The sequence below is a fragment of the Arachis hypogaea genome, chromosome 11 (genome assembly GCF_003086295.3).
Source record: "Arachis hypogaea cultivar Tifrunner chromosome 11, arahy.Tifrunner.gnm2.J5K5, whole genome shotgun sequence".
Taxonomy (NCBI): Eukaryota; Viridiplantae; Streptophyta; class Magnoliopsida; order Fabales; family Fabaceae; genus Arachis; species Arachis hypogaea.
The window spans coordinates 93,692,521-93,836,699 of NC_092046.1; the positions used below are offsets into that span (position 1 = coordinate 93,692,521).

At 38.6% G+C, this 144,179-nt stretch overlaps 3 long non-coding RNA genes and 3 other non-coding genes across 6 annotated transcripts; 3 read left to right on the top strand and 3 right to left on the bottom strand.

Annotated features, from left to right (window-relative positions):
• The first annotated feature begins 18,163 nt into the window (after positions 1–18,163).
• LOC112725298 (small nucleolar RNA R71) lies at positions 18,164–18,271 on the top strand. The gene has a single exon (XR_003164415.1). It is a non-coding gene; the product is annotated as a small nucleolar RNA R71 (small nucleolar RNA).
• Positions 18,272–27,179: 8,908 nt separating this feature from the next.
• Positions 27,180–27,287, top strand: LOC112724183 (small nucleolar RNA R71). The gene has a single exon (XR_003163359.1). It is a non-coding gene; the product is annotated as a small nucleolar RNA R71 (small nucleolar RNA).
• A 3,227-nt stretch (positions 27,288–30,514) lies between these two features.
• Positions 30,515–37,405, bottom strand: LOC112723972 (uncharacterized). Its single transcript, XR_003812142.2, has 3 exons — positions 36,653–37,405; positions 36,356–36,547; positions 30,515–31,161 (listed from the first exon to the last, which is right to left on the bottom strand). It is a non-coding gene; the product is annotated as an uncharacterized lncRNA (long non-coding RNA).
• A 29,878-nt stretch (positions 37,406–67,283) lies between these two features.
• Positions 67,284–67,387, top strand: LOC112725528 (small nucleolar RNA R71). The gene has a single exon (XR_003164631.1). It is a non-coding gene; the product is annotated as a small nucleolar RNA R71 (small nucleolar RNA).
• Positions 67,388–77,013: 9,626 nt separating this feature from the next.
• On the bottom strand, positions 77,014–81,370 carry LOC112722302 (uncharacterized). Its single transcript, XR_003162593.3, has 3 exons — positions 80,583–81,370; positions 80,330–80,446; positions 77,014–77,928 (listed from the first exon to the last, which is right to left on the bottom strand). It is a non-coding gene; the product is annotated as an uncharacterized lncRNA (long non-coding RNA).
• Positions 81,371–82,821: 1,451 nt separating this feature from the next.
• On the bottom strand, positions 82,822–87,202 carry LOC140176373 (uncharacterized). The gene is made up of 3 exons (XR_011867639.1): positions 86,415–87,202; positions 86,161–86,278; positions 82,822–83,020 (listed from the first exon to the last, which is right to left on the bottom strand). It is a non-coding gene; the product is annotated as an uncharacterized lncRNA (long non-coding RNA).
• Between the last annotated feature and the right edge of the window lie 56,977 nt (positions 87,203–144,179).

The window sequence follows — 144,179 nt, forward strand, 5'->3', positions numbered from 1 at the left end:
TTCTGCAGTTTACATTTCTTGCATTCTAAGTTTCTGCCATTTAATTTCTTGTTCTTTAAGATTCAGCACTCTAATTCCTGTTCTCTTTAATTTCATGCAAATTTCCCATTCCCTTTACTTTCTGTGCAATTTAAATTTTGTTAATCACAAATCTCTCAACCAAATCATGATTCGCTTGACTAAATCAACCACTAAGCTAAAATTGCTCAATCCTTCAATCCCTGTGGGATCGACCTCACTCCCGTGAGTTATTATTACTTGATGCGACCCGGTGCACTTGCCGGTTAGTTTTGGGTGTTTTGGAGAAATTCGTTTTTCCACAAAAATATCCATCAGCGTGTGACAGGCGTTTGAGTTGCGTGCCATGCCCAGCCTCCAATTTGGCTTGGTGCGCCACGCCAAGCTCTTCAAGTGGCACGCCCCATGTGCTGATATCGCTGGCGTGCCACGCCTTCGAGCCTAGGTGGCATGCCTAGGGTCATCTTAAGTGTTGGTGTTGACTTGGCGTGCCACACCTTCGAACCCAAGTGGCACGCCCAGCCCTTTTTCTTCTTCTTGTATTCTCTGAAAAGTTGAACTATCGTGGCACGCCCAGGGTCTGGCGTGCCATGCCCACTATGCATGCTTGATGCTCTTCTCTGGTCCATTGAACTAGCGTGGCACGCCCAGGTTTTGGCGTGCCACGCCCACTATGTGTGCTTGATTCTTCTTCTCTGGATAATTGAACTGGCGTGTGATGCACGGAAACTTGTCTCTCGACAATTTCCCTCGGCAAGTATACCGAATTGTCGTCAAGTAAAAACTCACAATATAGTGAGGTCGAATCCCACAGGGATTGATTGGTCAATCAACTTTAATTATAGGAATATTCTAGTTGAGCTAAGCAGAATTTGATGTGAGAGTTGTAGGAAATTAAATGGCGGAAAGTAAATAGCAGAAAATGTAAATGCTGGAAAGAAAGAGCTGAATATAAATGACGGAAAGTAAAGTACAGAATCTTAGATGGGGAATGGGGAATTTAGCATGAAAGTAAATTGCATAAATTAAAGAGAATGGGTAAGATCAGAAATGGGGGATTCATTGGGCTTAGGAGATGTTGCATTCTCCGGATCAAGTTCATTTTCATCTCTTCCTCAATCAACGCATTCATTGATCTCCTTGGCAATCTTAAGTGATTGAATTCCAATTCCTTGGTAATTCAATCTCTCAAATCTTGATTAATAGCCAATTCCTTGGTCTAATTGCTCATGAGAAGAGATGAAGTATGGTCACTGATTGTACCACATGTATTTCCAAATCAAAGTATTGGGAGAATTATATGTCACCATATCCGCCCAACCCCCAATTTGGTCCAACAAGAGAAAGCATTTCTAGCATGATCCCTTCATTCCTCTTCCAAGGTTCCGAAGAGATCCAAGTATGAATAGCTTCTTTTCCAAGACAAATACCCAATTGGATGAAGATGGAAAGCTTTCTAATAAAATCAAGAGAAAAGAAAGAAGAAGAATAATGAAAACTATTATTGATCCATCAAATTACAACAGAGCTCCCTAACCCAATGAAAGGGGTTTAGTTGTTCATGGCTCTGGGAATGGAAAACAAAGATGGAGAATGCATTCTGAAAGTAAAACTAGAAGTTGCAGAGAAAGTAAAATTATACAGAGAATAGTCCCCTCAATCCAAAAGCTCTTCTCTAGTTCAAAACTACTCCTATATATACTATTCTTCTGATCTTCCAGTTTGCTCTTCAAGTCTTGGATATGGGCCTTTGGATCTTGAGTTGAAGTAGTTTGGAATCTTTAGTGGGCTCAGCTTTACTTGCAGAGAAAGTGTGAAGTAGGCATGGACTTTGGCTAGGACGTTAGTGGCGTTAACGTTAAGTAAAAATGTGGGTTCGAGAACGTTAGTGATGATCACCTTTTGCACTAACGTTCCTAGCCCAAGATGAGTTACGTTAACTTCAACGTTAGTGGCACTAACGTGAACACTAACGTTGCCTCTTGGTCCATCGCGAGCGTTATTGGCGTTTACCTTTGCCAATAACGTTGCCCTTAGCCCCTTTTTCTCACGTTAGAGTCCACGTTAGTATAACTAGCGTGGCTCTTAACGTGGGCATGCCTTAGCCTCGAGAGTGTTAGTAACACTTATCTTTGTCACTAACGCTCCAAACGCCCCTTCTCACGTTAGTGCCCCACGTTAATTGTCTTAACGTGGCCACTAACGTGGTGGTGATTGCCATCTCCAACGTTAGTGAGAAAGGTGAGTGTCACTAACGTTGGCTCATCAATTCTTTCCTCCACGTTAATGCACTTAACGTGGTAACTAACGTGGCTCATTGATGAGCGGATAATTTATACACTTTTTGGCATTGTTTTTAGTATGTTTTTAGTATGTTTTAGTTAGTTTTTATTATATTTTTATAAGTTTTTAATTAAAATTCACTTTTCTGGACTTTACTATGATTTTGTGTGTTTTTCTGTGATTTCAGGTACTTTCTGGCTGAAATTGAGGGACCTGAGCAAAAATCTGATTCAGAGGCTGAAAAGGACTGCAGATGCTGTTAGATTCTGACCTCCCTGCACTCAAAGTGGATTTTCTGGAGCTACAGAAGCCCAATTGGCGCGATCTCAAGTGCGTTAGAAAGTAGACATCCGGGGTTCAAAGTCAGCATCAGAATTCCCAGCGTTAAACGCCGGAACTGGCACCAAAGTGGGAGTTAAACGCCCAAACTGGCACAAAAGCTGGCGTTTAACTCCAAGAGAAGTCTCTACACGAAAATGCTTCAATGCTCAGCCCAAGCACACACCAAGTGGGCCCGGAAGTGGATATTTACGTCATTTACTCATTTCTGTAAACCCTAAGCTACTAGTTCTCTATAAATAGGACCTTTTGCTATTGTATTTTCGTCTTGGTTCTTCTGGTTCCCTCTCTGGGGCCGAAGCCAATGAACACCATTATCACTTACGTATTTTCAATGGTGGAGTTTCTACACACCATAGATTAAGGTGTGGAGCTCTGCTGTACCTCGAGTATCAATGCAATTACTATTGTTCTTCTATTCAATTCAGCTTGTTCTTGTTCTAAGATATCACTTGTTCCTCAACTTGATGAATGTGATGATCCGTGACACTCATCATCATTCTCACCTATGAACGTGTGCCTGACAACCACCTCTGTTCTACCTTCGATTGAGTGTTTATCTCTTGGATTCCTTAATCAGAATCTTCGTGGTATAAGCTAGAATTGATGGCGGCATTCTTGAGAATCCGGAAGGTCTAAACCTTGTCTGTGGTATTCTGAGTAGGATTCAAGGATTGAATGACTGTGACGAGCTTCAAACTCGTGATTGTGGGGCGTTAGTGACAGACGTAAAAGAATCACTAGATTCTATTCCGACATGATCGAGAACCGACAGATGATTAGCCGTGCTGTGACAGAGTACGTTGAACATTTTCACTGAGAGGACGGGACTGTAGCCATTGACAACGGTGATGCCCAACATACAGCTTGCCATGTAAAGGAGTAAGAAGGATTGGATGAAGACAGTAGGAAAGCAGAGAGACGAAAGGGACAAAGCATCTCCATACGCTTATCTAAAATTCTCACCAATGAATTACATAAGTATCTCTATCTTTATTTTATGTTTTATTTATCTTTTAATTATCAATCCTCCATAACCATTTGAATTCGCCTGACTGAGATTTACAAGATGACCATAGCTTGCTTCATACCAACAATCTCCGTGGGATCGACCCTTACTCGCGTAAGGTTTATTACTTGGACGACCCAGTGTACTTGCTGGTTAGTTGTGCGGAGTTGTGATAAAGAGTTAAGATTACAATTGAGCGTACCATGTTGATGGCGCCATTGATGATCACAACTTCGCCCACCACTCATAGTGGCTTAGTCCAACGTTAGTGACAAAAGTGAGTGTCACTAACGTTGGCAATTCCTTGCTCCTTCCACGGTAGAGTTCACATTAACCAAGTTAACGTGGCTCTTAACGTAGCCAATATGGGCTTAGTCCAACGTTAGTGACAAAGGTGAGTGTCACTAACGTTGGCATTATCTTTCCCTTCCACGTTAGAGTTCATGTTAACTGAGTTAACGTGACTCTTAACGTGGCCAATTGCCCTTTTGGAGCGTTAGTGGCACTTACTTTTACCACTAACGCTTGGAGCTTCCTTTTCTTCCACATTAACTACCACATTAATGTAGTTAACGTGGTATATAACATGGGCTATGATGGCTTCAAAGACGTTATTTTTGATCACTTTGTCCTGAAATCAAGCAAATAAAGTGCATCAAAGCTCTAATCCAAGTTATGAGTCATGCATCATCCAATTTGTCATTAAATTCAAGCATAATTCTCATGAAATCATATAAAATTCACAATGTTTGCTTGAATCAAGATGTAACTATAATTCTACCCAAAACTTGCTTATTTCCTAAGAAAATGCATGAAACTACCCTAAAACAGTAAAGAAAAGGTCAGTGAAACTAGCGAAAATGCCCTGGCATCACAACACCAAACTTAAAGCTTGCTTGTCCATAAGCAAGTACTAGAACAAGAGAATGATGAATGAAATGACAAGAGAAATGAATCATTATTGTGGAAGTCATGTCCTTGGTTATGGGGTTTCATGCATAGCAACTTAGGTTCATTCCTTTACTGGCTTTCAGACCTTTATCATGCCTTGGAGTACTCACTTGATTGCACCCTTTTAGACTTTTATTTGTTGACCCCTTTGTCTTTTCAAGGTTTATTGCATCCTTAGGCTAAGTGCTCTGTGAGGGGGCGACTCTTTAAAATAAGCTTTCAGCCAACACTCCCGAACCGGTTGGTTCAAGGTGCTAGGTGTTGATTCACCCCTAAGGACTTACTCCCTCAAGTCTCTCTCCCCCATACATGCACATCACAGGCATATGGTTTGTTATTTTCTTTCCTTGAGGCCTTGGTGTCCAGCACCTCTTTGGGTTACTAAATGTTCTGTAGCAAGGTTGCTCTTAATAGTGGATTTTTAGTTGATAATCCCGGGTTAGTTAACCCAAGTTACCAAGTGATGAAGCACTCCTAAGAACTTATTCATCCAAGCAAATCCTTGGTACAAGAGCACCACAGACACATCCCTCAAGATTCAAGCCCTTGGTGCCTAGCCTTATTCTTTATTACTTTTCTTTCTTTTTCAACTCTTATTGTTCTTTTCCTTTTTCTTATTAGGATCTTGTTATTTAGCTAGTCTCATGGGGTGTATTTCAAGCATATAACTTCAGGACAGATAGTTGCCTTCCTACCTTGTTGTGAACCAACTTAGCTAAGTGATTACTACACCACAAATTTAAGGACCTACTCCACAACTTGAACATCACTCTGGTCTTTTCATAACATCTCTTTTTATTTGGCTTAAAAGGACAGGCATACAAGTAAGCAAGGTGAAAATGAAGACAAGTAACTTGAACCAGCACACATATGACAAAGGCAATGAAAGCAAATATTAAATTCTAGTGATTTAAGCTATAGAGTAACTATTAATCAAGGGCACATTCAGACTTCCAATTTTTTTTTTACATCTCCAAGCATATGGGATCAAGTAGCAATACAACCTTTTTGTGGTGCCTTCTGGTTATCTCTTTGTTGTCATCATCCATAGCTTCTGCGTCCTTCTTCGCCTCCTTGGATGGTGGTGCACTGTTTTTCTAGAAGGTTGATTGAATTCCTGCAAAGTTATTAGAAGTTGCTTATTCCCCAAGCACTTGAGGAATAGTTAGCTTGCATGTATGCTTGTAAATTTTTGGACTTAATTTGGTGTGTGAACACCAAACATAGTTCATTGCCTAATGCAGAACCTCATGTGCTTTTATTGATAAAACAACTATGAAATAGAAACTAAACTATTGTTAAGTGGTTTTCCTGATTGGTTGGGGCTAGCAACTTGCCATTGAGGAGGTGTAATGTGATTCTAACTGAAATCTTTGGTGGAACACCAAACTTAGAATTACACATTCACTCTTGGATTGGTTTGGTGTGCAACACCAAACTTGGCTCCTCACAATACGAGGGAAACTGCTTATATCCTTTATTGAGATGATCATGGAAAGGAAACTACCTTACGTTGGGTTGCCTCCCAACAAAGCGCTCTTTTAGCGTCGCTAGCTCGACGATTTCTCCATCAGTTGAGATGATATTTCATTTTGGGGCTTTCCCCCATGTTGCCCATGTAGTGCTTGAGCCTTTGTCCGTTCACAGTGAACGTCCTCTTTGAACTTTCTTCCATGATTTCTATGTGTCCATACGACAAGACCTTTGTTACAAGAAAGGGTCCTGACCACCTTGATTTGAGTTTTCCAGGGAAAAGTCTTAATTTGGAATTGTAGAGGAGCACTTGCTGTCCTTTTTCGAAGTTCCTGGGTGCCAGATAGAGGTCGTGCCTTCTCTTTGCCTTTTCTTTATAAATCTTGGCATTTTCATAGGCTTGAGATCTGAACTCCTCCATTTCCTGCAGCTGCAAGACCCTGTTTTCACCAGCAGCAATGCTATCAAAATTTAGTAGCTTGAGAGCCCAGAGGGCTTTGTGTTCCAGCTCCAATGGTAAATGACAAGCTTTTCCATACACCAGTTGATATGGGGACATCCCGATTGGTGTTTTGAATGCCGTTCTGTATGCCCAAAGAGCATCATCCAGCTTCTTCGACCAATCCTTTCTTGATGCTCCTACAGTCTTTTCCAGAATCTTTTTTAGCTCTCTGTTAGATATCTCAGTTTACCCACTTGTTTGGGGGTGGTAAGGTGTGGCAATCTTGTGTTTCACCCCGTGTCATAGGAGGAGTGTTTCTAGTGGTCTGTTACAAAAATGGCTCCCTCCATCACTGATGAGTGCTCGGGGGACTCTGAACCGGCTAAAGATGTTCTTTCTGAGGAAGTTCATGACTACCTTGTTGTCATTCGTTGGGGTTGCAATAGCCTCTACCCACTTGAAAACGTAATCCACTGCTACCAAGATGTACTTGTTTGCATATGAGGTTGAGAATGGTCCCATGAAATCGATTCCCCACACATCAAACAGTTCCAGTTCTAAGATGAAATTCTGTGGCATCTCATTTTTTTTGGGTAAGTTTCCAGCACTTTGACATTCATTGCAGTTCTTTACTAGTTCTTTGTTATCCTTGAAAAGGGTGGGCCAAAATAATCCGCTTTGTAACACCTTGGCAACAGTTCTATTGTAACGACCCAACTTCCAGAACGTCATGATCGTACAAAAAATAAGGCGTTACTAACCTGTTTTCCTTTATTAACTATTTACTATTGAGCCTTTAGTTCGATATCGCGATTCAGTTTTGTAGAAAATTCTAGAAAAATTTTGTTTTTGTTTATTAAAATCATGTCAAAGAATCAACAAGCAATGGTAATCACATAATTATTAATATTAATATCTGTCATACAAAAGATTTTAAATAAAACTCAGATACAAATTCTATCCCTCTGTATAAAATAAAAATCTTAAGCAATAAGGGCGAGGGAACTCTATAAAAGCAAATTAACTCATACACTTAACTCATGAATAAATTCTATAATCGCCTGTAGCTTCAAACTGTGTCTTCGAACCTGGGTTACTGAAATGGTGGAAGATTTTGGGGTGAGAACAAACCACACGTTCTCAGTAGGGAATGGGAATGCCGTAAAAGTAATGATTAACATGCAAATAATTAACTTTGCTTAATAAACATTCTTTGTCAACCCTTTGAAATACTTTTTAATCTTACTTTAGATAAATAGTTACTTTCTTTAGATTCCTAAACCCAAAACAGATCTCAATCACAAAATTTGACATACTAAATATCTTTCAGCCACATAATTGATTCTCAGTCACAACAAACAGTTATCAATCATCTCTATACATTCACAAATTACTAGCACAAGTAAGAAACTCAATTAAACACACAAACAAATCACAATAAAACAAACAACACAATCACAGAGAAGTAATATAAGCAAACACAACCAAATGCAAATGCAGAACCAATATGATCCATGTCTGTCATAAGCAGGCCATGAGCTCACGTGTCGGTTTACACCCTGTAGCCCGACACTACCTAGGAACAAGTCCCAGATATGGCTTCCCTTTGTGTCCTTAGTGCATATGTGTCGGTGGTAAGAATACCGCTCCTTCGTGACTACCGGCAGTCGGCGCAAAGCCCGACCCCATAATATACGCCCAAGGGGAAACAGTGATTCTCAGTTCGTGGGCGTCCCCGAGATCAATTCACAAACAAACAGAGATGTTCAGTTCGTGAGTTATACCCGAGATCAATACACAATAATTCATGGGTTATTCCCGTAATCAATGATTATCAGTCCGTGGGTTTTTCTCGCATATAAATCAAATAACAATCTATAGGTTTCCCCAAGATCAATGATCATTCAGTTCGTGGGTACTTCCCAAATTGTACCAATTATCAATTCATGGGTTTTCCCCGTAGTTAAACAACTAACAGTTCGTGGGGTTTTCTCGTATTTTATCACTTTTCATTTTCCGTTCTAAATCACAACAATCCACATATCAATTCTTCATTCTCTCTTTCCCTTTTAGTTCTTAACATTTTTCTTTAAACCTTTCTTAACTTTCTCAGGCATTTATCCATAAAAATCTTAACCATCAAGCCAGTCATAATCTCTACTTTAGCAATCTTGACTCAAGCCAACTTTTAAACTATCTTTCAGCTTAGTTCTCTATCAAAGACTCAGGAAAATCATTTATTTTAAATTCATTAAACACTTTTCAAAACATAACCTTTTATTAGAAGTAATCAAATAAAACTCTTTCTCAAATTTACTAATTTTCCAAAGATTCAAAATCATCTCTCTTTGCTATTCAAATTCAAATATTATAAATTCATCAAACTTCTAAAAAGTAACCCTTTATTTCAAGCCCAAAACATAATTCTTTTCATATTGAATCAATCTCAAAACATAGTTTCTTTCTTAAATAATTTAATTTTGAAACATAAACCTTTCTTTGGTAAGTCGAAATTAAAATAGAATAATTCTTTTCTTTACTAAATAAAGCTCAAGTAATATAATTTTCCAAATTCAAAGCTTCTAAAATAACTTTTCAAATGAAACCTCAGATTTTTATAAAATTTCGGCAGCACCTCCCCTAAAACTCGGACTTAACCACCCTTACGGGTTCCCTCTTCCTTCACATCTCATCAAACCTTTCTCAACAATTCATCAGTCCTTTTCTCAATAACTATCATACAGAATATTCTCAATCAAACAGAAATTCACAACTCACAATAAATAGTAATTCGATTATACTCTGTGATTCCCACATAATCCATTAATTCAATTCATTTCTTATCAATTCATAACTAATTTCCACATAATCCGTTAATAACTTCCATTGTATCAATTCATCAATTATTTTAACCAAAGGACTAACAGTTTTTCACTTTCCGAATTCCCAAAACATATTATCACCTAACTTAACCAAAATCCTAGCAATATTGATACCAAAACACAGAGTATGTATTATTTACATAATTCCAGTTCTCTTATAATATGTTCACCCAAAAATTCTGCTCCATATAATTCCCAATTATTAAAAGTTATCCTTATACTTTTAGAGTTACTGTTCTTATATTTAAATTCAGATTTCATAAGATAAATTTAATAATCAAGCTTCAATTTGTTAACAGTTCTCAAACTTAATTCTAATTAATCATGAACCAACATTAACAACTACCAAAACCAGTTCCAACCAGTCACAAGTCAATTTCACAGCCATTCTGATACATCAAATAACTAAAAACAACAACAAACACTTACTCTCCATAACCAGAATACAGCCACACAACTCAACTAATTCAGTATATTCACATGGAATCAAAACTTTTTAATAATCCCATCAAAATCAGAAAACACCAATATCAATTACAGCTTCAAACTAAAGCAAATCTCATCAATTAATTACTCACGACAACGAAACCAGTCAATATCACAGCCATAACCCAAACTCAATTCACATTCGCATCCAACTCCAATCACAACTCAGAATAATCACCACAACTAACTCTTCTCAAATACATTTCACTTAATGATTAACTCTTCATATCTCAATTAATAAGTAAACTTAAATAAACCACTAATCGCAGCCACAGTTCAACCAATTCCAACCTGTCACAAATCCATTTTACAGCCATCCCAATATATTAAATTTCTAATTCAATATCAAACAATTCAAAGTAATTCATTCAAGATCAAAATCTCAGCCAACTCATCACAAGAAAATCAGTAATCCAAAATACAATTCACAACCAGATTTCAACCAATTCAGCAATATCACATAAGATCAGAATTTCCAACAAATCCACGACCGTTACACTATATCAAATAACCAGCACATCAGTCAATTCAATATAAATCCGTCAAAGATCAGAATTCCAGTCCGTTTGCAACCATCAAGTAAAACAGCATATGGCAACCAGCTCAACATAATCAAATAACAGGATTCTCAATAATTCCAAACAATTAGAAAATCGGTAATAATTACAGCCTCAAATCAAAATCAATATTACCAGTTTAATCACCATTCACAACCACATTTAATTTGAATCATAACTCAGAAAAATCACAATAGCTAACCATTCTCAAGCACATTTCAAGTCATTATTGTCAATTAAGAAATTCTTAACTATTATTAACTATTTTCACTTATCCAATAACTTTGTAGGCATTCTAAATTAAAAACGTTAAATCTCCTACCTCAATGTCGCATTAACAACGCAATTAAACCAAGCAGCAGCCTCGGTGACATTTTTCCTATGAGTTCCCTTCCTCTGGCAACAACACAGCAGCTCGGGACCTACGTAGCAGCATCAGAATCATCAAGAGCGGCTCCAACATTGGTTCCTAAGGACCCCAACAGCAATATCCACGGCGGCAGAGGTTTTGGTACTGCAAAAATCAAAAGCAGAGGCAGAACAAAGGACAACGGTGAGCAGGAACTAGCACCAATTGCATCTGAATCAAAACAGCAACTTCGGCAGTCTCAACTAATACCAGCAGCAGACTTTACTCATGGTGATGGCGACCACCAAGACAACAGGGACGGCTCACGGCGGTGGCGACGGATCCTGGCCGTGGTGATGGTACGACAGTGCGAACAACATCCACCCTTCTCTCTCGGACGCACAGGTTCGGCCCTGTCTCTCTCTCCTAACGGTCTTGACAACGACGGACCCCAAGTTGGTGGCAGAAAGTTCGATGGCGTTTGGCCTCTGCAGCGACGGCAGCGAAACGCCGGTGATGGCGGGTCGGACAGTGGCTAGACGACGATGTGGCGCAGGTCCTTCTCTTCCTCTCGGCGCTGCTCCTTGCCTCGGCTCTGGTCTTCCCCCGCAACAGCGTTGGCGACTAGACGGATCGGCAGTGATGCGAGCTTGTGGCTCCATGAACAGGACGGCGCCGTGATGCAGCTCGACGGCGAGGCGTGGCGGCAGCAGCTCTTCCCTCCAGTTCGACAATGACGCGACGGCGGCACTGGGACGTTGGCGCGGCGGCGAGGCATGGGTCGATCTCTCTCCTCGCTCAGATCTCCCCTCCCCTCTGCTAGCAACGGTGGCAACGGTGGCAGTGGCACTGGTGCACGAAATTGTGATCTCCAGGCTCGAACAAATCCTGGTAATGGCTCCAAAGCTTGGTGCTCTGATCTTAATTCATAATTGTCACAACTTCGATACAACTAACCAGCAAGTGCACTGGGTCGTCCAAGTAATACCTTACGTGAGTAAGGGTCGAATCCCACGGAGATTGTTGGTATGAAGCAAGCTATGGTCACCTTGTAAATCTCAGTCAGGCAGATATAAAACAGTGATATGGTTTTCGAATAATGAATAATAAAATAGGGATAGAGACACTTATGTAATTCATTGATAGGAATTTCAGATAAGCGAATGGAGATGCTTTCGTTCCTCTGAACCTCTGCTTTCCTGCTATCTTCATCCAATCAGTCTTACTCCTTTCCATGGCTGGCTTTATGCAAGGGCATCACCGTTGTCAGTGGCTACATCCCCTCCTCTCAGTGAATAATATGCTCACGCACCCTGTCACGGCACGGCTATTCATCTGTCGGTTCTCGATCATGCTGGAATAGGATTCACCCTCCTTTTGCGTCTGTCACTAACGCCCAACAATCGCGAGTTTGAAGCTCGTCACAGTCATTCAATCATTGAATCCTACTCGGAATACCACAGACAAGGTTTAGACTTTCCGGATTCTCTTGAATGCCGCCATCATTCTAGCTTACGCCACGAAGATTCTGGTTAGGAGATCTAAGAGATATTCATTCTAGCTTATTTCATGTAGAACGGAAGTGTTTGTCAGGCACGTGTTCATAGGGGAGATGGTGATGAGCGTCACACATAATCATCACCTTCATCACGTTCTTGGGTGCGAATGGATATCTTAGAAGCGAAATAAGAAGAATTGAATAGAAAACAGTAGTACTTTGCATTAATCTTTGAGGAACAGCAGAGCTCCACACATTAATCTATGGAGTGTAGAAACTCTACCGTTGAAAATACATAAGTGATAGGTCCAGGCATGGCCGTGTGGCCAGCCCCCATGGTCTAAGAACAATGCGTTCCAAGATCCTCAAAAAGACTAGTAAAAGGTCCTATTTATAATAAACTAGCTACTAGGGTTTACATGAGTAAGTAATTGATGCATAAATCCACTTCCTGGGCCCACTTGGTGTGTGTTTGGGCTGAGCCTAAGTGTTGCACGTGCAGAGGCCATTTGTGGAGTTGAACGCCAGTTTCTGTGCCAGTTTGGGCGTTCAACTCTGGTTTTGGATCCTTTTCTGGCGCTGGACGCCAGATTTGGGCAGAAGGCTGGCGTTGAACGCCAGTTTACGTCGTCAATTCTTGGCCAAAGTATGGACTATTATACATTGCTGGAAAGCCCTAGATGTCTACTTTCCAACGCAATTGGAAGCGCGCCATTTCGAGTTCTGTAGCTCCAGAAAATCCACTTTGAGTGCAGGGAGGTCAGAATCCAACAGCATCAGCAGTCCTTTTTCAACCTCTGAATCTGATTTCTGCTCAAGTCCCTCAATTTCAGCCAGAAAATACCTGAAATCATAGAAAAACACACAAACTCATAGTAAAGTCCAGAAATGTGAATTTAACATAAAAACTAATGAAAACATCCCTAAAAGTAACTAGATCCTACTAAAAACATACTAAAAACAATGCCAAAAAGCGTATAAATTATCCGCTCATCACAACACCAAACTTAAATTGTTGCTTGTCCCCAAGCAACTGAAAATCAAATAGGATAAAAAGAAGAGAATATACTATAAATTCCAAACTATCAATGAAACATAGCTCCAATCATATAAGCGGGACTTATAGCTTTTTGCCTCTTAAATAGTTTTGGCATCTCACTTTATCCGTTGAGGTTCAGAATGATTGGCATCTATAGGAACTCAGAGTTCAGATAGTGTTATTGATTCTCCTAGTTCAGTATGATGATTCTTGAACACAGCTTCCTTATGAGTCTTGGCCGTGGCCCTTAGCACTTTGTTTTCCAGTATTACCACCGGATACATAAATGCCACAGACACATAATTGGGTGAACCTTTTCAGATTGTGACTCAGCTTTGCTAAAGTCCCTAATTAGAGGTGTCCAGGGTTCTTAAGCACACTCTTCTTTTGCTTTGGACCTTGACTTTAACCGCTCAGTCTCAAGTTTTCACTTGACACCTACACGCCACAAGCACATGGATAGGGACAGCTTGGTTTAGCCGCTTAGACCAGGATTTTATTCCTTTAGGCCCTCCTATCCACTGATGCTCAAAGCCTTGGGATCCTTTTTATTTGCCCTTGCCTTTTGGTTTTAAGGGTTATTGGCTTTTTCTGCTTGCTTTTTCTTTTTCTTTCTATTTTTTTTTTCGCCTATTTTTTTTTTTTTCTGCAAGCTTTGTTCTTTGCTGCTTTTTCTTGCTTCAAGAATCATTTTTATGATTTTTCAGATTATCAAATAACATGTCTCCTAGTCATCATTCTTTCAAGAGCCAACATATTTAACATTCTTAAACAACAACTTCAAAAGACATATGCACTGTTCAAGCATACATTCAGAAAACAAGAAGCATTGTCACCACATCAATATTATTAAACTAAGTTCAAGGATAAATTCGAAACTCATGTACTTCTTGTTCTTTTGAATTAAAACATTTTTCATTTAAGAGAGGTGATGGATTCATAGGACATTTATAACTTTAAGACATAGTTACTAACTACTAATGATCATGTAATGAAGACACAAACACAGATAAGCACATAACATAGAAAACGAAAAATAGAGAAAGCAAGAACAAGGAATGAATCCACCTTAGTGATGGTGGCGTTTCCTTCTTGAGGAACCAATGATGTCCTTGAGCTCTTCTATGTCTCTTCCTTGTCTTTGTTGCTCCTCCCTCATTGCTTTTTGATCTTCTCTTATTTCATGAAGCATGATGGAGTGCTCTTGATGTTCCACCCTTAGTTGTCCCATATTGGAACTCAATTCTCCTAGGGAGGTGTTGATTTGCTCCCAATAGTTTTGTGGAGAAAAGTGCATTTGAGGCATTTCCAGAATCTCATGGTGATGAGCTTCATACGCCTCTTGAGCTCCATGAGCGGGCTCTCTTGCTTGCTCCATCTTTTTCTTAGTGATGGGCTTTTCCTCTTTAATGAGGATATCTCCCTCTATGTCAATCCCAGCCGAATTGCATAGGTGGCAAATGAGGTGAGGAAAGGCTAACCTTGCCATGGTGGAGGACTTGTCAGCCACCTTGTAGAGTTCTTGAGGTATAATCTCATGAACTTCCACCTCTTCTCCAATCATGATGCTATGGATCATGATGGCCCGGTCTATAGTAACTTCAGACCGGTTGCTAGTGGGAATGATTGAGCATTGAATGAACTCCAACCATCCTCTAGCTACAGGCTTGAGGTCCAATCTTCTTAGTTGAACCGGCTTGCCTTTGGAGTCAATCTTCCATTGAGCTCCTTCTACACATATTTCCATAAGGACTTGGTCCAACCTTTGATCAAAGTTGACTCTCCTTGTGTAGGGGCGTGCGTTCTCTTCCATGTATGGCAAGTTGAACGCCAACCTCACATTTTCCGGACTAAAATCTAAGTATTTCCCCCGAACCATTGTAACATAGTTCTTTGGATCCGGGTTCTTACTTTGATCATGGTTCTTGCTGATCCATGCATTGGCATAGAACTCTTGAACCATTAGGATGCCGACTTGTTGGATGGGGTTTGTTAGAACTTCCCAACCTCTTCTTTGAATTTCATGTCGGATCTCCAGATACTCATTTCTTTTGAGTTTAAAAGGGACCTCAGGGATCACCTTCTTCTTGGCCACAACATCATAGAAGTGGTCTTGATGGGCTTTGGAGATGAACCTTTCCATCTCCCATGACTCGGATGTGGAAGCTTTTGCCTTCCCTTTCCCTCTTCTAGAGGATTCTCCGGTCTTGGGTGCCATCAATGGTAATGGAAAAACAAAAAAAGCTATGCTTTTACCACACCAAACTTAGAATATTGCTCGCCCTCGAGCAATAAACAAAAGAATAGAAGAAGAAAAAGAAGAAATATGGAGAGGGAGAGGGAGATGTGGTTTCGGCTAAGGAGAGTGTAGAGTGGTGTGTTTTGTGAATTTGGTGAAGAATGGAGGTCTTTATATAGGGAATGGAGGGGGGTTAAGGTTCGGCCATATGGGAGGGTTTGGGTGGGAAATTGGTTTTGAATTTTGAAGGTAGGTGGAGTTTATGAGGCAGGTTTATTGGGAAGAGTGGGTGGATGTGAGTGGTGAAGGTTTAGTGGGGAAGAGAGCTTGAGGTGATTGGTGAGGGGTTTCTAGGGAAGAGTGTTTATGGGGTTGTGTGAAAGAGAGTGGTGAGAAGAAGTGAGTGGAGGTAGGTAGGGATCCTGTGGGGTCCACAGATCCTGAGTGGATCCTGTGGGGTCCACAGATCCTGAGGTGTTCAAGGCATTTACATTCCTGCACCATTAAGCATGTAAAAATGCCTTTGTACCCAACTCTGGGCGTTCAGCGCCAGGTTGGTGGCCATTTTGGGCGTTCAACGCCCATTTGTGTGCCATTTCTGGCGTTGAACGCCAGAACCATGCCTGTTCTGGCGTTCAGCGCCCAGAAGCTGCCTATTTTGGGCGTTCAGCGCCAGAACCATGCTCTGTTCTGGCGCTGAACGCCAGACAGATGCTCCTCCAGGGTGTGATTTTTCTTCTGCTGTTTTTGATTCCGTTTTCAATTTTTCTATTTATTTTGTGACTCCACATGATCATGAACCTATAAAGACACATAACTAAGAAAAATATAGTTAGATAAATAAACATTGGGTTGCCTCCCAACAAGCACTTCTTTAATGTCAATAGCTTGACAGTGGGCTCTCATGGAGCCTCACAGATGGGCAGAGCTTTGTTGAGACTCTCCAACACCAAACTTAGAGTTTGGATATGGGAGTTCAACACCAAACTTAGAGTTTGGTTGTGGCCCCCCAACACCAAACTTAGAGTTTGACTGTGGGGGCTCTGGTTGACTCTGCTTTGAGAGAAGCTTTTCAAGCTTCCTCTCCATGGTTGCAGAGGGAGATCCTTGAGTTTTGAATACAAGGGAGTTCTCATTCCATTGAAGGACTATTTCACCTCTGTCAACATCAATCACAGCTCTTGCTGTGGTTAGGAAAGGTCTTCCTAGGATGATGGATTCATCCTCTTCCTTTCCAGTATCCAGGACTATGAAATCAGTAGGTATGTAAAGGCCCTCAACCTTTACTAATACATCTTCTACTTGTCCATAAGCCTGTCTTCTTGAGCTGTCTACCATCTCTAGTGAGATTTTAGCAGCTTGCACCCCATAGATTCCCAGTTTCTCTATTACAGAGAGGGGCATGAGGTTTATTCCTGAACCAAGGTCACACAGAGCCTTAAAGATCATGGTGCCTATGGTACAGGGTATTATGAACTTTCCAGGATCCTGTCTCTTCAGAGGCAATGTCAGTTGATCCAGATCACTTAGTTCATTGATGAACAAGGGAGGTTCAACTTCCCAAGCATCAATGCCAAATAATTTGGCATTCAGCTTCATGATTACACCAAGAAACTTGGCAGTTTGCTCTTCAGTAACATCCTCATTCTCTTCAGAAGAGGAATACTCATCAGAGCTCATGAAGGGCATAAGGAGGTTCAATGGGATCTCTATGGTCTCTAGATGGGCCTCAGAGTCCTTTGGTTCCTCAGAGGGAAGCTCCTTATCGATCACTGGACGTCCCAGGAGGTCTTCCTCCTTGGGATTCACGTCCTCCACTCCACTTGTAGGTTCGGCCATGGTGCTGATGTCAATGGCCTTGCACTCTCCTTTTGGGTTCTCTTCTGTATTGCTTGGGAGAGTACTGGGAGGGATTTCAGTGATCCTTTTACTCAGCTGGCCCACTTGTGCTTCCAGATTTCTAATGGAAGATCTTGTTTCATTCATGAAACTTACAGTGGCCTTAGACAGATCAGAGACTAGATTTGCTAAATTAGAAGCATTTTGTTCAGAGTTCTCTGTCTGTTGTTGAGTTGATGATGGAAAAGGCTTGCTGTTGCTAAACCTGTTTCTTCCACCATTGTTAAAGCCTTGTTGAGGCTTTTGATCCTTCCATGAGAAATTTGGATGATTTCTCCATGATGAGTTATAGGTGTTTCCATAAGGTTCACCTAAGTAGTTCACCTCTGCTATTGCAGGGTTCTCAGGATCATAAGCTTCTTCTTCAGGAGAAGCCTCTTGAGTACTGTTGGATGCAGCTTGCATTCCATTCAAACTCTAAGAAATTATATTGACTTGCTGAGTCAATATTTTGTTCTGAGCCAATATGGCATTCAGAGTATCAACTTCAAGAACTCCCTTCTTCACAGGCGTCCCATTACTCACAGGATTCCTTTCAGAAGTGTACATGAATTGGTTATTAGCAACCATGTCAATGAGTTCTTGAGCTTCTGCAGGCGTTTTCTTTAGGTGAATGGATCCACCTGCAGAAGTGTCCAGTGACATCTTCGATAGCTCAGATAAACCATCATAGAATATATCCAGGATGGTCCATTCTGAAAGCATGTCAGAAGAACACTTTTTGGTCAACTGTTTGTATCTTTCCCAAGCTTCATAGAAGGATTCACCTTCTTTCTGTCTGAAGGTTTGAACATCAGCTCTAAGCTTGCTCAGCTTTTGAGGAGGAAAGTACTTGGCTAAGAAAGCCGTGACCAGCTTATCCCAAGAGTTCAGGCTGTCTTTGGGTTGAGAATCCAACCATAATCTAGCTTTGTCTCTTACAGCAGAAGGGAAAAGCATGAGCCTGTAGACTTCAGGATCTACTCCATTAGTCTTAACAGTATCACATATCTGCAAGAATTCAGTTAAGAATTGAAAAGGATCTTCAGATGGAAGTCCATGAAACTTGCAGTTCTGCTGCATCAGAGAAACTAATTGAGGTTTCAGCTCAAATTTGTTTGCTCCAATGGCAGGAATGGAGATGCTTCTTCCATGTAATTTGGAATTAGGTGCAGTAAAGTCACCAAGCATTCTCCTTGCATTATTATTATTTTCGGCTGCCATCTCCTCTTCTTGTTTGAAAATTCCTAACAGGTGCTTACTGGTTAGTTGTAATTCAGAGTCCTTTCAGGTTCTGGATCTGCTTCAACAAGAATATTCTTGTCCTTGCTCCTGCTTATATGACAAAGAAAAAGGCACAGAAAAATAATAATAATAGAGATCCCTTTTTTTTTTTTTGAATGAGGGAGAGATGTTAGTAGATGAATAAAAAAAATAGAAGGAGATGAGAGAGAAGAGAATTTTCGAAAATAATTTTTGAAAAAGAGTTAGTGATTTTTGAAAATAGTTTTTGAAAAATGTTAGTAATTTTCGAAAATTAAGATTTAAAAATTAAAATAATTAATAAATTAAAAAGAAATTTTGAAAAAGGGGGAAGATATTTTCGAAAATGAGAGAGAGAGAGTTAGTTAGGTAGTTTTGAAAAAGTTAAGAAACAAACAAAAAGTTAGTTAGTTAGTTGAAACAACTTTTGAAAAGATAGGAAGTTAGGAAGTTAGAGAAGATATTTTGAAATCAAATATTTTTTTTTTAAAAAGATAAGATAGAAAGATATTTTTGAAAAGATATGATAGGAATTAGTTTTGAAAAAGATTTGATTTTTAAAATCACAATTAATGACTTGATTCATAAGAAATCACAAGATATGATTCTAGAACTTAAAGTTTGAATCTTTCTTAACAAGCAAGTAACAAACTTCAAATTTTTGAATCAAAACATTAATTGATTATGTTATTTTCGAAAATTTGGTATAAAAATAAAAAAAAAAGATTTTTTCTTTTTTTTGAAAAATATTTTTGGAATTTTCGAAAATAACTAAGAATTTTGAAAAAGATTTGATTTTTGAAAAAGATTTTGAAAAAGATAAGATTTTCAAATTGAAAATTTGATTTGACTCATAAGAAACAACTAGATTTTAAAAATTTTTGAAAAAGTCAAATCTAATTTTCGAATTTATGAGAGAGAAAAAGGGAAAGATATTTTTTTTTATTTTTGAATTTTTATGATGAGAGGGGAAAACACTAAAAAGATGCAATGCATGAAATTTTTAGATCAAAACATGTGATGCATGCAAGAATGCTATGAATGTCAAGATGAACACCAAGAACACTTTGAATGTCAAGATGAACATCATAGACACAATTTTGAAAAAATTTTTAATGCAAAGAAAACATGCAAGACACCAAACTTAGAATTCTTTAACACTTACGCACTAAGAATTCAAGAATGCATATGATAAACATGAAAAGACACAAATCAAAAAATCTTCAAGATCAAACAAGAAGACTTACCAAGAACAACTTGAAGATCATGAAGAACACTATGAATGCATGATATTTTCGAAAAAATGCAAGATGCATATGCAATTGACACCAAACTTATAACATGACTCAAGACTCAAACAAGAAACACAAAAATATTTTTGATTTTTATGATTTTCTAATTTTTTTGTATTTTTATTTATTATTTTTTTTTCGAAAATTATTGTGAAAAATAAAAATAAGGATTTCAAAATTTTTAATATGAATTCCAGGAATCTTGCCATGTTAGTCTTAAAGCTCCAATCAAAGGGTCAGACATGGCTCAATAGCCAGCCAAGCTTTAGTATGTAACTCAGACATGACACGCCTGACATTCCTTACATTCAACAGCCAATTGGCTAAGAAAGATAAAGAAGCTCTTCTCTTGGGTATAAGGATTGAGACATGGCTTTACAGCCAGCCAGGCTTCAACATGCTTCATGAAACGCTAGAATTCATTCTTAAAAATTCTGAAACCATAGAATAATTTATTTTTGAAAACATATTATTTTTTTTTTTGAAAATATTGTTATTATTTTTTTTTTCGAAAACAGATGAGAAAATTTTAGAAATATTTTTGAAAAATTTTTGAAAACAAAATAAAAAGAAAATTACCTAATCTGAGCAACAAGATGAACCGTCAGTTGTCCATACTCGAACAATCCCCGGCAACGGCGCCAAAAACTTGGTGCACGAAATTGTGATCTCCAGGCTCGAACAAATCCTGGTAATGGCTCCAAAGCTTGGTGCTCTGATCTTAATTCATAATTGTCACAACTTCGATACAACTAACCAGCAAGTGCACTGGGTCGTCCAAGTAATACCTTACGTGAGTAAGGGTCGAATCCCACGGAGATTGTTGGTATGAAGCAAGCTATGGTCACCTTGTAAATCTCAGTCAGGCAGATATAAAACAGTGATATGGTTTTCGAATAATGAATAATAAAATAGGGATAGAGACACTTATGTAATTCATTGATAGGAATTTCAGATAAGCGAATGGAGATGCTTTCGTTCCTCTGAACCTCTGCTTTCCTGCTATCTTCATCCAATCAGTCTTACTCCTTTCCATGGCTGGCTTTATGCAAGGGCATCACCGTTGTCAGTGGCTACATCCCCTCCTCTCAGTGAATAATATGCTAACGCACCCTGTCACGGCACGGCTATTCATCTGTCGGTTCTCCATCATGCTGGAATAGGATTCACCCTCCTTTTGCGTCTGTCACTAACGCCCAACAATCGCGAGTTTGAAGCTCGTCACAGTCATTCAATCATTGAATCCTACTCGGAATACCACAGACAAGGTTTAGACTTTCCGGATTCTCTTGAATGCCGCCATCATTCTAGCTTACGCCACGAAGATTCTGGTTAGGAGATCTAAGAGATATTCATTCTAGCTTATTTCATGTAGAACGGAAGTGTTTGTCAGGCACGTGTTCATAGGGGAGATGGTGATGAGCGTCACACATAATCATCACCTTCATCATGTTCTTGGGTGCGAATAGATATCTTAGAAGCGAAATAAGAAGAATTGAATAGAAAACAGTAGTACTTTGCATTAATCTTTGAGGAACAGCAGAGCTCCACACCTTAATCTATGGAGTGTAGAAATTCTACCGTTGAAAATACATAAGTGATAGGTCCAGGCATGGCCGTGTGGCCAGCCCCCATGGTCTAAGAACAATGCGTTCCAAGATCCTCAAAAAGACTAGTAAAAGGTCCTATTTATAATAAACTAGCTACTAGGGTTTACATGAGTAAGTAATTGATGCATAAATCCACTTCCTGGGCCCACTTGGTGTGTGTTTGGGCTGAGCCTAAGTGTTGTACGTGCAGAGGCCATTTGTGGAGTTGAACGCCAGTTTCTGTGCCAGTTTGGGCGTTCAACTCTGGTTTTGGATCCTTTTCTGGCGCTGGACGCCAGATTTGGGCAGAATGCTGGCGTTGAACGCCAGTTTACGTCGTCAATTCTTGGCCAAAGTATGGACTATTATACATTGCTGGAAAGCCCTGGATGTCTAATTTCTAACGCAATTGGAAGCGCGCCATTTCGAGTTCTGTAGCTCCAGAAAATCCACTTTGAGTGCAGGGAGGTCAGAATCCAACAGCATCAGCAGTCCTTTTTCAACCTCTGAATCTGATTTCTGCTCAAGTCCCTCAATTTCAGCCAGAAAATACCTGAAATCATAGAAAAACACACAAACTCATAGTAAAGTCCAGAAATGTGAATTTAACATAAAAACTAATGAAAACATCCCTAAAAGTAACTAGATCCTACTAAAAACATACTAAAAACAATGCCAAAAAGCGTATAAATTATCCGCTCATCACAACACCAAACTTAAATTGTTGCTTGTCCCCAAGCAACTGAAAATCAAATAGGATAAAAAGAAGAGAATATACTATAAATTCCAAACTATCAATGAAACATAGCTCCAATCATATGAGCGGGACTTATAGCTTTTTGCCTCTTAAATAGTTTTGGCATCTCACTTTATCCATTGAGGTTCAGAATGATTGGCATCTATAGGAACTCAGAGTTCAGATAGTGTTATTGATTCTCCTAGTTCAGTATGATGATTCTTGAACACAGCTTCCTTATGAGTCTTGGCCGTGGCCCTTAGCACTTTGTTTTCCAGTATTACCACCGGATACATAAATGCCACAGACACATAATTGGGTGAACCTTTTCAGATTGTGACTCAGCTTTGCTAAAGTCCCCAATTAGAGGTGTCCAGGGTTCTTAAGCACACTCTTCTTTTGCTTTGGACCTTGACTTTAACCGCTCAGTCTCAAGTTTTCACTTGACACCTACACGCCACAAGCACATGGATAGGGACAGCTTGGTTTAGCCGCTTAGACCAGGATTTTATTCCTTTAGGCCCTCCTATCCACTGATGCTCAAAGCCTTGGGATCCTTTTTATTTGCCCTTGCCTTTTGGTTTTAAGGGTTATTGGCTTTTTCTGCTTGCTTTTACTTTTTCTTTCTATTTTTTTTTCGCCTATATTTTTTTTTTTTTCTGCAAGCTTTGTTCTTTGCTGCTTTTTCTTGCTTCAAGAATCATTTTTATGATTTTTCAGATTATCAAATAACATGTCTCCTAGTCATCATTCTTTCAAGAGCCAACATATTTAACATTCTTAAACAACAACTTCAAAAGACATATGCACTGTTCAAGCATACATTCAGAAAACAAGAAGCATTGTCACCACATCAATATTATTAAACTAAGTTCAAGGATAAATTCGAAACTCATGTACTTCTTGTTCTTTTGAATTAAAACATTTTTCATTTAAGAGAGGTGATGGATTCATAGGACATTTATAACTTTAAGACATAGTTACTAACTACTAATGATCATGTAATGAAGACACAAACACAGATAAGCACATAACATAGAAAACGAAAAACAGAGAAAGCAAGAACAAGGAATGAATCCACCTTAGTGATGGTGGCGTTTCCTTCTTGAGGAACCAATGATGTCCTTGAGCTCTTCTATGTCTCTTCCTTGTCTTTGTTGCTCCTCCCTCATTGCTTTTTGATCTTCTCTTATTTCATGAAGCATGATGGAGTGCTCTTGATGTTCCACCCTTAGTTGTCCCATATTGGAACTCAATTCTCCTAGGGAGGTGTTGATTTGCTCCCAATAGTTTTGTGGAGGAAAGTGCATTTGAGGCATTTCCGGAATCTCATGGTGATGAGCTTCATACGCCTCTTGAGCTCCATGAGCGGGCTCTCTTGCTTGCTCTATCTTTTTCTTAGTGATGGACTTTTCCTCTTTAATGAGGATATCTCCCTCTATGTCAATCCCAGCCGAATTGCATAGGTGGCAAATGAGGTGAGGAAAGGCTAACCTTGCCATGGTGGAGGACTTGTCAGCCACCTTGTAGAGTTCTTGAGGTATAATCTCATGAACTTCCACCTCTTCTCCAATCATGATGCTATGGATCATGATGGCCCGGTCTATAGTAACTTCAGACCGGTTGCTAGTGGGAATGATTGAGCATTGAATGAACTCCAACCATCCTCTAGCTACAGGCTTGAGGTCCAATCTTCTTAGTTGAACCGGCTTGCCTTTGGAGTCAATCTTCCATTGAGCTCCTTCTACACATATGTCCATAAGGACTTGGTCCAACCTTTGATCAAAGTTGACTCTCCTTGTGTAGGGGCGTGCGTTCTCTTCCATGTATGGCAAGTTGAACGCCAACCTCACATTTTCCGGACTAAAATCTAAGTATTTCCCCCGAACCATTGTAACATAGTTCTTTGGATCCGGGTTCTTACTTTGATCATGGTTCTTGGTGATCCATGCATTGGCATAGAACTCTTGAACCATTAGGATGCCGACTTGTTGGATGGGGTTTGTTAGAACTTCCCAACCTCTTCTTTGAATTTTATGTCGGATCTCCGGATACTCATTTCTTTTGAGTTTAAAAGGGACCTCAGGGATCACCTTCTTCTTGGCCACAACATCATAGAAGTGGTCTTGATGGGCTTTGGAGATGAACCTTTCCATCTCCCATGACTCGGATGTGGAAGCTTTTGCCTTCCCTTTCCCTCTTCTAGAGGATTCTCCGGTCTTGGGTGCCATCAATGGTAATGGAAAAACAAAAAAAGCTATGCTTTTACCACACCAAACTTAGAATATTGCTCGCCCTCAAGCAATAAACAAAAGAATAGAAGAAGAAGAAGAAGAAGAAGAAATATGGAGAGGGAGAGGGAGATGTGGTTTCGGCTAAGGAGAGTGTAGAGTGGTGTGTTTTGTGAATTTGGTGAAGAATGGAGGTCTTTATATAGGGAATAGAGGGGGGTTAAGGTTCGGCCATATGGGAGGGTTTGGGTGGGAAATTGGTTTTGAATTTTGAAGGTAGGTGGAGTTTATGAGGCAGGTTTATTGGGAAGAGTGGGTGGATGTGAGTGGTGAAGGTTTAGTGGGGAAGAGAGCTTGAGGTGATTGGTGAGGGGTTTCTAGGAAAGAGTGTTTATGGGGTTGTGTGAAAGAGAGTGGTGAGAAGAAGTGAGTGGAGGTAGGTGGGGATCCTGTGGGGTCCACAGATCCTGAGTGGATCCTGTGGGGTCCACAGATCCTGAGGTGTTCAAGGCATTTACATTCCTGCACCATTAGGCATGTAAAAATGCCTTTGTACCCAACTCTGGGCGTTCAGCGCCAGGTTGGTGGCCATTTTGGGCGTTCAACGCCCATTTGTGTGCCATTTCTGGCGTTGAACGCCAGAACCATGCCTGTTCTGGCGTTCAGCGCCCAGAAGCTGCCTATTTTGGGCGTTCAGCGCCAGAACCATGCTCTGTTCTGGCGCTGAACGCCAGACAGATGCTCCTCCAGGGTGTGATTTTTCTTCTGCTGTTTTTGATTCCGTTTTCAATTTTTCTATTTATTTTGTGACTCCACATGATCATGAACCTATAAAGACACATAACTAAGAAAAATATAGTTAGATAAATAAACATTGGGTTGCCTCCCAACAAGCGCTTCTTTAATGTCAATAGCTTGACAGTGGACTCTCATGGAGCCTCACAGATGTGCAGAGCTTTGTTGAGACTCTCCAACACCAAACTTAGAGTTTGGATATGGGAGTTAAACACCAAACTTAGAGTTTGGTTGTGGCCTCCCAACACCAAACTTAGAGTTTGACTGTGGGGGCTCTGGTTGACTCTGCTTTGAGAGAAGCTTTTCAAGCTTCCTCTCCATGGTTGCAGAGGGAGATCCTTGAGTTTTGAATACAAGGGAGTTCTCATTCCATTGAAGGACTATTTCACCTCTGTCAACATCAATCACAGCTCTTGCTGTGGTTAGGAAAGGTCTTCCTAGGATGATGGATTCATCCTCTTCCTTTCCAGTATCCAGGACTATGAAATCAGTAGGTATGTAAAGGCCCTCAACCTTTACTAATACATCTTCTACTTGTCCATAAGCCTGTCTTCTTGAGCTGTCTGCCATCTCTAGTGAGATTTTAGCAGCTTGCACTCCATAGATTCCCAGTTTCTCTATTACAGAGAGGGGCATGAGGTTTATTCCTGAACCAAGGTCACACAGAGCCTTAAAGATCATGGTGCCTATGGTACAGGGTATTATGAACTTTCCAGGATCCTGTCTCTTCTGAGGCAATGTCAGTTGATCCAGATCACTTAGTTCATTGATGAACAAGGGAGGTTCAACTTCCCAAGCATCAATGCCAAATAATTTGGCATTCAGCTTCATGATTACACCAAGAAACTTGGCAGTTTGCTCTTCAGTAACATCCTCATTCTCTTCAGAAGAGGAATACTCATCAGAGCTCATGAAGGGCATAAGGAGGTTCAATGGGATCTCTATGCTCTCTAGATGGGCCTCAGAGTCCTTTGGTTCCTCAGAGGGAAGCTCCTTATCGATCACTGGACGTCCCAGGAGGTCTTCCTCCTTGGGAGTCACGTCCTCCACTCCACTTGTAGGTTCGGCCATGGTGCTGATGTCAATGGCCTTGCACTCTCCTTTTGGGTTCTCTTCTGTATTGCTTGGGAGAGTACTGGGAGGGATTTCAGTGATCCTTTTACTCAGCTGGCCCACTTGTGCTTCCAGATTTCTAATGGAAGATCTTGTTTCATTCATGAAACTTACAGTGGCCTTAGACAGATCAGAGACTAGATTTGCTAAATTAGAAGCATTTTGTTCAGAGTTCTCTGTCTGTTGCTGAGTTGATGATGGAAAAGGCTTGCTGTTGCTAAACCTGTTTCTTCCACCATTGTTAAAGCCTTGTTGAGGCTTTTGATCCTTCCATGAGAAATTTGGATGATTTCTCCATGATGAGTTATAGGTGTTTCCATAAGGTTTACCTATGTAGTTCACCTCTACTATTGCAGGGTTCTCAGGATCATAAGCTTCTTCTTCAGGAGAAGCCTCTTGAGTACTGTTGGATGCAGCTTGCATTCCATTCAGACTCTAAGAAATTATATTGACTTGCTGAGTCAATATTTTGTTCTGAGCCAATATGGCATTCAGAGTATCAACTTCAAGAACTCCCTTCTTCATAGGCGTCCCATTACTCACAGGATTCCTTTCAGAAGTGTACATGAACTGGTTATTAGCAACCATGTCAATGAGTTCTTGAGCTTCTGCAGGCGTTTTCTTTAGGTGAATGGATCCACCTGTAGAAGTGTCCAGTGACATCTTTGATAGCTCAGATAAACCATCATAGAATATATCCAGGATGGTCCATTCTGAAAGCATGTCAGAAGGACACTTTTTGGTCAACTGTTTGTATCTTTCCCAAGCTTCATAGAAGGATTCACCTTCTTTCTGTCTGAAGGTTTGAACATCAGCTCTAAGCTTGCTCAGCTTTTAAGGAGGAAAGTACTTGGCTAAGAAAGCCGTGACCAGCTTATCCCAAGAGTTCAGGCTGTCTTTGGGTTGAGAATCCAACCATAATCTAGCTTTGTCTCTTACAGCAGAAGGGAAAAGCATGAGCCTGTAGACTTCAGGATCTACTCCATTAGTCTTAACAGTATCACATATCTGCAAGAATTCGGTTAAGAACTGAAAAGGATCTTCAGATGAAAGTCCATGAAACTTGCAGTTCTGCTGCATCAGAGAAACTAATTGAGGTTTCAGCTCAAATTTGTTTGCTCCAATGGCAGGAATGGAGATGCTTCTTCCATGTAAATTGGAATTAGGTGCAGTAAAGTCACCAAGCATCCTCCTTGCATTATTATTATTTTCGACTGCCATCTCCTCTTCTTGTTTGAAAATTCCTAACAGGTGCTTACTGGTTAGTTGTAATTCAGAGTCCTTTCAGGTTCTGGATCTGCTTCAACAAGAATATTCTTGTCCTTGCTCCTGCTTATATGACAAAGAAGAAGGCACAGAAAAATAATAATAATAGAGATCCCTTTTTTTTTTTTTTGAATGAGGGAGAGATGTTAGTAGATGAATAAAAAAAATAGAAGGAGATGAGAGAGAAGAGAATTTTCGAAAATAATTTTTGAAAAAGAGTTAGTAATTTTTGAAAATAGTTTTTGAAAAATGTTAGTAATTTTCGAAAATTAAGATTTAAAAATTAAAATAATTAATAAATTAAAAAGAAATTTTGAAAAAGGGGGAAGATATTTTTGAAAATGAGAGAGAGAGAGTTAGTTAGGTAGTTTTGAAAAAGTTAAGAAACAAACAAAAAGTTAGTTAGTTAGTTGAAACAACTTTTGAAAAGATAGGAAGTTAGGAAGTTAGAGAAGATATTTTGAAATCAAATATTTTTTTTTTTTAAAAAGATAAGATAGAAAGATATTTTTGAAAAGATATGATAGGAATTAGTTTTGAAAAAGATTTGATTTTTAAAATCACAATTAATGACTTGATTCATAAGAAATCACAAGATATGATTCTAGAACTTAAAGTTTGAATCTTTCTTAACAAGCAAGTAACAAACTTCAAATTTTTGAATCAAAACATTAATTGATTATGTTATTTTCGAAAATTTGGTATAAAAATAAAAAAAAAAAGATTTTTTCTTTTTTTTGAAAAATATTTTTGGAATTTTCGAAAATAACTAAGAATTTTGAAAAAGATTTGATTTTTGAAAAAGATTTTGAAAAAGATAAGATTTTCAAATTGAAAATTTGATTTGACTCATAAGAAACAACTAGATTTTAAAAATTTTTGAAAAAGTCAAATCTAATTTTCGAATTTATGAGAGAGAAAAAGGGAAAGATATTTTTTTTTATTTTTGAATTTTTATGATGAGAGGGGAAAACACTAAAAAGATGCAATGCATGAAATTTTTAGATCAAAACATGTGATGCATGCAAGAATGCTATGAATGTCAAGATGAACACCAAGAACACTTTGAATGTCAAGATGAACATCATAGACACAATTTTGAAAAAATTTTTAATGCAAAGAAAACATGCAAGACACCAAACTTAGAATTCTTTAACACTTACGCACTAAGAAGTCAAGAATGCATATGATAAACATGAAAAGACACAAATCAAAAAATCTTCAAGATCAAACAAGAAGACTTACCAAGAACAACTTGAAGATCATGAAGAACACTATGAATGCATGATATTTTCGAAAAAATGCAAGATGCATATGCAATTGACACCAAACTTATAACATGACTCAAGACTCAAACAAGAAACACAAAAATATTTTTGATTTTTATGATTTTCTAATTTTTTTGTATTTTTATTTATTATTTTTTTTTTCGAAAATTATTGTGAAAAATAAAAATAAGGATTTCAAAATTTTTAATATGAATTCGAGGAATCTTGCCATGTTAGTCTTAAAGCTCCAATCAAAGGGTCAAGCATGGCTCAATAGCCAGCCAAGCTTTAGTATGTAACTCAGACATGACACGCCTGACATTCCTTACATTCAACAGCCAATTGGCTAAGAAAGATAAAGAAGCTCTTCTCTTGGGTATAAGGATTGAGACATGGCTTTACAGCCAGCCAGGCTTCAACATGCTTCATGAAACGCTAGAATTCATTCTTAAAAATTCTGAAACCATAGAATAATTTATTTTTGAAAACATATTATTTTTTTTTTTGAAAATATTGTTATTATTTTTTTTTTCGAAAACAGATGAGAAAATTTTAGAAATATTTTTGAAAAATTTTTGAAAACAAAATAAAAAGAAAATTACCTAATCTGAGCAACAAGATGAACCGTCAGTTGTCCATACTCGAACAATCCCCGGCAACGGCGCCAAAAACTTGGTGCACGAAATTGTGATCTCCAGGCTCGAACAAATCCTGGTAATGGCTCCAAAGCTTGGTGCTCTGATCTTAATTCATAATTGTCACAACTTCGATACAACTAACCAGCAAGTGCACTGGGTCGTCCAAGTAATACCTTACGTGAGTAAGGGTCGAATCCCACGGAGATTGTTGGTATGAAGCAAGCTATGGTCACCTTGTAAATCTCAGTCAGGCAGATATAAAACAGTGATATGGTTTTCGAATAATGAATAATAAAATAGGGATAGAGACACTTATGTAATTCATTGATAGGAATTTCAGATAAGCGAATGGAGATGCTTTCGTTCCTCTGAACCTCTGCTTTCCTGCTATCTTCATCCAATCAGTCTTACTCCTTTCCATGGATGGCTTTATGCAAGGGCATCACCGTTGTCAGTGGCTACATCCCCTCCTCTCAGTGAATAATATGCTCACGCACCCTGTCACGGCACGGCTATTCATCTGTCGGTTCTCGATCATGCTGGAATAGGATTCACCCTCCTTTTGCGTCTGTCCCTAACGCCCAACAATCGCGAGTTTGAAGCTCGTCACAGTCATTCAATCATTGAATCTTACTCGGAATACCACAGACAAGGTTTAGACTTTCCGGATTCTCTTGAATGCCGCCATCATTCTAGCTTACGCCACGAAGATTCTGGTTAGGAGATCTAAGAGATATTCATTCTAGCTTATTTCATGTAGAACGGAAGTGTTTGTCAGGCACGTGTTCATAGGGGAGATGGTGATGAGCGTCACACATAATCATCACCTTCATCACGTTCTTGGGTGCGAATGGATATCTTAGAAGCGAAATAAGAAGAATTGAATAGAAAACAGTAGTACTTTGCATTAATCTTTGAGGAACAGTAGAGCTCCACACATTAATCTATGGAGTGTAGAAACTCTACCGTTGAAAATACATAAGTGATAGGTCCAGGCATGGCCGTGTGGCCAGCCCCCATGGTCTAAGAACAATGCGTTCCAAGATCCTCAAAAAGACTAGTAAAAGGTCCTATTTATAATAAACTAGCTACTAGGGTTTACATGAGTAAGTAATTGATGCATAAATCCACTTCCTGGTCCCACTTGGTGTGTGTTTAGGCTGAGCCTAAGTGTTGCACGTGCAGAGGCCATTTGTGGAGTTGAACGCCAGTTTCTGTGCCAGTTTGGGCGTTCAACTCTGGTTTTGGATCCTTTTCTGGCGCTGGACGCCAGATTTGGGCAGAAGGCTGGCGTTGAACGCCAGTTTACGTCATCAATTCTTGGCCAAAGTATGGACTATTATATATTGCTGGAAAGCCCTGGATGTCTACTTTCCAACGCAACTGGAAACGCGCCATTTCGAGTTCTGTAGCTCCAGAAAATCTACTTTGAGTGCAGGGAGGTCAGAATCTAACAGCATCAGCAGTCCTTTTTCAACCTCTGAATCTGATTTCTGCTCAAGTCCCTCAATTTCAGCCAGAAAATACCTGAAATCATAGAAAAACACACAAACTCATAGTAAAGTCCAGAAATGTGAATTTAACATAAAAACTAATGAAAACATCCCTAAAAGTAACTAGATCCTACTAAAAACATACTAAAAACAATGCCAAAAAGCGTATAAATTATCCGCTCATCAGGCACCCACCGCACTGCCTCTCTCTTCTCCCCCCCTCTCCTTCCTTCCTCGGTCCCCCTTTCCTTTCTATTCCCGTTCTTCTTTTTTTTTTTTTTTACTTACTGAGGTTCCTGTCTGTGAGGGGTGGGGTGACAGCACTGGAATTAGGAAACTAGGGTTTGAGGGTGGCAGCTGTAGAGGGTAAGGGTATTAACGTTAGGGTATTTGAAATCAGGATTTCTAATTTGGAAAATTAGGGTTAGAAATTAGGATTTTATAAAGTAATATGGATAGATATGAATAGATATTTTGATAAAATAGAATAGTAGAGTAATTTTAAAATCAAATATACTTTATCAAAAATATTTAGGAATATTATTTATCAACATATGGCTAAGTGCAATCAATTATTTCTAATTTACATTATAAAATGAACAAGTTAATTATATTTTGTAAAGTATATTTTAAATTCAAATATCAATTTTCTAGATTAAATCATACAAATCTCTATTATTTTTCTATCTCTGAAACTTTAATTTCAATTTATAAAATATGTAATTATAATAAAGTTGTACATAAATATTAATTGACTTAAACTTAAAGTATTTATAAATATCAATCTAATCATTTCTAATAAAATAATTTCTAAGAGTTCAAGTTAATAATATAATTCATTCAAAATAGAATTTATTTAAATTAAATTATACAATTATTCTAATTTTTCAATTATCAAACTTATAATTTCAATTATACCAAATATCCAATAAAGATTATATAAAAATTCTAATTAATTTAAACTTCAATTATCATGAAACTCCATTTAATTACCTTTAGCAAAATAATTTTCTTAAAATAAATCACAAATAACTAATTATTTGATTCTCAAAAACTAGGGTTGTTACATTCTACCTACCTTAGAAAAATTTTCGCCCTCGAACATTGTTAGAATAAAATAAGTTCAAAGTGAAATCAAAGAAAACAGAATATATGGACAAAAGTATAGGCAATGTCAAGGATGAATATTCAAAGAGTTAAGTAAGCAATCAGATTCATAGACGAGCAAAGGTATACAAGAATGACAAGGTATGGTTGGGAAACAATCATATCACTTTCTAAGGAGAAATTCAAACCAGAGAATTCCAATAAAAGCAATGAAGAAGAAGACGGCACGAGTTCATGTGGCACGAATAAAGATTATACGTCGAATCGAAGCTAACTTCATAACCTCTAACGCTCCCAAACCCCATAAATCGCATTACCTATTCTTCTATTTCGTCTATGATAACCCATTAGTGTTGCCATGTACATAGATCATTAGTATTAAGTTGGCCAGACCTAATACCATGAGGAATGCAATGGTAAACTAACAGCGTTAATCATCAGACAGTCATGCATATAAAACTCAAACTCTTGTTATCAGAACAAGTAACAAAGCATGACAGACACTCAGAGTATGCAATGAAGCATAGTCAGTCCATTCCCAAGGCTCTAACAGGAACAAACTGCTCTGATACCATATTGTAACGACCCAACTTCCAGAACGTCATGATCGTACCAAAAGTAAAGCGTTACTAACATGTTTTCCTTTATTAACTATTTACTATTGAGCCTTTAGTTCGATATCGCGATTCAGTTTTGTAGAAAATTCTAGAAAAATTTTGTTTTTGTTTATTAAAATCATGTCAAAGAATCAATAAGCAATAGTAATCACATAATTATTAATATTAATATCTATCATACAAAAGATTTTAAATAAAACTCAGATACAAATCCTATCCCTCTGTATAAAATAAAAATCTTAAGCAATAAGGGCGAGGGAACTCTATAAAAGCAAATTAACTCATACACTTAACTCATGAATAAATTCTATAATCGCCCGCAGCTTCAAACTGTGTCTTCAAACTTGGGTCACTGAAATGGTGGAAGATTTTGGGGTGAGAACAAACCACACGTTCTCAGTAGGGAATGGGAATGCCGTAAAAGTAATGATTAACATGCAAATAATTAACTTTGCTTAATAAACATTCTTTGTCAACCCTTTGAAATACTTTTTAATCTTACTTTAGATAAATAGTTACTTTCTTTAGATTCCTAAACCCAAAACAGATCTCAATCACAAAATTTGACATATTAAATATCTTTCAGCCACATAATTGATTCTCAGTCACAACAAACAGTTATCAATCATCTCTATACATTCACAAATTACTAGCACAAGTAAGAAACTTAATTAAACACACAAACAAATCACAATAAAACAAACAACACAATCACAGAGAAGTAATATAAGCAAACACAACCAAATGCAAATGCACAACCAATATGATGCATGTCTGTCCTAAGCAGGCCATGAGCTCACGTGTCGGTTTACACCCTGTAGCCCGACACTACCTAGGAAGAAGTTCCAGATATGGCTTCCCTTTGTGTCCTTAGTGCATATGTGTCGGTGGTAAGAATACCGCTCCTTCGTGACTACCGGCAGTCGGCGCAAAGCCCGACCCCATAATATACGCACAAGGGGAAACAGTGATTCTCAGTTCGTGGGCGTCCCCGAGATCAATTCACAAACCAACAGAGATCTTCAGTTCGTGGGTTATACCCGAGATCAATACACAATAATTCATGGGTTATTCCCGTAATCAATGATTATCAGTCCGTGGGTTTTTCCCGCATATAAATCAAATAACAATCTATAGGTTTCCCCGAGATCAATGATCATTCAGTTCGTGGGTACTTCCCAAATTGTACCAATTATCAATTCATGGGTTTTCCTCGTAGTTAAACAACTAACAGTTCGTGGGGTTTTCCCGTATTTTATCACTTTTCATTTTCCTTTCTAAATCACAACAATCCACATATCAATTCTTCATTCTCTCTTTCCCTTTTAGTTCTTAACATTTTTCTTTAAACCTTTCTTAACTTTCTCAAGCATTTATCCATAAAAATCTTAACCATCAAGCCAGTCATAATCTCTACTTTAGCAATCTTGACTCAAGCTAACTTTTAAACTATCTTTCAGCTTAGTTCTCTATCAAAGACTCAAGAAAATCATTTATTTTAAATTCATTAAACACTTTTCAAAACATAACCTTTTATTAGAAGTAATCAAATAAAACTCTTTTTCAAGTTTACTAATTTTCCAAAGATTCAAAATCATCTCTCTTTACTATTCAAATTCAAATATTATAAATTCATCAAACTTCTAAAAAGTAACCCTTTATTTCAAGCCCAAAACATAATTCTTTTCATATTGAATCAATCTCAAAACATAGTTTCTTTCTTAAATAATTTAATTTTGAAACATAAACCTTTCTTTGGTAAGTCAAAATTAAAATAGAATAATTCTTTTCTTTACTAAATAAAGCTCAAGTAATATAATTTTCCAAATTCAAAGCTTCTAAAATAACTTTTCAAATGAAACCTCAGATTTTTATAAAATTTCGGCAGCACCTCCCCTAAAACTCGGACTTAACCACCCTTACGGGTTCCCTCTTCCTTCACATCTCATCAAACCTTTCTCAACAATTCATCAGTCCTTTTCTCAATAACTATCATACAGAATATTCTCAATCAAACAGAAATTCACATCTCATAATAAATAGTAGTTCGATTATACTCTGTGATTTCCACATAATCCATTAATTCAATTCATTTCTTATCAATTCATAACTAATTTCCACATAATCCGTTAATAACTTCCATTGTATCAATTCATCAATTATTTTAACCAAAGGACTAACAGTTTTTCACTTTCCGAATTCCCAAAATATATTATCACCTAACTTGACCAAAATCTTAGCAATATTGATACCAAAACACAGAGTATGTATTATTTACATAATTCCAGTTCTCTTATAATATGTTCACCCGAAAATTCTGCTCCATATAATTCCCAATTATTACAAGTTATCCGTATACTTTTAGAGTTACTGTTCTTATCTTTAAATTCAGATTTCATAAGATAAATTTAATAATCAAGCTTCAATCTGTTAACAGTTCTCAAACTTAATTCTAATTAATCATGAACCAACATTAACAACTACCAAAACCAGTTCCAACCAGTCACAAGTCATTTTCACAGCCATTCCGAAACATCAAATAACTAAAAACAACAACAAACACTTACTCTCCATAATAAGAATACAGCCACGCAACTCAACTAATTAAGTATATTCACATGGAATCAGAACTTTTCAATAATCCCATCAAAATCAGAAAACACCAATATCAATTACAGCTTCAAACTAAAGCAAATCTCATCAATTAATTACTCACGACAACGAAACCAGTTAATATCACAGCCATAACCCAAACTCAATTCACATTCGCATCCAACTCCAATCATAACTCAGAATAATCACCACAACTAACTCTTCTCAAATACATTTCACTTAATGATTAACTCTTCAAATCTCAATTTAATAAGTAAACTTAAATAAACCACTAATCGCAGCCACAGTTCAACCAATTCCAACCTGTCATAAATCCATTTTACAGCCATCCCAATATATTAAATTTCTAATTCAATATCAAACAATTCAAAGTAATTCATTCAAGATCAAAATCTCAGCCAACTCATCACAAGAAAATCAGTAATCCAAAATACAATTCACAACCAGATTTCAACCAATTCAGCAATATCACATAAGATCAGAATTTCCAACAAATCCACGACTGTTACACTATATCAAATAACCAGCACATCATTCAATTCAATATAAATCCGTCAAAGATCAGAATTTCAGTCCGTTTGCAACCATCAAGCAAAACAGCTTATGGCAACCAGCTCAACATAATAAAATAACAGGATTCTCAATAATTCCAAACAATTAGAAAATCGGTAATAATTACAGCCTCAAATCAAAATCAATATTACCAGTTTAATCACCATTCACAACCACATTTAATTCGAATCATAACTCAGAAAAATCACAATAGCTAACCATTCTCAAGCACATTTCAAGTCATTCTTGTCAATTAAGAAATTATTAACTATTATTAACCATTTGCACTTATTCGATAACTTTGTAGGCATTCTAAATTAAAAATGTTAAATCCCCTACCTCAATGTCACATTAACAACGCAATTAAACCAAGCAGCAGCCTCGGTGACGTTTTTCCTATGAGTTCCCTTCCTCTGGCAACAACACAGCAGCTCGGGACCTACGTAGCAGCATCAGAATCATCAAGAGCGGCTCCAACATTGGTTCCCAATGACCACAACAGCAATATCCACGGCGGCAGAAGTTCTGGTACTGCAAAAATCAAAAGCAGAGGCAGAACAAAGGACAACGGTGAGCAGGAACTAGCACCAATTGCATCTGAATCAAAGCAGCAACTTCGGCAGTCTCAACTAATACCAGCAGCAGACTTTACTCATGGTGATGGCGACCACCAAGACAACAGGGACGGCTCACGGCGGTAGCGACGGATCCTGGCCGTGGTGATGGTACGACAGTGCGAACAGCATCCACCCTTCTCTCTCGGACGCACAGGTTCGGCCCTATCTCTCTCTCCTAACGGTCTTGACAACGACGGACCCCAAGTTGGTGGCAGAAAGTTCGATGGCCTTTGGCCTCTGCAGCGACGGCAGCGAAACGCCGGTGATGGCGGGTCGGACAGTGGCTGGACGACGATGTGGCGCAGCTCCTTCTCTTCCTCTCGGTGCTGCTCCTTGCCTCTCTCTGGTCTTCCCCCGCAACGGCGTTGGCGACTAGACGGATCAGCAGTGATGCGAGCTTGTGGCTCCATGAACAGGACGGCGCCGTGATGCAGCTCGACGGCGAGGCGTGGCGGCAGCAGCTCTTCCCTCCAGTTCGACGATGACGCGACGGCGGCACTGGGACGTTAGCGCGGCGGCGAGGCGTGGGTCGATCTCTCTCCTTGCTCAGATCTCCCCTCCCCTCTGCTAGCAACGGCGGCGACGGTGGCAGTGGCACCCACCGCGCCGCCTCTATCTTCTCCCTCCTCTCCTTCCTTCCTCGGTCCCCCTTTCCTTTCTATTCCCGTTCTTCTTTTTTTTTTACTTACTGAGGTTCCTGTCTGTGAGGGGTGGGGTGACAGCGCTGGAATTAGGAAACTAGGGTTTGAGGGTGGCGGCTGTAGAGGGTAAGGGGATTAGTGTTAGGGTATTTGAAATCAGGATTTCTAATTTGGGAAATTAGGGTTAGAAATTAGGATTTTAGAAAGTAATATGGATAGATATGAATAGATATTTTGATAAAATAGAATAGTAGAGTATTTTTAAAATCAAATATACTTTATCAAAAATATTTAGGAATATTATTTATCAACATATGGCTAAGTGCAATCAATTATTTCTAATTTACATTATAAAATGAACAAGTTAATTATATTTTGTAAAGTATATTTTAAATTCAAATATCAATTTTCGAGATTAAATCATACAAATCTCTATTATTTTTCTATCTTTGAAACTTTAATTTCAATTTATAAAATAATTAATTATAATAAAGTTGTACATAAATATTAATTGACTTAAACTTAAAGTATTTATAAATATCAATCTAATCATTTCTAATAAAATAATTTCTAAGAGTTCAAGTTAATAATATAATTCATTCAAAATAGAATTTATTTAAATTAAATTATACAATTATTCTAATTTTTCAATTATCAAACTTATAACTTCAATTATACCAAATATCCAATAAAGATTATATAAAAATTCTAATTAATTTAAACTTCAATTATCAAGAAACTCCATTAAATTACCTTTAGCAAAATAATTTTCTTAAAATAAATCACAAATAACTAATTATTTGATTTTCAAAAACTAGGGTTGTTACATTCTACCTACCTTAGAAAAATTTTTGCTCTCGAAAATTGTTAGAATAAAATAAGTTCAAAGTGAAATCAAAGAAAGCAGAATATATGGACAAAAGTATAGGCAATGTCAAGGATGAATATTCAAAGAGTTAAGTAAGCAATCAGATTCATAGACAAGCAAAGGTATACAAGAATGACAAGGTATGGTTGGGAAACAATCATATCACTTTCTAGGGAGAAATTCAAACCAGAGAATTCCAATAAAAGTAATGAAGAAGAAGATGGCACGAGTTCATGTGGCAAGAATAAAGATTATACGTCGAATCGAAGCTAACTTCATAACCTCTAACGCTCCCACACCCCATAAATCGCATTACCTATTCTTCTATTTCGTCTATGATAACCCATTAGTGTTGCCATGTACATAGATCATTAGTATTAAGTTGGCCAGACCTAATACCATGAGGAGTGCAATGGTAAACTAACAGCGTTAATCATCAAACAGTCATGCATATAAAACTCAAACTCTTGTTATCAGAACAAGTAACAAAGCATGACAGACACTCAGAGTGTGCAATGAAGCATAGTCAGTCCATTCCCAAGGCTCTAACAGGAACAAACTGCTATGATACCATATTGTAACGACCCAACTTCCAGAACGTCATGATCGTACCGAAAGTAAGGCGTTACTAACCTGTTTTCCTTTATTAACTATTTACTATTGAGCCTTTAGTTCGATATCGCGATTCAGTTTTGTAGAAAATTCTAGAAAAATTTTGTTTTTGTTTATTAAAATCATGTCAAAGAATCAACAAGCAATAGTAATCACATAATTATTAATATTAATATCTGTCATACAAAATATTTTAAATAAAACTCAGATACAAATCCTATCCCTCTGTATAAAATAAAAATCTTAAGCAATAAGGGCGAGGGAACTCTATAAAAGCAAATTAACTCATACACTTAACTCATGAATAAATTCTATAATCGCCCGCAGCTTCAAACTGTATCTTCGAACCTGGGTCACTGAAATGGTGGAAGATTTTGGGGTGAGAACAAACCACACGTTCTCAGTAGGAAATGGGAATGCCGTAAAAGTAATGATTAACATGCAAATAATTAACTTTGCTTAATAAACATTCTTTGTCAACCCTTTGAAATACTTTTTAATCTTACTTTAGATAAATAGTTACTTTCTTTAGATTCCTAAACCCAAAACAGATCTCAATCACAAAATTTGACATATTAAATATCTTTCAGCCACATAATTGATTCTCAGTCACAACAAACAGTTATTAATCATCTCTATACATTCACAAATTACTAGCACAAGTAAAAAACTCAATTAAACACACAAACAAATCACAATAAAATAAACAACACAATCACAGAGAAGTAATATAAGCAAACACAACCAAATGCAAATGCACAACCAATATGATGCATGTCTGTCCTAAGCAGGCCATGAGCTCATGTGTCGGTTTACACCCTGTAGCCCGACACTACCTAGGAAGAAGTCCTAGATATGGCTTCCCTTTGTGTCCTTAGTGCATATGTGTCGGTGGTAAGAATACCGCTCCTTCGTGACTACCGGCAGTCGGCGCAAAGCCCGACCCCATAATATACGCACAAGGGGAAACAGTGATTCTCAGTTCGTGGGCGTCCCCGAGATCAACTCACAAACAAACAGAGATCTTCAGTTCGTGGGTTATACCCGAGATCAATACACAATAATTCATGGGTTATTCCCGTAATCAATGATTATCAGTCCGTGGGTTTTTCCCGCATATAAATCAAATAATAATCTATAGTTTTCCCCGAGATCAATGATCATTCAGTTCGTGGGTACTTCCCAAATTGTACCAATTATCAATTCATGGGTTTTCCTCGTAGTTAAACAACTAACAGTTCGTGGGGTTTTCCCGTATTTTATCACTTTTCATTTTCCTTTCTAAATCACAACAATCCACATATCAATTCTTCATTCTCTCTTTCCCTTTTAGTTCTTAACATTTTTCTTTAAACCTTTCTTAACTTTCTCAGGCATTTATCCATAAAAATCTTAACCATCAAGCCAGTCATAATCTCTACTTTAGCAATCTTGACTCAAGCCAACTTTTAAACTATCTTTCAGCTTAGTTCTCTATCAAAGACTCAAGAAAATCATTTATTTTAAATTCATTAAACACTTTTCAAAACACAACCTTTTATTAGAAGTAATCAAATAAAACTCTTTCTCAAGTTTACTAATTTTCCAAAGATTCAAAATCATCTCTCTTTACTATTCAAATTCAAATATTATAAATTCATCAAACTTCTAAAAAGTAACCCTTTATTTCAAGCCCAAAACATAATTCTTTTCATATTGAATCAATCTCAAAACATAGTTTCTTTCTTAAATAATTTAATTTTGAAACATAAACCTTTCTTTGGTAAGTCAAAATTAAAATAGAATAATTCTTTTCTTTACTAAATAAAGCTCAAGTAATATAATTTTCCAAATTCAAAGCTTCTAAAATAACTTTTCAAATGAAACCTCAGATTTTTATAAAATTTTGGCAGCACCTCCCCTAAAACTCGGACTTAACCACCCTTACGGGTTCCCTCTTCCTTCACATCTCATCAAACCTTTCTCAACAATTCATCAGTCCTTTTCTCAATAACTATCATACAGAATATTCTCAATCAAACAGAAATTACACAGAGTATGTATTATTTACATAATTCCAGTTCTCTTATAATATGTTCACCCAAAAATTCTGCTCCATATAATTCCCAATTATTACAAGTTATCCTTATACTTTTAGAGTTACTGTTCTTATCTTTAAATTCAGATTTCATAAGATAAATTTAATAATCAAGCTTCAATCTGTTAACAGTTCTCAAACTTAATTCTAATTAATCATGAACCAACATTAACAACTACCAAAACCAGTTCCAACCAGTCACAAGTCATTTTCACAGCCATTCCGAAACATCAAATAACTAAAAACAACAACAAACACTTACTCTCCATAACCAGAATACAGCCACACAACTCAACTAATTAAGTATATTCACATGGAATCAGAACTTTTCAATAATCCCATCAAAATCAGAAAACACCAATATCAATTACAGCTTCAAACTAAAGCAAATCTCATCAATTAATTACTCACGACAACGAAACCAGTTAATATCACAGCCATAACCCAAACTCAATTCACATTCGCATCCAACTCCAATCATAACTCAGAATAATCACCACAACTAACTCTTCTCAAATACATTTCACTTAATGATTAACTCTTCAAATCTTAATTTAATAAGTAAACTTAAATAAACCACTAATCGCAGCCACAGTTCAACCAATTCCAACCTGTCACAAATCCATTTTACAGCCATCCCAATATATTAAATTTCTAATTCAATATCAAACAATTCAAAGTAATTCATTCAAGATCAAAATCTCAGTCAACTCATCACAAGAAAATCAGTAATCCAAAATACAATTCACAACCAGATTTCAACCAATTCAGCAATATCACATAAGATCAGAATTTCCAACAAATCCACGACCGTTACACTATATCAAATAATCAGCACATCATTCAATTCAATATAAATCCGTCAAAGATAAGAATTTCAGTCCGTTTACAACCATCAAGCAAAACAGCTTATGGCAACCAGCTCAACATAATCAAATAACAGGATTCTCAATAATTCCAAACAATTAGAAAATCGGTAATAATTACAGCCTCAAATCAAAATCAATATTACCAGTTTAATCACCATTCACAACCACATTTAATTCGAATCATAACTCAGAAAAATCACAATAGCTAACCATTCTCAAGCACATTTTAAGTCATTCTTGTCAATTAAGAAATTCTTAACTATTATTAACCATTTGCACTTATCCAATATCTTTGTAGGCATTCTAAATTAAAAACGTTAAATCCCCTACCTCAATGTCGCATTAACAACGCAATTAAACCAAGCAGCAGCCTCGGTGACGTTTTTCCTATGAGTTCCCTTCCTCTGGCAACAACACAGCAGCTCGGGACCTACGTAGCAGCATCAGAATCATCAAGAGCGGCTCCAACATTGGTTCCCAATGACCCCAACAGCAATATCCACGGCGGCAGAGGTTCTGGTACTGCAAAAATCAAAAGCAGAGGCAGAACAAAGGACAACGGTGAGCAGGAACTGGCACCAATTGCATCTGAATCAAAGCAGCAACTTCGGCAGTCTCAACTAATACCAGTAGCAGAATTTACTCATGGTGATGGCGACCACCAAGACAACAGGGACGGCTCACGGCGGTGGCGATGGATCCTGGCCGTGGTGATGGTACGACAGTGCGAACAGCATCCACCCTTTTCTCTCGGACGCATAGGATCGGCCCTGTCTCTCTCTCCTAAAGGTATTGACAACGACGGACCCCAAGTTGGTGGCAGAAAGTTCGATGGCGTTTGGCCTCTGCAGTGACGGCAGCGAAACGCCGGTGATGGCGGGTCTGACAGTGGCTGGACGACGATGTGGCGCAGCTCCTTCTCTTCCTCTCGGCGCTGCTCCTTGCCTCGGCTATGGTCTTCCCCCGCAACGGCGTTGGCAACTAGACGGATCGGCAGTGATGCAAGCTTGTGGCTCCATGAACAGGACGGCGCCATGATGCAGCTCGACGGCGAGGCGTGGCGGCAGCAGCTCTTCCCTCCAGTTCGACAATGACGCGATGGCGGCACTGGGACGTTGGCGCGGCGGCGAGGCGTGGGTCGATCTCTCTCCTCGCTCAGATCTCCCCTCCCCTCTGCTAGCAACGGCGGCGACGGTGGCAGTGGCACCCACCGCGCCGCCTCTCTCTTCTCCCCCCTTCTCCTTCCTTCCTCGGTCCCCCTTTCCTTTCTATTCCCGTTCTTCTTTTTTTTTTTACTTACTGAGGTTCCTGTCTGTGAGGGGTGGGGTGACAGCACTGGAATTAGGAAACTAGGGTTTGAGGGTGGCGGCTGTAGAGGGTAAAGGGATTAGGGTTAGGGTATTTGAAATAAGGATTTCTAATTTGGGAAATTAGGGTTAGAAATTAGGATTTTATAAAGTAATATGGATAGATATGAATAGATATTTTGATAAAATAGAATAGTAAAGTAATTTTAAAATCAAATATACTTTATCAAAAATATTTAGGAATATTATTTATCAACATATGGCTAAGTGCAATCAATTATTTCTAATTTACATTATAAAATGAATATGTTAATTATATTTTGTAAAGTATATTTTAAATTCAAATATCAATTTTCTAGATTAAATCATACAAATCTCTATTATTTTTCTATCTCTGAAACTTTAATTTCAATTTATAAAATAATTAATTATAATAAATTTGTACATAAATATTAATTGACTTAAACATAAAGTATTTATAAATATCAATCTAATCATTTCTAATAAAATAATTTCTAAGGGTTCAAGTTAATAATATAATTCATTCAAAATAGAATTTATTTAAATTAAATTATACAATTATTCTAATTTTTCAATTATCAAACTTATAATTTCAATTATACCAAATATCCAATAAAGATTATATAAAAATTCTAATTAATTTAAACTTCAATTTTCATGAAACTCCATTTAATTACCTTTAGCAAAATAATTTTCTTAAAAAAAATCACAAATAACTAATTATTTGATTTTCAAAAACTAGGGTTGTTACATCTATCCCCTCCAAAATGGCCTCCATAACACGAGCCGTGGCAGTTCCACAAGACTTCTCGTCCCTCTTCTTCCGAAACACATCTTCTCAGGATTCCATCTGAACACTTCTTGAAGAGATATGGTTCATCCCAACAAAATACTTTGTGTCATTGATGAGCTTTCCCTTTTGATGTTTGTTGATCTCTGGAGGTAAAGCCCCAGTTGCCTTGAAATTAGCAATGTTTGCAAACCAGGGTGCTTTGTGAACCGTCATTAGCTGCTCATCTGGGAAACATTCATTTACACTTGTATCATGTGTTCTACCTTTTTCATGAGGGATCCTGGATAGGTGATCGGCTACCTTGTTCTCCACTCCTTTCTTGTCTATAATCTCAATATTGAATTCCTGCAACAATAAGATCCACCTTATCAGTCTTGGTTTTGACTCTTGCTTGGCAAACAAGTATTTAAGTACTATGTGGTCTGTGAAAACAATCACTTTGGCACCAATGAGGTATGATCTAAACTTGTCAAATGCAAAAATTATTGCCAGCAACTTCTTTTCAGTGGTGGTGTCATTTCTTTGAGTGTCATTGAGGACTTTGCTGGCATAGTATATCGCATGGACTAAGTTATCTTTCCTCTGCCCTAACACTGCCCCTACTGCAAAATCAGATGCATCACACATCAGTTCAAATGGTAAGTTCCAATCAGGTGGGGAAATGATAGGGGCAGAGGACAGCCTCTTTTTCAAGTTTTCGAATGCTAGCATGTATTTTTCATCAAAGACAAATGGTGCATCAGATACAAGGGGATTGCTAAAGGGCTTGGTTATCTTTGAAAAATCTTTAATAAACCTTCTGTAAAAGCCGGCATGCCCTAAAAAGCTCCTAATTGCCTTGACATCACTTGGTGGGGGTAATTTTTCAATGAGTTCCACCTTAGCTCTATATACCTCAATGCCTTGGTTAGAAACCTTATGGCCAAGAACTATTCCCCCTGTCACTATAAAGTGACATTTCTCCCAGTTCAAGACCAAGTTAGTCTCTTGACATCTTTTTAATACCAGGGCCAAGTGATTTAGGCAATTAGTGAAGGAATCTCCGAATACCGAAAAGTCATCCATAAAGACTTCAATGAATTTTTCTATCATATCTGAGAAAATGGAGAGCATGCAGCGTTGGAAAGTTGCAGGTGCATTACATAGCCCAAATGGCATGCGCCTGTAGGCAAACACTCCATATGGGCAAGTGAATGAGGTTTTCTCTTGGTCTATCGGATCAACCACTATTTGTTTATATCCTGAATAACCATCAAGAAAACAGTAATATGCGTGTCTTGCAAGTCTTTGCAGCATCTGATCCATGAAAGGAAGGGGGAAATGATCTTTTCTTGTAGCTTCATTGAGTTTTCTGTAGTCTATGCACATCCGCCATCCTGTGACGGTCCTTGCAGGGATTAGTTCGTTCTTCTCATTGGGGACTACAGTGATTCCTCCCTTTTTTGGGACAACTTGCACGGGGCTGACCCATGGGCTGTTGGAGATCGGGTAGATTACCCCTCCCTGCCATAACTTCATAACTTCTTTCTGTACCACTTCCTTCATGACTAGATTTAGCCTCCTTTGGGGTTGAATGGATGGTTTGGCATCATCTTCCAACAGTATCTTATGCATGCATATGGCCGAACTGATTCCTTTCAGGTCAGCGAGGGTCCATCCAATGGCATCCTTATGCTTTCGCAATACTTAGAGTAATTCATCCTCTTGATCTCGGCTGAGGGATGAGTTTATGATCACTGGGTAACTTTCACTCTTTCCTAAGTATGTGATGCCAAGGCATCTTAGGCTAGTTTCACTAGCATTTTTCTGTTAGTTTTAGTTGTTTTATGCATTTTCTTGAGCTTAAAGTAACCAAGAATGGTTAAATGAATAACAAAGCAATGAACCATCCAAACAGTATGATTTTGATGCAAATTCCATGAGTTTTTAGTTATATTACTTGAATGCTATGAATGGAAGATTTCTCATGAAATTTTGCAAGACTTTGATGCAATTGTTTGGATGATTTCAGGGAAGAAGAGGCTAGGCAAGGAAGAAACAAAATCAATAAAGGAAGCTTGAATATCACATGTGGAGTTTAAGTTCCAGTTTAAGCTTAAACTGGAACTTAAACTACCAAACCATATAATGCTGGAAATGGCGTTTAACTTCCAGTTTAAGCCTAAACTGGAGCTTAAACGCCAGAATCATGAAGGCTAAGAAATGCTGGAACTGGCGTTTAACCTCCAGTTTAACCTTAAACTGGAAGTTAAACGCCAGAATGAGAATTTCACCAAGGGAGCATTTCCACGTTTAAGCACCAGTTTAACCTTAAACTGGAGCTTAAATGTGTTCGACACATTTCTCACCAGGAAGCATTTCCACGTTTAACCTCCAGTTTAACCTTAAACTGGAGGTTAAACGCCAGAAGTAAGAAAGGCACCAATAGCATTTCCACGTTTAAGCTCCAGTTTAAGCTTAAACTGGAGCTTAAACGTGTTCGACTATTTCTCTCCTCCAGGGTTGCTTTCTTCATTTCCACGTTTAAGCTTCAGTTTAACCTTAAACTGAAGCTTAAACGTGTTCGACCCAATTGCTCCTCCAGGGTTGCTTTCTTCATTTCCACGTTTAAGCTTCAGTTTAACCTTAAACTGAAGCTTAAACGTGTTCGACATTTCACACTCCTGGGTTGCTTTCTTCCATTTCCACGTTTAAGTTTCAGTTTAACCTTAAACTGAAACTTAAACTTCAACTTAAACGCCACTTTTTGAAAGGGTTTCTGGGCCAAATATATTTAAGTTTAAGTTAGCATTTGAGCACAAACATTAACTTAAACGTATTATGGTATGAAACCCAATTGAATATCATGGTTTATGGGATTGGGCCTGAAGAATTGATGAGTCTGGAGCTTCAATTCCAGTTTTGAGAGTGGGTGGCAGAGCTTTGAGTTCAAGTTTGGGTGCTTCTATCTTTTCATTCTCTTCCTTTGGTGCACCCTGTATATGAATCTCTGCTGTTGCAGCCTCTTCGCTAGATGTTGATTCCTCCTCTGTTAACCCTTCAAGATCTTCTTCTTCAAAAATCTCCTGTACTGCATCTTCCAGTGAATCCAACCTCATACATTCTCCCAATGGTTCTGGTGGGTAACTCATGGCCTTGAACACATTGAATGTCATCTTTTCATCATATAATCTCAGGGTGAGTTCACCTTTTTAAACGTCAATGATAGCTCCAGCAGTAGCCAAGAACGGTCTACCCAGGATGATGGAGGCTTTGGCTTCCTCCTGCATGTCCAGCACTATAAAGTCTGCTGGGAAGATGAAGTCTCTTACCTTCACTAGCAAGTTTTCCACTATGCCATGAGGGAACTTGAATGATCGGTCTGCCAGTTGTAAGGTCATTTTTGTTGGTTTGGCCTCCTCATTCTTTATTTGTCTCATCATAGCTACAGACATCAGATTTATGCTGGCTCCTAAATCACATAGAGCCTTTTCCACTGTTATTTCTCCTATAATACAAAGAATCTAGAAGCTCCCAGGATCCTTCAATTTCTGGGGCAATTATGCTGAATGATGGCACTACATTCTTCGGTTAGTATCACAGTATCGTTGTTCTTCCACCTTCTCTTCTTGGTCATCAATTCCTTCAAGAACTTGGCATAGAGCGGCATTTGCTCTATTGCTTTAGCAAAGGGTATGTTAATCTATAGTTTCTTGAAGATTTCTAAAAATCTGGAGAATCGGCTGTCATCCTTCCTCAATTGTTGAGGATATGGGGCTTTTGGAACATATGGCTTCAACTCTTCTCCCTTTTGATGTGAATTGGAGGTGGGGACTTGAACTTCATCTTGTTCCTCCTTCCTTCCAATTGAATCTTTTTCTTGTGGTTGCTTGGACGCCTCCTTCAATTCCTTTCCACTTCTGAGGGTGATAGCATGGCACTCCTCCCTTGGGTTTGGTTCAATGTTACTGCGAAGGTCATGGCTGGGAGCGTGCTGAAATAGGTAGCCAATTTGTGTCTCAAGTTTCTTGATGGCAGCATCTTGATTATGCATGTTGGACCGCACTTCCTCTCAGAACACTTTACTGTCCTGGACCTCCTTACATATGACTTCAAGTAAGGTCTCAATTCTTGATAGTCTTTCTTCCGATGATAGTGAGTTGAGATTGGAGGGATGAGAAGGGCCATTTTGGCTTTGATTTGGATGTTGAGGTGTGTTGTTAAGTGGGTGCTGATATGATCTCTGTGTGGAATGTTGGTGAGCCACATGGTTGTTGGGGTTGTGACATCTCTGATCTTGGCCTTGGTCTTGTTGGTTTCCCCACCCAATGTTTGGGTGGTTCCTCCAACCAGGATTATATGTTTTGGAGTATGGGTCATGGTTCTGCCTAGGTGAATTTCCAATATAGTTGGCTTGCTCCTGACTACCCTCTGCCTCTTCATTCACTCCTTCTTGAGTTGCTGCTGAAGTGGTGATTGCTGCTACTTGATTCCTCTCCGTCTTCTTGGTAAGATCAGCCAACTGCTTGGTAATCATCTTATTTTGAGCTAGCAGTGCTTCCACATTGTTCAGTTCCATCACTCCTCTAGTGTTGCCTCTTTCAGAAGCGTAGAAGTAGTCATTCTCAGCTACAGTCTCAATGACATCTATGGCTTCTTCAATGATCTTCTTCTTGTTCAGAGATCCCCCAGATGAGTGGTCTACTGCCTTCTTTGATTCATAAGAAAGACCTTCATAGAAAATGTGTAGCTGTACCCATTCATTGAACATATCTGGCAGGCACCTTCTTGTCAGATCCTTAAACCTCTCACATGCTTCGTAGAGAGTCTCACCATCTTGTTGCCTGAAAGTTTGAACCTCAGCTATCAACCTGTTGATTCTTTGAGGAGGATAGAATATTGCCAAGAATTTATTCACCACATCTTCCCAGGTTGTTAAGCTTTCCTTCGGGAAGGATTCCAGCCATTTAGATGCCTTGTCCTTGAGTGAGAAGGGGAATAGAAGTAGTCTGTAGGTGTCAGGATGAACACCATTAGACTTCACAGTGTCACATATCCTCAACAAGGTGGTTAGATGCTGATTGGGATCTTCTTGAACACTTCCTCCGAATGAACAGTTGTTCTGAACAAGGGTGATGAGCTGTGGCTTTAGTTCAAAGTTGTTGGCATGTATGGTTGGCTTTTGGATGCTACTTCCACAGTTTCCTGGGTTTGGATTGATGTAGGATCCTAGAACTCTTCTCTCTTGCCCAACATTATGCACTAGGCCTTCTCTGCCATGGTTGTGAGCCTCTTCTTCATGATGGTTCTCCATATTCTCATCCATGTCTGGTTTAAAATACTCCTCTTCTTCCTCCGTACCAACTACTCTCTTTCCTCTTGCTTCCCTCCTTAATCTAAGGAAGGTCTTCTCAGGTTTAGAATCAAAGAAAGTTGAAGCCCCGCTTCTTCTACCTGTCATACAACCAACAAGGCAAAAGCAAGAATGGGGTAGATGCAGAGAGTATTCTTGTTAGAAATGCTGTTAGTGTGAGTGGTGCAATATATCAAACAGTTAGTGGGTCAGTGAACTAAATAGTAAACAACTAAGAAAGGGGTAGGGGAAAGGAAGAAAATAGCTAAACTTAAAGTGAATTACTCAAATGAAATCAACAAAATAAAAAAAATGCTCAATCTAGTTATCCACCAATTTAATCATTGTTGATACAAAATCAATCCCTGGCAACGGCACCATAAACTTGATGCACGGAAACTTGTCTCAACAATTTCCCTCGGCAAGTATACCGAATTGTCATCAAGTAAAAACTCACAATAGAGTGAGGTCAAATCCCACAGGGATTGATTGGTCAATCAACTTTAATTAGAGGAATATTCTAGTTGAGCTAAGCAGAATTTGATGTGAGAGTTGCAGGAAATTAAATGGCGGAAAGTAAATAGCAGAAAATGTAAATGTTGGAAATAAAGAGCTGAATATAAATGAAAGAAAGTAAAGTGCAGAATCTTAAATGGGGAATGGGGAATTTAGCATGAAAGTAAATTGCAGAAATTAACGAGAATAGGTAAGATCAGAAATGGGGGATTCATTGGGCTTAGGAGATGTTGCATTCTCCGGATCAAGTTCATTTTCATCTCTTCCTCAATCAATGCATTCATTGATCTCCTTGGCAATCTTAAGTGATTGAATTCCAATTCCTTGGTAATTCAAGCTCTCAAATCTTGATCAATAGCCAATTCCTTGGTCTAATTGCTCATGAGAAGAGATGAAGTATGGTCACTGATTGTACCACATGTATTTCCAAATCAAAGTATTGGGAGAATTATATGTCACCATATCCGCCCAGCCTCCAATTTGGTCCAACATGAGAAAGCATTTCTAGCATGATCCCTTCATTCCTCTTCCAAGGTTCCGAAGAGATCCAAGTATCAATAGCTTCTTTTCCAATACAACTACCCAATTGGATGAAGATTGAAAACTTTCTAGTAAAATCAAGAGAAAAGAAAGAAGAAGAATAATGAAAACTATTATTGATCCATCAAATTACAACAGAGCTCCCTAACCCAATGAAAGGGGTTTAGTTGTTCATGGCTCTGGGAATGGAAAATAAAGATGGAGAATGCATTCTGAAAGTAAAACTAGAAGTTGCAGAGAAAGTAAAATTATACAGAGAATAGTCCCCTCAATCCAAAAGTTCTTCTCTAGTTCAAAACTACTCCTATATATACTACTCTTCTGATCTTCCAGTTTGCTCTTCAAGTCTTGGATATGGGCCTTTGTATCTTGAGTTGAATCAGTTTGGAATCTTCAGTGGGCTTAGCTTTACTTGCATAGAAAGTGTGAAGTAGGCATGGACTTTGGCTAGGACGTTAGTGGCGTTAACGTTAAGTGAAAATGTAGGTTCGAGAACGTTAGTGATGATCACCTTTTGCACTAACGTTCCTAGCCCAAGATGAGTTACGTTAACTTCAACGTTAGTGGCACTAACGTGACCACTAACATTGCCTCTTGGTCCATCACGGGCGTTATTGGCGTTTACCTTTGCCAATAACGTTTCCCTTAGCCCATTTTTCTCACGTTAGAGTCTACGTTAGTATAACTAACGTGGCTCTTAACATGGGCATGCCTTAGCCTCGAGAGCATTAGTGACACTTACCTTTGTCACTAACGCTCTAAACATCCCTTCTCACGTTAGTGCCCTACGTTAATTGTCTTAACGTGGCCACTAACGTGGTGGTGATTGCCATCTCCAACGTTAGTGACAAAGGTGAGTGTCACTAACATTGGCTCATCAATTCTTTCCTCCATGTTAGCTTCCATGTTAATGCACTTAACGTGGTAACTAACGTGGCTCATAGTGGCTTAGTCCAACGTTAGTGACAAAAGTGAGTGTCACTAACGTTGGCGATTCCTTGCTCCTTCCACGTTAGAGTTCACGTTAACCAAGTTAACGTGGCTCTTAACGTAGCCAATATGGGCTTAGTCCAACGTTAGTGACAAAGGTGAGTGTCACTAACGTTGGCATTATCTTCCTCTTCCATGTTAGAGTTCACGTTAACTGAGTTAACGTGACACTTAACGTGGCCAATTGCCCTTTTTGAGCGTTAGTGGCAGTTACTTTTACCACTAATGCTTGGAGCTTCCTTTTCTTTCACGTTAACTACCACGTTAATGTAGTTAATGTGGTAATTATCGTGGGCTATGATGGCTTCGAAGACGTTATCGGCGATCACTTTTCTCATTAACGTTGCAAGCTAGCTCCCATTCCACGTTGGTGGTCACGTTAGTTAGACTAACGTGGCTACTAACGTGGCTTTTCCTTGCTTCCTTTGTCCTGAAATCAAGCAAACAAAGTGCATCAAAGCTCTAATCCAAGTTATGAGTCATGCATCATCCAATTTGTCATTAAATTCATGCATAATTCTCATGAAATCATATAAAATTCACAATGTTTGCTTGAATCAATATGTAAGTGTAATTCTACCCAAAACTTGCTTATTTCCTAAGAAAATGCATGAAACTACCCTAAAACAGTAAAGAAAAGGTCAGTGAAACTGGCCAAAATTCCCTGGCATCAGCGTGCCATGCCTTGTGTATGGCGTGCCACGCCCAACATTTCTCCTTGGTCCAGTAGCTGGCGTGTCACGCCTGGTCCTTCAAGTGGCACGCCTAAGTGAGAATCTGGAGCTGGTATGCCACGCCTTCGATACCAAGTGGCATGCTCAGCCTTTGCTTTGACCCTTTTTAACATTGGCGTGCCACGCCTGGATGCTCAAGTGGCACGCCTAAGTGAGGATGAGAGCTTGGTGTGCCACGACTTCGACACCAAGTGGCATGCCCAGCTTTACTTTGGCCTCCTAGAATGTTGGTGTGCCACGCCTGGGTCTTCAAGTGGCACGCCCAAGTGACAATTGAGAGCTGGCGTGCCACGCCTTCGACACCAAGTGGCACGCCCAGCCTTTTGGCTTTCAACCTCTTCTCTGGAAACATGTACTAGCGTGCCATGCTTTGATGCTCAAGTGGCACGCCCCTTTAGTGTGGCTCTTTTAAGCTTGGCATGCCACACCTGGGCCTTCAAGTGGTATGCCCAAGTGACAATTTGAAGCTGGCATGCCACGCCTTCAATACCAAGTGGCACGCCCAAGAGATGATCCCCTTTGGATGGATGAACTGGCGTGCCACGCCCCTTGGTTCAAGTGGCACACCTATAGTCTGTGATGGGCTTTGGCGTGCCATGCCCATGTAAAGGCTTTGGGTGTCCTCTTCTGGTAAACTATGCTGGCGTGACACGCCCAGCTCCTGGCATGCCACGCCCATGTAAAATGTTCAAACATGCTTCCCTGAAAATCATAACTGGTGTGCCACGCCCATATAGAGGTCTTGAGGATCCTTTCTATAATTCAATACTGGCGTGCCACGTCCAGCTCCTGGCGTGCCACGTCCAGCTCCTGGCGTGCCACGTCCAGCACCTGGCGTGCCACGCCCATTCATTTTTGTGGCGTCTGTTCCAAGTGGCACGCCAGTTTCACACGGCCAGCTTGTTTTGTTGTTTTCTTCCCTTTTTGTTGCTCTTTTCCACTTGAAATTCAGCACAACCCCATTTCAAAGTAATGTACCATAATATTCATCATTTAACTCATGAATTGCAATGATCAAATGAGATTATGCTCTTTTATGGTCCTTTTTATGCAAGAAAAAAGGGTAAATGATGCAAGTCATCACAACACCAAACTTAAGCTTTGCTTGTCCCAAGCAAATCAATTTGAGTAGTTCTTAGATAAATTGATACTTGACCTTGAATGGATGCAAAACATTACTAAAGATGAGGTTAAGTGTTTAACACATGAATATTTTTGTTTCAATGTCACAAAGAACTTCTAGATTCTTGAAGGTTCTTCCAAGTATAAGCTTCAGGGGCCCTTTTTATTGATTGTCACCTTGAAGTAGCAAGAGTTATTTCATTCTCTTTTAGTTTTTCTTTCCTTTTTAGTTTTTCTTTTTCATGGACCACGACTCCAAGTGTTTTGTCTCAAGACAACCCTTTAGGTAGGCTTTCAATTAGCACTCCCAAACCAGTTGGCTTTAGGGTACTAGGTGTTGAAACACCTCTAAGAATTTACTTACCCAGGTCTCTTCTTGACACATCTTCACCACAAGCATCTACTAGGTTTTCTAACTCTTTTGAGCTATTTAGTGTTTCTTTCCATCCTAGTAGTTGATGCTCAGAGCCTTGGTTTTTTATTGCTTACTACTTCTTGGTTCTATGGATAGTCAAGAAGCACCCTTTTGCCTCTACTTGTCATACCTTTCAAGCCTAGTTGATTTTCATGACTCATTTTCTTTTCAGTTCATTCAAGGTTCTATACTTAGTTTCTTATCTCTTAGTTTTTGAACAATCTCTCTTGGTCTTAGTCTCTTTTACTCTTATTTTTGTAACAACTCACAACAACTCTTATGGAAACAAACTACGCTTTTATTGATGTTGATGATACTTGAAATAACATTGTATTTTCTTTCTTGTAATTCAAAGGACTCGTAAAAGACTTCAGGACATAAGAAAATTAAGCATTAAACATAAACTATCCTAACATTGCATTTTATTATCAAACATAAATTTAAACGTAAAGAAACGAAACAGAAATTCAGAAATTTGAGAATGTCAACCATAAGACTTAACAACCTTGAGCAGCTTTAGTTCATTGGCCCTTTTCCTTTGTCTTTCTTTTTAGAGGGGGAGGAGTCATCATCATCCTTCTTGGAGGATTCTTCTTGTGCCTTTTTGTCCTTGGGCTTCCAGAATCCCAGCCTCCTCATATAAGATTTTACATTTTCTTTGTGCTAGTATGCAATTTCTTCCTGCCTAGCACTGAGCTCCTCTATCTTCTGCATGTAGGTTGGGTAGTTGGGGTTCATGTTGGCTACTGCATTGCACAAGTAGCTCAATTTTGTTTGTGCGTAGCAGTAATATTCCCCTATTGCTATGGTTCTAGATTCATAAAGATGCCTAAACTCAGCAAGGCTCTCCATTTGGCGTTGTTGTCGCTCCAGAATTATTCCGAGGTTGCCTTGCATCTCACCCCAATTGATCTGGTCTTGCTGCTCCTTCATGTGATCCATGCTCCCTTGGAGTTGTTGTATGTTCTGATTCACTTGGTCCCATTGTTGTTATTCTTTGAGTTGGTTGATATCTTCTCTCAGATGATGTATATCTCCCTTCATTTGGTGTATATCTCCTTACACTTGCTCCCAGTTGAAACCTTCAGGAAATTATTGGTATTGTTGGTATGGTGGTGGTTAGAGTGCTAGGTAGTGTGGTTGCTCTTCATCTTGTTGTGGTTGCCCTTGTGGTACATGAGCATGCCCTTTATGCTCCCTTCTCCTCTCAAGTGGGTTGACAGCCACTACTTTGGCCATCTTCTTGGTAGTTATGGGCTTGTCTTGTTTTACCAGCACCTCATCAATAATCTTCTCAACCCCTGCTTCATCACATAGCCTTTAGATAATGCTGGGGAAGGCCAACCATGTGCTATCCTTGGTACTTTTCAGGACCCTGTTGATGTTGTTGGCAATCATCTCCCCAACATTCACTTTTCAGGACCCTACGCCGCCGCTGCACCGCCAACCACCCCCCAAACCTCACCGTACCACCACCCCCTCCCCCATTCTCCCCTCTTTCTTCTTCTTTCTTCCTCTTCCTCCATCCACCGCCACTGCCCCCCTCCGCGACCACCATCCACCGCTGCCGCTCCATCCCAGCCGCGCCACCCATCCGCCACCCACGCCCCTCTTCCCTTCCTTCCCCTTCCCCCCCAATCCCTATCTGAAACCCTACCTCCGAACAGCAGCCACCGCTGCCGTGGCACCCTCAACCACCGCATCTGCCGCCACCACTGCCATCCCCCAGCCACCTCTCTGCCCTACTTTCTTTCCTTCACCTTCCAGGTTCTGCTGATCGTCACCCTTCTTTCCATTCATCGTTAATTTCCTATTTTTCTGTTTCTGTTCATCATTCGGCTAGTTAGATATGTATGTTGTAGTGGATTCTAGGTTGTTAGGTAGCTTAGGATGTGGTTAGTGATTTAGGCCTGTTGACTTGCGCTGTTCATGTTTCTTGTTTTCTAATTTTCGCAATTCTACTATTGTTGTGTTGTTAATATTGTTCATATGCTGTAATTTCTTGTTCATGCTGCTTTTTACACTGCTTTTCCATGTTCTTATTCCCTTTATGTAATTGCAGCTATATTTTAATTCATATGAGCTATTCTGATTGCTATTTATTTTTCGGGAACATCCAATTTTAGCCGAGATGCTGCCCAAATTTCTGTAAATTATTTTGATTTTCATTCCTGTTTTGGTTTTGGCAAACTTGCACTCTGCTTTACTCAGCTTTTACCAAACCAATTCTTGAATGACAGGGCAAGCTTCCTTATTCTTTTTCATTTCCTAGTTTATAAATTGTATCTTGGATGATTCAATTCCACTCTTTGCTATATTCATTTGATTCATCCTTAACTTCCTTGTTTGAATTTGAGTTATCTGTTGCTTTAATTTGTGAATGCTTGTTACTTGGAATATGATCATTATGCCACTTACCTTAACACACTTTTTACTAACTCACTAATTTTAACTTCCTCAACTCTTTTTCAATTCTAACCAAACCTAACCTTTCAAAACATCTCTTCTGGTTTTTCACTTTCTTTTAACATTCTAACCAAGGCATGATGATACTTTTCTAATTGACTTGAATTGAAGTACATTTTGGATTGTGACATTTTTCTTCTCAGTATTCTAACTCTTTACTTAACTCAATTTCCTCTTCTATTGCTACTTTGCCACTTTGTGTTTCTTTTGATTTTTTGCCTATTTGTTTTCCTATTTTTTTTTTATATATCCTGGTTTTCTGTTTTTCAGGATGTCTGACACCCAAAGAAAGGGAAAAAGAAAGGCAACCACTGGCAAATGCAAAAGAGGAGAAGCCTCCATGTCCATACTGGACCTCATGCATGATGACTCCTGGCGGGAGAAACAATTTACCCCGCAGGAGAAGGCTAACCAACTACTCCCTGCTACTGATCCCATTAAATTTGCAAACCGATACTGCAAGCTGAAGTATTCGGTGTTTGCAAACTCCAGGAACCTGTATCTAGAAAGGATTCTGAAGATCCCAGAAGAACTCCAGCAATACACCTCTGATCAGATCAAAGAAAGAGGCTGGTTCTTCCTGGAGAGAAACCTGATTGAGGTTAATGCATCTTGGGTAAGGGAATTCTACTGCAATTACTTCAAAACTTCCCTAGATGTAGTGAACCTAAGAGGGAAGCAGATTCTGGTTACTGAAGAGTCTATAGAGGATGTTCTAAAGCTTCTGCCTAAATCCGCTCAGCCGGATGGATATCAAAAGGCTGAGGAGGACATGCGCTTCATGAAATTTGACTGGGATGCAGTCAAGGCCAGGATAGCCCTTGACCCGACTGTCCCATGGGTCATGGGTCAGAACACCACCATGCCTAAGGGAATCAAGCGGGCATACTTGAACGATGAGGCTCGACTATGGCATCAGATCCTAAGCAACTTTATTAGGCCGAGTATCCACGAGACGGAGCTACCTGCCGCTATGATCACCCTCCTATGGTGTGTGATGGAGGGTAAGGACCTGTACCTGCCACGCTTTATCCGGTACTATATGACCAGGGTCCACGTCCAAGGCACTCTCCCCTTTTCTTATCTGATTACACAGCTAGGCTGTTGAGCTGACGTTCCTTGGGAGGATGCTGATGAGAAGCCACCTGCTGCAGGATGCAAGAAGATTATCCCTCACAGCAGGAACTTTCTGGCTTTGGGCTACAGACCTCCATCCCTCACTCCTACTGATGAGACAGCCATACCATCTGCCGGCCCCTCTTCCTCCACAGCTACCCCTACTACCACCACTGCACCTCCACCTACCTCAGAGCCGGTTTATCACCTAGTGCACCGCCTGTTTCGACAGCTAGACCAGATGGAGCGCCGCAACTAGCGCCGATATGAGAGAGCTGAGCGTCGCAACAAGCGATGCTATGAGCTCCTAAAGCTGATGATACGATCTGGCGATATCCCCTCCGAGCCTGACACACCATCAGAGCCATCTGAGGAGGAGGCGGATGATCACGAGGCAGATACCCACCCCCAGAGAGAGGCTGAGCAGGCAGGCACAGAGCAGGCTGCATCACAGCACGAGACCCCGCATCAGATTCAGCTTTTCGACCCTGAGATCCCTATTCAGTCAGCACCTCCTCTGCAGCAGGCAGATCCTCCGACCAGCACCACAGAGACTCCAGCTACCCACCCTTCCAGTGATGACACCCCTTCACACCCTGCTTGAGTAAGCATTAGGGACGATACTTCATTTTAAGTGTGGGGAGGTCGCCATCTCTGGCGTATTTTTTGGTGAACCACTACAGACTCTTTCATTTTATTTTGCTATTTTTCTGTATTTTTCTCTTTTATTTTTATTTTTTTTCTCAGTACTTATACATTGCTATTTTCATCTATTTTGACTCTATTTCTGCATGTTACACCTTAGTTCATATTTTAGCTATTTAGTTTAGTTGCAATTCTAACTTATTAAGTTATAGAAATTGTGGAATGATTAGTATAGTTTACCCTTTTTTCTTAGCATAAGATAACTTAGTTTAATTTGAAAATATAAAAAGGTAGTAAACTAGAGACTTGAACATAATAGAAACAACCCACACCTTGTATATATAGCATTCCATGTTAGTTAGTTAACAACATTTCATCAAGGAGAAACACAAACTTTAAAGCCACTCAAAATAAATTTTACATTGAGAATAATGGGAACTCTTGATTTTTACTTGCATGACATATATAATTGATATATGATTTATGAGTTAGAGAACATACAGCCTGTGAGTTTTGAGCTTAATTGTATGGTTACATTCAAACCATAATTTTTATTCCTGTGTGTTCCACCCTTCTTATTTATTCTGGTGTTCTTTAGTTTGTTTTAATCTATATGTTCGATTATAGAATAGAAATACATACCAAGAGAGTGATTGAGGCCATTGTTGATTTTAGCTCACTTATCCCAAATTAGCCTACCTTTTACATCACCCTTGTTGGCCCCCCTTAAGCCTTTAAAATCCCCTCTTATTCTATAAACCACATTACTAGCCTTAAGCAGAAAAACAAAATAAAAATCCCAAGTTGAATCCTTGGTTAGCTTAAGATAGAAATTGTGTAATTGTTTAAGTGTGGGAAACCTATTGTGAACATGGATGATAAAAACAAAGGGTAGAAAGTTGAAAAGAATAAAATAATTCAAAATAAAAAATTTTTTTTGGGAAGCCTGCTCACGTGAAATCAAAATAATTGAATTACCATGTGCATCAAAAACAAAAAAAATAAAAAAATAAAAAAATAAAAAATAAAAAATATTTACTTTTCAGTATTTGAATAAAGGGGATACAAAAGAATTCCCCAAATTCAAAATAAAGCAATGCACATGGGACAAGATAAAAATTAAAATATGAGCCTGTATCAAAAGTGGGAAAAATATGGGAAAATAGGTAAAGAAGCTTTGCTTTACAAGTTATGTATGTTAGGTGAGATCTTAGACTAATCAAGGATTCGCTCAATTAGCTTACTTAGCCTTATACATATACCCTTACCTTTACCTTGGCCCCATTACAACCTTAATTAAAGACCTCATGATTTTTGGTATGTCTATATTCTATAATTGTTGATTGGCTAGATGAAAAACAAAGTTATAGAAAGTAAGGATAAAAAGAAGAATAGAGTCATTAACCCAATAAACACTGAGTGACCAGAGAGTAAACACAAAATCTAGTGAGGGTTCAATAGCTCATTAACATATATCTCTGCTTGAATTATTAATCGTCTTGCAAGTTTACAAAATATTTTCCCATCTCAATTGTAAAAGTGCTTTATCATTATCTGAGGTCTGGCTATATATATGATTTCTTGAGAAATGTGAATTAATTCAACTACATTTGAGCTTTATATACAAGTAAATAAAAATAATTAGAATTGCATGATGCATTTAGGTAGTTGAATTTAGAATAGATTGCATTGCATGAAATTCCACCACTTCAACCTTACCTTACTCTTTATCTTAGATTTAGCTTGAGGACATGCTATTGTTTAAGTGTGGGGAGGTTGATAAACCCATATTTTATGATATATTCTGTGCCTAATTTGAGTGATTTATTCAATCCTTCACCCACTTATTCATATTAATTCCATGGTTTTACTTTCCCTTCCTTATTATGTGATGTATGTGAAAAACATGTTTCCTATGCTTTAAAAGTAATTATTTTAATTTCCCTTTATTACCATTCGATGCCATGATTCGTGTGTTGAGTGATTTCAGATCTTCTAAGGCAGGAATGACTTAAAGGATGAAAAAGAAACATACAAAATTGGAAGAAAAGCATAAAACGGAGTTTTTAAAGAAACAGGCAGCGACGCGATCGCATGGACGACGCGGCCGCATGCCAGCGCGAATTAACAGCGACGTGACCGCGTGCTTGACGCGATCGCGCGCCTTAAGTGAAACGCATATGACGCGGACTAATGACTGACGTGACCGCGCGACAAGGAAAACTCCAAGTGACGCGACCGCGTGACCCACGCGGCCGTGTGACAGAGCCCACGCACCAGAAATTACAGAAAACGCTCCCAGCGATTTCTGAAGCCCTTTTTGGCCCAAATCCAAGTCCAGAAGGCACAGATCAGAGGTTATGAAGTGGGGGAATGCATCCATTGAAAAAGGAGAGTCTCTAATTAGTTACTATTCAGGAATTAGACGTAGTTTTGAGGGAGGTTCTATCCTCTCTCTTTAAGATTAGGATTTAGATTTAGGATTTTATGCGCTTTCAGGATTATCTTTTTATCAGGTTCAATATTCCTTTTTATTTATCTTTTCAATTTAATTTATGAATTCTTCTATGTTACAGATTACTCTTTTGAATTAATGTTAATTGAGGTATTTCAGTTTATTATTGCTCTCCTTTCTTTATATTACTATTGCTTCCAATCTGAAGACATTTTTATTCCGGTAGATTTACTTTTCCCCTTTTGGTCTTGGTTAAGAAAACAATAACTCAGGAGTTATCAAACTCAAATATGATTGATAAATGTTATCTTTACTAATTGAATTGAACTTCAACAATCCCAATCTTTCCTTAGGGATTAACTAGGATTTGAGGATCTAACTAATTAGTCACTTGACTTTCCCTTGCTCTAGCAAAGGTTAACTAAGTGGAATTAAGGTTCAATTTTCATCATCATTGATAAGGATAACTAGGATAGGACTTCTAATTTCTCATACCTTGCCAAAAGTTTATTTTACAGTTATTTATTTACTTTACAGTCTTTTACTTATTTCAATTGTAATTTAAATTACTTGCCCCTCATCTTCAAAACCCCGATTTACAATCTCTATAACCAATAATAAGAACATACTTCCCTGCAGTTCCTTGAGAAGACGACCCGAGGTTTAAATACTTTGGTTATCAATTTATTTAGGGGTTTGTTACTTGTGACAACCAAAACGTTTGTACGAAAGGATTTCTATTAGTTTAGAAACTATACTTACAACGCAATTATATTTGTGAATTTCTTTAATAGCAGAAATCTAAACGTCAAAAGGTCAGTGAAACTGGCCAAAATGCCCTGGCATCACAACAACAAACTTAAAGGTTGCTTGTCCCTAAGCAAGTACTGAAACATAAGAATGATGAATGAAAGAACAAGAGAAACAAGTTCTTATTATAGAAGTAAAGTTCTTGGTTTATGGGGTTTCATGCATAGCAACTTAGGTTCATTCCTTTATTGGTTTCCAGGTCCTCATCATGCTTTTGAATACTTGCTTAATTGCATCTTATGAGATCTTTTTTCCTTGATATCCCTTTTTTTCAGGGTTTATTGCATTCTTAGGCTAAGTGCTCTGTGAGAGGGCAACTCTTTAAAATAAGCTTTTAGCCAACACTCCCGAACCAGTTGGTTCAAGGTGTTAGGTGTTGAAACACCCCTAAGGACCTACTCTCTCAAGTCTCTCTTCCCCATACATGCACACTACAGGCATATGGTTTATTATTTTCTTTTACTTGAGGTCTTGGTGTCCAGCATCTCTTTGGATCACTAAATGTTCTGTAGCAAGATTGCTCTTGATAGTGGATTTTCAGTTGATAATCCCGGGTTAGTTAACCCAAGTTACCAAGTGATGAAGCACTCCAGAGAACTTATTCATCCAAGCAGATCCTTTGTACAGGAACACCACAGACACATCCCTCATGATTTAAACCTTTGGTGCCTAGCCTTATTTCTTATTATTTTTCTTTCTTTTTCAAACTCTTATTGTCCTTTCTCTTTTTCTTATTGTGGTCTTGTTGTTTACCTAGTCTCATAGAATGTGCTTCAAGCATGTAATTCAATACACATGAGTGCCCTCATACCTTATAGGTGATCCAACTTAGCTAATCTATTACCATACCACGAACCTTGAGGACTTACTTCATAATATGAACCCCACTCTGGTTTTTCATAACATTTTTCTTTTATTTAACCTTAAAGAGCAAGCATACAATTAAGCAAGGTGAAAGTGAAAACAAGTAACTTGGACCAACACACATATGACAAAAGTAAAGAAAACAAACACTAGATTCTAGTGACTTAAACTAAAGAGTAACTATCAACAGGGGCACATTCAGACTTCCGATTTGAACATTCCTAAGCAAATGGAATCAAGTAAAAACACAACCTTTTGCTGGTGACTTTTGGCTCTCCCTTTGTTGTCATCATCCATAACTTTTGTATCCTTCTTTGCCTCCTTGGATGATGGTGCACCGTTTTTCTAGAAGATTGATCGGATTCCTGCAAGGTTATTAGAAATTGTTTGTTCCCAAAGCACTTGGAAACTAGTTAGCATGAATTTCTGAACTCAATTTGGTGTGTGAACACCAAACATAGTTTCTTGCTTAATGCAATAGATTGAATACATGCAGAAAACCTCATGTGCTTTTATTAATAAAATGACTATGGACTAGAAACTAAACTATTGTTAAGTGGTTTCCCTGATTGGTTAGGGCTAGCAACTTGTCATTGAAGAGGTGTAGTGTGATTCTAACTGAAATCTTTGGTGAAACACCAAACTTAGAATTACACATTCACTCTTGGATTGTTTTGGTGTGCAATACCAAACTTAGCTCCTCACAATACAGGGAAAACTACTTGTAACTTTTATTGAAATGATCATGAAAAGGAAACTACCTTAGGTTGGGTTGCCTCCCAACGAAACGCTCTTTTAGCGTCGCTAGCTCGACGATTTCTCCATTAGTTGAGATGATACTTTATTTTGGGGTTTTCCCCCATGTTGCCCATGTAGTGTTTGAGCCTTTGTCCGTTCACAGTAAAAGTCCTCTTTGAACTTTCCTCTATGATTTCTATGTGTCCATATAGCGAGACCTTTGTGACAAGAAAGGGTCCTGACCACCTTGATTTGAGTTTCCCAGGGAAAGTCTCAATTTGGAGTTGTAGAGGAGCACTTGCTGTCCTTTTTCGAAGCTCCTGGGTGTCAGATGGAGGTCGTGCCTTCTCTTTGCCTTTTCTTTATAGATCTTGGCATTTTCATATGCTTGAGATCTAAACTCCTCCATTTCCTGCAGCTGCAAGACCCTTTTTTTACTAGCAACAATGCTATCAAAATTTAGTAGCTTGAGAGCCCAGAGGGCTTTGTGTTCCAGCTCCAATGGTAAATGACAGGCCTTTCCATACACCAGTTGATATGGGGACATCCCGATTGGTGTTTTGAATGCCGTTCTGTATGCCCAAAGAGCATCATCTAGCTTCTTTGACCAGTCCTTTCTTAATGCTCCTACGGTCTTTTCCAGAATCCTTTTCAACTCTCTGTTAGATATCTCGATTTGCCCACTTGTTTGGGGGTGGTAAGGTGTGGCAACCTTGTGTTTTACCCCATATCGTAGGAGAAGAGCTTCTAGTGGTCTGTTACAAAAATGGCTCCCTACATCACTGATGAGTGCTTGTGGGACTCCGAATCGGCTAAAAATATTCTTTCTGAGGAAGTTCATGACCACCTTGTTATCATTCGTTGGGGTTGCAATAGCCTCTACCCACTTGGATACGTAATCCACTGCTACCAAGATATACTTGTTGGAATATGAGGTTGGGAAGGGTCCCATGAAATTGATTCCCCAAACATCGAACAGTTCCAGCTCTAAGATGAAGTTCTGTGGCATCTCATTTCTTTTGGGTAAGTTTCTAGCTCTTTGACATTCATTGCAGTTCTTTACTAGTTCTTTGGCATCTTTGAAAAGGGTGGGCCAAAAGAATCCACTTTGTAACACCTTCTGAAACACATCTTCTCAGGATTCCATCTGAACACTTCTTGAAGAGATATGGCTCATCCCAGACAAAATATTTAGCATCATTGATGATTTTTCTTTTTTGATGTTTATTGATCTCTGGAGGCAAGGCCCCAGTTGCCTTGAAATTTGCAATGTCTGCAAACTAGGGTGCTTTGTAAACCGTCATTAACTGTTCATCTGGGAAGAACTCATTTACACTTGCATCATGTGTTCCACCTTTGTCATGAGGGATTCTGGATAGGTGATCGGCTACCTTGTTCTCCACTCCTTTCTTGTCTCTAATTTCAATATTGAATTCCTGCAACAACAAGATCCATCTTATCAGTCTTGGTTTTGATTCCTGCTTGGCAAACAAATATTTAAGTGCTGTGTAATCTGTGAAAACAATCATTTTGGCACCAATGAGGTATGATCTAAACTTGTCAAATGCAAAAACTATTGCCAGCAACTCCTTTTCAGTAGTGGTATAGTTTCTTTGAGTGTCATTGAGGACTTTGCTGGCATAGTATATCACATGGACCAAATTATCTTTCCTCTGTCCTAACACTGCCCCAACTGCAAAATCAGATGCATTGCACATCAGTTCAAATGGTAAGTTCCAATCAGGTGGGGAAATGATAGGGGCGGAGGACAGCCTCTTTTTCAAGTTTTCGAATGCTAGCATGCACTTTTCATCAAAGACAAATGGTGTATCAGATACAAGGAGATTGCTTAAGGGCTTGGCTATCTTTGAAAAATCTTTAATAAACCTTCTGTAAAAGCCAACATGCCCTAAAAAGCTCCTAATTGCCTTGACATCACTTGGTGGGGGTAATTTTTCAATGAGTTCCACCTTAGCTCTGTCTACCTCAATGCCTTGGTTAGAAACCTTATGGCTAAGGACTATTCCTCCTGTCACCATAAAGTGACATTTTTCCCAATTCAAGACCAGATTGGTCTCTTGACATCTTTTTAATACTAATGCAAGGTGATTTAGGCAATTAGGAAAGGAATCCCTGAATACTGAAAAGTCATCCATACAGACTTCAATAAATTTCTCTATCATATCTGAGAAGATAGAAAGCATGCAGTGTTGAAACAGTACAGGAGCATTACATAGCCCAAATGGCATGCGCCTGTATGCAAACACTCCATATGGGTAAGTAAATGATGTTTTCTCCTGGTCTCTCGGATCAACCACTATTTGATTATATCTTGAGTAACCATCTAGAAAACAGTAATATGCGTGTCCTGCAAGTCTTTCCAGCATCTGATCCATGAAGGGGAGTGGGAAGTGATCTTTTCTTGTAGCTTCATTTAGTTTTTTGTAGTCAATGCACATCCTCCATCCTGTGACCATTCTTGTAGGGATGAGTTCGTTCCTCTCATTGAGTACTACTGTTATTCCTCCTTTCTTGGGGACCACTTGGACGGGGCTGACCCATGGGCTATCCGAAATTGGGTAGATTACAACTCCTTGCCACAGCTTCATGACTTCCTTCTGTACCACTTCTTTCATGACTAGATATAGCCTCCTTTGGGGTTGGATGGAGGTTTTGGCATCATCTTTCGACAATATCTTATGCATGCATATGGCCGAACTGATTCCCTTCAGGTCAGCGAGGGTCCATCCAATGGCATCCTTATGCTTTTGTAACACATGGAGTAGTTCCTCCTCTTGTTCTTGGCTGAGGGCTGAGTTTATGATCACTGGGTAACTTTCATTCTCTCCTAAATATGCATATTTGAGAGTGGGCGGCAGTGCTTTGAGTTCAAGTTTGGGTGCTTCTTTTCTTTCATTCTCCTCCTCTAGTGTGCCCTGAACATGAACCTCAACTGTTGCAGCCTTTTCGCTTGATGCTGATTCCTCTTCTTCTGTTAACCCCTCTAGTTCTTCTTCTTCAAAAGTCTCTTGTACTGCATCTTCCAGTAAATCCAAACTCATACATTCTCCCAATGGTTCTTGTGGGTAACTCATGGCCTTGAACACATTGAATATCATCTTCTCATTGTGTATTCTAAGGGTAAGTTCACCCTTTTGGACATCAATGATAGCTCCGGCAGTGGCTAAGAATGGTCTTCCCAGGATGGTAGAAGCATTGGCCCCTTCCTTCATATCCAACACTACAAAGTCTGCTGGGAAGATAAAGTCTCCTACCTTCACCAACAAGTCTTCTACTATGCCGTGGGGAAAATTGAATGATCGGTCTGCTAGTTGCAGGGCCATTTTTGTTGGCTTGGCCTCCTCAATCCTCATTTTTCTCATCATTGCTACAGACATCAGATTTATGCTGGCTCCTAAATCACATAGAGCCTTTTCCACTGTGATTTCCCCTATAATACAAGGAATCTGGAAGCTCCTAGGATCCTTCAATTTCTGTGGTAGTTTGTGCTGAATGATGGCACTACATTCTTCAGTTAATATCACAGTCTCGTTGTCCTTCCAGCTTCTCTTCTTGGTCATTAATTCCATTAAGAAATTGGCATAGGGCAGCATTTGCTCTATTGCTTCAGCAAAGTGTATGTTAATCTGTAGTTTCTTGTAGATTTCTAAAAATCTTGAGAATTGGCTGTCATCCCCCTTCTTCTTCAATTACTGAGGGTATGGGACTTTTGGAACGTATGGCTTCAGCACTTCTCCTTCTTGATGTGAATTGGAAGTGGGAACTTGAACTTCATCTTGTTCCTTTTCCTTTTCATTTGAGTCATTCTCTTGTGGTTTCTTGGAGGTCTCCTTCAATTCCTTCCCACTTCTGAGGGTGATAGCCTGACACTCCTCCCTTGGGTTTGAATCAGTGTTGCTGCAAAGGTTGTGGCTGGGAACTTGCTTAAATAGGTAGCCGATTTGTGTTTCAAGTTTCTTGATGGCAGCATCTTGATCCTGCATATTGGATCGCACTTCCTCTTGGAACATTTTACTATCTTGGATTTCTTTGCATATGCCTTCAAGTAGAGTCTCAATCCTTGAGAGTCTATCTTCGGATGATGGTGAGTTGAGATTGGAGGGATGAGAAGGGCCATTTTGGTTTTGATATGGATGTTGAGAGGTATTGTTAGGTGGGTGCTGATATGATCTCTGTGTGGAATGTTGATGAGTTGCATTGTTGTTGGGGTTTTGACATCTCTGATCTTGGCCTTGATCTTGTTGATTTCCCTACCCAAAGTTTGGGTGGTTCCTCCAACCAGGATTATACGTTTTGGAGTATGGATCATGGGTCTACCTGGGTGAATTCCCAATGTAGTTGGCTTGTTCCTAGTCACCCTCATCCTCAAAATTTACTCCTTGTTGGGCTGCTGATGAGGTGGTGATTGCTGCCACCTGGTTCCTTTCCATCTTCTTGGTAAGGTTAGCCAGCTGCTTGGTGATCATCTTGTTTTGAGCCAGCAGTGCGTCCATGTTGTTCAGCTCCATCACTCCTGTAGTATTGCCCCTTTCAGAAGGATAGAAGTAATCATTCTCAGCTACAGTCTCAATGACATCTATGGCTTCTTCAATGGTCTTCTTCTTGTTCAGAGATCCCCCAGATGAGTGATCTACTGCCTTCTTTGATTCGTAAGAAAGATCCTCATAAAAAATATGTAATTGCACCCATTCATTGAACATGTCTGGCGGGCACCTTCTTGTCAAGTCCTTAAACCTCTCCCATGCTTCATAGAGAGTTTCACCATCTTGTTGCCTGAAGGTTTGTACCTTAGCTCTCAACCTGTTAATTCTTTGAGGAGGGTAGAATCTCGCCAAGAATTTGTTCACCACCACTTTCCAGGTTGTTAGACTCTCATTCGGGAAGGATTCCAGCCATTTAGCTGCTTTATCGTTAAGTGAGAAGGGAAACAAAAGCAGTCTATAAGTGTCAAGATGAACACCATTAGACTTCACAGTATCACATATCCTTAGGAAAGTGGTGAGATGTTGATTGGGGTCTTCTTGGGCACTTCCTCCGAATGCACAATTGTTCTGGACTAGGGTGATGAGCTAGGGCTTTAGTTCAAAATTATTGGCATGTATGGTTGGCTTTTGGATGCTACTTCCACAATTTTCTAGGTTTGGATTGATATAAGAGCCTAGAACTCTTCTCTCTTGCCCAGCATGATTCGCTGGACCTTCTCTGCCATGGTTGTGAGCATCTTCTTCATGGTGGTTCTCCATATTCTCCTCCATGTCTGGTTCAAAGTACTTTTCCTCCTCCTCAGCACCAACGACTCTCTTTCCTCTTGCATCCTTCCTTAATCTAATGAAGGTCCTCTCAGGTTCGGAATCAAAGGAAGTTGAAGCCCCGCTTTTTCTACCTGTCATACAACCAACAAGGCAAAAAGTAAGAGAGAAATTGAATGGAGAAATTACTCTTGTTAGGAATGCTGTTAGTGTAAGTGGTGCAATATATCAAACAGTTAGTGGGTTGGTTAACTGACTTGTAATTAATGACAAAAAACACAACAAATTGGTAAGGGTTAAAGGGGAGAAAATAGGTAAAACTGAAAGTAAATCACTCAAATGGAATTAATACAAAACAAAAGAAAAAATGCTCAATCTAGTTATCCTCCAACTTAATCATTGTTGATACAAAATCAATCCCCGGCAACGGCGCCATAAACTTGTTGCACGAAAACTTGTCTCTCAACAATTTCCCTCGGTAAGTATACTGAATTTTCGTCAAGTAAAAACTCACAATAGAGTGAGGCTGAATCCCACATGGATTGATTGGTCAAGAAACTTTAATTAGACGAATGTTCTAGTTGAGCTAAGCAGAAATTAAGTTGAGGAATTGCAGAAAGTTAAATGGCGGGAAAGTAAATAACGAAAAATGTAAATGCTGGAAATAAAGGGTAGAATGTAAATGGCGAAAAGTAAATTGCAGAATCTTAAATGGGAATTTGGGAAGATGAGCAAAAACGTAAATGGCAGATAATAAAGAGAATGGGTAAGATCAGAAATGGGGATTCATTGGGCTCAGGAGATGTTGGCTTTTGGTCCTTCGCAAACGCTATTGGTATTCACCTTTTTCCAATATCGTTGCTTCTTGCTTCTTTTCCCCTCGTTAGTGATCCGCGTTAGTGTAACTAACGTGGCCCTTAACGTGGGCATGCCCAAGCTTCGAGAGCGTTAGTGACACTTACCTTTGTAACTAATGCTTCAAACGCCCCTTCTTCCCACGTTAGTGTCTCACGTTAATTGCATTAACATAACCACTAACGTGGTGGTGATTGCCATCTCCAACGTTAGTGACAAAGGTGAGTGTCACTAACGTTGGCCCATCATTCCTTCCTCCACGTTAGCTTCCACATTAATGTAATTACATTAACGTGGCAACTAACGTGGGCAATATTGGCTTAGTCCAACGTTAGTGAAAAAGGTGAGTGTCACTAACGTTGGCGATTCCTTATTCCTCCCACGTTAGAGTTCACGTTAATGTAATTAACGTGACTCTTAACGTGGCCAAGTGTGCCTTTTTTGGAACGTTAGTGGCATTCACTTTTACCACTAACGTTGGAGCTTCCCTTTTCCTCCACATTAGCTTCCACGTTAATGTAATTAACGTGGGCTATGATGGCTTTCGAAGGCGTTATTGGTGATCACTTTTTCCATTAACGTTGCAAGCTAGCTCCCATTCCACGTTAGTGGTCACGTTAGTTAGACTAACGTGGCTCTTCCTTGCTTCCTTTGTCCTGAAAGAAAATAAAGTGCATCAAAGCTTGGTTCTTAATCATGAGATCATGCATCATCCATTTTATCATTCAATTCATGCATAATTCTCATGAAATCATGTAAAGTTCACAATGTTTGCTTGAATCAATATGTAAGTGAATATTTACCCAAAACTTGCTTATTTACTAAGAAAATACATGAAACTACCCTAAAATAGTAAAGAAAAGGTCAGTAAAATTGGCCAAAATGCCCTGGCATCACAACTCAACTATGAGAAGGAATTTCAAGCATGGTTTCATGTTTCCTTTTCCAAGGTTCCCATGAAACCCAATTTGCATTCAACTTCTTTTCCAAGATGATTGAATGCTAGACTTGAAAAACGAAATTCCTCCTAGCAAATCAAAGAGAGATAAAAAGAAGAAGAAATTCACTGTCATTAATCCATCAAGTATAACAGAGCTCCCTCTCCCAATGAGAGGGAGTTTAGCTACTCATAGCTTAGAAAAAAGTACAAGAGATGGAAGAAGATGAAGAGAAGTGTAAGAGTAAAACTCAACTAATTCCTCCACTAGCCAACCAATCAACCCCTTTTTCAGTACTCTCAAGGGTTATTTATACTAATCCTTTTACTAGAAATAAAAATTACAAAAAGGAAAATAAAATTACAATTGAAAATTAAAGGAAAAACTAATTAAATTGAGCCATGTGCCTGGCGTGTGAGTGGCGTGCCACGCCCAGCTCCTTAACTTGGCTTGGCATTCCGTGCTTGGCTTCCAAGTGGCCCGCCTCCTTTGTGTGTAACGACCCAACTTCCAATACGTCATGATCGTACCAAAAGTAAGGCGTTACTGACTTGTTTTCCTTATTAACTATTTACTATTAAGCCTTTAGTTCGATATCGCGATTCAATTTTAGTAAAAATACCAGAAATTTTTGTTTTTGTTTATTAAAATCATATAGCAAACATCACCAAGTAATAATAATCACATAATTACTAATAATAATTTCTGTCATACAAAAGATTTAAAATAAAACTTAGATACAAATCCTATCCCTCTGTATAAAATAAAAATCTTAAGCAATAAGGGCGAAGGAACTCTATGAAAGCAAATTAACTCATAAATAAATTATAGAATCGCCCGCAGCTTCAACTGAATCTTCGTACCTGTGTCACTGAAAGGGTGGAAAATTTGGGGTGAGAACAAACCACACGTTCTCAGTAGGGAATGGGAATGCCGTAAAAGTAATGATTAACATGCAAATAATTAACTTTGCTTAATAAACATTCTTTATCAACCCTTTGAAATACTTTTTAATCTTACTTTAGATAAATAGTTACTTTCTTTAGATTCCTAAACCCAAAATAGATCTCAATCATAAAATTTGACATATTAAATATCTTTCAGCCACATAATTGATTCTCAGTCACAACAAACAGTTATCAATCATCTCTATACATTCACAGACTACCAGCACAAGTAAGAAACTCAATTAAACACACAAACAAATCACAATAAAACAAACAACAGAATCACAGAGAAGTAATATAAGCAAAGACAACCAAATGCAAATGCACAACCAATATGATGCTTGTCTGTCCTAAGCAGGCCATGAGCTCACGTGTCGATTTACACCCTGCAGCCCGACATTACCTAGGAACAAGTCCCAGATATGGCTTCCCTTTGTGTCCTTAGTGCATATGTGTTGGTGGTAAGAATACCGCTCCTTCGTGACTACCGGCAGTCGGCGCAAAGCCCGACCCCATAATATAGGCACAAGGGGAAACAGTGATCCTCGGTTCGTGGGCGTCCCCGAGATCATTTCACAAACAAAACAGAGAACTTCAGTTCGTGGGTTATACACGAGATCAAAACACAATAACATAGCGATCTTCAGTTCGTGGGTTATACCCGAGATCAATACACAGCAAACATTGATCTTCAGTTCATGGGCTATACCCGAGATCAACATACAACAATTCATGAGTTATTCCCATAATCAATGATTATCAGTCCGTGGGATTTTCCCGCATATAAAATAATTAACAATCTATAGGTTTTCCCCGAGATCAATGATCATTCAGTTCGTGGGTACTTCCCGAATTTTACCAATTATCAATTCATGGATTTTTCCCGTAGTTAAATAACTAACAGTTCGTGGGGTGATGTGTATTTTCGGAAAATGAATAATCGAATCCCAAACACACAAAACTAACCGGCAAGTGCACCGGGTCGTATCAAGTAATAATAACTCACGTGAGTGAGGTCGATCCCACAGTGATTGAAGGATTGAGCAATTTCAGTTTAGTGGTTGATTTATTCAAGCGAATCAAGATTTGGTTGAGTGATTTGTGATTAACAGAATTTAAATTGCATGGAAAGTAAAGGGAATGGGTAAATTGCATGAAATTAAAGAGAACAGAAAATAAAGTGCTGAATCTTAAAGAACAAGAAATTAAATGGCAGAAACTTAGAACGCAAGAAATATAAATTGCAGAATCTTAAAGTGCAAGAAATATAAATGGCTTGAATCGTAAAGGGAATTGGGGATTGAATTTGCAGAAATTAAACAAGGAAAAGAAAAATTCAACAAACAGGAATGTAAAAGATGGATTCAATTAAACCGGATCTTAAATGAAAATGAGAATAAGCTTGGTGTGACAACGAAATAAGGAAATTGAAATTGAAAGCTATAGATCTCAGGACTCAAGAGACTAGATAGCCAAGTCTAGATCTCACTGCCTTCCTAGATCCAGCAAGAACAATTGCAAAGGAAATAAAGAAATGTAAATTGCAGAAGAGTAGAAGAAGAAGCAATTAACAGAGATGGAAACTCAATGCTGAAAATTAAACAAGATCCCAAGGTGAGATTGAAACAGAATTTCTTCAATTCTCCACCCAAGATCCAAAACAAGAAAAGTAAAGATTGCTGAGCAAGAACAAGGAAGAAGTGAGATCAATTCTCCTTCCCAATTCTCTAGAATTCTAAAGCAACAATTCAAAAAAATGTAAAGGTGAGCTCTCTGTAAGTGTTCTCAGAATGCCAAAAGGAAAAACTCCCTAAAACTTAAATCCTAAGCTATTTATACACTTTCTTCAAATGGTCTTCAAGCCTTGAATTGGGCCTTTGCTCTTGATGGAATTGGGTTGATAAAGGCCTTGGTTGATTGCTCTTGGAGTTGGAGAAAGATCCATTGTGAACCGGGTTGAAATCATAAAAGTTTGAGTAAAAGTTTGAGTAAAAGTTTGAGGCAAACTTTTACTCAAACTTTTTATACCAGATTGCTTATGCTTGCTGCTACCAACGTTTGAGCCAAAGTTTGAGGTCAAACTTTTGCTCAAACGTTGGCCCCCTTGTAAATGGGTGTGGCGCCAACGATTGCCAAAAATCTTGTGGCAAACGTTGGCGCAAACTTTTCTCCTCCAGGGTGTGCAAGTGTGGCGCCAACGTTTGCCAAAAAGTTTGAGGCAAACGTTGGCTCAAGCTTTTCTCCTCCAGGGTGTTGGTTTTGTGATGCCAACGTTTGCCAAAAAGTTTGAGCTAAAGTTTGAGGCAAACTTTTGCTCAAGCTTTTTTCCTCTGGAGTGTTTTCAATTCTTCCAAAAGTTTAAGCTAAAGTTTGAGGCAAACTTTAGCTCAAGCTTTTTTTCTCTGGTATGTTTTCAACTCTTTTAAAAGTTTGAGCTAAAGTTTGAGGCAAACTTTGGCTCAAACTTTTTGTTCTCTCTTGCTCCTAGCCCTTCCTTCTTCCTTCAACCTTCTTCAAAACTCTTTTCACCTATCATCAATCAATCAAAAGAATCAAAGCTATGCCCCAAATCATGAGATTGTGTTTCTTTCATAATATATGACAATTATAGCATAAAATCTCATGAAAGTGCATGAATTCATACATGGTTGATTGAATCAAAGGAAACATGGAAATCTACCCAATTGGCTTGCTTATGGCTTAAGAAAGTGCATAAAACCTATTGAAAACAAAAGAAAAAGAATAGTGAAAATAGGCTAAGATGACTTGTCATCACAACACCAAACTTAAAGCTTACTTGTCCCCAAGCAAGAAGAGAATTATGCTCAAAGGTTCTTCCAATCAGAATGGATTTGAAAAATTACATGTACTATCCTGTGAGTGAAGTGATTAAGTGACAGTGGGGTGAACTCTAAATTATATGCTCATGCAAGGGCTTCAGTGCTTACTAGTCCTTACATATTGGGGGTCTTAGGTCCTAGGACTTTCATCCAAATGATATCATGGAGATCTCTCTATAGGTAATCACCTTGAAGCAGCTTATAGTTGCTGTGCTTTGGCCTTGACTCTAAGTGTCATGTCTCAAAGCGGCTCTTTAGATAAACTTTCAATCAATACTCCTAAACCAGTTGGTTTTAAGGTATTAGGTGTTAAAGCACCCCTAAGGATTTACTTGCTCAAGCCTCTTTCTTTGACACAATTCAACCACAAGCATTTACTAGGATAACAACTCTTTGAGTTTTTGTTTCTCCTTTCTTTTCTGCCTAGTAATTGATGCTCAGAGCCTTGGGCCATGTTCTTTTTGTTTTTGTATTTTCTTTATTTTCTTTTGTTTTGTTTGCTGCTTCTTGGATCAATAAATGTTTGAGAATCTCCACAACACTTCTTTGAACTCTATGTCCCGCCTAATAGCTCCCATGCAAGGTTTCATAAGCATGCAACCTCAATACATAATTATACAACTAGAACCACCACTTCTCCTAATCTTTTGCTTGCTTCAAAATTGTTTAATTCCCCAATCCTTCTTTTCAAAGAACTTTCATGTGATGCATCTTTTTGAAAAATTGAGTGCAAACAAGTTTTGGAGAGTATGATGTTGTAAATGATCAAGCATCTTGCTTATTGAATTTCAGAAAGAAAAACTATACTAAACAGACAGATAATCAGGGAAACAAAACCACTCTCAATCATAGCAGTGTTTGATGTAAGATAATCACTTAACAATACAACCTTTTGGAGTTCGCTTGCTTTACTCCTCATCATCATCATCACTGATCCACACATTCCTCTTTCATCTCTTTGGTTGATGATGCTTAATCCTTCCAAAAGCTTGTATGATGCTCTGCAATGATATTGAAAGTTGCTTGTTCCCCAAGCACTTGAAAAATGGTTAGCATGCATGATTTATTTGTGGGCCTTTTAAACTTACTTTAGTGTGGGAACACCAAACTTAGTACCTTGCCAATGGTTCTCATGCATCAGATTAACCATGTGTGAAACTTTTTTTTTCTTTTTCAAAAGTAATAAACTGAAAACTAGGAAACAGCAGAATAGTTAACTAGTTTATCTAAATGCTTGAAGCTAGCATTATGCAGAAAGTGGGAATGCGTTTTATGATGAAATTTTGGTGGAACACCAAACTTAGAATCCTTCATTCTCCCTTAGATTGTTTTGGTGTGCAACACCAAACTTAGCTTCTTGCAATATAGATGAAGTTAATTAACCTTTTTATTAAAATAACTATGGAAAGAAAACTACCTCAGGTTGGGTTGCCTCCCAACAAGCGCTCTTTTATTGTCATTAGCTTGACATCCTTCATTTTCTGATCATGGAAGTTGAGGCTTCTGTTGCCTTTGGTTTCCCCCTCTCACCGTGGGCTTTTCCTTGATGATTGTTTCTTTTCCCGTAGCCTTCTCACTTTTTTCCATAACTGCTTTCCCTTTCAACCCAGCAGCTTTTTCACTGTTCTTTGGGTCATCTTCAGTGGCCCTTAGGGATATATTTGCCTCTCTCTCGCCCAATTCAGCAAGATTTTGAACCAGTTGTTCCATTTGCTTTTCAACTCTTCTGAGTGAGGCCTCTTGGTTCCTGCTTATCATCTCTTGATTTTTCCTTATTTCTTCCTGCTCTACTGTCATCATTTCTTGAACCTTCATGTATCTTTCCATCATCATTTCTAGGACATAGAGTCTTTGAGAGTTTGGAAATTATTGTGGTTGTGTCAACTGTGATGGTTGATGAGAGTCATTTTGGGCGAGTTGTGAGGCAGGATGGGGTTGGAAGTGTGTGCATTGGGGTGGTGCGTGATGGTTGTTGTTGTGGGGGTGGTTTTTATGCTGGTTTTTGAAATTGGGGTTGTTACAGTTGAAGTCCCTTGGTCTTTGATTTTGGTTTTTAACCCCCCTCCAGTTGGATTGAGTTCTCCAGGGTGGGTTGTACACATCATTCTGAGTCCTACGTTGGAACATGCTTGAGGAGCTATTTGGAGAGTGTGAACGCTCATGACTGTGTTGCTCATAGTTAATTACTCCAGAACCGTTTTCAGATTGATTCCAATAATGGGGATTTTGAGGTGAGTTCTGTGCATTTGCCACAGCATGTTGCAGTTCATCTACTTTTCTGTTAATCAGCTCCAATTATTGCTTAAGCTGTTGATGTATCTGCTCGCTTTGGGCCATGATTGCACGAATACCTTCAATTTCCTTCTCTTGTGCGAATGGTTGCACTCTTACCTCTGGTTTAACAGTTCTCTGAGGTGGCTTCATCTTGACTAGGAGTTCACTCATTAGTTCTTCCCATCCGATGATGTTTCCTTGTGGGAAAGCTTCAAACCACTGAACAATGTCGTTCATGGTAATGAGTGGTTGCTTGTCATCTAAGGTGGGGATATTACTCCCCTACTTACTAGAATTCTTTGAGTTCCCCTCCATGATCTACACAATCACAAACTGTCCAAATGAAGATTGAATATATTCATGCCCAAAATGTGATCGGAAAATTAGCTGACACGATGTATCAAACAGTTGATAGGCTTGAAAGATTAATGAAAGAAAATTGCTTCTCTCTTATATTCAACAGGCAAAAACATAAGAATCACACAATGCCAGAGAAACCAGGAAAACTTCAATCTATTGCTAGAATGAAGTTTAGTTTAAGCAAAATTTCAAACAGTTAGCGTGTTAGTCAAAAATTAGAGAAAAAGAAAAGAAAAAGTGTTTGATCTAGATCTCCACTTCACGTAATCATTGTCAATCTATTTCAATCCCCGGCAACGGCGCCAAAAACTTGATGTGTATTTTCGGAAAACGAATAATCGAATCCCAAACACACAAAACTAATCGGCAAGTGCACCGGGTCGTATCAAGTAATAATAACTCACGTGAGTGAGGTCGATCCCACAGGGATTGAAGGATTGAGCAATTTCAGTTTAGTGGTTGATTTAGTCAAGCGAATCAAGATTTGGTTGAGTGATTTGTGATTAACAGAATTTAAATTGCATGGAAAGTAAAGGGAATGGGTAAATTGCATGAAATTAAAGAGAACAGAAAATAAAGTGCTGAATCTTAAAGAACAAGAAATTAAATGGCAGAAACTTAGAACGAAAGAAATATAAATTGCAGAATCTTAAAGTGCAAGAAATGTAAATGGCTTGAATCGTAAAGGGAATTGAGGATTGGATTTGCAGAAATTAAACAAGGAAAAGAAAAATTCAACAAACAGGAATGTAAAAGATGGATTCAATTAAACCGGATCTTAAATGAAAATGAGAATAAGCTTGGTGTGACAACGAAACAAGGAAATTGAAATTGAAAGCTATAGATCTCAGGACTCAAGAGACTAGATAGCCAAGTCTAGATCTCACTGCCTTCCTAGATCCAGCAAGAACAATTGCAAAGGAAATAAAGAAATGTAAATTGCAGAAGAGTAGAAGAAGAAGCAATTAACAGAGATGGAAACTCAATGCTGAAAATTAAACAAGATCCCAAGGTGAGATTGAAACAGAATTTCTTCAATTCTCCACCCAAGATCCAAAACAAGAAAAGTAAAGATTGCTGAGCAAGAACAAGGAAGAAGTGAGATCAATTCTCCTTCCCAATTCTTTAGAATTCTAAAGCAACAATTCAAAAAAATGTAAAGATGAGCTCTCTGTAAGTGTTCTCAGAATGCCAAAAGGAAAAACTCCCTAAAACTTAAATCCTAAGCTATTTATACACTTTCTTCAAATGGTCTTCAAGCCTTGAATTGGGCCTTTGCTCTTGATGGAATTGGGTTGATAAAGGCCTTGGTTGATTGCTCTTGGAGTTGGAGAAAGATCCATTGTGAACCGGGTTGAAATCATAAAAGTTTGAGTAAAAGTTTGAGGCAAACTTTTACTCAAACTTTTTATACCAGATTGCTTAAGCTTGCTGCTACCAACGTTTGAGCCAAAGTTTGAGGTCAAACTTTTGCTCAAACGTTGGCCCCCTTATAAATGGGTGTGGCGCCAACGATTGCCAAAAATCTTGAGGCAAACGTTGGCGCAAACTTTTCTCCTCCAGGGTGTGCAAGTGTGGCGCCAACGTTTGCCAAAAAGTTTGAGGCAAACGTTGGCTCAAGCTTTTCTCCCAAAAGTTTGAGCTAAGGTTTGAGGCAAACTTTTGCTCAAGCTTTTTTCCTCTGGAATGTTTTCAATTCTTCCAAAAGTTTAAGCTAAAGTTTGAGGCAAACTTTAGCTCAAGCTTTTTTTCTCTGGTATGTTTTCAACTCTTTTAAAAGTTTGAGCTAAAGTTTGAGGTAAACTTTGGCTCAAACTTTTTGTTCTCTCTTGCTCCTAGCCCTTCCTTCTTCCTTCAACCTTCTTCAAAACTCTTTTCACCTATCATCAATCAATCAAAACAATCAAAGCTATGCCCCAAATCATGAGATTGTGTTTCTTTCATAATATATGACAATTATAGCATAAAATCTCATGAAAGTGCATGAATTCATACATGGTTGATTGAATCAAAGGAAACATGGAAATCTACCCAATTGGCTTGCTTATGGCTTAAGAAAGTGCATAAAACCTATTGAAAACAAAAGAAAAAGAATAGTGAAAATAGGCTAAGATGACTTGTCATCATGGGGTTTTCCCATATTCTATCACTTTTCATTTTCCTTTCTAAAACTCAACAATCCATATATCAGTTCCCCATTCTCTTTTCCCTTTGAATCCTTAACATATTTTCTTAAACATTTCTTAACTTTCTCAAGCATTCGTTCGCAAAAATCTCAATCATCATTCAGTTCATAATCTCTGCTTTAGCAACCTTGAGTCAAGCCAACTTTAAAACTATTTTTCAGTTTAGTCCTCTATCAAAAGACTCAAGAAAATCATTTATTTTAATTTCACTAAACACCTTTCAAAACATAGCCTCTCATTAGAAGTAATCAAATAAAACTTAAATAATCATTTTTCAAATCCAAATTTTCTAAAATAACTTCTCAAATAAAACCTCAAATTTTATAAAAATTTCGGCAGCACCTCCCCTAAAACTCGGACTTAGCCACCCTTACGGGTTCCCTCTTTCTCAACAAGTCTCCCCCTTTCCTCAACAACTACCAAATAAGAGGTTCTCAAATCAGTCAGAAAATTCACAATTTACAATAGCCAACAGTTCGGTCATAACCCACAATTCCCACATAACCCATCAATACAACTTTCGCCTCATCAATTCGTAACTAACTTTCACTTATCATATGATTCTTTCAAAATTAAACTCAATAAACTATTATTCCAAGAAACTTGGTGTTGAGGTAATTTGGTCACAATAAAAACTTATACCATCTCTCTTATAATTCTGTTATTGTTTCCTAAGAAAATGCAGAAAAATAACAGCAAGTAGTAAGTTTGATAAATTCCTTAAAAATCCAGTTTTCACCCAATGCCTTTCAAAATTCACGACCTCAAACAAGACTCTTTTAGCTTTTTATTGAATCAAATTCCAGATTAATACTATGTCATATGAAAAAGTTATGAAGTGAGAAACACAGCCAGGCCTTTTAGAATTCGGTTTCCAAAATCCAGTGAGTTATCCATACTCTTTTCAACATATCTACTTGGTTAAATAGGATATTGACATGAAATTTAAAATGCAGATTGTGGACACAGGAAGCTTGAAAATGCCGTTTGTTTCAGCTCAAATACTTACCAGAATTGAAAGTTAAGTGAGTTAGAAGATGGTGCTTCTGCAGTAAAGAAACAGAATTTTCTGCAGAAACCATCAATCTTCAAAAATTCATTTCTCCCAAAATACTCATCAATAAATTCTGATTTTTTTATGAGATGCTCAAAACACAGTAAAGTTTCATGCAAAAATAATTTCATTCAAGTATATGACCTGGAATGCTCTCAGAAATTGATTCTTTCTACTGTCATGTATGCAGAAATTCTGCCTTAAGCATTTTCAACAACCTTACTTATCAAAAACCACATTTGAACTTATAACCCTTCCAAAATCACACGTTTAACCTCTTTCCAGTTATTCAAAATTGTCTTCATTGCCAACACAGCCCAAGAGCCCAGAATCAATAATTCACACGATGTCAAGTACTTAAGCACCATCAAACCTTTTCTTTTCTACACTATGCCAAGCATAATGTTCCATATACACTCATCATCATTCAAACATACAATAACTCATCAATTCACACCAGCAAGCTCAGCAACAAAAGTAACACCATTTATTCTATCCCTTACAACATTCAGTATGCACAATCATCAAATCAATCACCAACTACAGTTATAATTCAACTCAATTCCATCCACATCAGAGAAAACAATATCAATTACAACTTCAAACACTCACAACAATGCCCAAAGACATTCGCAGCCTTAACCTGAATTCAATAATCCAATTGAAGCACTAAAACATCATCAAACTTACTCCAAATTTCCCAACCTCAAACCAAGCTTATTTCTATCAATTAGTCTCTCATAACAACAAAACTAATTACATTCACAGCAATAATCAAAACTCAATTCATCAGTTATCCATACCACAGCTTTTCAATAATTAACTCGGCATATTGCAATTTAATAAACTATACTAAATTAGTCATTATTCACAACAGCATCTAAATTCAATCACAGCTCAAAATATTCACAACAAATAACAAATTTCAAATGCATTTCAGGTCATTCATGTCAATTAAGAAATTCTTAACCATTGTTAACCATTTGCACTTATTCAAATAACTTGGTGGGCATTCTAAATTAAAAACGTTTAATCCCCTACCTCGACTAGCCGAAACTGTCGAAAATTCACTAAACGCAGCTGCTCCATTAGCAGTTTCCAGCACCTATTTCCATGGCAGCAACAATGACAAGGTTAAACGCCTCCTCTCCTCTCGATCTGGAATTCCAGAAGTAGCAGCCAAACAGGGCCAGCAGCAACGTGAGGTGGTCACGGTGAATTCAAATAGGATAACAGTAAAAATTCTGGAAACTCCATGCTAACTCAAATTGAAGCAAGAGCCAGAATGCCTTACCTCAATTAGTCGTAATTGAAGAATTTAAATGCGGTAAACCCAATATTACGAATCCACGCAGTTTTGATGGCGGCGGAGGCTCTGGCAGCTGTGAGAACCATGAGCAGAGACAGAACTGGGCAAGCCTCCACTCCAAACCTTCAAAAACAGCACTAGCTCCAACAAAGCTTGGCGGTGGTAGAAGCTGACTTCAGTGCTGGTGATGCTGGACAGAACCACGAAGGGAACAGAGGGCATGAACGGCGGCATTGGAATGACGGCCGCGGAACCCTCGCGGCAGTGGCCGTGGATCGATGGCGACAGCGGCGTGGAACACAGCTCCTCGTGGTGGTCGCTCTCCTCCTTTTGGCGACGTCAGCAGCGATGACAGACCCTTGAAGCGGCGGCGGCAGAACGCGAATGGACGATGGCGACGCGGGCTCTGGCTCTATGGACGGGACGGCGCTGCGAAGCAGCTCGACGACGAGCTCCAGGGAGGCGGCACGGCGAACAGCATCCACCCTTCTCCCTCGGACGTGCAGCTTCAGCCCTCTCCCCTTTCCTTGCAACAGTAACGGTGACCATGGTAACACGGTGGGATGAGGCTGGACGGCGGCGCTTTAGCTCAGTAATGGCGACGCGGTGGTAGCTGGCGGGCTTCTCTTCTTCGTGCATCTCTCTCTCTCTAATTTCTCGTTTCTGAAATTGTTCCACTGAAGGGGTGAAAGGGGGTGGGGTGCGGCTGTGGTGAGGGTGCCAGGGTTAGGGTTTCTCAATTAATTTGGGAATTAGGGTTTCTGATTCAATTTGGGAATTAGGGTTAGGAATTAGGATTTTATAAAATAATATAGATAGATATGAATAGATATTTTGATAAAATTAAAGGGTAGAGTAATTTTAAAATCAAGTGTACTCTATTAAAAATATTTAGGAACATTATTTATCATCCTATTGCTATGTTCAATCATTTATTTCTAATTTACATTATAAAATGAACAAGTTAATTATATTTTGTAAAGTACAATTTAAATTCAAATATCAATTTTCTAGATTAAATCATACAAATCTCTATTATTTTTCTATCTCTGAAACTTTAATTTCAATTTATAAAATAATTAATTATAATAAAAATTGTACATAAATATTAATTGACTTAAACTTAAAGTATTTACAAATATCGATCTAATCATTTCTGATAAAATAATTTCTAAGAGTTCAAATTAATAACATAATTCATTCAAAATAGAATTTATTTAAATTAAATTATACAATTCTTCTTATTTTTCAATTATCAAAATTATAATTTCAACTATACCAAATATCTAATAAAATTTATATAAAAGTTCTAATTAATTTAAACTCCAATTATCATGAAACTCCATTTAATTACCTTTAGTAAAATAATTTTCTTAAAATAAATCACAAATAACTAATTATTTGATTTTCAAAAACTAGGGTTGTTACATTCTACCCACCTTAGAAAAATTTTCGCCCTCGAAAATTGCTAGAATAAAATAAGTTCAAACTTAAATCAAAGAAAACAGAATATATGAACAAAAGCATAGGCATTATCAAGAATGAATATTCAAAGAGTTACGTAAGCAATCAGATTCATAGGCGAACAAAGGCATACAAGAATGATAAGGTATGGTTCGGGAACAATCAAATCACATTCTAAGGAGGAAATTTAAACTAAAGAATTCCAGTGAAAGCAACGAAGAAAAAGATGGCACGAGTTTGCGTGGCACGAATAAAGATTACACGTCAAAACGAAGCTAACTTTATAACTTCTAACGCTCCCAAACCCCGTAAATCGCATTACCTATTCTTCTATTTCGTCTATGATAATCCATTAGTGTTCCCATATACATAAATCATCAGTATTAAGTTGGCCAGACCTAATACCATGAAGTATGAAATGGTAAACTAACAGCGTTAATCATCAGACAGTCATGCAAATAAAACACAAACTCTTGTTACCAGAACAAGTCACAAAGCATGACAGACACTCAGAGTATGCAATGAAGCATAGTCAGTCCATTCCCAAGGCTCTAACAGGAACGAACTGCTCTGATACCATATTGTAACGACCCAACTTCCAATACGTCATGATCGTACCAAAAGTAAGGCGTTACTGACCTGTTTTCCTTATTAACTATTTACTATTAAGCCTTTAGTTCGATATCGCGATTCAATTTTAGTAAAAATACCAGAAATTTTTGTTTTTGTTTATTAAAATCATATAGCAAACATCACCAAGTAATAATAATCACATAATTACTAATAATAATTTCTGTCATACAAAAGATTTAAAATAAACCTTAGATACATACTCTATCCCTCTGTATAAAATAAAAATCTTAAGCAATAAGGGCGAGGAAACTCTATGAAAGAAAATTAACTCATAAATAAATTCTAGAATCGCTCGCAGCTTCAACTGAATCTTCGTACCTGTGTCACTGAAAGGGTGGAAAATTTGGGGTGAGAACAAAGCACACGTTCTCAGTAGGGAATGGGAATACCGTAAAAGTAATGATTAACATGTAAATAATTAACTTTGCTTAATAAACATTCTTTATCAACCCTTTGAAATACTTTTTAATCTTACTTTAAATAAATAGTTACTTTCTTTAGATTCCTAAACCCAAAATAGATCTCAATCACAAAATTTGACATATTAAATATCTTTCAGCCACATAATTGATTCTCAGTCACAACAAACAGTTATAAATCATCTCTATACATTCACAGACTACCAGCACAAGTAAGAAACTCAATTAAACACACAAACAAATCACAATAAAAGAAAACAACACAATCACAGAGAAGTAATATAAGTAAACACAACCAAATGCAAATGCACAACCAATATGATGCATGTCTGTCCTAAGAAGGCCATGAGCTCACATGTCGGTTTACACCCTGCAGCCCGACATTACCTAGGAACAAGTCCCAGATATGGCTTCCCTTTGTGTCCTTAGTGCATATGTGTCGGTGGTAAGAATACCGCTCCTTCGTGACTACCGGCAGTCGGCGCAAAGCCCGACCCCATAACATACGCACAAGGGGAAACAGTGATCCTCAGTTCGTGGGCGTCCCCGAGATCATTTCACAAACAAAACAAAGATCTTTAGTTCGTGGGTTATACCCGAGATCAATACACAATAACATAGCGATCTTTAGTTCGTGGGTTATACCCGAGATCAATACATAGCAAACATTGATCTTCAGTTTATGGGCTATACCCGAGATCAACATACAACAATTCATGGGTTATTCCCGTAATCAATAATTATCAGTCCGTGGGTTTTTCCTGCATATAAAACAAATAACAATCTATAGGTTTTCCCCGAGATCAATGATCATTCAGTTCGTGGGTACTTCCCAAATTTTACCAATTATCAATTCATGGATTTTCCCCGTAGTTAAACAACTAACAGTTCGTGGGGTTTTCCCGTATTTTATCACTTTTCATTTTCCTTTCTAAAACTCAACAATCCATATATCAGTTCCCCATTCTCTTTTCCCTTTGAATCCTTAACATATTTTCTTAAACCTTTCTTAACTTTCTCAAGCATTCGTTCGCAAAAATCTCAATCATCAATTCAGTTCATAATCTCTGCTTTAGCAACCTTGAGTCAAGCCAACTTTAAAACTATTTTTCAGTTTAGTCCTCTATCAAAAGACTCAAGAAAATCATTTATTTTAATTTCATTAAACACCTTTCAAAACATAGCCTCTCATTAGAAGTAATCAAATAAAACTTAAATAATCATTTTTCAAATCCAAATCTTCTAAAATAACTTCTCAAATAAAACCTCAAATTTTATAAAATTTCGGCAGCACCTCCCCTAAAACTCGGACTTAGCCACCCTTACGGGTTCCCTCTTTCTCAACAAGTCTCCCCCTTTCCTCAACAACTACCAAATAAGAGGTTCTCAAATCAGTCAGAAAATTCACAATTTACAATAGCCAACAGTTCGGTCATAACCCACAATTCCCACATAACCCATCAATTCAACTTTCGCCTCATCAATTCGTAACTAACTTTCACTTATCATAGGATTCTTTCAAAATTAAACTCAATAAACTAGTATTCCATGAAACTTGGTGTTGAGGTAATTTGGTCACAATAAAAACTTGTACCATCTCTCATATAATTCTGTTATTGTTTCCTAAGAAAATGCAGAAAAATAGCAGCAAGTAGTAAGTTTGATAAATTCCTTAAAAATCCAGTTTTCACCCAATGCCTTTCAAAATTCACGACCTCAAACAAGACTCTTTTAGCTTTTTATTGAATCAAATTCCAGATAAATACCATGTCATATGAAAAAGTTATGAAGTGAGAAACACAGCCAGGCCTTTTAGAATTCGGTTTCCAAAATCCAGTGAGTTATCCATACTCTTTTCAACATATCTACTTGGTTAAATAGGATATTGACATGAAATTTAAAATGCAGATTGTGGACACAGGAAGCTTGAAAATGCCGTTAGTTTCAGCTCAAATACTTACCAGAATTGAAAGTTAAATGAGTTAGAAGATGGTGCTTCTGCAGTAAAGAAACAAAATTTTCTGCAAAAACCATCAATCTTCAAAACTTCATTTCTCCCAAAATACTCATCAATAAATTCTGAATTTTTTATGAGATGCTCAACACACAGTAAAGTTTCATGAAAAAATAGTTTCATTCAAGTATATGACCTGGGATGCTCTCAGAAATTGATTCTTTCTACTGTCATGTATGCAGAAATTCTGCCTTAAGCATTTTCAACAACCTTACTTATCAAAAACCACATTTGAACTTATAACCCTTCCAAAATCACACGTTTAACCTCTTTCCAGTTATTCAAAATTGTCTTCATCGCCAACACAGCCCAAGAGCCCAGAATCAATAATTCACACGATGTCAAGTACTTTAGCACCATCAAACCTTTTCTTTTCTACACTATGCCAAGCATAATTTTCCATATACACTCATCATCATTCAAACATACAATAACTCATCAATTCACACCAGCAAGCTCAGCAACAAAAGTAACACCATTTATTCTATCCCTTACAACATTCAGTATGCACAATCATCAAATCAATCACCAACTACAGTTATAATTCAACTCAATTCCATCCACATCAGAGAAAACAATATCAATTACAACTTCAAACACTCACAACAATGCCCAAAGACATTCGCAGCCTTAACCTGAATTCAATAATCCAATTGAAGCACTAAAACATCATCAAACTTACTCCAAATTTCCCAACCTCAAACCAAGCTTATTTCTATCAATTAGTCTCTCATAACAACAAAACTAATGACATTCACAACAATAATCAAAACTCAATTCATCAGTTATCCATACCACAGCTTTTCAATAATTAACTCGGCATATTGCAATTTAATAAACTATACTAAATTAGTCATTATTCACAATAGCATCTAAATTCAATCACAGCTCAAAATATTCACAACAACTAACAAATTTCAAATGCATTTCAGGTCATTCATGTCAATTAAGAAATTCTTAACCATTGTTAACCATTTGCACTTATTCAAATAACTTGGTGGGCATTCTAAATTAAAAACGTTTAATCCCCTACCTCGACTAGCCGAAACTGTCGAAAATTCACTAAACGCAGCTGCTCCATTAGCAGTTTCCAGCACCTATTTCCATGGCAGCAACAATGACAAGGTTAAACGCCTCCTCTCCTCTCCGATCTGGGATTTCAGAAGTAGCAGCCAAATAGGGCCAGCAACAACGTGAGGTGGTCACGGTAAATTCAAATAGGATAACAGTAAAAATTCTGGAAACTCCATGCTAACTCAAATTGAAGCAAGAGCCAGAATGCCTTACCTCAATTAGCCGTAATTGAGGAATTTAAATGCGGTAAACCCAATATTACGAATCCACACAGCTTTGATGGCGGCGGAGGCTCCAGCAGCTGCGAGAACCATGAGCAGAGATAGAACTGGGCAAGCCTCCACTCCAAACCTTCAAAAACAGCACCAGCTCCAACAAAGCTTGACGGTGGTAGAAGCTGACTTCAGTGCTGGTGATGCTGGACAGAACGACGAAGGGAACAGAGGGCATGAACGGCGGCATTGGAACGACGGCGGCGGAACCCTCGCGGTGGTGGCCGTGGATCGATGGCGACAGTGGCGTGGAACACTGCTCTTCGTGGTGGTCGCTCTCCTCCTTTCGGCGACGTCAGCAGCGACGACAGACCCTTGAAACGGCGGCGGCAGAATGCAAATGAACGACAGCGATGCGGGCTCTGGCTCTATGGACGGGACGGCGCTGCGAAGCAGCTCGACGGTGAGCTCCAGGGAGGCGGTACGGCGAACAGCATCCACCCTTCTCCCTCGGACGTGCAGCTTCAGCCCTCTCCCCTTTCCTTGCAACAGCAACGATGACCATGGTAACACAGCGGGATGAGACTGGACGACGGCGCTGTAGCTCAGTAATGGCGATGCGGTGGCAGTTGGCGGGCTTCTCTTCTTCGTGCATCTCTCTCTCTCTAATTTCTCGTTTCTGAAATTGTTCCACTGAAGGGGTGAAAGGGGGTGGGGTGCGGCTGTGGTGAGGGTGCCAGGGTTAGGGTTTCTCAATTAATTTGGGAATTAGGGTCTTTGATTCAATTTGGGAATTAGGGTTAGGAATTAGGATTTTATAAAATAATATTGATAGATATGAATAGATATTTTGATAAAATTGAAGGGTAGAGTAATTTTAAAATCAAGTGTACTCTATTAAAAATATTTAGGAACATTATTTATCACCCTATTGCTAAGTTCAATCAATTATTTCTAATTTACATTATAAAATGAACAAGTTAATTATATTTTGTAAAGTACAATTTAAATTCAAATATCAATTTTCTAGATTAAATCATACAAATCTCTATTATTTTTCTATCTCTGAAACTTTAATTTCAATTTATAAAATAATTAATTATAATAAAAATTGTACATAAATATTAATTGACTTAAGCTTAAAGTATTTACAAATATCGATCTAATCATTTCTGATAAAATAATTTCTAGGAGTTCAAATTAATAACATAATTCATTCAAAATAGAATTTATTTAAATTAAATTATACAATTCTTCTTATTTTTCAATTATCAAAATTATAATTTCAATTATACCAAATATCTAATAAAATTTATATAAAAATTCTAATTAATTTAAACTCCAATTATCATGAAACTCCATTTAATTACCTTTAGTAAAATAATTTTCTTAAAATAAATCTCAAATAACTAATTATTTGATTTTCAAAAACTAGGGTTGTTACATTGTGCAGCTATCCTGGCATGCCACGCCTTCGAACTCAAACGGCACACCCAAGTGATATCTCCATTCTTCCTCTCTGGTGACTTGAACTAGCATGGCATGCCCAGAACTGGCGTGCCACCCTTTCAGCAAAACCTTCATTCTTTTCTTCTAGATAGTATAGCTGGCGTGCCACGCCCAGCAGCGGCATGCCACGCCCTTGTTAAACTATTCATCTTTCTTCCTTGGAAGGTTGAACTAGTGTGCCACGCCTAGGTCTGGCGTGCCACGCCCTCAATAAAGCATGAGTACTCTCCTCTGGCCCAGTAAGCTGGTGTGCCACGTCCAGGATTCAAGTGGCACGCCCATGGTGCGAGCAAGGTTGGTGTGCCACGCCCTAAGCATTAAGTGGCATGCCCATTGACATTTTGCCATGGCGTGCCACGCCTAAAGTCCCAAGTGGCACGCCCTCGAGGAAGCCTTGACTCCTCTTCTCTAGAGGCTTGTACTGGCGTGCCACTCCTTCGATCTGGCGTACCATGCCCTTGTTGGAGCTTCAGTTACCCTCACTGGTCAAATGAACTGGCGTGCCACGCTCAGACTCAAGTGGCATGCCCATAGTGGTGTTGATGGCTCACGAGCTTGGCGTGCCACGCTTCTAGTATCAAGTGGCACGCCCATTGATTCTTTGACTTGGCGTGCCATGCCTCAAGTCTCCTGTGGCACGCCCATAATGGTGCTTCCTCCATTCTCCTCTGCTCAATTGTACTGGCGTGCCACGTCTTCGACCTGGCGTGCCACACCTTGGACCTGGCGTGCTGAGGAGTCCATATTTTACGATATATTTTGATTTGATTTGAGTGGATTTCATCACATAAATCCATATTTATTCATCTACATAGCATACTTTTGAGATTTCTCCCTAAATTGTGCTTGAAAGTGTAAACATGTTCTTTTGCACCTAATTTAGTCAATTTTAATTCACTTTAATTCCATTTGGTGCCATGATGTATTTTTTAAGTGATTTCAGGTTTTCAAGGCAAGTTTGGGTTGAAGAAATGAAGAAAGAGCATCAAAAAGGGGAGAAATTATGAAGAAAATGATTTTGGAAGCTGCTTCAAAGATGCGCACGCACAGTGATGCGTGTGTATGCACAACGGTGACTTCGTGCAACGATGCATACGCACCAAATATCTTGCGTACGCACGATGGGAATTCTGTGCAACCGTGCGTACGCACAGTAGGTCGTGCGTACGCACGCATGCATGCACGTGAGGTCCTTAATACAAATCCTAGGGGCAATTTTTGGGCCTCCAAATCCCAGTCCAACTCATTTCTTAAGCTATTTAAGGCCAAAGTGAAGTGGAATGAAGGGGGAGAATTAGGTTTAGCCTTTACATGCTTTTCTCTTAGTTTCTAGAGAGAGAAGCTCCCCTATCTCTCTAGAATTAGGTTAGGTTTAGTTAATTTCTCTTTAATTTATGTCTTTAATTATTGTTTTAATGTAATTTCCTTTATGTTTTCATACTTTTCTTGTCTTTCTCTTCTTTATTTCTCTTGTAATTTTCTTTCTTTTTCCATTTTTATGTTATGAACACTCTATGTTAATTTTACTTTCAATTAATGCAATTTACGTTTCATGTTCATTTATTGCTTTCTTTAGTTGTTGTTATGATTTTCCTGCTTTTGGTAGTTAGGAATTTATTTTAATATAATTTAATGTTATTTTATTTTCATGCACACCAAGTGTTTGATAAAATGTTTAGCTTAGTTTTTACTTAGTTTTTCTTCACTCTTGGCTTGCAATTGTTGACTTTGGTGTCCCTTGAGTCATTGATGTCCATTCTTGTTTGATATATTAGAGTAGTTAGTTAATTTGGTCTCCCTTGACTCTATATGACCCCTTAGTTTTGACATAGGACTTAGGGATTGAAATTAACTATGCCTATTTGACTTATCTTCGATGTAAGGTTAACTAAGTAGGATTAACTCTTCATAATCATCATGTGTTTGTGGTCAATGGCTAGGATAGGTAACCTTAGCTCTCAATTGCTTTCCAAGAGGTTTTTTTGAATTTTAAGTGTCCTTTCCTTGCATTTAATTGCTTTGACTTTTATTGCTTTGACCTTTAATTCCTTACATGTTTATTTTATTGCCTTGATGTTTAATTTCTTGCATGTTTAGTTTTCACACTCATGGTTGAGAAATTGGATATTTGGGTGGAATTGAGTTGTGGATGTCCATTCCGCATTGTGTGAGAATGGTTAATTGGTTTGGTTTCCATTGACGCTAGTCTTTCACTAAGTAATTAGTGAGTTGACTAGGACTTATAGATTGAGATCAATTATGCCTTTTGACTAATTCTCAAGGAGGATTGACTGATTTAGATTGCTTCCATACAATTGCCATGTTTGTGCTCCATAACTAGGATAGGAATCCTAAATCCCCCAATTCTTGCCAAGAGTTTCCATTTACATCCCTTTACTTGCTTTCCTTTACTTTCTTGCTATTTACTTTCTTGCATGCTAAGTTACATTCTTGTCATTTACATTTCTTGCTCTCTTGCTTTCATTTCCCAATCCCCCATGCTTTCCCTCATAGCCAATGATTATACACTTAATTGTAACTCTTAGGGAAGATGACCTGAAAGCTAAATACTCTCGGTTATAATAATTATTTTGTATTGTGACATCTTTAGATTAATATTTGATTATGAGAATTCGGTGTTGGTTTGGACTATACTACTAACAAATTGATTCTTGATTCCAAACTATACGACAAAATTCTCATCGTCACGTGCCATGCCCATTGTGGATGATAGGGTTGGCGTGCCACGCCCAACTTGGCATGCCACGCCCCTTGCAAGTTTTCAAGGTTCCTTCTCTGGCCAGCATGCTTGGCGTGCCACGCCCATAGTAAAGCTTGGAGTCCCTTCTCTAGAAAAGATAACTGGCATGCCACGCCTGGCCTAGGCATGCCACGCCCAATGTGGTTCATCTCGTTGGCGTGCCACGTCTGCCTTTGGAGTGCCACGCCCATTGTAAGCTTCATGGACTCTCTTCTGGAATTGATAGCTGGTGTGCCACGCCTGGCCTTGGCATGCCACGCCCATTATAACTTATCATGGGCTCTCTCTGGAAGCAATAGCTGGCGTGCCATGCTCATATAAATTGTTGGCATTTGCACTAAGTAACACGCCCAGTACACACGCCCAGCTTATTTTTCTTGCTTTCTTCCTCTTTTGTTGCTATTTTCACCTGAAATTCAAACAAGATCCCTTTCAAAGCAATGTACCATAAAATTCATTATTTAGTTCAAGTAATTGCATCAATTGAATGAGAATTTACTAATTCTATGGACCTTTTAGTTAAGAGAAAGAGGTAGATGATGCAAGTCATCACAACACCGAACTTAACTTTTGCTTGTCCCTAAGAAAATCAATGTGAATTGTTCATAATTGATTGAGACTTGACCCTTAAGAAAATATATTCATAGTTAAAGATAGAGGCTAAGTATCAAATCATGCATGAACTTTGTGGTTTTCATATTACAATGAACTCTTAGACTTTTGAGGACCCTTTTAAGTGCTTGCTTCTGGAGCCCTTTCTATTGATTGTCACCTTGAAATAGTAAGATTTGTTATTCTTTTTCTTTTGATTGCTTTTTTTGTTTCTTTGATTGACCACGACTCTAAGTGTTTTGTCTCAAGACGACCCTTTAGTTTAAGCTTTCAACTAGCACTCCCAAACCAGTTGATTTTAGGGCATTAGGTGTTGAAACACCCCTAAGAATTTACTTGCTTAGGTATCTTTTCTTGACACATCTTCACCACAAGTATCTACTAAGATCTTGACTTTATGAGTTATTTGTTTCTTTCCTTTTATCCTAGTAGTTGATGCTCAGAGCCTTGGGTCTTGGTGGAATTCTTGAGGTGGTGTATGTGGAATTTGTGGTTCTTGGGAGTATTGGTATTGGGGTGTTGGTTGTTCTAGACGTGGTTCATACGGTGGTTGATATGATGGATATTGGTTATGGTCATATGGAGTTGAATGGTGGTGTGAGGCATGTGAGTATGGTGTATGGCTATATTGAGGAATGGGATCATATGCATATGATGATTGTGGTTGACAACCATAATGAAGATCATCACACACATTGGCTTGGTACACATTAGGATTAGGATTAAACCCATAATAGTTCAGAGGAGGTTGTTGCCATGAAGGTTGTTCATAAGTTTGGGGTTCCTCCCATCCTTGATTTCCAAATTCTTGATGTATATCATCATTAGGGCTTTCATTTCCTACAACATAGTTTGAACTACACTCATAGCCAAAAAGATGAGAATTCATAGTAGAAGGGAAAATAAAAACAAATATTAATAAGAAACACAGAAAATAAAACCCTAAACTAGCAAAAACTAGCAAACAACCCAAAATTCAAGCTATTCACAATATATACAATAGCCAATAACATAGCACCATTGTGTCCCCGACAACGGTGCCATTTTGATGTGCGTAACTTTTTGTTGATATAGAATTTCTCAATTGAATTTTTGTTGCAAGTATAGTTCTAAACCAACAAAGAGTCCTCATATACAAAATTTAGGTTGTCACATGTACAAACCCCAAATAAGAATTAACCGGAGTATTTGGACTCCGGGTCGTCTCCCTAGGAAACAATAGAATGCTCAATTATTGGCTATAAGGGGGTAAGGGGGTTTTTTGGTTCACAAGAGGGCAAGAAAAGTAAATTAGGCAAATAATTAAAGAAAACAAGATAAAGAACTCTTGGCTAGACTTAGGTAATTGAGATCACCATCCTTGTCGACAATCCAAATATTGATAATCATGAGAGGCCAACCCATTAAGTCTACTTCCCAAAAGCTTTAAGTACGTGACATCTACTCCTAAGCTTGAAGTACGTCAAATAGGTTTGATCACATCAACACCTAAGTCCCAACTTACCTACTAATTAGCTTAGTAGTGGGTTAGCATCAATGGATATCAAGTTGATCACCAAGGGTTCTCAAATCACCAAATCCATTATACCCAATAACTAAAGTTTACTCAATTTCCTTAGCTTAAACCAAAAGTTGACAAAACTACTCAATAACTAAATAGAACATTTCATCAAATGTAAACCAAATCCAACATGAGTTCATCATCACAAAAGAGAGAAAAAGGAGAAATTAACATAAAAAATAAGAGAATCAAGACGTAGAGATGAGAAATTATAAAAGAAACAAGATGAGATCAAGTAATTAAACATAGATCTAAGACAATCTAACCTAATCCTAACCTAATTCTAGAGAGAAGAGGGAGATTCTCTCTCTACAAAACTAACTAAAGGCTCATGTTGGCTAAACTAATTGCTCCCCCTTTGCTTGGACTTCAATTCTGCATGAAATACACTCAGAAACAAGTTGGATTTGGGCCTGGGTAGCTCAGAAATCGCCCCCAGCGTTTTGCCTTTAAGTGGGCCATGCGAGAGTATCAGCGCGTGCGCGTCGATTGGAAAAATCTTCACCTGCGCGGACGCGGCATGTGCGCATGCGCGTCTCTATGTAAAACCTCTTTTGCGCGTGCGTGCCTTATACGCGTGCGTGTCCATTGATGCATTTCCAATCTTTGTTTCTTCATGCATTCCCCCTTTTTGTATGCTTTTCTACTCATTTCTTCCATCCAATACTTGCCTTACAAATCTGAAATCGCTCAACACAAACATCGAGGCATCAAATGGAATTAAAGTGAATCAAAATCACCAATTTAGGGCCTAAAAAGCATGTTTTTTACGCTTAAGCACAATTCAAGGGAGAATTACAAAACTATGCCATTTCATTGAATAAATGTGGGAAAAAGGTGGTAAAATCCCCTAAAATAAGCACAAGATAAATCACGAAATCGGGGTTTATCAGGTCTTGCTTACTACTTCTTGGTTCTATGGATATTTAAAGGTTATCCTCGGTATATACTTGTTATGTCCTCTATGTCTAATTGTTTATTATGATCTACCTACCTCCATAATTTTATTCATTCTTCCATACTTGTTCCTCATCTCTTAATCTGAATTATCTCACTTGGGTCTTAACCTCTTACTCTTGTTTTTCAACAACTCATCATTGATTCTTTGTGAAAACAAACTACTTTTGTTGATGTAATGAAAACTTAACAAAGGACATTTTCTTTCTCAACTAAAAAAAGAAATTCAAATGACTCATAGAAAGACTCTAAACTCATAAACAGACAACAACTACTATATCAAAATAACTACTAAGTAGTAAATTCAGAAGATAAATTTCAACCATGGGACTCAATAACCTTGTACTCTTTAGCAGCTTCAATCTATAGGTCCCTTCTGGTGGTGGCTACACCAAACTTAAATTTGGGGTTACTCTTAAGATTAATTCAATTATTTGATGTAAGCTCAAATTAAGTGGGTTAGTGGCCGTACCAAACTTAGCTCCTTAGCTAGTTTCTCAACCCAATTAACAACATCATATAGTGTAACATGCAAGGTTGTACTTCCAGCAAGCTAGGAAAACTTTTAAAGTTCAAATTAAAGAAACTATCAACTAAACAACTAACAATTGAACTGAAAAACAAACAACCTAAGTGACTAAACATAAGCAAATCTAAAAAGCTTGAAATTGAAATGATATGAGTGTTGGGGTGCCTTCCAAATAGTGCTTCTTTAATGTCACTAGCTTGACGATTCTTTCTCTTCAACTGAGGTTATAGTTCATTCTTTGCTCATCCCATGAGACTCCCAAATAGTGCTTAAGTCTGTGGCCATTGACAGTGAAATTCCTCTGTATTTTGTCATCCATGAGCTCCACGTGACCATAAGGAAAAGCCTTGATGATTGTAAATGGTCTAGACCATCTTGACTGCAGCTTTCCTGGGAAGAATTTGAGCCTTGAGTTGTACAATAGCACCTTTTGACCCTCTACAAACTCTCTTCTTGCCAACTTTTGATCATGCCATTTCTTTGTTTTCTCCTTGTAAATCTTGGCATTTTCATAAGCTTGAGATCTGAATTCATCTATCTCATTGAGCTACAGTAACCTTCTTTCCCCAGCAGCTTGATTGTCAAAGTTCAACATCTTTAGAGCCCAAAATGCTCTATGTTCGAGCTCCACTGGTAGATGACAAGCTTTTCCAAACACCAATTGGTATGGAGACATGCCAATAGGTGTCTTAAAAGCTGTCTATAAGCCCACAATGCATCATCTAGCTTCTTGGACCAATCTTTTCTTGAGTTTCCAACAGTCTTTTCAAGGATTCTCTTGAGCTCTCTATTTGAAATTTCAGCTTGACCATTGCTTTGTGGATGGTACGGGGTTGCTACGTTGTGCTTAACACCATATTTGAGAATGAATGTCTCAAGTTGCTTATTGCAAAAGTGAGTTCCCCCATCACTTATAAAAGCTCTTGGAACCCCAAACAAGCTAAATATGTTCTTCCTCAAGAAGTTGATCACTACTTTGTTGTCATTTGTTGATGTTGCTAGGGCTTCCACCCATTTGGACACACAGTCCACAACCCCCAATATGTAGTTGTTTGAGTATGAAGGTGGGAATGGTCCCATGAAATCAATCCCCCAAACATCAAACAACTCCAATTCCATGATGAATCTCTGTGGCATTTCATTCTTCTTGGGTAGGTTGCCAGCTCTTTGACACTCATTGCATCTTGTTACAAAATCCTTTGCATTTTTGAATATTGTAGGCCAAAAGAATCCACATTGCAATGCTTTGGCTGTAGTCCTTTCTCCATTAAAATGTCCTCCATAGATGGATCAATGGTAATGCCAAAGGACCTCTTGCCCTTCCTCATGAGAGATGCATCTTCTTAGAATCTCATTAACACATCTTTTGAAGAGGTAAGGCTCATCCAAAATGTAATGCTTGGCATCATTGATGAGTATCCTTTTCAAGTGCTTGTTGATGTTGGAGGGTAGCTCTCCAATGGCCTTGAATTTGGCTATGTCTGTGAACCATGGAGCCTCTTGGATCATCTTCAATTGCTCTTTTGGGAAGCTTTTATTTACCCCAGGGCTATGTACTTCATCCCTTTCATATGGGATCCTTGATAGGTGGTCAGCCACTTTGTTCTCTGCTCCACTTCTATCCTTGATTTCAATGTTGAACTCTTGGAGTAATAGAATCCATCTTATCATTCTAGGCTTGGATTCTTGCTTGGTTAACAAGTATTTAAGTGCTGCATGATCACTAAACACAATGACTTTAGAACCAATGAGGTAAGATCTAAATTTATCAAATACAAAAACTATAGTAAGGAGTTCTTTTTCTGTGGTGGTGTAGTTCTTTTGCGCTTCATTAAGAACCTGTCTAGCATAATAAATGACATGCACTAGCTTGTCTTTTCTTTTTCCTAAAACAGCACCAATAGCAAAATCGGATGCATCACACATGAATTGAAAAGGTAAGTCCCAGCTAGGTGGTGCTATAATAGGTGCAGAGGAGAGCTTGCTTTTAAGCTCATTAGAGACAAGCAAGTTACTTAAGGGTTTGGCAATCTTTGAAAAGTCTCTAATAGACCTTCTATAGAATCCAGCATGTCTCAAGAAACTCCTAATTGCTTTTTGACATTGCAAGGTGGCGGTAATTTTTCAATCACTTCCACCTTGGCTCTATCTACCTCTATGCCTTTCTTAGAGATTTTGTGGCCAAGGACTACCCCTTCGGTAACCATAACGTGATATTTTTTCCAGTTTAAAACTAGGTTAGTCTGTTGGCATCTGGTGCATGAAATTGTGATTACACTTTTTACAACTCCGCACAACTAACCAGCAAGTGCACTGGGTCGTCCAAGTAATACCTTACGTGAGTAAGGGTCGAATCCCACGGAGATTGTTGGTTTGAAGCAATCTATGGTTATCTTGTAAATCTTAGTCAGGAAGTCAATTATGTTTATCAGTAGAATTTCGAATAACCAAGAGAGCATAAATTAAAGGTTACTTGTTATGCAGTAATGGAGAATGTGTTGGAGTTTTGGAGATGCTTTGTCTTCTGAATCTCTGCTTTCCTCTGTCTTCTTGTTCACGCACGCACGTCCTCCTATGGCAAGCTGTGTGTTGGTGGATCACCGTTGTCAATGGCTACCTTCCATATTTCCAGTGAAAACTACGCTCACGCGCTCTGTCACAGCATGGCTAATCACCGGTTGGTTTTCGATCCGGTTGGAATAGATTTACTATCCTTTTGCGTCTGTCACTAACGCCCAGCCTTCAGGAGTTTGAAGCTCGTCACAGTCATTCAATCCTTGAATCCTACTCGGAATACCACAGACAAGGTTTAGACTTTCCGGATTCTCATGAATGCCGCCATCAGTTCTAGCTTATACCACGGAGATTCTGATTAAGGAATCTAAGAGACACTCATTCAATCGTATATAGAACAGAGGTGGTTGTCAGGCACACGTTCATTATTTGAGGAAGGTGATGAGTGTCACAGATCATCACCTCCATCACAGTTAAGCGCGAATGAACATCTTAGATAGGAACAAGCGTGTTTGAATAGAAAACAGAATTACTTGCATTAATTCATCGAGACACAGCAGAGCTCCTCACCCCCAACAATGGGGTTTAGAGACTCATGCCGTCAAAGAATACAAGGGTTTGATCTAAAATATCATGAGATACAAAATAAGTCTCTAAAAGTTGTTTAAATACTAAACTAGTAGCCTAGGGTTACAAAATATGAGTAAACTATGATGGATGATGTAGAGATCCACTTCTGGGGCCCACTTGGTGTGTGCTGGGCTGAGACTTAAGCAATTCACGTGCAGAGGCCATTTGTGGAGTTGAACGCCAGTTTTTATGCCAGTTTGGGCGTTCAACTCCAGCTTTTGATCCTTTTCTGGCGCTGGACGCCAGAATTGGGCAGAGAACTGGCGTTGAACACCAGTTTACGTCGTCTATCCTTGTGCAGAGTATGGACTATTATATATTGCTGGAAAGCCCTGGATGTCTACTTTCCAACGCAATTTGAAGCATTCCATTTCGAGTTTTGTAGCTCCACAAAATCCACTTTGAGTGTAGGGAGGTCAGAATCCAACAGCATCAGCAGTCCTTTTTCAGCCTAAATCAGATTTTTGCTCAGCTCCTTCAATTTCAGCCAGAAAAATACCTAAAATTACAGAAAAACACACAACTCATAGTAAAGTCTAGAAATATGAAATTTTCCTAAAAACTAATGAAAATAGACTAAAAACTAACTAAAACATACTCAAAACTATATGAAATTATCTCCAAAAAGCGTATAAAATATCCGCTCATCACAACACCAAACTTAAACTGTTGCTTGTCCTCAAGCAACTAGACAAATAAAATAGAAGACTAATAGGTTGAGAAGCAATAATATCTCAGAGTTTTTGATTGAAGCCCAGATTCTAATTAGATGAGGGGGACTAGTAGCTTTTTGCTTCTGAACAGTTTTGGCATCTCACTTTATCCATTGAAGCTCAGAGTGATTGGCATCTATAGGAACTCAAAATTCAGATAGTGCTATTGATTATCTTAGTTCAGTGTGATGATTCTTGAACACAGCTTCTTTATGAGTCTTGGCCGTGGCCCTAAGCACTTTGTTTTCCAGTGTTACCACTGGATACATAAATGCCACAGACACATAATTGGGTGAACCTTTTCAGATTGTGACTCAGCTTTGCTCAAGTCCCCAGTTAGAGGTGTCCAGGGTTCTTAAGCACACTCTTCTTTTTGCTTGAACCTTGACTTTAACCGCTCAGTCTCAAGTTTTCACTTGACACCTTCACGCCACAAGCACATGGTTAGGGACAGCTTGGTTTAGCCGCTTAGGCCAGGATTTTATTCCTTCGTGGCCCTCCTATCCACTGATGCTCAAAGCCTTGGGATCCTTTTCATTACCCTTGCCTTTTGGTTTTAAGGGCTATTGGCTTTTTCTGCTTGCTTTTCCTTTTACTTTCTATATATATATATATTTTTTTTTTTTCTGCAAGCTTTGTTCTTTGCTGCTTTTTCTTGCTTCAAGAATCATTTTTTTTGATTTTTCAGATTATCAATAACATGTCTCATGTTCATCATTCTTTCAAGAGCCAACATATTTAACAGTCTTAAGCAACAAATTCAAAAGACATATGCACTGTTCAAGCATTCATGTTTGCTGATGATGAGAAAAATAAACTATAGCTTAATTGGAGATAAAATCAAAATAGATACTAATTACTATTATATGACTCCTAAGGTAAACTTCTATAAGGACACTGTCACAGAGTTAAGGCAGAAATTGGAAATTAACAACCTTTATTCTAGGAGAACGGGGGTTCCTCTGATCCTTGGGGTGCTTGGTCCTACAAGAGAAGACTTTTGGCGCTTCAATTCCCTTAAGTCACGCCCTTGCTCCTCTTGTTCTTTAAACATATAGGTCAGCATTTGACTATGTTCCTTCTATTCTTTTATTATTTGCTCCATAGCTTCCCGTATCTTGGTAACGGACGTCTCAAGATACTCCCAAAATTCAGCTTGAGGGATTTCTGGGAGGAATTCCTATGCTCTCTTCTTGATGGGATCCTCCTGTGCTTGTTGTTTTTCCATTGATGCTTTGGTGATTGGCTTTTCAATTAGGATATACTCAGTTATTCCCATCCTTACTCCAGCGTCCTTGCAGAGCAGAGAAATCACGTTTGGATAAGCCAACCTGGCCTCTTTTGAATTTTTGTTAGCAATCTTGTAGAGTTCAGTTGAGATCAGCTGATGAACCTCCACTTCCTTTCCCATCATGATGCAATGGATCATCACTGCTCTTTTAACTGTGACTTCAGAACGGTTGCTAGTAGGCAACAGAGAACGCCCAATGAAGTCCAGCCATCCTCCGGCGACTGGTTTGAGATCCTCTCTCTTGAGTTGATTTGGGACACCCTTTGTGTTGGTGGTCCACCTGGCTCCAGGGGTACATATGTCCTCTAGAATCTTATCCAGGTCAATGTCTGCTCTCATCATCCTCCTGTTGAAGGAGTCTGGATCATCCTTTAGCTGAGGTAGCTTTAAGATCTCTCTGATCTTGTCAAGGGTGGTATGAACAATCTTTCCTCTGACCATGGTCCGAAATTCATAGAAGGCAGTTCCAGATAGTTTTTGCTTATCAGTCTGCCACATATTAGCATAGAACTCCTGGACCATGTTCCTTCCCACTTTCGTTTCAGGATTAGCTAGGACTTCCCAGTTCCTGATTCGAATTTGCTCCTGGATCTCCGGATATTCATCTTCTTTCAGATCGAATCTAACTTTCGGGATCACTGATCTCAAACCCATTACTTTAAGATAATGGTCTAAATGTTCTTTAGATAAGAACTTCCCTTGATTCCAAAGTGGTTTTGGAACGCTCTCTTTCTTGCCTCTTGGAGTGGGTTGTTTTCCTTTAGGAGCCATGATCTTAGTGATCTCGGATAAACACACCAAACTTAGAGGTTTGCTTGTCCTCAAGCAAAAGAAAAGAAAGGAGAGGGATAGAAGGAGAGCTAGGTGCAATTGTTGTTGGTGGAGGAGGGAGGCCGAACCCAAATTTAAAGGGATGGGGGGTGGGTTTTCGAAAAAATTGGAAAAGATAAGATAAAAGGATTGAGTTGAAAAAGATAAGATAGAAGATATAGTTTAATTTTGAAAAGATATGGTAGATTTTTGAAAAAGATAAATCTGAATTTTGAAAAAGATAATATGGAGATTTAAAAAAGATATGGATTAGTTTGAAAAGATTTTTGAGTGAAAAAGATAGATTTGTTTTCAGAAAAGTTTTCAAAAGAGTTTGGATTGAATTTGGAAAGAGGGATTTTTAGAAATTAAGGATTTTAGAAATCAGGGTTCTTAATATTTTCATGTAAAAATCATGCATTGAGACATAAAATTTGAAATTAAAATGGAAATACGTGTGGAAAAATGAATTTGGCTCCTCCCTGCTGTCCTGGCATTTGAACGCCCAAACACTGCCTGTTTTGGGCGTTCAGCGCCCAACTGCTACTCTCCTAGGCGTTCAACGCCCATCTGTTGCCATTACTGGCGTTCAACGCCCAGTGGGTGCCCCTTTCTGGCGTTGAACACCCAGCTACTACCATCACTGGCGTTCAGCGCCTAGTGGATGCCCATTTTGGGCATTGAACGCCCAAAATGCACTTTTACTGGCGTTTTCTTGCCAGTGAGATCTTTTTCTCTGTTTTGTGTGCCGAGGTCTTTTGTAAACGATTATTTACCTTGTTATCAATGAACTCTATAGAAACAAATAAAAATAAAAATAGAAATAGGGCAAAATGCTTAGAGGATTGTTGCCCCATGGCTGGGTTGCCTCCCAGCAAGCGCTTCTTTATTGTCTTTAGTTGGACCTTGCTGAGCTTTTAATCTAGCTTCAGCCTTGAGCATTCTTGCTCAATGTTGCCTTCAAGATAATGCTTGATTCTCTGTCCATTGACAATGAACTTCTTATCAGAATCAATATCTTGAAGCTCCACATAACCATATGGTGACACACTTGTAATCACGTATGGTCCCCTCCACCGGGATTTCAGTTTCCCGGGGAATAGCCTGAGTCTAGAGTTAAACAACAGGACCTTCTGTCCTCGTTCAAAGATTCTAGATGACAGCTTTCTGTCATGCCATTTTTTTTATTTTTCTTTATAAAGCTTGGCATTTTCGAAAGCTGTGAATCTGAATTCCTCTAGCTCATTTAGCTGGAGCAATCGTTTTTCTCCTGCTAATTTGGCATCAAAGTTTAGGAACCTGGTTGCCCAGTAGGCCTTATGTTCCAGTTCCACGGGCAGGTGACATGCCTTACCATACACGAGTTGGTATGGAGATGTCCCTATGGGGGTCTTGAATGCTGTCCTGTAAGCCCACAGAGCATCATCCAGGCTCCGTGCCCAATCCTTTCTACGGGTATTTACTGTCCGTTCCAGGATTCTCTTTAATTCTCTGTTAGAGACTTCAGCTTGCCCATTGGTTTGTGGATGATATGGAGTGGCCACTTTGTGGCGAATTCCATATCGAACAATGGCAGAGTAAAGCTGTTTATTGCAGAAGTGAGTGCCCCCATCACTGATTAGCACTCTAGGGACACCAAACCTGCTAAAGATATATTTCTGGAGGAACTTCAGCACTGTTTTAGTATCATTGGTGGGTGTGGCAATAGCCTCAACCCATTTTGATACATAGTCAACTGCCACCAGAATATAAGTGTTTGAGTATGATGGTGGGAAAGGTCCCATGAAGTCAATTCCCCATACGTCAAACAACTCAATTTCTAAGATTCCTTGTTGAGGCATGGCGTAACCATGAAGCAGGTTACCAGCTCTTTGGCAACTGTCACAATTACGTACAAACTCTCGGGAATCTTTATAGAGTGTGGGCCAATAGAAGCCACATTGGAGGACCTTGGAGGCTGTTCGCTCACCTCCGAAATGGCCTCCATATTGAGATCCGTGGCAATGCCACAGGATCCTCTGTGATTCTTCTCTAGGCACACACCTACGGATAATTCCGTCTGCACATCTCTTAAAGAGATAAGGTTCATCCCACAAGTAGTACTTTGCATCAGTAATTAATTTCTTCTTTTGTATCCTGTTGTACTCCTTGGGTATGAACCTTGCAGCTTTATAGTTTGCAATATCGGCAAACCATGGTGCTTCCTGAATGGCAAATAAATGCTCATCAGAAAACGTCTCAGAGATCTCAAGAGAAGGGAGGGACGTCCCTTCCACTGGCTCTATCCGGGACAGATGATCAGCCACTTGGTTCTCTGTCCCTTTTCTGTCTCTTATTTCTATATCAAACTCTTGCAGAAGCAATACCCACCTGATGAGCCTGGGTTTTGAATCCTGCTTTGTGAGTAGATATTTAAGAGCAGCATGGTCAGTATACACAATCACTTTTGATCCTACTAAGTATGATCTGAACTTGTCAATGGCGTAAACCACTGCAAGTAGTTCTTTTTCTGTGGTTGTGTAATTTTTCTGGGCATCATTTAGAACGCAACTGGCATAATAAATGACATGCAGAAGCTTGTCATGCCTCTGTCCCAATACTGCGCCAATGGCATGATCACTGGCATCACACATTAGCTCAAATGGTAATGTCCAGTCTGGTGCAGAAATGACTGGTGCTGTGACCAGCTTAGCTTTCAGCATTTCAAACGCCTGCAGGCACTCTGTGTCAAACACAAATGGCGTGTCAGCAGCTAGCAGATTGCTTAGAGGTTTTGCGATTTTTGAAAAATCCTTTATAAACCTCTTATAGAATCCTGCATGCCCCAGAAAGCTTCTGATTGCCTTAATATTGGCAGGTGGTGGTAATTTTTCAATTACCTCTATTTTTTCTTAATCCACCTCAATTCCCTTGTTTGAGATTTTATGCCCAAGAACAATTCCTTCAGTCACCATGAAGTGACACTTTTCCCAGTTTAAAACTAGGTTGGTCTCTTGGCATCTTTTCAGAACAAGTTTTAGGTGATCAAGATAGGAGCTGAATGAGTCTCCATATACTGAGAAGTCATCCATGAAGACTTCCAGAAATTTTTCCACCATATCAGAGAAAATAGAGAGCATGCATCTCTGGAAGGTTGCAGGCGCATTACATAGCCCAAATGGCATCATTCTATAAGCAAACACTCCAGATGGACATGTGAATGCTGTTTTCTCTTGATCCTGGGGATCTACTGCAATCTGGTTATAGCCTGAGTAGCCATCCAAAAAGCAGTAATAATCATGACCTGCTAGTCTTTCTATCATCTGGTCTATGAATGGTAAAGGAAAATGATCCTTTCTGGTGGCTGTATTGAGCCTTCTATAGTCAATACACATGCGCCACCCTGTAACTGTTCTTGTAGGAACCAGTTCATTTTTTTCATTATGAATCACTGTCATGCCTCCCTTTTTTGGGACGACTTGGACAGGGCTCACCCAGGGGCTATCAGAAATAGGATAAATAATCCCAGCCTCTAGTAGTTTGGTGACCTTTTTCTGCACCACTTCCTTCATGGCTGGATTTAGCCGCCTCTGTGGTTGAACCACTGGTTTGGCATTATCCTCCAATAGGATTTTGTGCATGTATCTAGCTGGGCTTATGCCCTTAAGGTCACCTATGGACCACCCAAGAGCTGTCTTGTGTGTCCTTAGCACTTGAATAAATGCTTCCTCCTCCTGTGAATTTAAAGCAGAGCTTATGATCACTGGAAAAGTATCACCTTCTCCCAGAAATGCATATTTCAAGGATGGTAGTAATGGCTTGAGCTCGGGTTTAGGAGGTTTTTCCTCTTTCAGAAGAAATTTCAGAGGCTCTTTCATGTCCTCTGAATCCTCCAAATCAGGCTGAACATCTTTAAAGATGTCTTCCAACTCTGATTCGAGACACTCAGCCATGTTGATCTCTTCTACCAAGGAGTCAATAAGATCAACTTTTATGCAGTCTGTTGATGTGTCTGGATGCTGCATGGCTTTGACAGCGTTCAACTTGAACTCATCATCGTTGAACTCTCAGGGTTATTTCCCCCTGTTGGACGTCAATGAGGGATCGTCCAGTTGCTAGGAAGGGTCTTCCTAGAATGAGAGTAGCACTCTTGTGCTCCTCCATTTCCAGCACAACAAAGTCAGTGGGAAAGGCGAATGGCCCAACTCTGACAATCATGTCCTCAATCACGCCTGATGGGTATTTAGTGGAACCATCAGCAAGTTGGAGACATATCCGGGTTGGTTTAACTTCTTCAGTTAAGCCAAGCTTCCTGATAGTGGATGCAGGTATTAGGTTGATGCTTGCCCCAAGATCTCATAAAGCTGTCTTGGTGCAATTATCTTCTAATATGCATGGTATCAGAAAGCTCCCAGGGTCTTTAAGCTTTTCAGGAAAGCTCTTCAGAATGACTGCATTGCATTCTTCAGTGAGGAGAACTCTTTCTGTTTCTCTCCAATCCTTCTTATGACTCAAGATCTCTTTCATGAACTTGGCATAAGAAGGTATTTGCTCGAGTGCTTCTGCAAATGGAATCTTTATTTCAAGAGTCCTGAGGTAATCTGCAAAGCGAGCAAATTACTTGTCCTGCTCCTCTTTCCGGAGTTTTTGAGGACAAGGTATCTTGGCTTTATATTCTTCAACCTTAGTTGCTGCAGGTTTATTGCTTACAGATGTGGTTGAAGAAGCCTTTTTAGAGGGGTTGTTATCAGCATTTGTGTGTGTCTGATCCCTCCCTGGCACTTGAGTGCCAGAGTTAGAAGCTGGAGTGAAACTGGACGCCAGCTCCTTGTCTGCTCCTGGCGTCTGAACGCCAGATCTTTGCTCTTTCTGGGCGTTCAGCACCAGATCTTGCCCTATTTGGGCATTCAACGCCAGATTCTTGCCCATTTCTGGCGTTGAACGCCAATCCTGCCTTGTTTCTGGCGTTAAACGCCAGTTTTGGGCATGGTCTGGGCGTTCAGCGCCAGCCTTCCACCAATTTTCTGGTGTTTTAGCGCCAGAATCATTTTTCCCTGGGCTCTTACTGTCCTCAGGTGAATCTTTGGTGGGTTTCTCATTTCTTGGCTTTTTGATGCCTTGAGGTGGGGTATTTAATGTCTTCCCACTTCTTAATTGAACTGCTTGGCATTCTTCTATTATTTGCCTTGACAGCTGCTGCTTTGTTTGCTTAAACTGTTCTTCCATATGTATGTTAGCCATCCTTGTCTCTTGTAACCTTTCTTTGAATTCGGCTAACTGCTTTGTTAGAAAGTCCAATTGCTGATTGAATTCAGCAGCTTGTTTTACAGGACTGAGTTCAGCAGTTGCTGTCTTAACCTCTTCTTTCATGGAAGGGTCACTGCTTAGGTACAGATGCTGATTCTTGGCAACTGTATCAATGAGCTCTTGAGCCTCTTCAATTGTCTTTCTCATGTGGATAGATCCACCAGCTGAGTAATCAAGAGACATCTGAGCTCCTTCTGCAAGCCCATAATAGAAGATGTCTAACTGAACCCACTCTGAAAACATTTCAGAGGGGCATTTTCGCAGCATCTCTCTGTATCTTTCCCAGGCATCATAAAGAGATTCATTATCTCCTTGTTTAAAGCCTTGGATGTCTAGCCTTAGCTGTGTCATCCGTTTTGGGGGAAAGTACTGATTCAGGAATTTTTCTGTCAGCTATTTCCATGTCTTTATGCTGGCCTTAGGTTGGTTATTCAACCACCTCTTAGCTTGATCTTTTACAGCAAATGGAAACAGTAATAGTCTGTAGACATCCTGATCTATTTCTTTATCATGTACTGTGTCAGCAATCTGTAGAAACTGTGCCAGAAACTCTGTAGGTTCTTCCTGTGGAAGACCGGAATACTTGCAACTTTGCTGCACCATGATAATGAGCTGAGGATTCAACTCAAAGCTACTGACTCCAATGGAGGGTATGCAGATGCTACTCCCATATGAAGTAGTAGAGGGGTTAGAATATGACCCCAGAGTACTCCTGGACTGTTCATTTTCGCTTAGATCCATGATGGAGAAAGGGAGATGATGTAAAATAGAGAAAATATTTTTATTTATTTAATTTATTTATTTATTTCGAAAACAAAATAAATTAAAATAAAATAAATAAAAATGGGTGAAGATTTTCGAAAAAAATGAGGAGAGAGAAATTGGTTAGGGAATTTTGAAAAGGATATGATGATTTTTGAAAAAGGTTTTAAAATTTTAAAAAAAATCTGAATTTTAAAGGAAATTTTCGAAAAATTGCTTAAAATTGGAGAGAAAAAATATTTTTGAATTTAAAGAGGAGAGAGAAAAACAATAAGATAGCACAAGATTTAAAATTTTTAGATCTGATGCTCCTTGTTTTCGAAAATTTTTAAGGGAAAAACACTAAGGAACACCAAACTTAAAAATTTTAAGATAACCAAACCAAAATTTTCAAAGATTTTAAGGAAAATCAACAAGAAAACACCAAACTTAAAGTTTGGCACAGGATCTAATAGAGAAATTATTTTTGAAAACTATTTTTAAAAAGAAAATAAGGATTCTAAAATTTTAACACGACAATAATAAGAGACTCTAAACAAAAAAAGAAATTTTTCCTAATCTAAGCAACAAAATAATCCGTCAGTTGTTCAAACACGAACAATCCCTGGCAACGGCGCCAAAAACTTGGTGCACGAATTATGAATCACACTTTTCACAACTCGTACCACTAACCAGCAAGTGCACTGGGTCGTCCAAGTAATACCTTACGTGAGTAAGGGTCGAATCCCACGGAGATTGTTGGTTTGAAGCAATCTATGGTTATCTTGTAAATCTTAGTCAGGAAGTCAATTATGTTTATCAGTAGAATTTCGAATAACCAAGAGAGCATAAATTAAAGGTTACTTGTTATGCAGTAATGGAGAATGTGTTGGAGTTTTGGAGATGCTTTGTCTTCTGAATCTCTGCTTTCCTCTGTCTTCTTGTTCACGCACGCACGTCCTCCTATGGCAAGCTGTGTGTTGGTGGATCACCGTTGTCAATGGCTACCTTCCATATTTCCAGTGAAAACTACGCTCACGCGCTCTGTCACAGTACGGCTAATCACCGGTTGGTTCTCGATACGGTTGGAATAGGATTTACTATCCTTTTGCATCTGTCACTAACGCCCAGCCTTTAGGAGTTTGAAGCTCGTCACAGTCATTCAATCCTTGAATCCTACTCGGAATACCACAGACAAGGTTTAGACTTTCCGGATTCTCATGAATGCCGCCATCAATTCTAGCTTATACCACGGAGATTCTGATTAAGGAATCTAAGAGACACTCATTCAATCGTATATAGAACGGAGGTGGTTGTCAGGCACACGTTCATTATTTGAGGAAGGTGATGAGTGTCACATATCATCACCTCCATCACAGTTAAGCGCGAATGAACATCTTAGATAGGAACAAGCGTGTTTGAATAGAAAACAGAATTACTTGCATTAATTCTTCGAGACACAGCAGAGCTCCTCACCCAAACAATGGGGTTTAGAGACTCATTCCATAAGAGAATACAAGGGTTTGATCTAAAATGTCATGAGATACAAAATAAGTCTCTAAAAGATGTTTAAATACTAAACTAGTAGCCTAGGGTTACAAAATATGAGTAAACTATGATGGATGATGCAGAGATCCACTTCTGGGGCCCACTTGGTGTGTGCTGGGCTGAGACTTAAGCAATTCATGTGCAGAGGCCATTTGTGGAGTTGAACGCCAGTTTTTATGCCAGTTTGGGCGTTCAACTCCAGCTTTTGATCCTTTTCTGGCGCTGGACGCCAGAATTGGGCAGAGAACTGGCGTTGAACGCCAGTTTACGTCATCTATCCTTCTGTAGAGTATGGACTATTATATATTGCTGGAAAGCCCTGGATATCTACTTTCCAACGCAATTGGAAGCATGCCATTTCGAGTTCTGTAGCTCCAGAAAATCCACTTTGAGTGCAGGGAGGTCAGAATCCAACAGCATCAGCAGTCCTTTTTCAGCCTAAATCAGATTTTTGTTCAGCTCCTTCAATTTCAGCCAGAAAAATACCTGAAATTACAGAAAAATACACAACTCATAGTAAAGTCCAGAAATATGAATTTTTCCTAAAAACTAATGAAAATAGACTAAAAACTAACTAAAACATACTCAAAACTATATGAAATTATCTCCAAAAAGCGTATAAAATATCCGCTCATCAGACCTATTTTTGTACCACCTCCTTCATGGCTGGATTCTGCCGCCTCTGTGGTTGAACCACTGGCTTAGCATCATCCTCCAATAGGATCTTGTGCATGCATCTGGCTGGGCTAATGCCCTTAAGATCACTTATAGACCACTCAAGAGCTATCTTGTGTGTCCTTAGCACCTGAATTAATGCCTTCTCTTCCTTTGGTTCTAAAGTAGACCTTATGATTACCGGAAAAGTGTCTTTTTCTCCTAGAAATGCATATTTTAGGGAGTGTGGTAGTGGTTTGAGCTAGGGTTTAGGAGGCTTCTCCTCTTCCTTAGGAGTTTTCAGAGGTTCTTTTGTTTTCTTTGGTTCTTCCAGATCAGGCTGAACATCTTTAAAAATGTCCTCTAGCTCTGATTCGAGACTCTCAGTCATATTGACCTCTTGCACCAGGGAGTCAATAATATCGGCGCTCATACAGTCTTTTGATGTGTATGGATGCTGCATAGCTTTGACAGCATTCAACTTAAACTCATCCTCATTGACTCTCAGGGTTATCTCCCCTTTTTGGACGTCAATGAGGGTTCGTCCAGTTGCTAGGAAAGGTCTTCCTAGAATGAGGATTGCACTCTTGTGCTCCTCTAGTTCCAGCACTACAAAGTCAGTGGGAAAGGCAAATGGCCCAACCTTGACAATCATGTCCTTAATTATGCCTGATGGAATTTTAATGGAGACATATTCTGGTTGGTTTAACTTCTTCAGTCAAACCAAGCTTTCTGATAGTGGATGCAGGGATCAGGTTGATACTTACCCCAAGATCACATAAAGCTATCTTGGTACAAGCACCCTCTAATGTGCATGGTATCATAAAGCTTCTGGGATCTTTAAGCTTCTCTGGTAAGCCTTTTAAAATGACTGCACTGCATTCTTCAGTGAGAAAAACTTTTTCAGGCTCCCTCTAATCCTTCTTATGACTTAAGATCTCTATCATGAACTTAGCATAAGAGGGTATTTGCTCAAGTGCCTCTGCAAATGGATTCTTTATTTCAAGAGTCCTAAGATAGTCTGCAAAGCGAGAAAATTATTTATCCTGTTCTGCTTGGTGGAGTTTCTGAGGATAAGGCATCTTGGCTTTATATTCTTCAACCTTAGTTGCTGCAGGTTTATTTCCTACAGAAGTGGTTGGAGAAGCCTGCTTAAGGGGGTTGTTATCAGCACTTGCAGGTGTCTGATCCCTTATTGGCATTTGAACGCCAGAACTGGGTGTTTTTTGGGCGTTTAACGCCAGATTGCCATCCTTTTCTGGCGTTTGAATGCCAGAATTAGTCATCCACTGGGTGTTTAACGCCAATTTCTGACTCTTTTCTGGTGTTTGAATGCCAGAATCATTTTTCTCTGGGCTACTACTGTCCTCAGAGGGATTTTGGGCAGTGGTTTGGTCATCTTCTGTCAGATGTTCCTTTTTTGGATTCCTACTGCTTTGAGTTGAGACATTCAATGTCTTTCCACTTCTTAAATGAACAGCTTGGCATTCTTCTATTATCTGTTTAGATAATTGCTGTCTTGTTTGATTCAAGTGTTTTTCCATATTCTGGTTAGCATCTTTAGTTTCATGTAGCATCTCTTTAAATTTTGCTAACTGTTTTGTTATAGAGAATAGTTGCTAATTGAGTTCAGCAATTTGTTTTGGAGGATTAAGTTCAGTGGATACTGCCTCAGCCTCTTCTTTCATGGAGGTCTCACCACTTGAGTACAAGTGCTGATTTCTGGCAACTGTATCAATATGCTCTTGAGCCTCTTCAATTGTCTTTCTCATATGTATAGATCCACCGGCTGAGTGATCTAGACACATCTGGGCCTTTTCTGTAAGCCCATAGTAAAAGATGTCTAACTGTAGCATTCTGAAAACATTTCAGAGGGGCATTTCCTTAGCATCTCTCTGTACCTCTCCCAGGCATTATAAAGAGATTCATTATCCTCTTGTTTAAAGCCTTTGATGTCCAGCCTTAGCTGTGTCATCCTTTATGGAGGGAAATATTAATTTAGAAATTTGTCTAATAATTGTTTCCATGTTCTTATGCTTGCTGTGGGTTGGTTATTTAACCACCTCTTAGCTTGATCTTTTACAGCAAATGGAAATAGTAATAGTCTATAAACATCCTTATCTACTTCCTTATCACGTACTGTGTCAGCAATTTGTAAGAACTGTGCCAGAAACTCAGTAGGTTCTTCCTGTGGAAGATTGGAATACTGGTAATTTTGCTGCACCATGATAATGAGCTGAGGGTTTAGCTCAAAACTGCTGGCTCTGATGAGGGGTATACAGATACTACTCCCATATGAAGCAGTAGTAGGTTTAGCATATGACCCCAGAGTCCTTTTGGACTGTTCATTTCCACTTAGGTCCATGATGGAGAAAGGGAGATGATGTGGATTGTAAAATATAAAAAAATTTATTTATAAGTTTCAAAAATTGAAAGAAGAGAAATAAAAGAAATTAGAAAACTAAATTAATTAATTAATTAAAAAGATTTGAAAAATTATGGGTGAGGATTTTCGAAAAATGAATAGAGAGAAATTGGTTAGGAAGTTTTGAAAAAGATATGTCTTAAAATTAAAGATACTGGTAAGAAAATAAATAAATAAAAGAAAAGATTTGAAAGAGATATGATTTTAAAATTTCAAGGGTTGAAACTTTCTTAACAAGAAAACACCAAACTTAAAATTTTTCAATCAAAATAACAAAATGGGACAAGTAATTCAAAAATTATATATATAAAAAAAGAAAAACATTTTGAAAAATTTTATAAAAGATTTTCGAAAAATATAAAAAGAAAATTGAAAAAGAATTTGCTTGGAAAAAAGATTTAAAAAGATAAATTTTTAAAATTGAAATTTTAACTTGACTAACAAGAAACTACCAAATTTTAAAAATTTTTACTAAGTCAACCTAAGGAATTCGAAAATGATGAGTAAATAAAGGAAAAAATATTTTTTTGAATTTAATGAGGAAAGAGAAAAACAATAAAATGACACCAAACTTGGAATTTTTAGATCAAAACAAAGAAAACAAACAAGAAAACTTTGAATGTCAAGATGAACATCAAGAACACTTTGAAGATCAAGATGAACACCAAGAACAAATTTTGAAAATTTTTAAGGAAATAAGGACACAAAAAAACACCAAACTTAAAAATTTTTATACCTTGGACACTAATAATTCGAAAATGTATAAGATAAATAACAAAAGACACCAAACAAGAAAATTTAAAGATCAAATAAGGAAAGTTATCAAGAACAATTTAAAGATCAAGAAAGAACTAAGAACATGTAATTAAAAATATGAAGAAAAATAAAAACATGCAATTCGAAAAATTGAAGAAAAATAAAAACATGCAATTGACACCAAACTTAAAATATGAAACTAAACTCAAATAGAAGACTCAATTATTAGTTTATTGGTTTTTATCTATATATTAAAAATTTTCGAAAAAAATCTAGAAAAAAGAAAACAAGAATTTTAAAATTTTAACAAAAAAACAATAATAGAAAACTCAATTTTAGTGACTCTAAACCAAAAAGATAAATTTTTCCTAATCTAAGTAACAAGATGAACCGTCAGTTGTCCAAACTCGAACAATCCCCGGAAATGGCGCCAAAAACTTGGTGCACGAAATTGTGATTACACTTTTCACAACTCTGCATAACTAACCAGCAAGTGCACTGGGTCGTCCATGTAATACCTTACGTGAGTAAAGGTCGATCCCACGGAGATTGTCGGCTTGAAGCAAGCTATGGTTATCTTGTAAATCTTAGTCAAGAGATTAATGATAAAAATGATTTTGTTATGAAAAGTAAATAACATGAAATAAACGGTACTTGTGATTCAGTAATGAGGAACAGGTTGAGAATCCAGAGATGCTCTGCCGTCTGAATCTCTGCTTTCCGAATGTCTTCTTCTCCAAACACGCATGGCTTCCTTCAATGGCAAGCTGTATGTTGATGGATCACCGTTGTCAATGGCTACCATCCGTCCTCTCGGATGAAAAATACCAGGCACGGTTTCTGTACGGCTAACCAACTGTTGGATCTCTCGTCTCGGATGAAAAATACAAGGTACAGCTACCGCACGACTAATCATCTGTCAGTTCTCACTTGTGTCGGAATAGGATCTCTCCATCCTTTTGCACACTGTCACTGCGCCCAACATTCGCGAGTTTGAAGCTCGTCACAGTCATCCCGTTCCAAATCCTACTCGAAATACCACAGACAAGGTTTAGACTTTCCAGATTTCAAGAATGCTGCCAATTGGTTCTAGCCTTTACCACGAAGGTTCTAATCCCAAGGACTCAGTCCGTGGATTAGAGACCCAATAGATACGCACTCAAGCTGTCGCCCAATGACTACGTTGAGCTCAGGTAGAACGGGAGTGGTTGTCAAGCACGCATTCATAAGTTTGAGAATGATGATGAGTGTCACGGATCATCATATTCTCTGTATTGAAGTACGAGTGAGTATCTTAGAACAGAATCAAGCGTGATTGAATAGAAAATAATAGTAATTGCATTAATCCATTCAGACACAGCAGAGCTCCTCACCTGCACCTATGGGGTTTAGAGAGTCATGCCGTAAAAAATACAATATGAGATGTAAAATATCATGAGTTACAAAAATGAATCTCTAAAAGTAGTCTTTATACTAAACCAGTAACTTAGGTTTACAGAAAATGAGTAACTAAGTGCAGATAGTGCAGAAATTCACTTCTGGGGCCCACTTGATGTGTGTTTGGGCTGAGCATTGAACCTTTTACATGCATATGCCTCAAATTGGAGTTAAACTTCACCCTGGGTGCCAAAATGGGCGTTTAACGCCAAGAAGTGTGCCAGTTCTGGCGTTTTACGCCAGAAAAGGGTCTCTGGCTGGCGTTTAACGCCAGTTTGGGCCATCAAATCTTGGGCAAAGTATGAACTATTATATATTTCTGGAAAGCCCAAGATGTCTACTTTCCAACGCAATTGAGAGCGCCCCAATTGGGCTTCTGTAGCTCTAGAAAATCATTTCGAGTGCAGGAGGGTCAAAATCCAACAGCATCTACAGTCCTTTCTCAGCCTCTGAATCAGATTTTTGCTCAGGTCCCTCAATTTCAGCCAGAAAATACCTGAAATTACAGAAAATTACACAAACTCATAGTAAAGTCCAAAAATGTGATTTTTGCATAAAAACTAATAAAAATATAATAAAAAGTAACTAAAACATATTAAAAACTACCTAAAAACAATGCCAAAAAGGGTATAAATTATCCGCTCATCAGCATCTCTTGAGCACCAAGGCAAGATGGTGTAAGCAATTAGGAAAGGAGTCATCAAACACTAAAAAATCATCCATGAAAACCTCAATAAATCTCTCAATCATATCAAAAAAAATGGATAGCATGCACCTTTGGAATGTGGCAGGTGCATTGCATAAACCAAAGGGCATGCGTCTATATGAAAAAACACCATAAGGGCAAGTGAAAGAAGTCTTCTCTTGGTCTTTAGGATCCACTACAATCTCGTTGTATCCTGAGTATCCATCCAAGAAACAATAGTACTCATGTCCAGTAAGCCTCTCCAACATTTATTCCATGAATGGTAGAGGGAAATGGTCGTTCCTTGTGGCTTTATTGAGCTTTCTGTAGTCTATACACATGTGCCATCCAGTCACTGTTCTTGTTGGTATCAGCTCATTTATTTCATTGGGCACAACTGTGATTCCCCCCTTCTTGGGAACTACTTGAACCGGGCTCACCCAGGGGTTGTCTAAGATGGGGTAAATCACCCTTGCTTGCCATAACTTCAGCACTTCTTTTTGCACCACTTCCTTCATTGTTAGATTTAATCTTTGTTGTGGCTGTATTGAGGGCTTGGCATCCTCCTCAAGAAGGATTTTATCCATGCACATTGAAGGGCAAATACCCTTTAAATCTGAAAGTGTCCACCCTATGGCATCCTTGTGTTGCCTCAACACATTGATGAGCTTCTCTTTTTGTTCTTCACTCAAGCTTGAGTTGATGATTACTGGATATGTGTCATTGCTCCCCAAGTGAGCATACTTCAAGCTTGGGTGCAGGGTTTTCAACTCCAACTTTGGTGCTTCCACTTTCTCTTTGTTTGCCTTGTCTAGCATGATTGAGTCGTCTATGATTTCTTTTGTTAATTCACCACATGGTGTTTATTTGATCTTGCTCCATTGCTTCTTCACATTGATCTTCTTCTAGGACTCCTTGAACCAGCTTCTCTATTGTGTCTACCATCGTGCACTCTCCAATGGATTCCTTTGGGTAACTCATGGCAGTGAAAACATTGAACACCATCTTTTATTCATGCAGTCTTAGGACCAATTCTCCCTTTTGCACATCAATTGTAGCCCTAGCTATTGCCAGAAATGGTCTTCCTAGGATGATTGATGTATTAGACTCTTCCTCCATGTCAAGCACAATAAAATCAGCTAGGAAGATGAACTCTCCCACTTTAACCAACAAGTCTTCTACCACTCCATGGGGAAACTTGAATGTCCTATCAGCTAGTTGAGGTGCCATTCTTGTTGGTTTGGCTTCTGCAATTCTCATTCTCTTCATCGTCACTAAGGACACAAGGTTGATGCTAGCTCCCAGATCACATAATGCTTTTTCAATGCTAATATCCCCTATGATGCAGGGAATTTGAAAGCTCCTAGTATCTTTCATCTTTTGGGGAAGCTTCTTTTGTATGATGGCATTACATTCCTCTATGAGCACCATAATTTCCTTTTCTCCCTAGTTTCTTTTCTTAGTCATGAGCTCTTTAGGAACTTGGCATAGAGTGGCATTTGCTCTAAGGCTTCAGCAAAAGGGATGTTGATTTGAAGCCTCTTAAAGATCCCCAAGAACCTTGAAAACTGACTGTCCTTCTGATAAACCCCGATTTTGTGGTTTATCTTGTGCTTATTTTGGGGGATTTTATCAACTTTTCTCACATTTATTCAATGAAATAGCATGGTTTTGTAATTCTCCCTTAAATTGTGCTTAAATGTGAAAACATGCTTTTTAGGCCCTAAAATTGGTGATTTTAATTCACTTTAATCCCATTCGATGCCTTGATATGTTTGTTGAGTAATTTCAGGTTCATAAGGCAAGTATCGGATGGAAGAAATGAGGAAAAAAGCATGCAAAGTGGGAGAACTCATGAAGAAATGAAGGAATCGTAAAGCTGTCAAGTCCGACCTCTTCGCACTCAATCGACCATAACATGAGCTACAGAGGTCCAAATGAGGCGGTTTCAGTTGCGTTGGAAAGCTAACATCCGTGGCTTCAAAATGATATAAAATTTGCTATATGTTGCTTTGGGTATAGGGGCGCGCGCGCGCCGATGCTGCTCGACCCACTAAAGATGAAATCGCCCCCAGCGATTTCTGAAGCACTTTGGGCCCAACCCAACTCATTTCTGATGCTATTCAAGCCAAGGATTGAAGGAGAGTCAACACACTTAGTCATAGTCTAGTTTCATTATGCTTTAGTTTAGTTTTCTAGAGAGAGAAGCTCTCACTTCTCTCTAGAATTAGGATTAGGATTAGGTTTAGTTCTTAGATCTAGGCTTTAATTCATGTTTTCTTCTACTCCTTCTTCTTAATTCCTTGTTATTACATTTATAATTCTTCCATTGTTGTTATTACTTTCTTCTACTTTGTTTGTAGATCTACTTTTGCTCATCCTAATTTCTTTTAGTGTAGTTTGAAGTAATTCATTTAGATCTTGTTTCCTTTGATTGTTGTTATTGATTTCTTACATTCAATTGTTGTTAGCTTTTACTCTTGTCACAAATTTACTATGCCTTGCTTTTATGCCTTCCAAGTATAGTTGGATCTCTTTTTAATTCTTGCATTTTGTGATGTTTACTTTTCTTGCACTCTAGGTGTTTGTTAAAATGCTTCCTCTAGTTTTTGAGTAGTTTTCTTTGCTCTTGGCCTAGGCTAAGGGAATTGAGTGACCTTGAGTCATTGGGTCTCATTGAATTGGTGATTTGAGAACCCTTGGTGATCAATTTGATACTCATTGACGCCAACCCACTACTAATCTAATTAGTAGGTAGGTTGGGACTTATGGGTTGATGTGATCAAGCCTATTTGACGTACTTCAAGCCTAGGAGTAGATATTACGTACTTAAGGCTTTGGAAGTAGACTTAATGGGTTGGCCTCTCATAATTATCAATATTTGGTATGTAGACAAGGATGGTGATCTCAATTACCTATGTCTAGCCAAGAGTTCTTACTATTTCTTTTATTAGTTCTTGTTGTTTTACTTTCTTGTCATTTATGTTTTCTTGTCAAATATCAAATCAACCCTCCTTTGCATTTTCATAGCCAATAATTAAACACTTCATTGCAACTCTTCGTGAGACGACCCGGAGTCCAAATACTCCAATCAATTTTCATTTGGGGTTTGTTAATTCTGACAAAACCAAATTTTTGATGTGGGAATTATTTGTTGGTTTGGAACTATGCTTACAACGAAGTTATTCCTTCTATAAGAAGAAATTCTAGACCATCAAGCAAAACTTCTCATCAAAATGGCGCCGTTACCGGGGAGTTGTAATGGTGTTATGTTATTGGCTATTGTGAATATTGTGAATATGTTTGCTTTTTTCTTATTTGTTAGTTTTTGTTAGGTTTAGGACTTGTTGCTTATTTTTGTTAGCTTTTGTTTTTATTTGCTATTATGAATTCTCACCACTTTGGCTATGAGTTTGGTTCAAATTATGTTGTAGGAAATGGGAGCTACAATGAGGATGTGCATCAAGGATGGAACAATCAAAGATGGGAGGAGCCTCAAAGGATTGATCAACCTTCTTGGCAACAACAACCTCCGGATTCTTATGGGTATAATTCTCATCCTAATGCATATCAATCTAATGGATATGGTGACCTTTATTATGATTATCAATAACCACCACCATATGCCTATGAACCACCCCCTCAACCTAATTTTGAACCACCTTACTCACAAGCTCCCTACCACCAAACACCTCCATATGATCCCAACACATATCCACCATACCAACCACCTTGTGAACCATATGAACCATATGAAGAACCACCCCAATTCCCCCACCAATACCCTCAAGAACCACCACCAATTACCAAGATGAATCACCTCCCATGTATGATAACTTTCAACCACATAATGAATTTCCCTTTCCACCACAACCCTCCAAGGAAGAACACCCACATCCATCCATCCAAGAGTCAATGGATCGTCTCAAGGAAGAAATGGATCGGCTTCAAGCAATAATCCATCAAAAAGAGCAAGAGGAAGCCCAAAGGAGGAGGAATGAAGTCATCGAGGCTAACCTTGCCAAAATTAAAGCCAACTTGGACTCATGGGACTCATGCAACAAGCAAAGCATCTCCACGGATGAGTGTGAGAAATCAACCGAAGAAAGAAGCATGAAGGAGATTTTAGAATCTCAATATGAGGACAAGGAGATGGGGTATGTCTTACAACAAGTGGAGGAGGGAGAGATTGTTGAAGAAGAAGAAGTGGTTGAAGAGTTAGAGGAAGTTGAACAAGAGGTGGATTCCAAGTTTGAGAACACTTCCACACCAAGTAACATTGTTGATGATTTTGTGGAAGTTGTTGAACCCTCTTCCATTGAGCCTGAAGGCGATGTTAAGGAGGGTGCACAACCTCCTAAGCATATAATGAATGATGAAGAGTTGGAAGAAGGTGAGCAAGCAACAAATCTTCCTCTTAAAGATGAAGAGGCTTGTCAAGAGGTGAACATGGAAGAAGCTTGCCAAGAGGTGGAGGTATTCAAAGAAGAGCACAAGGGAATGGAACTTACAAGATCATTAGGACCATCCCTTTCTAAGTCACCATCCAACACAACATTCAAGTGGGTAAAATTCTTATCTCTAATCTTTACTTTCTCACTTGAATATGGTTTGCTTGAGACGGATGGGCAACTTAGAGCTCTTTGTGGGGTTAAGAGCAAAAGAAAATTGAGTAGTGGATGGAAATGCCAATCAAGGTTCTTTATGGTTGGAAATTCAAAGTTCAAGTGCAATGGTTGGTATAATTCTCAACTAAAGGGGTCTAGGAAGATGCTTTGGTGTTCACTTGAGAATTCGGATCACTTCTCACCCAATTGGAATTATGATGATCAACTTGAAGATGGGTGTAGAAACAAGATTTAGGATCCGGGAATATGTAAAGACCAATTTTGGAAGCCCTTAGCTTGTGTGGAACTTCATCAAAGCCTGGTGCCATTGATCTTGAATCTTGGAGCTTACTTGAAGTCTAAGCATTGGTGGAAGTTTCAAGATGAATTCAAGCACAAGCCACCATAACAAGGAGCTTTCCAAATGTCCAACTTAAGGACTTAAACTAAAAGTTCTAGGTGGGAGACACCCCACCATGGTAAACTCTTTCCACTCTCTTTTAGATTTGGTTAATAAGTGATTTGAGTTACCATTGTAGGTAGTTTTTGTTATTTTCTATACTCTTATGCATTTTGCTTTTATTGATACGTTGTTTGTTGCATTCATGCTTTGATTAGAGTAGATGTAGTTAGATTGCATTTTGCTTTTAGTATAAGTTTTGTTCTTAGTGTATTTGAAAATTTTTCAAAAAAAACCAAAAAGATTTGTTGTTAAATTTGAATTTTTCTTGCTTTAGAATGTTTATAGATTAGGAGAGTATTAAATTCTGTGTTTGTGCTTCTTTAAAAAAAAAAAAAAAACGGGAATCGGCGCCCAAGCGCGCAGTGCGCGCGTGCGCGGGTGGTGCATATCACACTCCTGGTACAAAAACCAGAGAGTTGTGCCCACTTTATGCCTACTTTGTGCCAGCCGATCCACGCGTAAGCACGCATGGCGCGCGCGAGACGATTGTTCCTGTTGCATCCGCGCCCAAGCACGCATGGCGCATATGCACGGATTTGCACCCTGTTTTCCTCCTTTCTCTTTTCTCCTTCTTTCTTCTTCTCTTTTTCTTTCTTTCTATTTTTTTCTTCTTTTTCTTTTTCTTCCTCTCTTAAAAATTTTTTTTTTCTTGAAAAAAATAAAAAATAAAAAATAAATAAATAAATAAATAAATAAATAAAAAATATATATATATATAAAAAAATTAAAAAAAAAGAATTTTTTTTCTCTTCTCTTCCAATTTCTTTTATTGCATTTGCTTAATTTCATTTATTGCATTTTAATTTGTTTTTATAGCTTGTTCTTATTTTATTTTCTAAGTTTCTTATTTTAATAATGGTGTTGAATTTTCTTACTCAATTGTTGAGAATTTATTGGTTAATCTTGGTGCTACTTAACTTGTTTGATATTGTTGGGTGATGAAATTTCTAATTCAATGCTTAACCCTTGATGATCCTTGTATCCTTTGTGCATTGATATGAGCTTACATATCCTTCATGACTCACTCTTTCTATTTGAACTTGATGCTTTTGAATGCTCTTCATGTTCTGACTTTTCTCTTGCATCAAGTATTAGTTGATATGCCCTTTGCCTATATTGCTTTTTCACTCACATGCGTAGCTAACATGTAGTGAGAACCCTATTCTATTTGATATTAGCCCCAGCCTATGTTATACCTGCTTTGCTATCTTTGTTGTAGGCGTAATTATCTTTCTTTTTCTTTCCTTTTAGGTTGGCCACCAAGAAGGGAAGGATTGGAAAAACTTCTAAATGGGGCAATAAACAAGTCCATCCGCACAACGTTTTGAAAGAACTCATCAATTGTAACAACCCGTCCACCTTGCTCTTCTTTGCATGCACCGAGGACGGTGCAAATTTCTAAGTGTGGGCAGGTCGTCCGACCGATCTCCATGGGTAACAACTTCCTCTTTCAACACCAATTCATAATTTTTGTCTTTGTTAGATTAGTTGTTGCATTGCATGATAGATTGCATGTTAGTTAGAATTTGTACATATTTTTTTTACCACTTCCTTTTTATGTTAGGACTACTTGGTTAGGGTGATGATTTCTTTTCCAAGAAAAATTGTTTTTAGGGCACCCTACCAATTTGAAAAAAAAAATTGTGACAAACTTGCTTGAAGGAATTTATTTTGGAACATGGTTTTTGAGCTAAGAACACAAGCTTGTGAGATTTGAGCCTAACTGCGTGGTTACATTTTATAACCACTTATTCTTCCTTCTTGTGTGCAGTATTCTCTTTCTATGATTGTAATCTTTGATTTGTTTGATTCTCTATGTCCATTATTTTTGTATTCATGCATTTATATGATTGAGGCCATTGTTTCATTAGCTCACTTACCCAAATAGCCCTACCTCTTATCATCCATTGTTAGCCAATTTGAGCCTATGATTAACCCATTTGTTCTTAATTTAGCACATTACAAGCCTTAAAGCGAAAAACAATAAATATCCTTTATTTGGATCTTTGATTAGCTTAGGCTAATGTGTGTGTGTGTATCATTCAAGTATGGAAAGTCTTGGGACATTGGGTGAATAAAAGGGTAGTTTTGTGTTTTTGTTGTAAAAATTGGGAATTGCTGGGTACATACTCATGTATTGATAAAATGTATAGACCTTATGCATTGATGTTCTTATATAGTTTGAAAGAAAAAAAAAAGAGAAAAAGAAAAAGAAAAAATAGAAAAAAAAATAAAAATAAAAGAAAAGAAATAAAAAGGGGACAAAATGCCCCAAAGCAAAGTGAAGCTCAATAAAGATCAATGCATATGAGTTGTAATAAAAAAGAAAATGCATGAGTATGTGAAAAAGTGAAAAATGGGTAGTTAGGTTAACCTAAATTGTATAGGTTGCTATAAAGGTTACATGGGAAGTTTAAGGTAATCAAAGATTCAAATTTCAAGTCCACTTGACCAAATATGCATCCTTACCTTAACCCTAGCCCCATTACAACCTATGAAAAGTCCTCATGATAGTTGTATGCATGCATGAAATAAATGTTGATTGTTAGATGAAAAATAAATCTTGGAAAGCATGATTAGGAGAGCATTGAGAGAATCGACCCTATACACTTGAGCGGCTAGAGTGCAAACACTTCCTGTGAGGGTTCGATGCTCAACTCCATGATTCCTGGCTTTCATGAGCGTTCCTCTTGCAAGTCTACTTGAACTTCATTTTTATACTTGAATTGGTAGGATTCATGAGTCGTCATATGACCTTAGCCCTACCCGTTTATACGTGCTCTTGGAGGATTGATTTATTTTTAACCAAGTAGGTAGAATCATTTTGCATTTAGTTGCATTCATATAGTTTAGGTTGCATATAGTTTATTTACATTGAATAAATGTTGATACCCTTTGTTCTCTCTTGATTTTAGCATGAGGACATGCTTAGTTTAAGTGTGGGGAGAATTGATAAACCCCGATTTTGTGGTTTATTTTGTGATTATTTTGGGGGATTTTATCAACTTTTCTCACATTTATTCAATGAAATAGCATGGTTTTGTAATTCTCCCTTAAATTGTGCTTAAATGTGAAAATATGCTTTTTAGGCCCTAAAATTGGTGATTTTAATTCACTTTAATCCCATTCAATGCCTTGATATGTTTGTTGAGTAATTTCAGGTTCATAAGGCAAGTATCGGATGGAAGAAATGAGGAAAAAAGCATGCAAAGTGGGAGAACTCATGAAGAAATGAAGGAATCGTAAAGCTGTCAAGTCCGACCTCTTCGCACTTAATGGACCATAACTTGTGCTACAGATGTCCAAATGAGGCGGTTCTAGTTGCGTTGGAAAGCTAACATCTGGGGCTTCGAAATGATATAAAATTTGCCATATGTTGCTTTGGGTATAGGGGCGCGCACGCGCACTTTGCGCGCGCGCGCCAATGCTGCTCGACCCACTAAAGATGAAATAGCCCCCAGTAATTTCTGAAGCACTTTGGGCCCAACCCAACTCATTTCTGATGCTATTCAAGCCAAGGATGGAAGGAGAGTCAACACACTTAGTCATAGTCTAGTTTCATTATGCTTTAGTTTAGTTTTCTAGAGAGAGAAGCTCTCACTTCTCTCTAGAATTAGGATTAGGATTAGGTTTAGTTCTTAGATCTAGGCTTTAATTCATGTTTTCTTCTACTCCTTCTTCTTAATTCCTTGTTATTACATTTATAATTCTTCCATTGTTGTTATTACTTTCTTCTACTTTGTTTGTAGATCTACTTTTGCTCATCTTAATTTCTTTTAGTGTAATTTGAAGTAATTCATTTAGATCTTGTTTCCTTTGATTGTTGTTATTGATTTCTTACATTCAATTGTTGTTAGCTTTTACTCTTGTCACAAATTTATTATGCCTTGCTTTTATGCCTTCCAAGTATAGTTGGATATCTTTTTAATTCTTGCATTTTGTGATGTTTACTTTTCTTGCACTCTAGCTGTTTGTTAAAATGCTTCCTCTAGTTTTTGAGTAGTTTTCTTTGCTCTTGGCCTAGGCTAAGGGAATTGAGTGACCTTGAGTCATTGGGTCTCATTGAATTGGTGATTTGAGAACCCTTTGTGATCAATTTGATACTCATTGACGCCAACCCACTACTAATCTAATTAGTAGGTAGGCTGGCACTTATGGGTTGATGTGATCAAGCCTATTTGACGTACTTCAAGCCTTGGAGTAGATATTATGTTCTTAAGGCTTTGGAAGTAGACTTAATGGGTTGGCCTCTCATAATTATCAATATTTGGTATGTAGACAAGGATGGTGATCTCAATTACCTATGTCTAGCCAAGAGTTCTTACTATTTCTTTTATTAGTTCTTGTTGTTTTACTTTCTTGTCATTTATGTTTTCTTGTCAAATATCAAATCAACCCCCCCTTTGCATTTTCATAGCCAATAATTAAACACTTCATTGCAACTCTTCGTGAGACGACCCGGAGTCCAAATACTCTGGTTAATTTTCATTTGGGGTTTGTTAATTGTGACAAAACCAAATTTTTAATGTGGGAATTGTTTTTTGGTTTGGAACTATGCTTACAACGAAGTTATTCCTTCTATAAGAAGAAATTCTAGACCATCAAGCAAAACTTCTCATCACCTTCCCATCCCTTCTCAGCCTTTGTGGGTAGGGTGCTTTTGGTACATAGGGCTTCAAGACTTGCTTTGGTGCGGCTGGAGCAGGTTTCTCTTCTTCCTTCTTAGTTTCTGAGTCATTTGTAGCCTCTTCTTCTTGCAAGTTGTGGCTTGAGGATGTCTCCTTCACCACCTTCCCACTTCTTAGTGTGATGGCCTTGCATTCCCCTCTTGGATTGGTCATGGTATTGCTGGAGAATGTATTTGTAGGCACTTGTATCTGCTTGGATAGGTATCCTAATTGTGATTCAAGTTTTGAGATTGCTGCCCCTTGGTTCTTTATGTTGGAGCTGGCCTCCGCTTAGATTGAATCTATCTTTTTTTCAGCTTGCAATTGTCGCTCTGCAACAGTGGTAATATCCCCTGCCATTCATGCCATTATAGCTTCTAATCATGCAAAATTTCCACTGTCATCCCATGGTTGTAGGATTGGGGATGATACATTTTGAGCATGGTTGCTGTGTGGTTGTTGGTTGGGGTGATTGGGGGCATTGTATGGGTTATGGTAGGGTCTATGGTTGTTAGATTGATGGCTGGGGTTGTTGTACTGGTTAGAGTGATATGGTTTGTGGTCTTGAGTGTGGTTTTGTTGGTTTTTCCACCCAAAATTTGGGTGGATCTTCCAACATGGGTTGTAAGTTTTAGCATTGGGATCATATGGTTGTCTTGATGAATTATTCACATAGTTGGCTTGCTCCCAATCACATTCAACTTCTGGACTATCTCTTTCTTGCATAGGTGCTTGAGCATTGATGGATGAAACTTGATTCTTTCCTATTTGTTTGGTTAGAGCTGCTAGTTGAGCTATGATCACCTTGTTTTAAGCCAGCAAAGCATCTCTGTGGTTTAGCTCCATCACTCCCATTCTTGAGTTCCTATCAGAGGCATAGAAATATTCATTGTTAGCCACAGTTTCTATGATGTCTATGGGCTCTTCAATTGTCTTCTTATTATTGAGAGAACCTCCTGAAGAGTGATCTAAAGTCTTCTTTGACTCTTGAGATAATCCTTCATAGAAAATGTGCAGCTGGACCCACTCATTGAACATATTCGGGGGGCATTTCCTTGTTAGCTCTTTATATTTCTCCCAAGCTTTGTAGAGAGTCTCTGCATCTTGTTATCTAAATGTTTGTACCTCATCTCTCAACTTGTTAACTCTTTGGAGAGTGTAGAATTTTCCCAAGAACTTGTTTATAACATCATCCTAAGTTGTCAAACTCTCCTTTGGAAAGGATTCCAACCACTTAGATACTTTATCCCTTAGAGAAAAGAGAAACAACAGCAGTTTATAGGTGTCAGAGTGAACACCATTAGCCTTCACTGTGTCACAGATTCTCAAGAATATGGTTAAATGTTGATTTGGATCATCTTGAGCATTTCCTCCGAATGAATAGTTATTCTAAATGAGAGTGATTAGCTGTGGTTTGAGTTCAAAATTGTTGGCATGTTTGGTGGGTTTCAAGATGCTACTCCACAATTCCCAGTGTTGGGATTGATATAAGAGCCTAGCATTCTCCTTTCTTGGGGGGGGGGCATGGTTGCCCACTACTTCATCTTAATAGTTGTGTGCTTTACCTTCCATATTTTTAATTGGACTCTCTTTTTTTTCTTCTTCACCAACCACCCTTTTTCCTCTTGCCACTGCCTCACTTTTCAATCTTAGAAATGTCTTTTCGGGTTCAGAATCGTAGGCAGTTACAGCTCCTCTCCTCCCTGTCATACACAACACAAAACACAATCTAAATTTAGTTAATGCAAAGTATCAAATAGTTAGTGTGATTCTTGTTAGAATGGATATATACAATGAACAACTGGAAATTCAAGTGCTAAAAGAAAGAAAGAAAATAAGAAACTGGAATCAAAGTAATTAACAAAGTAAATAAAAATGCTTAATCTAAATACCCATCAACTTAGTCATTGTCAATTCAAAATCAATCCCTGACAAGGGCACCACAAACCTGATGACTGGATTTTAAGTTCACTATAATGAATATAATGAGTCCGTCTTTGGCAAGTATACCAAATTGTCGTCAAGTAATAACTCACAATAAAGTGAGGTCGAATCCCACAGAGATTGATTGATTAAGCAACTTTAGTTAATGAATGTTTTATTCAAACTAATCAATAGGAATTGTTGAATTTAGAATTCTAAATGGCTAAATGATAAATGATTTAAAGATAAAGGAAAGCAGTAAAGTGCAGAAACATAAAGAGCATGAAAGTAAATTGCAGAAACATAAATGACTGAATTGTAAATGGGGAATGGGTTGATAGCAAAAATTAAAGAAATCTATAAAGAATAGAAAAATTCATTAGGATTAGGAGATGTTGCTCTCTTTGGATCAAATCTAGATCATCTCATCTTCAATCATGCAACTCATTGACCTATTGGTAATCATGATTGATTGAACCCCAATTCCTTGGTGATTTAATCTCTCAAATCTTGATAATCAGCCAATTCATTGGTCTAATTACTCATGAAGAGAGATAAGATTGGTCCCTGATTGTACCACACATCCTCATAGATCCAAGTAATGGGTGGATTTCATGTCACCATATCCAATCCCAAAACCCAAATCTACTCAAGTGTGAGAATGGATTTCAAGCATGGTTTCATGTTTCCTTTTCCAAGGTTCCCATGAAACCCATTTTGCATTCAACCTCTTTTCCAAGATGATTGAATGCTAGACTTGAAAAATGAAATTCCTCCTAGAAAATCAAAGAGAGATGAAAAGAAGAAGAAATTCAGTATCATTAATCCATCAAGTTACAACAGAGCTCCCTCTCCCAATGAGAGGGAGTTTAGCTACTCATAGCTTAGAGAAAAGTACAAGAGATGGAAGAAGATAAAGTGAAGTGTAAGAGTAAAACTTAACTAATTCCTTCACTAGCCAACCAATCAACCCCTTTATCAGTACTTTCAATGGGTATTTATGCTACTCCTATTACTAGAAATAAAAATTACAATAAGAAAAGGAAAATTACAATTGAAATTTAAAGGAAAAACTAATTAAATTGAGACACGTGCCTGGCGTGTGAGCGGCGTGCCACGCCCGGCTTCTTAGGTTGGCTTGGCGTTTCACGCCTGGCTTCCAAGTCGCACTCCTCCTTTGTGCAGCTAGCCTGGCGTGCCACATCTTTGAACTCAAGTGGCACGCCCAAGTGATATCTCCCTTCTTCCTCTCTGGTGACTTGAACTAGCGTGGCACGCCCAGAACTGGCGTGCCACACCTTCAGGAAAACCCTCCTTCTTCCCTTCTGGATAGTATAGCTGGCATGCCACGCCCAGCAGCAGCGTGCCACACCCTTGTTAAACTCTTCATCTTTCTTCTATGGTCAAATGAACTGGCGTGCCACGCCTTCAATAAAGCCTTCAATGTCTCTTCTGGAAGGTTGAACTGGCATTCCACGCCCTCAATAAAGCATGAGTACTCTCCTCTAGCCCAGTAAGCTGGCGTGCCATGCCCAGGATTCAAGTGGCACGCCCCTAGTACGAGCAAGGTTGGCATGCCACGCCTTAAGCATTAAGTGGCATGCCCATCAACATTTTTCCTTGGCGTACCACGCCTAAAGTCTAAAGTGGCACGCCCTCGAGGAAGACTTGTCTCTTCTTCTCTGGAGGCTTGTACTGGCGTGCCATGCCAAGCCCTTGTTGGAGATTCACTTACCCACTTTGGTCAAATAAACTGGCGTGCCACGCTCAGACTCAAGTGGCACGCCTATAGTGGTGTTGAGGGCTCACGAGCTTGGCGTGCCATGCCTCTAGTATCATGGGGACACCCATTGATATTTTGACTTGGCGTGCCATGCCTCAGGTCTCAAGTGGCACGCCCGTAATGTTGCTTTCTCCGTTCTCTTCTGCTTAGTTGTACTGGCGTGCCACGCCTTCGACTGGCGTGTCACGCCCATTGTGGATGATAGGGTTGGCGTGCCACTGACGAACTGGATTTCCTATCGGTAAAGAAATTCACAAATATAATCGCGTTGTAAGTGTAGCTCCTAAACCAACAGAAAATCCTTTCGTACAAACGTTTGGTTGTCACAAGTAACAAACCCAATAAAATTTATAAACCGAAGTATTCAAACCTCAGGTCGTCTTCTCAAGGAATTGCAGGGAAGTATGATTTATTATTGGTTATGAAAAACAGTGTTTTTGGGTTTTTAAAAGGTTTGAACAAGGAACATAAATTGCAGGAATTAATAAATTAATATCTAATAAAACTCTTGGCAAGGTATGAAAATCTGGAAGTCCTATCCTAGTTATCCTTATCGATGGTGATGAGAATTGAGTTTTAATCCCACTTAGTTAACCTTTATTAAAGCAAAGGAAAGTCAAGTGGACTAATTAGTTTGATCCTCAAGTCCTAGTCAATTCCTAAGAAAGGACTAGAGTTATTAGAATTCAATTCAATTAGCAACAATAACAATTATCAATCATGATGAGTTTGATAACTCAAGAGTCTCTAATTAATCAATTAAAACCAAGAATATAAAAAGCTAAATAAGAATCATAAATCTGAAATACCTCAATTTATATTAAATAAAGAAAATCCTAACATGAATGGTTCATAAGCAAATTTGGCAACATAAGTAATCAACAAATAAAAGTATTAAAGTATCTGAAAGTAAAAGAGAAATATAAAGTAAAAGGAATATTGAACCTGTGACTGAAGATGAATTGAACTAAACTAATAGAAATCCTAAAATCCTAAATCCTTAGAGAGAGGAGAGAACCTCTCTCTCTAAAAACTACATCTAATCCTAAAATTATGAATTATGAATGTATGATCCCCCCATTTTGATTCCTCCATTCTCTGGCTTATATTCTGTGTTTCTGGATTTAGAATTAGGCCAAAAAAGGGTCCAGAAATCGCTGGGGGCATTTTCTGCAGATTCTGGTGCGTGGCGTCTGTCACGCGTTCGCGTAGGTCACGCTTTTGCGTCATCTGAGAGTTTCCCTTGTCACGCGTTCGCTTCGGTCACGCCTACGCGTCATTTGCGTTCTGCTCAAGGGACGCATCCGCGTCAGTCACGCGTTCGCGTCGATGCCTTTTCACACCAGGCATGCGGCTGCGTCGTCCATGCGTTCGCGTCGCTGCCCTTTTCTTCAAAACTCCATTTTTGTGCTTTCCTTCCATTTTTGTATGTTTCCTTTCTGTCCTCTAAGCCATTCCTGCCTTAGGAGATCTGAAAACACTTAACACGCAAATCACGGCATCGAATGGTAATAAAGGGTAATTAAAATTAATACTTTTAAAGCATAGGAAACATGTTTTTTTCACATATATCATATAATAAGGAAGGGAAAGTAAAACTATGCAATTTACATGAATAAGTGGGTGAAGGATTGAATAAATCACTTAAATTGAGCACAAAATACATCATAAAATATGGGTTTATCAACCTCCCCACACTTAAACAATAGTATGTCCTCATGCTAAATCCAAGAGAAAGGGTAAAGTTAGAATGGTGAAATCTCATGCAATGCATTCTATTCTAAATGCAACTAACTAAATGAGTCATGCAATTCTAGTTATTATTCACTTGTATATAAAGCTTACATGTAGTTAGTTTGTTTCATATTTTCAAGGAATCATATATGTACAAGTAAGGCCAAACCAATTTAAAACATGTTCACAATTGAGCTGGGTTAAAATATTTCACAGACTTGCAAGACAATTTGACGATTTAAACATAGATATATGGGAATGAGCTATTGAACCCTCACTAGATTTTGTGTTTACTCTCTAGTCACTCAGTGTTTATTGGGTTAATCACTCTATTCTTTTTCTATCATTGCTTTCTAAAACTTTGTTCTTCATCTAACCAATCAACAATTATGGAATACAGACATACAAAAATCACGACGTCTTTTTCAAGGTTGTAATGGGGCCATGGTAAAGATAAGGGTATATGTATAAAGCTAAGTGAGCTAACAAAGTGAATCCTTGATTAGTCTAAGATCTCACCTAACATACATACTTTATATAAGTTAAAGTTCCTTTATCTATTGACCCAAATTTTCCCACTTTGTATTACAGGCTCATGCATTAAATTTAATTTTGAAATTTTGTCCCATGTGCATTGATTCTTTTTTTTCTTATTTTGCGATTGGGGAATCTTTGTATCCCCTTATTTGAGTAATATTAAATATATATATATATATATATATATATATATATATATATATATATATGATGCACATGGTAATTTAGTTATTTTGATTTCACATGAGCATGCTTCCCAAATTTCTGAAATAACTTATTCATTTTAAATTCCTACTTTGTTTCTATCATCCCATGTTCCCATAAAATTTCCCACCCTTAAATTGTACACAATATCTATCTTAAGCTAACCAAGAATTCAACTTGGAATTTTTATTTTGTTTTTCTGCTTAAGGCTAGTAATGTGGTTATAGAACAAGAGGGGATTAAAAAGCTCAAGGGGGCTAACAAGGGTGATGTAAAAGGTAGGCTAAATTGGGATAAATGAGGAAAAATTCAAATGATGGCCTCAATCATCTCTTGGTATGTATCCATATTCTATATTGGACATATAGATTAAAACAAAGTAAAGAACACCAGAATGAAAAAGAAAGGCAAAACACACAGGAATGAAATTTATGGTTTGAATGTAACCATACAATTAAGCTCAAAACTCACAGGTTGTGTGTTCTCCAGCTCAAAAATCATATATCAGTTATACATGTCATGCAAGTGGAAATCAAGAGTTTCCATTCAACTCAATGTAAATCTTAGGGTGGCCCTTAAAATCTTAATGTTCCTCCTTGAAGAAATGTTGTTAACTAACTAACATGTAATGCTATATATACAAGGTGTGTGGATGTTTGATTATGTTAAAGTCTCTAGTTTACTTCTTTTTATTTCCAGTTGAATCAAACTATTATATGATAAAAGGGTAAACTATACTAATGAATCCACATATTCTATAACTAATAAGTTTAGAATTGCAAACTAAACTAAATGTCTAAGATATAAACTAAAGTGCAAAATACGAAAATAAAGTAAAAATACAGCAAAAGAACAATATGCAAGTACTTAAAAATAAAAATAAAGATAAAAATACAGAAAAATAAACAAAATAAGACAGAAGAGTCTGTAGTGGTTCACCAAAAAGATACGCCAGGGATGGCGACCTCCCCACACTTAAAATATAGCATTGTTCTCGATGCTCACTCAAGCTGAGTGTGAAGAAGTGTCATCATCAGAAGGAAGGGCTGCTGGTGTCTCTATGGTGGTCTGAGGGTCTGCAGGCTGGATAAGTGTAGGAGGATCTGTCTGTTGCAGTGGAGGCGCGGACTGTAGAGGGATCTCCGGATCTGCAACCTGTAGCTGGTGGTGCTCCTCATGATGTGGCGCAGCCTGCTCTGGTCCTACCTGCTCAGTCTGGGCATGTGTCTCCTCCTCATGATTGCTCGCCTCCACCTCAGATGTATCAGAAGGGGTGTCAGGCTCGGAGGGGATGTCGCTGCCAGATCGGTTCATCAACTTAAGGTGCTCATAGCGCCGCTTGTTGCGACGCTCCATATGATCCAGGCGGGTGAAGAGTCGATGCACCAAATGATAAATGGGCTCAGGGGCAGGTGGATGCGCAGTGGATGGGGCTGGTGCAGTAGTGGATGCAGAAGGGGCAGCTGAAGATGTGGCTGCCTCAGCAGAAGCGGTGAGGAATGGGGGCTGTAGCCTAAAGCCTGAAATTTCCTGCTGTGTGGGATGATCTTCTTGCAACCTGTAGTAGTTGGCTTTGCATCAGCCAGCTCCCAAGGCACATCAGCTCGGCGGCCTAGCTAGGTGATCAGATAAGGGAAAGGAAGGGTGCCTCTGATATGGACCCTGGCCATGTAATGCCTGATGAAACGTGGAAGATACAGGTCCTTACCCTCCATCACACACCAGATGAGGGTAATCATAGCAGCGGGTAGCTCTGTCTCATGAGTGCTCGGCATCACATAGTTGCTCAGAATCTGGTGCCAGAGCCGAGCCTCATCATTCAGGTAAATCAGCTTGATTCCCTTAGGCATCACTGTCTTCTTTCCCATGACCCAAGGGACAGTAGGATCAAGGGCTATTCTCTGCTTGACAGCATCCCAGTCAAATCTCATAAATCTCATATCCTCTTCAGCCTTTTGGTAACCGTCAAGCTGATCTGACTTAGGCTGAAGGTGGAGGATGTCCTTAATAGCTTCCTCAGTGACCAAAATCTGTTTCCCTCTAAGGTGCACTGCATCCAGGGAAGTCTTGAAATAGTTACAGTAAAATTCTCTAACCCAGGAAGCATTGACCTCTGTCAAGTTTCTTTCCAAGAAGAACCAGCCTCTCTGTTTTATATGTTCAGAGGTGTACTGCTGTAGTTCTTCTGAAATTTTTAGAGTTCTTTCCAGGTATAGGTTCTTGGAAGTGGCAAACACTGGATACTTTAGCTCACAATATCTGTTTGCAAATTTAACTGGATCTATGGCAGTGAGGAGCTGGTCAGCCTTCTCCTGCGGGGTAAAGTGCTTTTCCCACCAGGAGTCGCCATGCAAAATATCGAGGATGGATATAGAGGATTCGCCTCTTTTTCTTTTGCCAGTATTTGCTTTGCCTTTTCCTTTGCGCTGAGGGTCAGACATCCTGAGAAGCAGAAATTCCAGGATATAATTGAAGAACAAAAGCAGGAAAACATGTAGGCAAATAGAATAATATCAATATGAGCACAGAGTGGCAAAAGAGCAAGAGAAGCATGAAATGAGTGGAACATATGTGCAATTTGGATTGTATACGAGTGAAAAAGTCTTAAAAGAGAAAAAAAATGCAATCCAAAATATATGATAAGCGGAATTCAAGTTAAATAGGAAAAATATTGATCATGCCCTGAGTTAGAAAGTTAAAGTAGTTAGTGAAAAACCGAAAAGAGAAGTTTGAAAGTGAAAATGGTTAGGAGTGAGAAAGGAAGTTAGAAAGTGAAAGCAGTGAGTTAGTAAAAAGAAAGTTAAAGTAAGTGGCATGATGATCGGTTTCCTAGGTAACAAGAGATTCACAAATTTAAAGAATAGTCAACTCATATTCAAGCAAGGATATCAGGTTATTGATGATGAATCAGATAGAGACGAGAGTAGCAAAATTAAAATGAAATCATTAATAATGCAATTTACTAGCCAGGGAATCGAAAGGAATAAGAATGCTAGTCCGTGCATTCATGAATTGGTTTGGTTGTAGCCAAGTAATGCAAAATTCAAAATTGCCAAAACCTATGCATGAAAAAAAAATGAAATAATTTACAGAAAATTGGGCAGCATTACGGCTAAAATTGGATGTTCCCGGGTAATAAACAGTAAGAAAAACAGTTCATATGAGATTAAAAAGCGCTGCAAGGATTCACAAACAATAGGAGTAGTAAAGAATAGTCGCAACAGCAGCATGAAATATGAAAGAACAGCATATGAACAGTATTAACATCATAGCCAGATCAAAATTGCAGAATAAGTAAAACAAGTAACAAGAACGGCGCAATTATCAGGCCTAAATCCACCAACCACATCCTAGCTACCTAACCACCTAGAATCCACTACAAACATGCATCTCTAACTATCCTATTTTGATCAGAATCTGAAAAATAAGCAACTAACTACGATTGATAGAGAAGTCGGTGTTCGGCGGAACCTGGTATGTGTATGAACAGAGGTAAGGGCAGAGAGATGGTGGTGGTGACGCAGCAGTGATGGGAGGGTGGCATGGCGGCGTTGTGCGGTGGCGGCAAGGGTGGTTCGGTGGGGCTGGGTGGATGAGGGTTAAGGTTGGAGAAGTGGATGAAGGGTTAAGAGGGTAGGGTTGGAGGGGGGTTGGCCGGCTGTCCTGTGTGGTTGGTGCGGTGGTGGCGGCTCGGTGATGGGGGCGGCGGTCGGTGAGAGAGGTGGAAGAGAGTGGTAGAGGAAGAAGAGAAAGAAGAGAGGGGGGGTGTCGGTGGTGTGGTGCGGTGGTGTGGGCGGCGATGGGTGAGATGGGTGGTGCGGCAGCGTTGTGCGGTGGTGGTTGCAGAGGAGGGGGAGGGAAAAGGTGAGAGGAGGGTCGGGGATGAATAGGCGACGCGAGGGGTAGTGTTTCGCGTGAAGGGGGTTAGTATTTTTGAATCCACGTGAACGCGTGGAGCATGCGATCGCGTGACTAGGGTGAAATGGGTTTGACGCAGTCGCGTGATTTACGCAGTCACATGGGTTGGGTAAAAGATGGGTGACGCGGCCGCGTGAGGCATGCGACCGTGGCTGTAAATTTCTCTAGACGCACACTTCCAGCGTTGTTTCAGCGCAACTCTCTGTTTCCATTTAGGGGGCCATTATATCCATGCGACACGGACGTGTCGCTCACGCTTTCGCGTGGGATGAGTTTTTTGCGAGTGACGCGTTTGCGTCAGGGAGGCGAACGCGTGGGCCGTTTTGAGCTAAATGCACACCAGCCGCACGATTCCAGCCCAGCTTTCTGGGTGTTGGATCTTTACGCCGATTTCCTTCTCACGCCCACGCGTGGCCTGCGCGCTCGCGTGGGATGATCTCTTTTTTTTTAATGCAATTATGCAGTATGCAATATACAGTGCTAATGTAGATGCTATGAATACTTCCAAGTTCAATGAAAATAAAATAAAATAAAAACAAACAACACGAAATAAAATTGAAAAAGAAACGATCATACCATGGTGGGTTGTCTTCGACCTAGCACTTTTAGTTAAAGTCCTTCAGTTGGACATTTGATGAGCTTCCTGTTATGGTGGCTTGTGCTTAAATTCATCCAGAAATCTCCACCAATGTTTGGAATGCCAATAGCCTCCGGGGTCCCAAACAAGGCACGTAAAGCCTTTGAGCAGCTTCAAACAGATTCTCAGGCTCCTGGGGTGTTGAATGTCAGAATAGATTCTAGGATCCCAAACCTTGCTTTTGCACCCTCCTTTGTCTGGAATTGTATTTTTCCAGCCGGGTGGTTTGGAAGTTGTATTATCACCAAGATGACCAGACGTCTTCCGAGACCCATTCAATTGAACATGATACCAATCCTTGCACTTCGAATTGAAGCGTGGAACCTCATTGAATCTTGCACACCAGCTCTGAGTACGAGCCATTTCCTTCTTTCTCTTAAAGCCACAGAGAGCTCTAAGCTGGCCATCTGTTTCAAGCAAACCATATTCAAGTGGAAAATTAAAGATAAAGGTTAAGGATTGTACCCACTTGAAGCTTGTATTAGGTGGTAATGGCCTTGGGATAGGTGTTTTCAGTGGTTCTGTAAGCTCTACTCCCTTGTATTCTTCTGTGAATTCCTCCACTTCCTTGCAAAATTCTTCAACTGCAACTGCGTCCTGATCAAAGTCTTCTATGTCTTCCTCATCACTCAAGTCATATGTTGTGGGTTGAGAGATATCTACCACGACATCATCTTCATATTCACTTGGATAAGGTTCTTCAAGCTCAAGGAGTTCAGTTGCGGATGCAAGTTCGTGACTAGGAGAGCTTGATTCATGATCGTCACTGCCTATGGAATCAACTTCTTGGTCTGTTCCGTCCAATTTTTCACAAGGTATGTGCATTGGAGGTTGTGCACTATCTTCCTTGGCATCAATTTCAAACTTCTCAGCGGAATCCTTTACAGTTCTCGATTCCCATGGAGGTTCAGCATCTCCTAAATCTTCAACCACTTCTTCCTCTACACTATTATGGCTTCCTCCACTTGTTCCAATACAAAGCCATGCTCCTCATTGTCTACCGAAGTTTCTAGTGTCTCCTTCATGCTACGCTCTTCTTTTGATTCTCCACATGTAGCCATGGGAGTACTCTGAGTGCTCAGATTTTGGGAAGCTAATTTATTTACCACCTCGGTTAAGGCAGTAGTGAGTTCCAGTACATCCCTTTGCATCTTCACTTGTCCATGAAGAAGAACACGAAGGGTGTCATCCATTAGAGATTGGGGTGGATATGAGGGATCATTATTTTGGAGGAACGGTTCATCATAAGAATGTAGTGGTTCTTGGGAGTGATTGGAATGGAATCGGGGTGGATATGGATTAGGGTTGTAGGGAACTGGATTCCCCGGCAACGGCACCATTTTGACGAACTGGATTTCCTATCGGTAAAGAAATTCACAAATATAATCGTGTTGTAAGTATAGCTCCTAAACCAACAGAAAATCCTTTCGTACAAACGTTTGGTTGTAGGGAGATCGTGAGTATGGTGGTTCAAAGCTATGTTGAGAGGGTGGTTCAATAGCACAGGGTGGAACTTGTTGGTAACTACAAGGGGGTCTACCATATCTATCAGCTTGGTATGCATTGTAGAATGGTCGTCGTCTGTGATACTGTGGAGGGTGTTTTTGCCTAAAGGGTTGATCAAGTCCTCGTGGCTCCATCCATCCTTGATTGCTCTGACCTTGATGCATGTTCCTGCTATAGCTTTCATTCCCTTCAACAATATTACAACCAAACTCAAAGCGAGAGGGGTGAGAACTCATGGTAGGTAATAAGAATTAAAAATGAAAACAGAAATAAATAAACAGGCAAAAGAAAAATATTTACAATAACCAATAATAAGGCACACGTTTTCAATTTCCCGGCAACGGCGCCATTTTGACGAACTGGATTTCCTATCGGTAAAGAAATTCACAAATATAATCGCATTGTAAGTATAGCTCCTAAACCAACAGAAAATCCTTTCGTACAAACGTTTGGTTGTCACAAGTAACAAACCCAATAAAATTTATAAACCGAAGTATTCAAACCTCAGGTCGTCTTCTCAAGGAATTGCAGGGAAGTATGATTTATTTTGTGCTTATTTTGGGGGATTTATCTACCTTTTCCCACATTTATTCAATGAAATAGCATGGTTTTGTAATTCTCCCTTGAATTGTGCTTGAATGTAAAAACATGCATTTTAGGCCCTAAAATGGTGATTTTAATTCACTTTAATTCCATTTGATGCCTTGATATGTTTGATAAGTGATTTCAGGTCCATAAGGCAAGTATCGGATGGAAGAAATGAGGAAAAAAGCATGCAAAGTGGGAGAACTCATGAAGAAATGAAGGAACCGTAAAGCTGTCAAGTCCGACCTCTTCGCACTCAAACGACCATAACTTGAGCTACAGAGGTCCAAATGAGGCGGTTCTAGTTGCGTTGGAAAGCTAACATTCAGGGCTTCGAAATGATATAAATTTTGCCATATGTTGCTTCACGTTCAGGGGCGCGCACGCGCACTTTGCGCGCGCACGCCGATGATGTCCGTGGCCCACTTTAATGAAATCGCCCCCAGTTTCTGAAGCACTTTGGGCCCAACCCAACTCATTTCTGATGCTATTTCAGCCAAGGATTGCAGGGTAGTCAACACACTTAGTCATAGTCTAGTTTCATTATGCTTTAGTTTAGTTTTCTAGAGAGAGAAGCGCTCACTTCTCTCTAGAATTAGGATTAGGATTAGGTTTAGTTCTTAGATCTAAGTTTTAATTCATGTTTTCTTCTACTCCTTCTTCTTAATTCCTTGTTGTTACATTTATAATTCTTCCATTGTTGTTATTACTTTCTTCTACTTTGTTTGTAGATCTACTTTTGCTCATCCTAAATTCTTTTAGTGTAATTTGAAGTAATTCATTTAGATCTTGTTTCCTTTGATTGTTATTATTGATTTCTTACATTCAATTGTTGTTAGCTTTTACTCTTGTCACAAATTTACTATGCCTTACTTTTATGCCTTCCAAGTATAGTTGGATCTCTTTTTAATTCTTGCATTTTGTGATGTTTACTTTTCTTGCACTCTAGGTGTTTGTTAAAATGTTTCCTCTAGTTTTTGAGTAGTATTCTTTACTCTTGGCCTAGGTTAAGGGAATTGAGTGACCTTGAGTCATTGGGTCTCATTGAATTGGTGATTTGAGAACCCTTGGTGATCAATTTGATACTCATTGACGCCAACCCACTACTAATCTGGATTAGTAGGTAGGTTGGGACTTATGGGTTGATGTGATCAAAGCCATTGGACGTACTTCAAGCCTAGGAGTAGACATGACGTACTTAAGGTTTTGGAAGTAGACTTAATGAGCTTGGCCTCTCATAATTATCAATATTTGGTATGTAGACAAGGATGGTGATCTCAATTACCTAAGTCTTAGCCAAGAGTTCTTACTATTTCTTTTATTAGTTCTTGTTGTTTTACTTTCTTGTCATTTATATTTTCTTGTCAAATATCAAATCAACCCCCCCTTTTTGCATTTTCATAGCCAATAATTAAACACTTCATTGCAACTCTTCGTGAGACGACCCGGAGTCTAAATACTCCGGTTATAAATTCATTTGGGGTTTGTTACTAGTGAAAACCTAAATTTTTGCATGAGAGGACTATTGTTGGTTTAGAAACTATACTTTGCAACGAGACTTCAATTGTGAATTCTAAACCGTCAAAAATTCTCTTCGTCAAAATGGCGCCGTTGCCGGGGAGTTGCAATGGTGTTGTGTTATTGGTTATTGTATATATGTGAATAGTGTGAATATCTTGTTTTTTTTCTTTATTTGCTAGTTTTTGTTAGTTTTATTTTGCTTTTCCACTATGAACTCTCACATTGGCTATGAGTTTGGTTCTAATTGTGTTGTAGGAAATGTGAACTTCAATGATGACACTCATTATGGATGGAACCAACAAAGATGGGAGGAGCCTCAAGGAATTGATCACTCCTATTGGCAACAACCTCTGGATACTTATAGGTATAATTACCATCCTAATACATGTCAATTCAATGGCTATGGTGACTCCTTTTGTGATAATCAAGCACCACCACCATATGCTTATGATTTTTATCCTCAACATGAACCTCAACCCTACTCACAAGCCCCTTTTCACCAAACACCTCCATATGACCCCAACCCATACCCACCATACCAACCACCTTGTGAACCATATGAACCATATGAAGAACCACCCCAATTCCACCACCAATACCCTCAAGAACCACCACCTCACTACCTTTACCAAGATGAATCACCTCCCATGTATGATAACTTTCAACCACATAATGAATTTCCCTTTCCACCACAACCCTCCAAGGAAGAACACCCACATCCATCCATCCAAGAGTCAATGGATCGTCTCAAGAAAGAAATGGATCGGCTTCAAGCAATAATCCATCAAAAGGAGCAAGAGAAAGCCCAAAGGAAGAATTATGAAGCTATTGAGGCTAACCTTGCCAAAATTAAAGCCAACTTGGACTCATGGGACTCATGCAACAAGCAAAGCATCTCCACGGATGAATGTGAGAAATCAACCGAAGGAAGGAGCATGAAGGAGATTTTAGAATCTCAACATGAGGATAAGGAGATGGGGTATGTCTTGCAACAAGTGGAGAGTGAAGAGATTGTTAATGAAGAAGAAGTGGTTGAAGAGCTAGGCAAAGTTGAACAAGAGGTGGATTCTAAGTTTGAGAACACTTCCACACCAAGTGATGTTGATGATGATTTTGTGGAAGTTGTCAAACCTTCCTCCGTTGAGCTTGAATTTGGTGTTGAGGAGGATAATGCGCAACCTCCTAAGCATGTAATGAATGATGAAGAATTGGAAGAAGGTGAGCAAGCAATAAATCTTCCTCTTAAAGATGATCCCACACCAACACATGATCTTTTGGTATTTGATGAATCTTCTCCTGTTGATATTGAGGTAAATGTTGAGATAAGTTCCACATTACCTCCATGTTGTGACATGAAGAGTGGGGAAGAGCTAGAAGAAGTTGGTGAAGAGGTAGTTGAATGTGAAGAACTTTGTCAAGAGGAAGAGATTAAAGTTGAAGAAGCTTGCCAAGAGGTGGAGGTAGTCAAAGAAGAGCACAAGGGAATGAAACTTACAAGACCATTGGAGATGTCCCTTCCTAAGTCTCCATCCAACATAACATTCAAGTGGGTAAAATCCTTATCTCTAATCTTTACCTTCCCACTTGAATATGGTTTGATTGAGACGGATGGGCAACTTAGAGCTCTTTGTGGGGTTAAGAACAAAAGGAAATTAAGTAGTGGGTGGAAATGCCAATCAAGGTTCCTTATGGTTGGAAACTCAAAGTCTAAGTGCAATGGTTGGTATAGTTCTCAACTAAAGGGGTCTAGGAAGATGCTTTGGTGTTCACTTGAGAATTCGGATCACTTCTCACCCAAATGGAATTGTCTTGATCAACTTGAAGATGGGTGTAGAAACAAGATTTGGGATCTGGGCATATATGAGAATCATTTTTGGGAACCCTTAGCTTGTGAAGGACTCCATCAAGACTTGTTGCAACTCATTAGAAATTTTGGAGCTTACTTGAAGTCCAAGCATTGGTGGAGGTTCCAAGATGAATTCAAGCACAAGCCACCATAACAAGGAGCTTCCCAAATGTCCAACTTAAGGACTTAAACTAAAAGTGCTTGGTGGGAGACACCCCACCATGGTAAACTCTTTCCACTCTCTTTTAGATTTGGTCAATAAGTGATTGGAGTTGCCATCGTAGGTAGTTTTTCTTATTTTATATACTCTTATGCATTTTGCTTTTGTTGGTAGGTTGTTTATTGCATTCATGCTTTGGTTAGAATAGTTGTAGTTACATTGCATTTTGCTTGTAGTATAAGTTTTGTTTTTAGTGTATTTGAAAATTTTTCAAAAAAACCAAAAAGATTTGTTGTTAAATTTAAATTTTGCTTGCTTTAGAATGTTTATAGATTAGGAGAGTATTAAATTCTGTGTTTGTGCTTCTTTAAAAAAAAAAAAAAAAACGGGAATCGGCGCCCAAGCGCGCAGTGCGCGCGCGCGCGTGTGGTGCATATCACACTCCTGGTACAAAAACCAGAGAGTTGTGCCCACTTTATGCTTACTTTGTGCCAGGCGATCCGCGCGTAAGCACGCATGGCGCGCGCGCGCCGATTGTCCCTGTCGCATCCGCGCCCAAGCACGCTTGGCGCATATGCACGGATTTGCACCCTGTTTTCCTCCTTTCTCTTTTCTCCTTCTTTCTTCTTCTCTTCTTCTTTCTTTCTATTTTTTCTTCTTTTTCTTTTTCTTCGTCTCTTAATTTTTTTTTAAAAAACAAAAAAAGAAAAAAGAAAAAAAAAAATATATATATATATATATATATATATAAATAAAATAAAAAATTAAAAAAATTTTTTTTTTCTTTCTCTTCTCTTCCAATTTCTTTTATTGCATTTGCTTATTTTCATTTATTGCATTTTAATTTTGTTTTTATAGCTTGTTCTTATTTTATTTTCTAAGTTTCTTATTTTAATAATGGTGTTTAATTTTCTTACTCAATTGTTGAGAATTTCTTGGTTAATCTTGGTGCTTCTTGACTTGTTTGATATTGTTGGGTGATGAAACTTTTGAATCAATGCTTAATCTTGTATGACTCTTATATTCTTTGTGCATTGATATGAACTTGCATGTCTTTCATGACCCACTATTTTAGTTGAACTTGATGCTTTTGAGTGCTCTTCATGCTTTAACTTGTTCTTGCATCAAGTATTAGTTAATATGCTTTTGCTTGAATTGCTTTCTCACTTACATGCGTAGCTAACATGTAATGAGAACCTTACTCTTACTTGGCATTATCCCCCGCCTATGTTCTACTTGCTTTGATGTCTTTGATGTAGCCTTAATTATCCTTCTTTTTCTTTCCTTTTAGGTTGGCCACCAAGAAGGGAAGGATTGGAAATACTTCTAAATGGGGCAATAAATAAGTTCATCCGCACAACCTTTTGAAGAAGCTCAACAAGTTGTAGCAACCCGTCCACCTTGCTCTCCTTTGCATGCACCGAGGACGGTGCTAATTTCTAAGTGTGGGGAGGTCGTCCGACCGATCTCCATGGGTAACAACTTCCTTTTTCAACACCAATTTTTAATTTTTGTCTTTGTTAGATTAGTTGTTGCATTGCATGATAGATTGCATGTTAGTTAGAATTTGTATATATTTTTACCACTTCTTTTTTATGTTAGTACTACTTGGTTAGGGTGATGATTTCTTTTCCAAGAAACTGTTTTTAGGGTAACCTACCAATTTGAAAAAAAAAATTTCTTGTTGAACTTTCTTGAAGGATTTATTTTGGAACATGGTTTTTGAGCTAAGAACACAAGCTTGTGAGATTTGAGCCTAACTGCGTGGTTACATTTTATAACCACTTATTCTTCCTTCTTGTGTGCAGTATTCTCTTTCTATGATTGTAATCTTTGATTTGTTTGATTCTCTATGTCCATTATTTTGTGTATTCATGCATTTATATGATTGAGGCCATTGTTTCATTAGCTCACTTACCCAAATAGCCCTACCTCTTATCATCCATTGTTAGCCAATTTGAGCCTACGATTAACCCACTTTGTTCTTAATTTTAGCACATTATAAGCTTTAAAGCAAAAAACAATAAATGTCCTTTATTTGGATCTTTGATTAGCTTAGGCTAGTGTGTGTGTATCATTCAAGTGTGGGAAAACTTGGGACATTGGTTGAGAAAAAGGGTATTTTTGTATTTTGTTGTAAATATTAGGAATTGGGTACATACTCATGAATTGATAAAATGTATAGACCTTATGCATTGATGTTCTTGTATATAGTTTGAAAAAAAAAGAAGAAAAAAAATATATAAAAAGAAAGGAAAAAGAAAAGAAAAGAAATAAAAAGGGGACAAAATGCCCCGAAGCAAAGTGAAGCTCAATAAAGATCAATGCATATGAGTTGTAATAAAAAAGAAAATGCATGAGTATATGAAAAAGTGAAAAATGGGTAGTTAGGATAGCCTAAATTGTATAGGTTACTATACAAGTTAGGTGGGAAGTTTAAGGTAATCAAAGATTCAAATTTCAAGTCCACTTGACCAAATATACATCCTTACCTTAACCCTAGCCCCATTACAACCTATGAAAAGTCCTCATGATAATTATGTGCATGCATGAAATAAATATTGATTGTTAGATGAAAAACAAATCTTGGAAAGCATGATTAGGAGAGCATTGAGAGAATCGACCCTATACACTTGAGCGACTAGAGTGCAAACACTTCCGGTGAGGATTCGATGCTCAACTCCATGATTCCCGGCTTTCATGAGCGTTCCTCTTGCAAATCTATTTGAACTTCATTCTTATACTTGAATTGGTAGGATTCATGAGTCGTCATATGACCTTAGCCCTACCCGTTTATACATGCTCTTGGAGGATTGATTTATTTTTAACCAAGTAGGTAGAATCATTTTGCATTTAGTTGCATTCATATAGTTTAGGTTGCATATGGTTTATTTACATTGAATAAATGTTGATACCCTTTGTTCTCTCTTGATTTTAAGCATGAGGACATGCTTGGTTTAAGTGTGGGGAGATTTGATAAACCCCGATTTTGTAGTTTATTTTGTGCTTATTTTGGGGGATTTATCCACCTTTTCCCACATTTATTCAATGAAATAGCATGGTTTTGTAATTCTCCCTTGAATTGTGCTTGAATGTAAAAACATGCATTTTACGCCCTAAAATGGTGATTTTAATTCACTTTAATTCCATTTGATGCCTTGATGTGTTTGATGAGTGATTTCAGGTCCATAAGGCAAGTATCGGATGGAAGAAATGAGGAAAAAAGCATGCAAAGTGGGAGAACTCATGAAGAAATGAAGGAACTGTAAAGCTGTCAAGTCCGACCTCTTGGCACTCAAACGACCATAACTTGAGATACAGAGGTCCAAATAAGGCGGTTCTAGTTGCGTTGGAAAGCTAACATTCGGGACTTTGAAATGATATAAATTTCGCCATATGTTGCTTCACGTTCAGGGGCGCGCACGTGCACTTTGCGTGCGCGCGCCGATGCTGTCCGTGGCCCACTTTAATGAAATCGCCCCCAGCGATTTCTAAAGCACTTTGGGCCCAACCCAACTCATTTCTGATGCTATTTGAGCCAAGGATTGCAGGAGAGTCAACACACTTAGTCATAGTCTAGTTTCATTATGCTTTAGTTTAGTTTTCTAGAGAGAGAAGCTCTCACTTCTCTCTAGAATTAGGATTAGGATTAGGTTTAGTTCTTAGATCTAAGTTTTAATTCATGTTTTCTTCTACTCCTTCTTCTTAATTCCTTGTTGTTACATTTATAATTCTTTCATTGTTGTTATTACTTTCTTCTACTTTGTTTGTAGATCTACTTTTGCTCATCCTAATTTCTTTTAGTGTAATTTGAAGTAATTCATTTAGATCTTGTTTCCTTTGATTGTTGTTATTGATTTCTTACATTCAATTGTTGTTAGCTTTTACTCTTGTCACAAATTTACTATGCCTTGCTTTTATGCCTTCCAAGTATAGTTGGATCTCTTTTTAATTCTTGCATTTTGTGATGTTTACTTTTCTTGCACTCTAGGTATTTGTTAAAATGCTTCCTCTAGTTTTTGAGTAGTGTTCTTTACTCTTGGCCTAGGCTAAGGGAATTGAGTGACCTTTGATGACATGTTACCATGTCATGTTTTTCTATGCTTTTTCATTTGTTTTCAATAGGTTTTATGCACTTTCTTGAGCCATAAGCAAGCCAATTGGGTAGATTTTTATGCTTCCTTTGATTGAATCAACCATGTATGAATTCATGCTATGTCATGAGGTTTTATGCTATAATTGTCACATATTACGAT